Source organism: Macaca fascicularis, chromosome 8 (assembly GCF_037993035.2).
Source record: "Macaca fascicularis isolate 582-1 chromosome 8, T2T-MFA8v1.1".
In the NCBI taxonomy this organism is placed as follows: Eukaryota; Metazoa; Chordata; class Mammalia; order Primates; family Cercopithecidae; genus Macaca; species Macaca fascicularis.
The window spans coordinates 113,980,324-114,098,351 of record NC_088382.1 but is presented as its reverse complement, the minus strand read 5'-3'; the positions used below and the strand labels follow the sequence as shown (position 1 = coordinate 114,098,351).

The window sequence follows — 118,028 nt, the reverse complement described above, 5'->3', positions numbered from 1 at the left end:
GAATACCAACCCTCATGCTAGATGCCTTATGTGTTTTGTTTCTAATCCCCAGAACAAATATGGGATGGGTGTTCTTACCCACACAAATAGCAGCAGAAGAAGCATCAATAAGTACCTCCATCATTGGGATTGGAAGCAGTATAGCTCTTGGAAGTTGAACTAATTCTTTATTGTATTTCACTTATAGAATAATTGAGGGATTTAATTTTCTTTTTTTTTTTTTTTTTGAGACGGAGTCTGGCTCTGTCGCCCGGGCTAGAGTGCAGTGGCCGGATCTCAGCTCACTGCAAGCTCCGCCCCCCGGGTTTACGCCATTCTCCTGCCTCAGCCTCCCGAGTAGCTAGGACTACAGGCGCCCGCTGCCTCGCCCGGCTAGTTTTTTGTATTTTTTAGTAGAGACGGGGTTTCACCGTGTTCGCCAGGATGGTCTCGATCTCCTGACCTAGTGATCCGCCCGTCTCGGCCTCCCAAAGTGCTGGGATTACAGGCTTGAGAGGGATTTAATTTTCTATTTTAAATGTTATAGTCTCATTGTAAGGGTTTATGTTTTATTTTGGAATAATATTTGCTTTACAAAAAATATAAAAATATTAGAAAACAACCACTTTGCAATTACTAGGATGGCTGTAATAAAAAAGACAGGGAATAACAAGTGTTGGTGAGGATGTGGAGAAACTGGAACCCTCATCCACTGCTGGCAGGAATGTAAAACCGTGCAGCTGCTCTGAAAACAGTCTGGCAGTGTCTCAAAAGCTAAATGTAGACTTACCATATGACCCAGAAATCCCACTCCCAGGTATATACCCAAGAGAAATAAAAACGTATCCACACAAAAACTTGTGCACAAACGTTCATGACAGCCTTATTCATGAGCGCTGAAAAGTGGAAACAAGGCAAATGGCCATCACCTGATAAATGAACAAACAAAACGTGATACATTCATGCAATGGAATATTATTTGGCAACAAAAAGGAATCCTGTGCTGAAGTGCTGATACATGATGAACTTCAAAAACACTCTACATGAAAAAAGTCAGTTACAAAAAAACACAAATTATATAATCCCATTTATATGAAATGTTCAGAAGAGGCAAATCTATGGAGACAAAAAGTAGATCAATAGTTGCTCAGGGCTAGAGGAAGGCGAAAGGAATTTGGAAGGAGGTGGATGTCAGAGGAAAACTGCTACACAGTTAAAACAGGCAAGGAAGACTTTTTTCTAAGACTATTACCATAAGGGGAGAGATCAAACTCAAGTCTGCTGAAACAAAAGGTGAGCAGGTTTGGAAGTGCTAAGGTGAGCTAGTGGAGAAGTCCTGGAGGACGCAGAAGGGGAGGTTGGTCAGTGTAATTAGGCCAATTATGCTTGCTAATTTGTACTTAGGGAAGTTAGGCTCCTACCCTTCCACAGAGACTGGGAGACAGGGGCACAAGCTAACTTGATTACATTTGAAGGAATGACTCCAGGTCCTTGAGAAAGAGATACTTGGGTTATTAAACTGGCATGAAGCTGGAAGAGGATCTATCTTCATTTCAAAGGGGCAAAGAATTTTCAATGACAAGTTTTCTAAAGTAAATGCTCTAAGAAAAGGGAGGTCAGGGACCTGTAATCAGGAAGGAACTTGTCTATAGGCTAGTCAACCTGAGGGGAATACTAATGCTGTCTTGGCCAACGGATACAAGGTTTATTTTTGATATGATGAAAATGTTCTAAAATTAGATCAAATGAATGTTGTAAAACTCTGTAAATGTACTAAAAACCATTAAATTGTACACCCTAAATGGGTCAGCTTTATGGTATGTAAATTATAGCTCAATAAAGCTGTGTTTAAAAGATCAGAGAACAAAAATACAAATAATATCCCTTTTTTTCTGTTTGCCTTTAGAATTAGATCTAGCTATTCCACTATAAATAACCTTGCTTATTCTGCAGGAAACAAGTAGTTGCTTTATGAAACTAAAGTTACAAAAATACCGGCCAGGCATGGTGGCTCAGGCCTATAATCTCAGCATTTTGGGAGGCCAAGCTGAGTGGATCACCTGAGGTCAGGAGTTCGAGACCAGCCCGGCCAACATGGCAAAACCCTGTCTCTACTAAAAATACAAAAATTAGCTGGGTGTGGTGGCATGCGCCTGTAGTCCCACCTACCTGGGAGGCTGAGGCAAAAGAATTGCTTAAACCCGGGAGGCGGAGGTTGCAGTGAGCCAAGATCAGGCCACTGTAGGCCAGCTTGTGGACAGAGCAAGACTCTGTCTCAAATATAAATAAATAAATAGAGTTGCAGAAAATACCATTCATCTGCCATTCCTAGGGCTGGCCTGGCGCGGTGGCTCATGCCTGTAATCCCAGCACTTTGGGAGGCCGAGGCAGGAGGATCACAAGGTCAGGAGATCAAGACCATCCTGGCTAACATGGTGAAATCCCATCTCTACTAAAAATAAAAAAAAAATTAGCCAGACGTGGTGGCGGATGCCTTTAGTCCCAGCTACTCGGGAGGCTTTGGCAGGAGAATGGCGTGAACCCGGGAGGCAGAGCTTGCAGTGAGCCGAGATCGCACCACTGCACTCCAGCCTTGACAAGAGAGCAAGACTCTGCCTCCAAAAAAAAAAAAAAAAAAAAAAAATAGGGCTGAGCTCGCTGGCTCACGCCTGTAATCCCAGCACTTTGGGAGGCCGAGGCAGGTAGATCACCTGAGCTCGGGAGTTCCAGACCAGCCTGACCAACATAGAGAAACCCCGTCTCTACTAAAAATACAAAATAGCTGGGCATGGTGGCGCATGCCTGTAATCCCAGCTACTCGGGAGGCTGAGGCAGGAGAATCACTTGAACCCACAAGGCAGAGTTTGCGGCGAGCAGAGATTGTGCCATTGCACTCCAGCCTGGGCAACAAGAGCTAAACTGCATCTCAAAAAAAAAAAAAAAACCCATAACGTAGTGAGTGTAGTGGTTGTAGGTACCATTGACATTAAAATCTGATCAAAGTAATTTACTTTGGCACTTAACCTCTCTGAGCCATAGCTTGTACATCTGTAAGATTGAGGTAATATTTCCTACCTCATGGAGTTTCTGTAGTGATAAAATCATTTATGCAAAAGGCTTTATAGTCCAGTGCCAAGCATGTTCAAATTCAATAACTGACTATTCCATGAACATTGATGGGGGAATGCTACATGCCAGGCATTGTTCTGATGAGTACTACTCTTGATCTCAAGCACCGCAGGCCTGCTTGACAGCACCCCTCCCTGGCTCTCTGCACCACATGCCTCCCTAAGAGGCAAGGAATTCACAGAGTTATGGGGACATGAGTGCTGCTCTTCCTCCCTCCACTTCTAGACCACACTCTTGGTACCCAGAATCCCAGATTTTCCCATCCAAATGTCCTAAGTCCACATGTGGGACCTCCCTGGTGTCTTCCTGGGATCTATCTTCCTGGGGCTGGATGGAGCTGCTAGCATGAATATCTCAGGCACCAGGGGAGTAAGGAGCTGTGGACGGACTGTGGCCAGGTGGGCTGCGGTGTCCACATGCACGAGCACAAGGCCTCTTACAGTGCAGGACAGGGCCTGGGATAGGAAGAAAAGGGACAAGTGTTTGCCATGCATATTCTTGCCCTGAGCACTGCAAATATTAGGGGCAAGACAGGTTCTGGCACTGGTGATAAGACGATATTCAAAACAAATATGAATATTATTTAAAACACTGAATTATTTCTGCCAACTGGAAGAAAAAAGTTAAACTGCATTTAACTTTTTGCTTTTCTCTTAAAGCCCAAGCCCATTTAGCTCTAAGCACAAAGCTATGGCCCTGAAAGTTTCTTTCCCCTTGAAGACTGCTTGACTTGAACTAAAATAAATGAAGAATTATTGCCTTTAGTAATTATGCATTGTCACTTCATTTCTAATTTATATTTTTTCTTGTTCCCATGAAATACTTTTTTATAAGAATAAGACTTTTTTTTTTTTTTTTTTTTTTTTTTTTGAGGCGGAGTCTCGCTCTGTCGCCCGGGCTGGAGTGCAGTGGCCGGATCTCAGCTCACTGCAAGCTCCGCCTCCCGGGTTCACGCCATTCTCCTGCCTCAGCCTCCCAAGTAACTGGGATTACAGGCGCCCGCCATCTCGCCCGGCTAGTTTTTTGTATTTTTTAGTAGAGACGGGGTTTCACCGTGTTCGCCAGGATGGTCTCGATCTCCTGATCTCGTGATCCGCCCGTCTCGGCCTCCCAAAGTGCTGGGATTACAGGCTTGAGCCACCGCGCCCGGCAAGAATAAGACGTTATAAGAATAATCTTTTTATAAGAAAAAGATTTTATTCTTTTATAAGAATAAAAATGCCTTATTTTTAAAAAGTCATTTATGCAAATTCCCTATGTACCATAATCTTTTCCCAGAGGGAAATGTAGACAGGAATAAATTGATGTTAAGGAAAGGGGGGAAAATGTGGGATGGAGGAATGAAAGAAGAATTTTAAAGATATTTCATAGTTAGAGACTGATGGAATAACATTATTCTTTCTCTTTCTCTATCTCTAAATAAAGGCGGTTACTTATTTCCTTATTGTATGTGTCACTAACATTTTGATATTTCCCCAAATGTTCAAGTCTGCATACATCAGGTATAATCAATGTATTCAGGTATAATCGATGTGAGAGTTAAATGCCCGAATAGGAATATGTAAATCAAGTGTATGTGAACTACATAATATTGGAAATATAAGATGGAAGCTTATTACCTAAGGAACTCCCATTAGTAAACCTTTTTTGAAGTTAATTATATGCTCGATCTGTATTTTCTTTTACTCATGATGTGAAAATTTTGCTTGATGTGAAGAATACATTGTATAAATCTAAAAACTTACACTTTTATAAAACTGAACTCACAACTTAGTGTGCACAAAGGGATGCAGTAGTCATATTCAAAGGGATCAAAGAAGCTACTTTCCTTTCCAATTTTGAAGAAAGGGTAATAACTATATGTCCATATAGATGCAAAATCATCAGTAGTGACACTTTGTTGATGACAAGTTGCTGAACAAGCCAAAGAAATAGTCTTTTCATGAAGCCATCTAGTGGTTTATTCCAGCCTTACCCTTACGTATTTTGCAACACAATTTGTTGAATAACTTGTTTTTTCTATCACTCAGTTGAACTTTCTTGAAATGAAAAGTGAATGATACTAAAGCTGAGTTTGGAGTTCCAAAGGAGTTTAAAAAAAGACTCCTGGGCCAAGCGCAGTGGCTTACACCTGTAATCCCAGCACTTTGGGAGGCTGAGGTCAGAGAATCACTTGAGCCCAGGATTTCAAGACCAGCCTGGGCAACACAGGGAAACCTCGTCTATACAAATAATTTAAAAATTGAATGAACGTGGTGGCACACACCTGTAGTCCCTGCTACTCGGGAGGCTAAGGTGGGAGGATCTCTTGAACCTGAGAGGTTGAGGCTGCAGTGAGCCTGCACTCCAGCCTGAGAGACACAGTGAGACTCTGTCTCAAAAAAAAAAAAAAAAAAAAAAAGGAATAAGAGAAAAATCTGATCTGTGTCCTTATTAATACAGACCAAATGCTAAAATCCCATCACAGAGCCCCATATTGGAATGTTGATAAGGCAAAAATGAAAAGTTAGTGAATTACTCTTTTTGCACTGCTGTTTTACCATACAAAAATATATGATATAGTTTTGTTTCCCAGAAGTTCACTGATTAGTGCCCTAAAGTACATGGTTATGTAACAGGTGGGCAGTCAGGTGTTATTCTTGACCTGCAACAACATATTTACCGTGTTTCCCATGTATGGTTCTAAATGAATATCTCTTACAGCAAAAATAATTTCCTCTCAAGAAGTATTTGTATAATGTCAATCACATTTTTCATGAAAAAGGAAGGTAACTCCATTACCTTCCATTTATATTCGAGAAACACAAGTGTAGTGAAATGAAATCGCATAGACAGTGATGCAGCGGTAGAAACGTTCTAACTTCAAGGAGAGTGGGAAGAAGTGCAGGTAAAAAGGGGCACACCATGACTGCCTCTCTCTGTATCTCAAAGTCTTGCTTACACCAATTCCTCCAACATCTGGGTCATCAGAGCCTCACCAGCATCTTGTCTACATAACTTAAACGCAGTGTTGTGAGGGTTCTGGAACAGTGCCTGCTCTCCCTGCTCCAGCCCTAGCTGTGATTCTGGCCTAGGGCCTCCCAGGGCTCCTGAAAAAGTTGCAGTGAATCCCAGTGAGGTGCACCTTGCACTTTAGACCTTGACGTCATTGAGAATTTTTGTTTTGTATGTAGGAGACAGAAACAGTGCTGCCAACTCGCAGACAACATTTAAAACCAAAGTAGGTGATCTCTTCCTCTGCAGATATCCCGCAGCTTGCTTTATATCCAAGTCTAAGGTTAAATTTTCTTTTTAAACAAAATAAAATACAAATAATAGATGTGTAGTTGCCAGGGACCAGGATTTGTGGGGGAGAGGATTGACTAAGCAGGGCACAAGGAAACTATTTTGGGGTCATGGAAATGTTCTCTACCTTAATTATGGTGGTGGTTACATAACTTCTTTTTTTTGTCAAGATTCATAGAACTCTATGCTTCTTAAAGATGACTTTTACTCCATGTATTTTAGTCTATTTTTATTAAAAAGTAGAATATATAATATTCAAACTCTGTTTGATCTATGTAGCAAAATTCCAAGTATTTCGTTAATGTTAAATAATCTTGCTTCTTAATTCTCAAGACCAGAAGAAGCATTTCATAAGCTTGTGTATCTCATATTTAAAAGTTATAACTACTAATGAAAAGGAAGTTGCTGAAATATGGGAGTAACATAGTTGGTTTTGCTAATAATATATAGCAAGCACTGTGCTGTGGGCTTTAAATGAATATCTCTTTTAAAGTTTACAACCACCCTGTGGATGGGAAGCACCAATAGGGGGAAAACAAGAGCTTAAGAGTAGTTAAGAAACTTATCAAAGAATCACAGATGGCCGGGTGCGGTGGCTCAAGCCTGTAATCCCAGCACTTTGGGAGGCCGAGACGGGCGGATCACGAGGTCAGAAAATCGAGACCATCCTGGCTAACACGGTGAAATCCCGTCTCTACTAAAAAAATACAAAAAACTAGCCGGGCGACGTGGCGGGCGCCTGTAGTCCCAGCTACTTGGGAGGCTGAGGCAGGAGAATGGCGGGAACCCGGGAGGCGGAGCTTGCAGTGAGCTGAGATCCGCCCACTGCACTCCAGCCTGGGCGACAGAGCGAGACTCCGTCTCAAAAAAAAAAAAAAAAAAGAATCACAGATAACAGATAATGAAGTCAGAGTTCACTTCCAGATCAGTCTGGCTCCCAAGTACAAGCCTATTTACTAATTTTATTTTGCTTTATTATATTTTTTCTAATCAAGGGAACACTTTCATTATTCCCCTAAAGTTTATTATATTACTGGACTATATTTTGCTAAAAAACTCAAAACAACTTGGAAATTATGACACAATAGGAGTGAGTTAAAGGAGTAGGAGGGTTTCTGTGGTACAAGTGAGTGCTGTTGGCAGGATGGGTGGACAAACTTTTGAGCAGAGCCTGGTGTTTGTCATTTCTTAAGAAGGCAGAATCCTTTTGTTCAAGGGGAACAATGTTAGGCACCATGATAGGCTAAATTATAGCCCCCAAATGTATCCAGATCCTAATCTCTGGAACCTGTGAATGTTGCCTTATATGGCAAAAGGGACTCCCAAGATGTGATTAAGATAAGGATTTTTTAAATGGAGAGATTATCCTGGATTATCCAGGTGGGCCTTAAATGCAATTACATGCATCCTTAGAAGAAGGAGATTGAGGGAGATTTGACACAGAAGAGGAGAAGACAATATGATTACAGAAGCATCCGTTATGTGATTATGGAAGAATGAAGCGATGTGGCCACCGCCAATAAATGCCAGCAGCCACCAACAGCTGGAAGAGCCAAGGAAACAGATTCTTCCATTCAGAGCCTCCAGAAGGAATCGGCCCTGCTAACACCTTGACTTTAGCCCACTGAAGCTAATTTTGAACTTCTGGCATCCATCAATGTAAGCAAATAAGTCTGTGTTCTTTCCAGCCACCAAGTTTGTGATAAATTGTTACAGCAGCCATAAAACTAATATACTTAGTCCTCCCACTTATCCCTGATTTCACTTTCCAAGGTTTCGTTGCCCACAGTTAACCTGGGTCTGAAAACGGGAATCCTCCCTTTGTCTAGCATACCCACGGTGTAGAGGTTCCCCACCCACTAGTCACTCAGTAGCCATTTCAGTTATCAGACTGGCTGTTCCAATATCGTAGTGCTCGTGTTCAAGTCACCATTATTTTACTTCATACTGGCCCCAAAGCACAAGAATAGTGATGCCGGCAATTCTGATTCACTAAAGAGAAGCAGAAAAGTGTTTTCTTTAAGTGAAATGGTAAAAGTTCTCCACTTAATAAGGAAAGAGAAAAAATCATATACTGAGGTTGCTGAGATCTATGGTGAGAACAAAACTTCTATGCATGAAATTGTGAACAAGGAAGAAAGAAATTAGTGCTAGTTTTGCTGTTGCTCCTCAGACTACAAGAGTTACCGCCATGGTGTGTGGTGGACGAGTGCTTAGTTAAGATGGAAGAGGCGTTAAGTTCGTGGGAGATGTGAAAAGAAACGTGTTCCAGTTGATGGCAATCGAGTTTGGGACTATCTGCAGTTTCATACTGTCCACAGTGTGTTCCCTGAGGATTAGGGAGGACTCACTGCACACTGTAAGAGCCAGCTTCCCCAGGATATGCTTGAAACTGCCTGTTTAGCATCAGAATATCTTTAACAAAAAACAAGCAAACAACCAAAAAACACCACCACCATGTAATACCAGACAATATTGGAAATAGGAACTTTTGAATAAGTAATTCCTTGAATTTCTTGGAGTTACACAATAGCATATCCGAAAGTTCTTCCCCCAGGCAGTTCAGTGTTAGTGTGTTGAATCTGCTCCCACCAAATTTGTTAATTTATTACAAAAGGACTGCTTTATAACTACAGTTATAAAGTTACAAACTATAAAGTTATAAACTATAGGTTTTTTGAACACTGATGACACTGATCACCTGAGCAAACACATAGACTGGCTCTACAATATTGAGATGACTGAATGAACCAGCCTGGAAGCAGCGGACAGAAGTGAGCAAAGTCTGAAGGTAATGTCCATGATGTCAGATTTCATTCTGGGATCATCATTGATTCACATACGTAATCTGAGGCCCGGGTGTAGCCAGGATTTGGACGTGGCTTTGGAGCATGGAATTGCATAATGGGTAAATTACAGCTTCCAGAAGGAAAGCCTTGCCTCCAACATTGACTGCCATGTGATCTTGGGCAAATCGTTTGACCTGAAAAGGCTCATCTGTTAAAGGTAAAACAGTACTTAGCTCAAAGAATTCTGAGGATTAAGTAAAATAATGCATATGAATAAACTTGGCCCAGTACTAACTTGATGTTAATAATGGACAAATCTCAGCTACTGTCACTGGTACTGTTATGTGGATTACCTCTTTTCTCCTTCTGCCCAGGAGTGGTGCTTCAGGGACAGTATCCACTGGAGTTGTGTAGTGGGCCAGCTCTCTCCACGGCCCCCCAGAGTCAGGGGAGACCATCCCTGCCTATCGTGCGTGTTAATTCTGAGCAGTGATTAAAATGTCATACCTGCTCTTCAGTATGAGGACTTTAAAACCAGTCCCACCAAGCATCACCGCCCCATCCCCAGGACTGTAGGTTTTACACTCTGTATGTAGCTCCTTTCCAAGGGGATCCACTTGGCCCCAGTGGAAGGACCAGGAATAAAATAGTTCTGAATCTAGAAGGCAAGTTTTCCTTGGTTCCCAATTCACTCATCTGAATCTGGGAAGAGTGTAATTCTAGGACTATACCAGGCACTCTCCATTCAGAGAATTGTAAAATTATAAAAGTGGGAAGGGTGGGTCTTACAAGCTTTTGCCAACCTAGCTGTGGAGGAGGCAGAGACCCTGAGCTGTTAAGTGACTTGCCCAAGCTCTCTGCAGAAGCATCAGATTACTATTAGATTAGATTACTATTTCCTCATTAAATTTTCTTCCACCCTTTCTATGCCATCTACCTTTCCCAACTCCCACTTTCATCACTGATTCAAGTATAAATACATTACCCTGCCAGGGAATTCTATCCCTCAGTGTCCAGGGAACTGGAGTTTCCACAGATGCTGGTGCATGTGCACTGCTTTGAGACGCCCAACTCTCCTTGCTCAGTCTCACTCATCCACCCTCACCATTCCTTCCCTGTGCCCCAGAGGACTCTTCCATTTGGTGGAAACAACAGCCTAAAAACCTCTCCTAGCCCACAGGAGCCTGTAGTAGGAGTGGATAGGGTCAGGAGCAAAGAGAAAGCAAACTTGGCACCTCCAGGATAGCCGAAGACTGAAATACAACTGACCCTGGTGGACTCGTTTCTCAAAATCTCAACCATTCAGTGAAGGAAGTCACCTGCTTGCTCCTCCAGGCCTCTCTCCTGTAGACCATCAAGAACGAATGGGAGGCTCTTCTTGCCAAATCACCCTCACCTACACTTCCAGATAGATGTGTTTTCATGGGTTAAGCATTGACAGTCTTTGTAACCGTCATGTAAAATGCTTCTTTAAAACTTTGATTCCTCTGAGGAGTAATGTATTCTCAGACATCCTTGATATGTTCATCAATGCAACTGACTCTCTCCCCAGCAACAAAAATGAAGAACAGCAGGAGCTCTCCATCCCACCTTTATCCCAATGCCAACATTGTGTCCCCTGATTCTTGTTTACTGCCCATGGAGGGCCTGGAGTGTCTGCTGGGTAAGGAGGAGGTACGGTAGGACAAAGAAAATGAAGGTGAGTGTGTGCTGAGAACAAGTTTCCCCCACTGAGCAGGTTTGTCCAGGCTCAGCCACCTGCCCTGCAAGCTAGTGTGTGGGAATGATGGCCAGAAAGGGGAAAAGTCCCTTCTGTTCTGTGAGTTAACATTTCTCCCTAAAACTACCTCTCTTTTATTGCTGTCAGTGAATCTCAGTGAGCCATTTCCTCCCGCTTCGGTGACATTCTACAATCCCCCTTTTCTGATGAAAGTTTGAGTTAATTAAATGTGGGAAGTTTGTTTTGTGTTATGTTACAGGGCATTTCATGATGTAAACTGTCTAAGATAAAAGAAACCTTTGAAATCATTAATCTGGACAGTTTCAGAAAGGATGGCACAACTGCACTGACATCCAATCTTATTTTTCTAAGGTGGGGCTTACTTGTACAGCTTGTAGAAATTTCATTATGTTTATAATTACCCCTTTCACCCTTACACAAAGGTCCCTTGACAATAATTGCATAACCTCCTTGGGTTTCTTGTTCCTGGCTTGACAGCCAAATCTATGGAACTTTAAATTATTGATGCTTTCTAATTTTTAATTATTTTGAGGTTTGTGTAAGCTGAAGCTTTAAGAGATTTGGCAATAATAATACCTCACATTCCGCTATTGAAAATGCCATCTCTGAGGTCACATGTGACCACCTTGTCTCGAAACATGAAGAAGGTATCTTCCCAGTGTCTGTCAGTGGAACCTGCAAGTGACAAAAGACTCAAATCAGCTTAAGCAAAAAGTGGAAAGTCCAGGGGAGGGGGCTTTAGGCATGGTGGGATTCAGGAACTCAGTGTCATGAGAAGCTAGCCTGTCTCCATCTCTCCTTCCTGTTCTTGATGTTGGCTCTGTTCACAGAAGGGCTATTTCTCTGTGTTGTCTAGAAGGCTCCCAGAAGCCCCTTGTTTACACTCCCTAGGAGTCAAGTCCATGAGGAAAGAACAAGCCTCTTGTCTGCTCAACCTAAAAATAAGAAGTCTTGGGATCTGCACTCACTTCGTGGGCATGAGAAGTCAGCTTGGAGCGTGTGCCCATCCCTGTATCATCACTGTGGCTTGAGGATTCCCTGCCTTGATTGGAAGAGTCTAGGTGAGAGCTCAGTCGCAGAGCTACAGGTCCCATTGTTATGGGTGGGTCTTTGTTCTTAGAGCTCCCAAGATGGTGGTGGGCTGCTCCCAAGATGGCGGCAAGCCTTTTGTTCTCTGACCTGGGATTCTTGGCCTCATAGAGTCCAAAGAATGGAACCTTCAGCCATGCAGTGAGTGTTATAGCTCTATTAGAAAACATGGGACACGGAAGAGAACCATGGAACCTAACGACTAGTGTTCCGCTCGATTAGGACAAACCCGGGCACTTAGCCATGCAGGAACAATGGTGAGTCTCCAGCCTGAGCTACGCAGCAATGGGCACCTCGCTGGATCAGGAGCGCAGCGGACACCCTGCTGGATCCGGAGGGGTGGAAGTCAGCGGTGGGTCTGAGACGGCAGCAAACAGCAGTGGTGGACGGTGAGTAAAAGCTCAGGTGGAGCGGTAACAAACACAGACCAGAAGCCTGTGCAGTCAGTTGCAGATTTAATAGCGTGAAAACAGAGCTCCCATACAATAGGAGGGGACCCGAAGGAGGTTGCCGCTCCCTGCTGGAATGCCTGGGGTTATATCCTGATCATTGCCCCGCCCCCTGTGCTCTCAGGCGATATATGATTTGACTATTTCTTTACCTCCTGCTTTTAGCCTAATTTGTATTTTAGTGAGCCCTCTTTACTACCTGACTGGTCGGGTGTGAGCTAAGATACAAGCCCTGTGTTTAAAGGTAGGTGCGATCACCTTCCCCAACTAGGCTTAGGAATTTTTAGTCAGCCTAGGAAATCCAGCTAGTCCTGTGTCTCATCATCAGTTTCTCCAAAACAAGTGTTCTGAGACTTCAGGCAGAGGATTTCCCACCACAGAAATGCCAGTGACTATTAACAGAATAAGGATGAGAATACATGTCTGGTCAGCAGATGTCCACCCCACCTCCCCACAACCTTTCATAACCCTTCTGCAAGATTCCATCCTGTTGCCCTTCTTAAAATTCTGCATTCCTGTCTTCCATCACATAGACCTGTGGTCTCCCTTCTCTCTGACCACTCTGTCTCTTCTAACTCCTCCTCCCCTATAAGCAAAGGGATGGTCCAGGATTCAGTGTAAGCCTATCCCTCGTAGCTTAATCACAGGAAGTGCATTCCTTCATCCTCTCTGTGCCTTTACACACTGTGTTCACTCTACCTGGAGTACCATGTCCTCTTTCCACCACTCATCTCTGCGTGTTCACATTCTCTGTATCCTAGTTCAAATATCTCTTCACAAATCTTCCATATCTGATTTCTTTAAGCCAGAAATAAACTCACTCTTTCCTCTAAATTCTTATCTTTATCCCTTCTCAAATATATAATGTTCTGCTTTATATATTGAAATATGTATGTGTGTCACTGTTGGCTGTTGGCTACTTGAGGGTGGAAATGTGGTTTATCTTTCTCACTTAGCCCTCTAACCAATCCCCCTAGTCAGCTTTGTAGTCCTTACAAAACCAATATTTAAGTGAATTTGCATGGTGCTTCCCACTTTATTAAGGTGTATTCACAGCCATCATCATATTTGCTTCTCAAAGCAAATCTGGAAGGCAAGAACAAGTATTACTCAGTTTTATATATGAGAAAACTGAGGAACCAAGAGAATAAAAGATTTAACTGAAGATCTCTAAACTGGTTTTGTGGAAAAGCTGGGAGTAGAAATCGAAATCTTTAGAGTTACAGTACCAGTTATTTTCCAAGAAACACTTGCTGATATGTGTTGTATCATTAAAATGTGGAGAATAGTTGGCACCAAGTCGTTTTATTTCAAATAGATTAAATATTTTACTCTGATCTTTCCCTGTGTCTGCCAATTACTGGGATTATATGATAATTTGCTCCTGGCTTAAGAACGTTTAAAAGGAAACCCAGATCGAGTGGCTCTGTTCTGGCTTGGGTGTGTTTGGGTATTTTTGTTGCTACTTCTGGTGATGGTTCTTGCTTTCCTTCTCCCTCTGGATCTGTCTTTTGGTACAAACACACCCCCAACCAAGGGAAGAATGAGGTGGATTTCTTTCCCTCAGGCGCCTAATCTTACGATGAAAAACGCATGTCCCTTTCTCTTAAAACTCCAAGATCTTTCCCTTCCAATGACTCCGAAGCCTGGGTGGATACCTCGACTCAGGGCGCAGAACACTTGGGATCTGAGTGTGAAAGGACCATGCGGACCTTTTCAATCCCGGCCTTTGGGCTCCAGCCCAGCCTTCCCGGGGGAGGAGCCGCATGTGCGGCCAGGTCATAAATCCGCCAGGCCGCCGTCCTCCGGATTTGCGGCCCGAGCCAGAGCTCGGGGGCTGTCGGTGAGAACTTTGCAGGAGGGCACCCCCAGCCCGGCCAGCCCAGCCCAGCCCCTGCGCGCATCCCGGGCCGGGTAGGACCCGGCGCGTCCCTTGCCATGGCGGCGCCCTCGCGGCTCCTGATCCGCGGGGGTCGCGTGGTCAACGACGACTTCTCCGAGGTGGCCGACGTGCTGGTGGAGGACGGCGTGGTGCGGGCGCTTGGGCACGATCTGCTGCCTCCCGGGGGCGCTCCTGTGGGGCTGCGGGTCCTCGACGCCGCCGGCAAGCTCGTCTTGCCCGGAGGCATCGACACACACACGCACATGGAGTTCCCCTTCATGGACTCGCGGTCCATCGACGACTTCCACCAGGGCACCAAGGTACCCGCCCCGCCGCGACCCCGCCCCGCGGTACCCACGGAGCCTCAGGCAGCCTCTCCAGCCGTCCCGGGGTCCCCAGCAGGGCCACCTCGCGCAGCGCGGTGCCGAGGGGCTGCGTGGGCGGGAAGGAGCGCGGCCCCGGCGGGTGTCAGAGGGGACTCAGATTCTCTTCGCTGGGGTCCCTTGCAGGCGCCCCTTCTGGGCAGCAGCCCAGCAGCCTTGGCTCAACCAGACGCCCTCGACTCCTCCCTTTGGTTAATTTGATGAGTTTAAGGCCATCCCCTTAACCTCATTTCTCTATACCGCTTACTCCCCAAATCCCCCCGCCACCCCATTTTGATTGGTGTTCTGTGGCAGTCGGAAATCTTCCATACCTTCTTTAGAATCTTTTTTAAAAGTAGGCAGTCCCAGTCATTTCTTCCAACCATTTCGACCCATCCTTTATCCCCAGCCAAAACCAAATGAAAAATCCATTCACCTGGGAGTTACAGCCTTGACTCAAAGTGAGCAGTGTAGCGGGTGATGTATCTGAATGGGCTAGATGCCCACCGTGTTCACGTTCCCGTCCCCTACCCTCTGCCCCCACTCCCACCCCCAGTAGAAAAAAATATAGCCCCGACCAGGGTTTAGAAGAAAAAGTATTCCGGAAACGACCTCGCAGCACTCATACACACCAACGCAGCCTCACAGGCTCTTTTCTCCATCCCACTTGTTCTGGGGACACAGCATTCTTGCTGCTGAAGTACCCATAGTTTTACTGATGTTGCAGGAGGGCAGTCAGATCACCACTCCCCAGGTGGAGGTAGGCTTGGGTTTCTCTAGATACAAAGGCCTAGAAGTTTGGGTCAATGAAAGGAAACTTACCAACCTTGTCCAACCTGCAGGCGGCACGCAGCCCAGGATGGCTTTGAATGTGGCCCAACACAAATTCATAAACTTTCTTAAAACATTATGAGATTTTTTTTCTTTTGCAATTTTTTTTCTTAGTTCATCAGCTGTCGTTAGTGTTAATATATTTTGTGTGTGGCCCAAGACAAGGGAAGCCAAAGATTGGACACCCCTGCAACATTTCCGCAAACCTCCTCAATGCAAGATCGAGAGACTAACAGAGCAGCTTTGCAGGAACATAGAGTGAAAATTCTATTCTCAGCACTTGGGCTAAAGTAAAGCCCACACCCTCCTTGAGTCCTGTGTTTTGAGCTGCCTTGGGAGAAATGGCTCCTTCCAAAGTGAAGGTGTATTGATACACTAAAGGCCTTGGCTTTTCACTTGGACCACACATTGATGTGTGAAACAAGTTGGGCTATTAAGTCCAGTGTATAGTAGGCTTCCTTCCTTCCTCGCTCCCTCTCTCCATCGCTCCCTCCCTTCCTTCTCCCCCCCACCCCCTCAATCCCTCTCTGTCTTTCTCTTCCCATGTTACTATGGACAGGCTGACGGTCTTTCAAAGCAGTTTTGGTGATAGCTACTTCATTCATATACTGATTTCTGACAGTTTTGCTCTCCTTACACTTCCCCCTCTCCAAGTTCCCCAATCCTCTATGATTAACAGGAATGTTTAACAGAAAAAAAGGAAGGCAGGTAGATTTGACCCAGAGAGAAGGATCTGGGCAAGCTGCTCAAATCGCCATTTGGAAAGCTTCTCCCTGATTACTAATTATCAACCTTTATCATTATGTCAATAAAGTCTTTTGTAGAACAGATCATTGTCTGCTTTAAAAATTGGCAAACTTTGTTTTGTGTATTCATTTTCCCTTTTGCTAAAAAGTAATATGCACCAAATTTGAATGAACTTATTTTTACATTTTAATGAATTTTTTAGCTATCAAAACAATATGTGATTATAGGAAACAATTGGAAAAATAATAGGAAAGTAAAAAGAAGAAAAACATTAATAATACTCTCCCTCTCAGTGACAGCCAATGTTTTGGTGCATTGCCTTTACATGTTTTAATATGCTCTATTTTACATAATTGAGATCATATTGTTCATGTGTCTGTGTGTGTACACCTGTATTTAAAATGTCAGAACTTGCAGTCATAGAGCAATCCCTTTCTGTTGTCATAGACTTATCATTAACGAAGTCCTTTGCTGATGGCAGGGCATCCCATTGAACACTCCCATCTGCAAGGTGGGGAGCTGCTATTTCTGACCACTAGCATCATTCTCCCTCTTATAGCTGAGCAGTAACTTTCATTCTCTTTCTGCCGTCCAGATGAAGCAGCAAATAAGAGAACTGGAATGCTGTGGGCAGGGGGCATTCCCTCTCTTTCTCAAGATTATCTTTGCATGCTCCAAGATCCTGGAAAGTGGGGTCTTCCTGGTCTTCTATCTGTTCCTTAGCCATTCTGGGATTCTCTAGTTTAGAGAGATTTACAATTCTTAACTGAGAATGTAGGTCCTTATGGGGTATAGTATGTTGTTGTCAACATCTCAAAGGATTTATCCACCAGCCGATCCTCTAAGCATTTCTGTACTTAAAAGTTGTGAAAACATTAAACAAAAACATGTTCTTCGTGAGTTTAGGATCTTAAGCAGAAAACGATATGGTCAGAGATACTAAGGTCAAAGGTTTAGCAAATACCAAATTCCTGTTGAATATTAAACAGTACTCACAAAGGGGCTGTGTTGCAATAGTCTACTTCAGAGTCAGTTGGTAGGATCCCGAAAGGTAACCACTGCCACCCCCAGAAACAACTGAGGCTTCATAAAGTGAACCAGATGGGGAAGTATAGATAAACATGAACATTACAGTATTGGCCTGAATTCTGGAAGAAGGGCATTATAGAGTTATTCTGTCTTCTTTCCTGGCCTTCACAATAATCCCCAAAGCAACGTTGGTGGGTGTTTGTTTTGGGGAGCTAGAGACAAAGATAGGCCTTTTGTAAATACTGGTTGTATGATATGTTAAACTTGAAAAACATCTTCTTATTTATACCTTTAAGTACCATCTATTTTATCAAGCGCATACCAGGCAATGTCATAAATTATGCATTATCTTCCAAAAATCCCAGATGTCATTGTCTACTTTTTTACAATTGAGGAAACTGAAGCCTAAGTTACTTGCCTAAGGTCTAAGGTTGTACACCTAGGGCTGTAACTGATCGAGTGACTCTTCAAATTCAGTACTGCCTGACCCATCGCTAAAGCTGTTACCTATTAATGTCTGTTCTTTTGAAAAAACATCTAATGTTCAGATTTGTCAGGGTGGCAAGTGATAGATGACAAAGCCGCATAAGTTGCATGTTAATGCGAAGCATCTTTTCTCGAAAATAGAGCAGAGTCATCCATAGAAAAGACAGTAGCTCTTCACTTTCCTAAAGCTAGAGGCAGTTAAGGTTATCAAAATAAATATACACTGCAGGTATTCGGTTTATAAGGCATTTGTATAATACATGCATTTATAGCCACATCATCTGTAAGGCTGCAGAAATGGACCTTAAGTACAGAAAAAACATAAAGTAAAAATGATATATTATGCTTTCAGGAGATGGGCCCCTAAAGGTTAGACCAATAGCTGTTTGCATTCTACATCCAGCAGGCTGATCATTTATAATACCTGACAAATAGAAAAGGATATTATTTCTGGTACTCTATTTATCGATCACTAGATTGTGATGGGACTCAATTTTAAAAACCAATATACATTAACTAAAGGTTATTTATTTCGTAAATCTAATTCATGTCAGAGATTGGTTTAAAGCCTGTAATTGATTAGCTTAATTACAGGTAAAAGCTTTCTGAAGTAACTAATGGAAATAATGTTCTGCTTTAAAGAAATTGTATTTCATTTTGTTGGTCTATACCAGATGTACAGTGGTCTTCAGATCATTCAATATCTATGAGGAAGGACAATGGAATTTTTTATTCAATAGGTAGTATGAATTCAATAAATTTGAAAGAATTGTGACTTTGCTTTTATTACATTCTGTGATAAGAGAATGAAGTATAAGAGTTTGGCAAGTTTTCAAATATACATAAATTTATATTCAGAGGTGTATGCAGGTCGGAGTGGGTGGAGTTGCATTAAAAACCCAGTAGTGTCAGCAGCTGGCAGGAGGAACATCTTTTTAAATATTGGGAAACCGTGCAACACACTTCTCTTTTTCTCTTTTCTTTTTTCTTTATTGTAAAGGACAAAAAGTTCTCAAAATTATTGAGAAAGGAAATTACATTATTTTGCTTTGAAACTTTTTGGTAAAATGCCATTGTGGTGATTACTTACAAGGCAGTGTAAGGCATGTGATTAAGCACACCACGCATTTACAGTTGTATTTATAGAGCTTCTGCAACTTATGGAAGAGCTGTGCTTCAAAAACCTTGGTTGCAAATCAAATCCCCTTTTCTATAGCTTTCCAGAGCTCCAGGCTGGGCTTCAGGAGCTGTATGGGCTGATTTTGTGACCTTGGGCAAGTAACTTCCTCTCTCAGGATTGTCAGCATTTTCTTATCTGTGAAATGAGGCATTGGTTAGATGAGCAATTCAAAAAGAGTTTCTTAAGTTATAAAAACAATATATACTTATCATCCAGACCTTAAGAAAATGCTGGCACATTGTAGTCACTCAATATGCATTAGTTAAATGAATTAACTGCTTTTTTAAAAAAGAAAAATGCAGACGAATATAAAGAAAAATAATATTTAAATCACCTGTAATTTTAACATTTGGCTCCCTATCCTTCTAGATATTTCTTTTTTGGGGGGGACATATAAACAAACATTTGTTTCCTTCTACCAAATTGGGCATACTGATTGGAGTCAGCCTTGTTCATTAAACATTTCCCCCGTCCTTAAATACCACTGGATAATGTGATTTTGTGGCCGCATTATCCTCTCTGAGGCTGAGTCTCAGATCTCTCTCTCCAGCCTCCATATTCCTTAAGCATCAGGCCTCAATATCTGCCTGTCTCTAGATATCACAACCTGGATATCCCAGAAGCACCTCAAAACTCAGCATGTTCCAAACCAAACATGACCTCTCCTCCAAGTTTTAAACTCATTTTTCTTCCTGTTTCCCCAAACTTTGATGGTTCAGCTCTCATCTTCTCCATGATGAACATTTTGGTGATCTCCAGTTTTTTTCCACTATATCGCAATGCTGTGACAGACATCCTTATATGTAAATTATTGTTCACATTCTTGATGATTGCCTCAGAAATCATCCCTTAGAGTAAAATGCCTGGGCCAATGAGTATTAGACACATCTTAAAGGAGTTTAGTACATTCGTTCAAACTGCTCTTCAGTGTATATGCCCATTATCATCCCCATTTCACTGCATTCTGGTCGATATTGGATAATGACATTATTTTATTCTATTCTATTCTATTCTATTCTATTTTATTGAGACGGGGTCTCATTCTCTCACCCGGGCTGGAATGCAGTGGTGCAATCTCAGCTCACAGCAGCCTCAATCTCCCAGACTCAAGCAATCCTCCCACTTCAACCTCCCGAGTAGCTGGGACTGTAGGTGCATGCCACCATGCCCAGCTAATGTATTTTTTTTTTTTTTTTTTTTTTTTTTGTAGAGACAGGGTCTCACTATGTTGCCCAGGCTGATCTCAAACTCCTGAGCTCAAGTGATCTACTCACCTCAGCCTCCTGAAGTGCTGGAATTAACAGGTGTGAGCCACTGTGCCCAGCCTGGATAATGACTTTTAAAAAAATCTATGTTAATTTCAGAGGAAAAACATAGCACTCCTTACTGTCTTTAAAAGATCATCTCTTTAATAACTGGTAAGGCTGAGCTTTGAACCATTGTGTTGTATTAGTAGTTCAGATGCTCCAGCTTTGAGGGTTTGTAATTCCGTGGTTTCCTTGAATGGCTATTTAATGATTACAAACTTAACCTTCAGACTAATCAGAAGAAGCACAAAAAAATCTCAAAGATTAACTGAAACCACTTGACGCTAACTAAAGTTTTGGTTCTGTTAAGGGTGTTGTGTGTTAGGAATCCTTTCACTGAACTTAGATTCCACAACTTGCCTTCTTTCAGCTTTGATATTCCATTGGCATGCTATTCACCTCCACCCCTTGTTTTCTCTCTCACATGTCTGGTCTGGGTGTTTTCAATGTCTGTATTAGTCTGTTCTCACACTGCTATAAAGAACTATTTGAGACAGGGTAATATTTAAAGAAAAGAGGTTCAATTGACTCACAGTTTCACAGGATGTACAGGAGGCATGACCAGAGAGGCCTCTGGAAGCTCAAGAGAACTCACTCATGAGATCAACAAGAGGGAAATATGCCCCCATGATTCAATCACCTCCCACATGGTCCCTCCCCCAACATTGGGGATTATAATTCAACATGAGATTTGGTTGGGGACACAGAGCCAGACGATACCAATGTCTGAGAGAGGTAGTCTAGAAATCAAGGTTTCCATGACACTTCTGTCAGGGAGGAAAATCTTTTCCTTGACGCTCTTATGTTTAGTAATTGGGGGCCTGCAAATTAAACTGACAAAAGAGAGATTCACAAAAGAAAAGACTAATTAAAAAAATTCACATGCATATGTAGGAATTCACAGAAAAATGTGACTCAAGGAGGGGGCTAGATTTGGGGGATTATACACCATCTTTTTTTTTTTGAGACAGAGTCTCACTCTGTCACCCAGGCTGGAGTGCAGTGGTGCAGTCTCAGCTCACTGCAACCTCCGCCTCCCAGGTTCATGCCATTCTCCTGCCTCAGCCTCCCGAGTAGCTAGGACTACAGGCACCCGCCACCACGCCTGGGTAATTTTTTTGTATTTTTAGTAGAGATGGGGTTTCACCGTGTTAGCCAGGATGGTCTTGATCTCCTGACCTTGTGATCTGCCCACCTCGGCCTCCCAAAGTGTTGGGATAACAGGTGTGAGCCACTGCACCTGGACAAAATATGACTCAAAGAGGAGGCTAGATTTTGGGGGTTTTACACCATCTTAACAGAATAAGGGAAGGCGGAGCAGGCACTTGCAAAAAAACAAACAACTTCTTAATAGGGGACGGTCACGGGGAGAAAAGACACATAGGGAAACAAATGACTTTTAGAAAAGATAAATAGGCCCTTAGAAGGAGATATGGGACATATGATAGTTTTGTGACAATGTCTATTTAGGTATGGTGTCAGCTTCCAAGTCTCTAGTGATAAGTCAATCGTCTCTGGTATGAAACCCCTGGAGAGGGAATCTATGATAATTGAGGTCTTTGGGGAGGCTTTGCTTTATAGCAGATTTGGGACTTAAGGAAAACAAAAAAAAAACAACACCTATTCTCAAATATCTGGAGCTCAAAATAATCTTTATGCTACAGTGGCATATTCTAGAGCCTCAACTGCCATCTACTATGGAATAATCCCAAACTAAGGATTTTTCAAGTTGGCTGTTAGGTTCCATTAATTTAGTCAACAGGTATTTCTTGGAAACCCACTAAATGCCAGGCATTGTGGCTGGTGCAGAGGTTATAGAGATGAAAACCATGGTATTCGTTCTCAGTGGTAAACAGACTAGAGGCATATGGGTCTCTAATCTGTCTGGACTTTGATAATAAATTTTATATAGTAAGTTTGAGCTTTATAGACTGTGCTTTGATGATTGTGACAATTTTTTAGTAAACATGTGAGGTCAGTGACATCTGGCATTTTCCCCTTTGCTGAGTCATCAGTCACAGTGGCCTGCATCACCTGGTTGTGTTTCTGAGCTGCTTACTTGGCTGACAAGTGAGCCTGGGCAACTGCCCAGTATCTATGCCTCAACACTGCTTTGTGCTTTCTTCTCACATGTCAAGTAACAAGTTGAGAAAGGACACTTCAATTTTTCTGTTATGTTTCATTGCACCTAACAGGGAAACTGCATTATATAGTGATAGTCATGGATGAGTTCCTGAGCCTGAGGATCTGTTTTTCACACATGAAAGCAAAGACCTTAAAATTCACCTGAAAGTAAAACAAAATGTAATCTTTTTTAGAAGTCAAGAAGTTATTTGAGGCATAGATACAGAAATAAATTAAAATTGTGTTTGTTAAAAGTCCTAGTTAACACTGATTTGGTAACGAACTTTGGAAAACCTGAGCATTCAGCCTTCAGATGTGGTCTGCATTGACATTCCATATTAATATTTTCATAGAAGGATCTAGGAAACTCCAAGACCAGGACTAGCAATATTTTTGGGAAATGACATTTCACACTAACACGCAACTTACACAGGTTTCCCAGTTTGCTATTGGAAAAGTGAACCATCATAATTATTCCATCTCTTAACTTTTGGGGAAATTCACTGGTCCTTCTCTTCCTTTCCCCTTCAAACATTTAGAGAATATTCATGTGCCAGGTACTGCAATGGGCACAGAACATACAGAGATGAAACAACATTGATTAAATCAGAATCTCTGGGGAATGGAGTAAATGCTTTCTGTATTATTCCAGCATGATCCAGGGTTAAGAATTGCTTGGACTCAGCACAGGAATGGGTAGAGGAGGGAAGAACATGAATGATGTCTCTCTCTGAAATGGGAAAGAACTCAGGTCTCCTAAGAGAGGCAGGGACAGAGTCAGTGGAGCGGAGTGAATGAGTTGAGAGGGAACAACTCAATAGAGAGCTTTGGAGAAAGCTAAAGTTCAGGTCATGCAGGATCTTATGGGTTGAGCAACAATTGCTTTTTCTCCATCTTCAGAGCAAAGAGAACTCAGTAAAAGACGGGAAGTGGCAGATATGGCTGGGCAGACATATAGTAGGTATACCTCCTACCTTGGAGTTGTGTTCATGTTGTTGCTCTGAGGATTTTCTGGGGACTGAACTCTGGTTGCTCACAGTGGTAATCTACTCATTAACACACCCTCTTTATGGCCCTCTTCCTTTCTGTTTTCCCTCCCTTCTCCTTTCTTCACTGTGCTAGCCCTGTGGGAAGATGATGGTGGCACCAGGCAGTAGAGGTGAAGATGCAGGAGTGGAGAGGCTCCTGGAGTTCATAGGAGACAGCCTCCAGGGTCTTGTTGATAGATTGGATTTGGGGATACAGGGAAGAAAAGTGGGTGTCAAGCGTAACTCTTAAGTTTCTGGTGGGATGGATGATAGTGTGGTTAATATTCCAAACTTAGGGAGGCAAGAAGCCAAGCGTGGACAGGAATGTGCAAGACATCTTTACAAAGCTGAGTGTGCTTCTGGATTTCGGACAGACGTTGGGATCATGAAACTTGTTTTCATAGGTTTCAATGATTGTGAGAGAGTTAGAAATTCAGCCACGAACTTTTCTCCCTAAGGCTCAAACGTACTGTTGGGTTTCTTTTTGTTTTACTTGGGTAGTGCGGGTTCTGTGATGGATTTTAGTGAAACAAAGTCACTTGTTTTAGGATAAGCTTAGAAATAAAAATTTGGTGGCACCATAAAAGGGGAGAAAATGCATTTGAATACAGTAGTGTACCCTGAATCACAGTTTCAACTTCTGCAGTTACTTGAGGTCAACTATAGTCCAAAAATCTTAAGCAGAAAATTCCAGAAATAAACAATCATGAGTTTTAAATTGTACAACATCCTGAGTAGTGTGATGAAATCTCAAGACATCCTGCTCCATCCTACCTGGGACTGGGACGTGAGTCCTCCCTTTGTCCAGTGCATCATGCTGTAGATGCTCTCTGCCCATCACTCACTTAGTAGTTGGCTCAGTTATCAGGTCAACTGTCACAGTATTGCAGTGCTTGTGGCCACCCACAAGTCACCCTTATTTTACTTCATAATGGCCCCAAAGTGCAAGAGCAATGCTGGTTATTTGTTCTATTTTTTATAAGTTATTGCTGTTAATCTCTTACTGTGCCCAATGATAAATTAAACTTTATCATAGGTATGTACATATAGGAAAAAACATAGCATATGTAGGGTTCAATACTATCCTCAGTTTCAGGCATCCACTGGGGGTCTTGGAATGTATCCCTCTTGGATAAGAGATAACTACTGTACTTTCAGTAATAATTTACGATGGAATATTCTTAAACAAAATCTTGTGTAACATTATGACCCACTGTTAGAGTTTATCTCAATTTCTGTTCCACTGCATTTCTTCTGGAAGCAGCATCGGCTCCCCTGTCCCCTAAAAGAGTTTTTTAAATAAATTGGAAGGTTTACAAGGAAGAACAGCAAAAGTAATTAGGAGCTGAAATAATTGATTTGTGAGCCAAGATTAGAAAAGCTAAATCCATTTTGTTTGGCTAACTGACAAATAAAAATGGAAAGAAGTCAATTAGGAATAAAAGCAAAGGAAATAACTAGGCTTCATGTAGCTATTTGAGAGAAATTCAGCCCCAGCCATCCTTTCCGATTCAATACAGCTTCTCCAAACTCATTCCCAGTCTGGGGTTGAGAAGAAGGAGATAAAAATGGGGATAAGAAACAGAACAAGAAGAAGCAAAAGATAAGTGGCTGTTCCTCTCCTCTCTCTTTCCTGCTCCTAGTTAATTAGGAAGGTGGAACATTTGTGATCAACCCTCATTTAAGAGCTTTCAAATTGTAGCCCCAAGAATTTTCATTTGCTTTAGTGTTAGAAGAGTGGCCCTTTGACTATCATATCTTCAATCTGGTAAGAAGACCATCAACAGCTCTGTCTATTTAATTTATACACCATATATAGTCATGTGTCACTTAATAGCTGGAATACATTCTGAGAAATGTGCCATTAGGCAAATGTGTGGTTGTGAGACCATCATAGAGTGTACTTACACAAACCTAGATGGTAGAGCCTACTACACACCTAGGCTATATGCTATGACCTGTGGCTTATAGGCTACAAACCTGTTCAGTAGTTACTCTACTGAATACCATAGGCAATCACAATAATAAATGTGTATTTAAACATTGCTAAACATAAAAAAGGTACAGTAGAAATATGGTACTGTGATCTTATGAGGCCACCATCATATATGTGGTCCTGTCATTGATCAAAACACCATTATGGTACATGACTGTACATATATATGCCTTGTGTCATATATTTATATGTAAGATATTTGTTTTTCATATAAAAATTCTGATTTTAATAGAAAGTTTAGAAAATATTGAAAATAAATTTTAAGTAGGGGAAAATTTAAATGGCCTGGAATTATACCACCCAGAACCAGCCACTGTAAACATTTTATCTTGGCTCAGTGTGGTTTTGTGTTCGTGCTGAGTATTGGTATGTTCCGAAGCATGTTATTGTGGCTCATGTTGTCATGTCTGGCTTCTGTCTCCCTGACCATTCCGGCCAATCTCGGGACCCCTGTGGCATCTTCTACCAGGTCACTCCTACATTTTCTCCTAGTCTTGTATGCTCTTTGGAAACAGGTCTGTATGTCTTCCTGTCTGCAAATGCCACCAGGTGGACACGTCCCCAGGCACCTCACTCTCAGAATGTTCCACACTTCATTCACATCCCTCCTAAGTGCAGATCATGCTCCTCCTCCTCTGTCCACTTGCCTGCCATCTTCTCACTCATCCTAGTCAAATCGCCTCACCTGACTCCCTTCACAACTAAAAACAGTCATTGCCCTGTCTTTCTCCTCTGGGACCACCACTTTATATGGTCCCCAGTCACCTTAATTCTGCCCTTTAACACTTTCTGCTGAGCTGCTACCTCTTCCCCCCAGATCTTCTTCCTCAGAGCCCCTCCTCATGCAGTTCACATTTCCTGGAGGCTCAGGCTCTAGGGCCTGATGACTCAGGTTCCAACCCTGCCATTGTTCCTTGCTGGCTATGAGACTTTGGCCAGGTTATTGATGGTTCTGTATTCAGTTTATTTTTTCTTTATTTTACTTTAAGTTCTGGGATACATGTGTATAATGTGCAGGTTTGTTACATAAGTATACATGTGCCATGGTGGTTTGCTGCACCCATCAACCCGTCATCTAGGTTTTCTGCATTCAGTTTTCACCACTCTAAAATGGAGTTAACCATAGCACCTACTGTAGAGCTCTTGAGATGGTTAAAATATGCAAAACATTGGAGTAGTTCCTAGAGCATCATGGTGCACAAAAACAGCATCACAACACTTGCTGTGAGTCAGATATTATTACACTTAATTGGAAACTTCACGTGTATGTCCTAATCCTGATTGAAATCCAAGCCATCTCTGATCTGAGTTGATCTTTCTCTCCTCTGAATTCCCAGTCATCTTTTCTCTGTACCCCTTCTAGGGAGCTTAGCGAATTTTACCTCCCTTTAGCGATTTTTATACTACTGTTTATACTACTGTTTATTATAAAAGTAGACTTGCTACCTGTTATTACAATATTTCTGCTTCTCCTATAAACACCCTGAGGGCAGAATCATTGCCTAATTATTTGTGTAATCTACCACTTCCTTTGCTACATATAATGGCTTGGATGTGTAGACCACATCCAAGATATGGTCTTGGATGGTCTTGGAAGAGATAGAATCCACCTACAATACAATTCGGCCATTTAAAGTGTATAGGACAATGGCTTTTAGTGTATTCACAGAGTTGTGCAAGCATCACCATAATCAATTGTAGAATACCTTTTGGTTTGTTTGTTTGTTTTGAGATGGGAGTTTTGCTCTTGTCACCCAGGCTGGAGTGCAGTGGCACTTTCTCGGCTCACTGCAACCTCTGCCTCCCAGGTTCAAGCAATTTTCCTGCCTCAGCCTCCCTACTAGCTGGGATTATAGGCACCCACCACCATGCCCAGCTAATTTTTGTATTTTTAGTAGAGATGGGGTTTCACCATGTTGGCCAGGCTTGTCTCGAACTCCTGACCTCAGGTGATCCACCTACCTCAGCCTCCCAAAGTGCTGGGATTACAGGCGTGAGCCACCGTGCCTGGCCAGAACACTTTTGATACTCCCAAAAGAAACACCATACCCTTTAGCTATCACCTTGGACTCTCCTCATTCCACCCAGTCCCAGACAACCACTGTTCCACTTGCTCAAATGGATTTGCCTCTTCTGGACATTTCATATAAGTAGAATCACACAATATATAATCTTTGTGACTGGCTTCTTTCACTTAGCATCATATTTTCAAACTTCACCCATGTCATAGTGTATGTCAGTACTTCATTTTCTTTTATGGTAAAATACTATCCCATTGTATGACTATATTAGATTTTATTTATCCATTCATGAGTCGATGGATATTGTATTGTTTTGCTTGTATAGTTTCTACTTTTTGGCTATCATGGATCATGCTGCTGTGAATATTTGTGTGCAAGTTTTTACGAGAACATGTTTTCATTTCTCTTGGCTATAGGCCTAGGAGTGGAATTGCTTGGTCCTGTGGTAACTCTATCTTTAACTGTGAGAGGAGCTCCAAACTGTTTTCCAAAGTGGCTGTACCATTTTACGTTCCCACCAGCTGTTTATCTAGTTTCTCCACATCCTGTGTATGGTAGATTTTAATAGGGAAAGAATAGAAAGAATAGTTCTTTAAGCTTGATTTTCTAGTTCAGTAGATGCTAAAAGAGGACTTTCTGCTAACGCTTTAATTAACAGCAGACTCTATTAGAAAAATGTCCTTCATCCTCAAGGGATGTCTTGTCATACTGGGAAGACACTTTAAGAAGGAAGAAGGTAAGAAGATTAATCTGTATTCAAATAAAAATACAAAGCCTGAGGATTTTTTTTTCCTAGTATTTTCATTACATCAATAGGGTTTTCTTAAGAAATGCAAATATGTATGATTTTGCCACAGATAAGGCAGTGTTATTTAAAGGTGGAGACAATGTACCAGATCCTGTACGAAAAGTGAAATTTTGAGAGCAAAAAGAATTGGAGTGGGGTCAAGTAACTTAAGGAAAAATAAAAATCTATTGAAGTAAGCAAGAAAAGTGGGGGTAGAATAGAGTTGGCATATCAGGTAGGACATGGGGGCATCCGGTATGTCTGGAGGCCACTGGGGGAGGGTGGCGGGGGCTGGAAAGAGAGGCAGAGGCACTGCCCCTTCCTATGTTATAACATGACCACATTTCTGGTGATGAGATAACACGATATAGTCAAGATGGAAAAATTCCTAATCCTGAAATAGTAGTGCACAATTCATAAAGCACTTACCATGAATCAAACTCTGTACTAAGCACTTTATTTTTATTTATTTGTTTATTTTTGAGACAGGGTCTCTCTCTGCTGCCCAGGCTTGCATGCAGTGGTACAATCACAGCTCACTGCATCCTCGAACTCCCAGGCTCAAGTGATCCTTTCATCTCAGTCTACCAAGTAGCTAGGACTGCAGGCATGTGTCACTAAGCCTGGCTAATTTTTCAATTTTGTAGAGATGGGGTTTTCACCGTGTTGCCCAGGCTAGTCTTGAACTCCTGGGCTCAAGCTCTCCTCCCACCTCAGCCTCCTAGAGCGCTGAGATTACAGGCATGAGCCAAGGCGCCTGGACCTAAGCATTCTGTATACATTACCTCAGTTTAGTCCTCCTATCAAGCCTGTGGTTTAGGTACAATTGTCCTCACTTTGCAGATGGCAAATTAAAGGCACACGGAGGTTAAGAAATTGCTCAGATGACCACAGCGAATAAGTGTTGATGCTGAGCTTTGTGCCCTGGTGCCCGTGAGCCTCCCAGGTCCATGGTCTAAGCCACTGTGCCAGCATCCCTCCTGTCTATGTTTTCTTCACCTACAGTGTCTGAATACAACAATTAAAAACAATGAACCATCTTGTGATTTTAGCTTAATTGAAATCAATGTAAATAATTCATCAAAGGCATGTGATTTAGTAACAGTTTTAAAATTAGCAGTGATGTAATGTAATATAATGTGCTAAGGGGTATATTGCAAGTTGAGGCAGAATGCGGGGATTTATAGACCATGTTATGAAGATTCCAGTTTGTGCAGAGGCAGGGAGAAGCGCTCAGTTTTCATCTTTGGAATCCAGTGATCACATTTGTGCTTTGGAAATATCTCTCTCGTTGCAATGAGGGGTTTGTATTGGAGGGAATGGGAGATGAAGATCAATCAGGACTCTTACAATAGTTAAGGTGAGGAATGAGAAGGATCTGAACTAAGACCAGGGTGGTAGCAGTGGACAGAGGGACAGGTGCAAATCTAAGATAAAGGGGTCACCAGTTGGTTTCTGGGAATGGAGGCAAGACCGGAACCATGTAAGTCTCCCAGGATTCTGAGAGGACCACAGGACAGTTAGAGATACAGTTCATCAGGATGGATTCTAATAAAATGGAATTTTATAATAATGAATATCGCTTCTCAAGAACAAAAATGTGTGCATTTTTTCCACTTTTCCATTTTGATTTTTCTTTACAATCCTCACTCTGTTTTCTTTGAGTCAAAGCCATTTTCGTCTTATCAGATATGACATTCTTTTTGCAGAAGCAATTCCAGCAGGTTTAATAGTTTAAACTTAATTTATGAAAAGTCTATTCATGCCCTTCTGGGTCATTTAAACAGGCAGCATCTTTTTGCAATTTCCTGGACCCATGGAGTTTGCCCAAGTGCTTACAAATGCACATTGTTCAAGATGATAAATGACTTAACTAGGAAATTGATAGCTAATTTGTTGAAAACCTCTTATGATTCCAGGCTGCTCTCGCAGGAGGCACCACCATGATTATTGATTTCGCCATTCCTCAGAAAGGTGGCTCCCTCATTGAGGCCTTCGAGACCTGGCGAAGCTGGGCTGATCCCAAAGTTTGCTGTGACTACAGCCTTCACGTCGCAGTGACGTGGTGGAGTGACCAGGTAAATCACCTGAATTTCAATGTGTTCCCATTGTCCTCTTGTCCTCACTCTGCACAAGAGCAAGAAACTGGTGATGTTGATTGCTTCCGAGATAACTGGAGGACAGAATTGGCAGGAAGACTTTTCATTGCATATTCTTTTGTATCTTTTGAATTTTTAATTCTGCAAAGTATTATCAATTTTAAAAACTAAATTAAAAAATCATATAAAGACAATAGGATAAATCTTTTACACTCATTCATAACAGCTTCTCTTAATATTTAATTGATGAATCATCAATGCTTTAAGTGTAGTGTTTAATATACTGATTTCTCTTTTTCTTAAATTCAATATCCCCAGAATCTTTTAAACAGTATTTTCCCACAGGTTAGAACTTCAATAAAAAATGTTTAATTTCTCAAAAAAAAAATCAAGGAAATTCTAAATTTAGAATTCTCTAGAACTAGAAGCCTGCCTTCCCACTCATGAGCCTTCTTTAGAGAGGAAGGGACAGACCTGGACTGTTTCCAGAGTCTTCTCCTAGCAGTATCTTGACCGAGTGATCTTCCTGCTCTGCTAATGTTACTACCTGGCCAGACCATTTCATAATAGAGCTTAAAGCAACCTTCCATACCCACTAATTGCCCAGGGCATGGCAGAAATAACATGATTTAGATAGAAAAGAAAGTTTGAGAGATGTTAAAATATGTTGATTTCCTCCCACATAAATTTGTGTGTGAATTTTGGAAGAAATTTTTACTTGGAATTTAAATTGCAACATGTTTTTCCACATTTCCCTTAATTCAGCAATCTTTTTACCAGAAAGAGTTCACCATTAGGACATAGTCTCACGTCCCCCACAAACTCGGGCTTTAGACCGCAAGTTAATCAAAAACAAATATCAATCTTTAACAGGTAGTTCAGCAAACATAATAGCAAGGTTTATAGTCCACAGCTAAAGTTAGTTTTTCTTATGCCTTTTTAGTGATGCATCTGAACTCTTATGCTTTTAGGATCATCCCTCCTTCCCTTCCCTCCCCTCCCCTCCCCTCCCTTCTCTTCTTTTACCTCCCTCCCTCCCTGCCTCCCTTCCTCTCTTCCTTCTGTCTTCTTCTTTTTCCTCCCTCCCTTCCTTCCCTGTCTTCATTTTCCTATTCTCCTATTTTAAAGATGGAGCAAAGGTGATGGTGTTTGTCCTTATCAGTGCTTCTCACACTTTAGTATGCAAAGAGTCACCTGGTAAACCTTGCTAAAATGCAGATTGCAGATTCTGTTCAGGGGGTTATTCGTTTGCTAGGGCTGCTGTAACCCTAGCAAACAGAATGTACGACAAACAGAATGGCTTAAACAACAGACATTGACGGCCTCCCAGTTGTGGAGGCCAGAAGCCTGAGATTTAGGGGTCAGCAGGGTTGGTTCCGCCTGAGGGCTCTGAGGGAGAACCTGTTCCGTTCCTCTCTCCTAACTTCTGGTAGTTTGCTGACAACCTTTGGCGTTCCTTGTCTTGTTGAAGCATCACCCCAATCTCTGCCTTCATCTTCCTATGATGTTCTCCCCGTGGCAGGTCTGCATCCCAGTTTCCACCTGATATAAGGGCACCAGTTACACTGAATAAAGCCCATGTGCTCATGTCCTCATCTTAACTAGTTACATCTGCACAGACTCTATTTCCAAACAAGGGGTTAGGACTTCAACATATGAATTTTGAGGTCACACAAGTCAACCCATAGCAGTAGGTTAGGGGCAGATGGGACCCGAGATTCTGCATTTCTAGCAAGCAACCAGGTGACGCTGCTGCTGCTGGTTCAGGTGCCACACTTTTGGAGGAGCAAGGCTGAAGCTAATATCCTTGCAAGTTGTATAATGAGACTCTTGCATGGATGTGGATGGCAGGGATGATTAATGAGGGCTCTTCTACTCAGAGAGCAAAAGATATTTCATGTAAGCAGTGCAGATCATAATCCCCTTTGGAAGCCCATCATGTGAATATGCTAACAATGTTTTAAGCATTTTTTTTTCTGACTATAAAACTAATGTACTCATTGTAAAAAATTAGAAACTGTTGGGGGAAAAAAATGAGGTGCACTGTCCCATGTTCTGTCCCTCCCAATCTAACTTGGAGCACATTCCATCGCTTGTCCACTCTCAATATTTTGGTGCTTTTTTCTATATTAATTAAGTAGTAATTAATTTATTCAATAAATAGTTATTGAGTGGACACTATGCACTAGGCACTGTTCCAGGACACGTCAGTGGACAAGCCTCACAAGGCCCCTTCTCTCATGGGGCTGAAATCCTAGTGGGGTAGACAGGTGATCAGTCCTTACTGCTTTGCTGGGGGATAAGCACCATCAAGAAAAGGGAGGGACATTTCCAAGGAAATAAACAGTGATAGTAATGAGTAAAATCACGTGAAATATCATTCTTAAACTTTGCTGACTCAATAGAATTACACTGCTTTATTTTGCACTTTTTAGTTACTAGGAAGTTTATTTCTTGCATGTGTTATTAGTCATTTTATTACTCCATGAATGGTTGGCAACATTTTTCAACATGTTTTTCTTATCAAATTGAAAGAACTTTTATGAGCTAAGAGCAATAATTCTATGCTCGTTACGTTTTTCATTGTGTGTGTATGTGTGGGTGGGTGGGTGTGGGTGTGTTTTAACATATAGAAGTTCAAACAGTCTTATTTGGTCAAATCTATGAGTTTTTCCTTTCAAATTTTTGATCCTTATTGAGACTTGAATCTGACCTACAAAAGCAATTATTGAGGCCGGGTGCAGTGGCTCACGCCTGTAATTCCAGCAATTTGGGAGGCCAAGGTGGGCGGATCACTTGAGGTCAGGAATTCAAGACCAGCCTGGCCAACATGGCAAAACCCTATCCCTATTAAAAATACAAAAATTAGCTGGGCATGGTGGTGCATGCCTGTAATCTCAGCTACTCAGGAGGCTGAGGCAGGAGAATCACTTGAACCTGGGAGGGGAGGTTGCAGTGAACCAGGATTATGCCACTGCACTCCAGCCTAGGCAACAAAGCAAGACTCTGTCTCAAAAAAAAAAAAAAAAAAAAAAAAAGAAAAGAAAAGAAAAAAAGGAGCAATTATTGAGATAGCTTTGATATTAACTTGCCCCTGACCCCTGGCAACCCTGAAGGCCTCTGAGCTTCCAACAGGTCCAGAGTCGAGTCTCCAGCTCTCAACTCCTAGGAGCTGCCAATGGGTCCCATGCCCGCTACGGCTGGCTCTACAGCGACACCCTGAGCTCGTGCTTTCTCAGGCATGCTTGGGTCCATCTGCATCTTCTGCTTCCTCCTTCTAAGAACTCCACCTATGGCTTTCAGATTTGAACCTGAATCTTTACCTCACATTAATGTTCATTCCTGCTGGATCCATGATTGCTTCTGTTGCTGCCAACCTGGCTTCAAGGTCATTTTCTAGAATAATTTTCTCGAATTGGGAGATAGATGCAGAGAATTTTATATCCAAGTACAGAAATAAAGTATTTTGGAAAAAGCTGTTCACTTTTTCATGATTTAAAAGTATGAGAGCAGCGGCAGTTTATCAGATGAAATGGGGTATAACCTTGGAGAAAGATCAAGGCCTTGATTGCATTTTTGTGGAACTAAACTGTTGTCCTTATTTTACTTAGTTCTCTTCCAAATGCAACGTTTTAGAGAATGTTGAAATTATCATTTAAATTAGAGTAACATATTGTTGTTGTGGTTGCTGCTTCCTTTTAGGTTAGAGAAGAAATGAAAATCCTTGTGCAAGATAAAGGTGTTAACTCTTTCAAGATGTTTATGGCCTATAAAGACCTGTACATGGTGAGAGACCTGGAGCTGTACGCAGCCTTCTCTCAATGCAAGGAAATCGGAGCAATTGCCCAGGTCCATGCAGAAAATGGAGACTTAATTGCAGAGGTACGCATTTGCATTCCAAAGCTTCTACAGAAATGACAGCAGCCATAACTTAAGGTGAAGATGATTGGGACTACATAGGTAAACTCATTTAATGCATTGGAACATGAGAAATCCAGAAATGGATTTTCTGTGGCTCAGAAACGGATTTTCTGTGACTCAGAAACTCCCGACTCCATTTACTCGAGTCCCTGCTCTCAGCTTTATGCAGGTGGTATATGCACTAGAATGAGGACTTCCCCCTGCAAACTAGCTCTTAGATCTCAAACATGTGCTGTTATGAAAACACAAATACTTTTCTTTGTGTCCTCCAGCACAGTTTTGGCTTTGTTGTTTTTCAGAAGCTCAGGCTGCCGGTTCAGAATACCAAAGCGTGGACAACATCAGTGTCATGTGATGACTTAAGCAGTGTATTAAGTAGCTGTTTAAAGCCCTGCTCTTTTCAGAAACTGGATATTAAAATGTACTCTGGAAGAATCTAGATGATATTTATTTCTCATGTTAGTCCCATTATTAATGCCTGAAGGGTACACCGTCTGCAAGATTTAAAGAGCTGTCTCTTGCCCTTTATATTAGCTGACTTTTTTTTTAAACTCCCTAGGCTCAGCTCCCATTAAAGTGAGTGAGATAGAGGCTCAGTGGCCACAAGGCAGAGAGGAATAATGAGATGAGAGCGTGAGCTGTAAAAACAAAACAAAACAAAACAAAAAACAGACCAGGGTTTAAATTGGACTCTTCTGCTTTATAGTTTCATGACATCAGGAAGTCTTTACCACTCTGAGTCTGGACTTCATGCCCTTTTTGTAAGGAAGAAATAACATTTTGAAGAAGAAAGAGAACAGGTCCAATACCATTTAGTGGGTTGGGTTGGGGAGCAAGTGAAGAGGATTATTCCACAAGAAAAGTAAAACTGATTACATAGTATGACAGGGAGTCACTTCAACAAGGATCCATAGTATTTTTATTTTGTTTGTTAGAATCAATATTAAATCTTAAATATAGATATTGCTTTTCAAAGATTGTGATTAGAAATAACTTCATATCTTTTTCACCTTTTATTTTTTAATTTTTTTTTATTTTTGTGGGGTACCTAGTAGATGTATATATTTATGAGGTACATGAGATATTTTGATACAAGCTTGCAATGCATAAGAATCACATCATGGAAAATTGGGGATCCATCCCCTCAAGCATTTACCCTTTGTGTTACAAACAATCCAATTATACTCTTTTAGTTATTTTAAAAGGTGCAATTATTTTTTATTTTATTATTATTATTTTTTGAGACAGGGTCTAGCTCTGTTGCCTAGGCTGGAGTGCAGTGGTATGATCTCTGCTCACTGCCAGCTCCGCCTCCCAGGTTCATGCCATTCTCCTGCCTCATCCTCCTGAGTAGCTGGGACTACAGGTGCCCGCCACCATGTCCAGCTACTTTTTTGTATTTTTAGTAGAGATGGGTTTTCACCGTTTTAGCCAAGATAGTCTCAATCTCCCGACCTCGTGATCTGCCCACCTCCACCTCCAAAAGTGCTGGGATTACAGGTGTGAGCCTTGCGCCCGGCCAAAAGGTGCAATTATTGATTATAGTGCCCCTGTTGTGTTATCAAGTACTAGATCTTATTCATTCTTTCTAACTTTTTTTTTTAAACACACGAACCATCCCCACCTTCCCCCTCTCCCCACAGTCATCCCTCCCCACTAACCTTCCCAGCCTCTGGTAACCATACTTCTATTCTGTATCTCCATGAGTTTAATTGTTTTAATTTTTAGATCCCACAAATAAGTGAGAACATGTGATGTTTGTCTTTCTGTGTCTAGCTTATTTCACGTACATAATGACCTCCAGTTCCATCCATGTTGTTGCAAATGACTGGATCTCATTCTTTTTATGTGTATATGTACCACATATTCTTTATCTATTCATCTGTTGATTCCAAATCAGGTTCCAAATTCCAAATTAGGTTGCTTCCAAATCTTGGCTGTGGTGAACAGTGCAGCAACAAACATGGCAATGCAGGTACATCTCTTCGATATACTGATCTCCTTTCTTTTGCATATATGTCCAGCAGTGGGATTGCTGGATCATATGGTAGGCTCTATTTTTAGTTTTTTGAAGAACTTCCAAACTATTCTCCATAGCAGTTTTACTAATTTACATTCCCACCAACAGTGTACATAGGTTCCCTTTTCTCCAATCCTTACCAGCAGTTGTTATTGCCTGTCTTTTTAATATAAGCCATTTTAACTGGGGTGAGATGATATTTCATTGTAGTTTTGATTTGCATTTCTCTGATGATCAGTGATATTGAGCACCTTTCCTATGCCTGTTTGCCATTTGTATGTCTTCTTTGGAGAAATCTCTATTCAAATCTTTTGCCCATTTTTAAATCAGATTATTAATTTTTTTCCTGTAGAGTTGTTTTAGTTTTGTATATATTCTGGTTATTAATCCCTTGTCAGATGGGTAGTTTGCAAATATTTTTTCCCATTTCATGGGTTGTTTCTTCACTTTGTTGATTGTTTCCTCTGCTATGCGGAAGCTTTTTAACTTCATGTGATCCCATTTGTCCATTTTTGCTTTGGTTGCCTGTGCTTGGTTTTTCCCCTTTTCAATAAAAAAAAGTGATGGTAAAATATGCATATGGAAAATTAACTTATATGATTAGAATATCAAATTTATTCTTATCAAATATACATGTTGTATATATACACCCACACAAACATGTTCACACACACACACACATGCACACACACACCCCTATACCTAACAGATCAAAAGCCTGGCATTGCATTTAATTTATGATAAAATAATGATATCTGTCATTAGTAAACCTTCCTTGCACATATGCACATTCCTGCTGTCTTTTTAGGGAGCAAAGAAGATGTTGGCTCTGGGGATAACAGGCCCTGAGGGTCACGAGTTGTGCCGCCCAGAGGCAGTGGAGGCAGAGGCCACGCTGAGAGCCATCACCATAGCCAGCGCTGTGAACTGTCCTCTCTACATTGTGCATGTGATGAGCAAGTCTGCAGCTAAGGTGATAGCGGATGCAAGGAGAGACAGTAATTCCTGAATGTAACCTCACTTAGAACTCAGTGTTAGCTGAAGAGGAAAGTCCATGTCTGTGGCCTCTGCTTCAGTTTAGGAGAGAGTGCATGTGGATTTTCACAACTTTTCTTCCTCCCTTTTTATTAGCCTCCTGGTTTCGTTTATCCTTATGTGTGTCTGTTTTCCCCCACTTTTGTTCATCTTCATCCTTGCCTCTCTACCTTCAGGTTTCCTTTATTTCTTCTCCATCCTTGGGACCCCAGGACATTTCCTTTAGCCACATGCCCCCACACTCAATGCCACTAGCAGCCACTTTTAAATACGATAGTTAAATGCAAAGCTCTCAGGTTTTTGTTTGTTTTTGTGATGGAGTCTCGCTTTGTCGCCCAGGCTGGAGTTCAGTGGTGTGATCTCGGCTCACTGCAACCTCTGCCTTCTGGGTTCAAGCGATTCTCCTGCCTCAGCCTCCTGAGTAGCTAGAATTACAGGTGAGCACCACCACACCCAGCTAAATTTTATATTTTTAGTAGAGGCGGGGTTTCACCATGTTGGCCAGGCTCGTCTCAAACTCCTGACCTCTAATCATCTGCCCGCCTTGGCCTCCCAAAGTGCTGGGATTACAGGTGTGAGCCACCATGCCTAGCCCTCTTTCATTAATTTTGAAGAAGCTTCCCTATCTCTTAGGCAGCTCCACTACCCTTCCCTCTACCTAAATCAGGGCAGTGCAAGGTACCTAGTACATGCTCAATAAATTTCTTTTGAATTGAATTGATTCATCTGACAGCCACTTGGGTGTTGGAGCAATTGAAGCAATTATCCAAATGGTGTTTTTATGATAGTTATTTTAAGATTTTAAAACCTAAGTTATTTTTACCCCAAATTGCCTAATTGCCTCAGTTCTCTAGTTCAGTCTAGCATGTAAATATTCATCTTAAAGGAAAGAGAAAATCTCCTATTTTTGATAAGCATTGGGCAAATAAATGATTTCATTCTTTTGCCAATACTGGTAGAGAAAGGACGAAAAACAAATAAGGTGCATTTTACTCAATGACTTTAGGCCCATGGTAGCTTCTGTCCTCTCAATTTTAGGAATACAGATAATCAGAGACCGTCTTATAATTCAACCTTGCTGTTTTTTTTGTTTTTGTTTTTTTTAATTAAAACAGGCTGTATTTTTATAAGATTCATTATAAAAATAATGGGTCTCACTCTGTTGCCCAGGCTGGAGTGCAGTGGTAAAATCACGGCTCACTGCAGCCTCTAACTTCCAAGTGATCCTCCCATCTCAGTCTCCCAAGTAGCTGGGACCACAGGCATGCGCCACTATGCCCAGCTAATTTTTAAATTGTTTGTAGAGACAGGGTTTCGCCATGTTGCCCAGGTTAGTCTCGAACTCCTGGGCTCAAGCAGTCCTCTCACCTTGGCCTCCCAAAATGTTGGGATTACAAGCATGACCCACCGCATGGTTTTGGCATGTATATAATTGATACCAAAATAAATTTTGTCAAAATTTCTTCTTGTTGCATTAAGGTTCAGTAATGATTTGTGCAAGCTGTGTGCACTTTTAAAATGTAATCCATCAATATTTTGTGTTAAGAGTAGGCTTATTTCACATAGGAGTTAATAATGTCTTATTAACCAACCATTTCTGATTGCTACTCTCGTATGTAAAAGAATTTCACCCCTTAAAAAAGAAAATATAAGTACTGCAATTTTAAAGTTATAGGTTTTTCCCACCAGATGGTGCTGTTGCCAACTCTATGAGATGAGTTGGTCTGTAATTATTTGCTTTGTTAAGTCGTGTACCAGGTCCGTAATGTCAGAATATTATTTAAGGAACAGTGAAATCAGCAGAAATTTTCACTTCTAACCCATCTTCAAGCTCCAATTTTGACAGTTCTGTCAGGAAGCAGTTTCTTGATCTTGGGTATTTGTTTTTCATTGAGATAGAATTCCATTAGGAGCAAAGTAAAAGTCTAGAGAGGGTTTTAGAATACAGATCATAGGCAGAAAACTAGTAAATACAGATATTTTAATTTTATTGTAAATTATCTTAAAATTCAATATTATTTCTTGAATCTGTAAAACATTTGCATGGTCCAAGAGTCAAAGTTATATCTAAAAATGTTCAATGAAGTTTTACTTGCCTTCTCTAGCTCCTTCTTCCCATACAGTATAAGTAATGATTTTTATTAATTTATTTCTGGCCTATCTTTACCATGTTTCTCTTTACCAAATAAGAATATAGTTCTTCTTTCCTACATAAAAGGTAGCATACTGTACACCTTGTCTACACATTGCTTGTTTTCCACTTGAAAATATGTTCTGAAGGTCAGCCCACATTAGACACAGAAATTTTCCTCATTCTTTTTTGTAAGTACAGAGTATGCTACTGTATTTACTCAATGAGTCCCCTATGGATGGACATCTGGGTTGTTTCTGATCTTCAGCTGTTTCAAGAGAAACCACAGTGATGACCTTTTGCATATGTCATTTCAATTTGTGAAAGACACATTCGTTCTGGAGGTCAGAAGCCTGAAATGGGTCTCACCAGGCTACAGTCAAGGTGTCTGCAGGGCTGCATCCCTTTCTGACGTACTAGGAAGCCCTTGCCTTGCCAGCCCTTGTGAGGCCCATCGCATTACTTGGCTTGTGGCCCCTTCCTCCATCTTCAGCACCAGCCACAATGGTTGAGACCTTCTCACATCACATTATTTTGACCTTTTTGCCTCTCTCTTTCACTTTAAGGACGCCTTATATTAAGCCTACCTGATTAATTCAGGATAATTTCCCCCATTTCAAGGGCCTTAATTTAATCATATCTATTAATCCCTTTGCCGTGTAAAGTAACATATTCACAGGATATGGGGATTAAGATGTGGACATCTGTTGGGCTCCATCTTTCTGCCCACCACAAAATGGGTATCTTGAGGGTAGATTCCTAGAAGTGGGATTGCTGGTTCAAATTGCATATGTAATTTTTGGGACATTGCTCATATTTTCCCCAAGGAATTATAAACACGAAATATTTAAAATACCACCCTAAACGTTGTAGTTGAGTCAGACTTACTGTGACAGTATAATACTTGTGAAAATACCCTCATGTGCAATTGTCAAAGAGGCGACATTGCTTCAGAATAAAATAGTTTGAAAGATTCCCTACCCCATGCATGTGACCAAGGCATGGGATCAAGCAGGGGCCCAAAGAGGAAGGGGTGGACATAAACTGTGCCCAGCTGTTCACATGGTGACTGCATCAGCAAACCAAAGGACAGATCCCTGCGGGTACAGTGGGACAAGAGCTGTTGGACCACACTGACCTCTTACAGAAGATGCATCTACCCTGTCTGCACTCATTTATTATCTCACATCATTTCTAAATGTAAAAGAGCAAGATAGATGGAAATAAGAAATCGTTCGGTTTTACACATTTATACTATGAAAATCTCCCATCTGTAAATACCATTGCCAGCCCATTCTTTTTTATTTTTTATTTATTTTTATATTTTTTTTGAGACAGAGTCTCACTTTGTCACCCAGGCTGGAGTGCAGTGGCGTGATCTTGGCTCACTGCAACCTCCACCTCCCGGGTTCATGCACTTCTCCTGCCTCAGCCTCTCGAGTAGATGGGATTACAGGCTCCCACTACTATGCCCAGCTAATTTTTTTGTATTTTTAGTAGAGACAGGGTTTCACCATGTTGGCCAGACTGGTCGAGGTGGCTCATGCCTGTAACCTCAGCACTTTGGGAAGCCGAGGCGGGTGGATCACCTGACGTCAGGAGCCCATTCTATCTTCAAGGGCCTTGACTCTCACAGTGTGGTCCCTAGAGTGCAGCCTCCACATTGCCTGGGAGCTCCTTGGACACTCAGAGCCTTGGGGCCCATCCAGATTCCCTGAATCAGAAAGTGCACTTATAACTAGAGCCCCAGGTGATTCATATGGATATGAAAGCCTGAGAATCACGGCTCCAGGAGGCACAGAGGAGATCCAATTATTGATTGCTTCATTGTGGTAGCCTAGAAATATAATGCTATTAAATTTGATTTTATTGTTCAATCGCCAGCTCTATACCCAGAAGAGCGGGATAGTAATGATAACAACTAACAGCTTGCTGAGTGCTTAATATGTGCCTGGCACATAGTAGTATTTTAATCTCTTTTATCTCATTTCAGGTTTTACTATATTCTTATCTTATCAGTGCATTTTAATACACATTGTCTTTTAAAAAATTGTCATAATAATGCCTCATGCTCAATTTTACCACTCTTTTGTGATTGATGAAATTGAGGCTTGGGAGAGATTGGTGAATTGAGCCAAAGATCACTTTATTAGTAAGTGCTAAACTTGGAATTCAAGTCCAAGTCTATGTGTCCCCAAAGACCAAACTGTTTCTGTCACTCTCCACTCTGTTAAAGGAGAAATTGATCTGAAGTTGGGAAGACCTGGATATCAAATTTGTATTTAATGGGCTTGGGGTTTATTTATTTATTTTTAGAGGTAGGGTCTCTCTGTCACCCAGGCTGGAGTGCAGTAGCACAATCTTAGCTAACTGCGGCCTCAAGTTCCTGTGCTCAGATGATCCTCCCAACCTCAGCATCCCAAGTAGCTGCAACTACTCATGTATGCCACCACACCCAGCCAATTTTAAGAATTTTTTGTAGAAATGAAGTCTCCCTTTGTTGTTCAAGCTGGTCCTGGCCTCAGGTGATCTTCCTGCCTCAGCTTCCCACAGCACTGGGATTACAGGAGTGAGCCACCACACCTTGCTGGTTTTGGTGTTTTAAAATTTGTAATTGTAATTGGTTTTTGGTTTTTGGCATTACATTTAAATTTCTTATTTAAGACATTATCATCATTTTGCTATCTTTATCATTAAAAGATTAATTTTGGGGGCGGAAATGATGAAGTATTAAATGGAAAGTAAATATCTTCTATCTCTCTCAGCTCATTCTTTAGAGCCAGTGATTTTAAACTTATCTATCTTTAGTTTTTGGTGGTTACCTCTAAAATCCTAAACTATAAGTTTGTAGTGATTTGTAATTTTTGACAGTATCACTTGACTCTCAACTATGAAAAATGAGTAATTTAGTTCCTGTAAACTTCTCACCTCCTGAGTTTTGTCAGTAATAAATGTCAATTCAAATAATATATTTAATTTTACGTGTTTTATTTTACGTGTTTTAGCTATTCCTTTTTTTTTTTTTTTTTTAGAGGCAGGATCTCACAGGAGCTGGAGTACAGTGGCAAGAACGCAGGTCACTGTAGCCTCGATTTCCTGGGCTCAAGCAATCTTCCTGCCTCAGCCTTCAGGGTGACTGGGACTATAGGCATGCACCACTGTACATGGCTAATTTTTAAATTTCTCGTAGAGTTGGTGTTTTACCATGTTGCCCAGGCTGGTCTCAGGCTAACCTCCCACCATGGCCTCCCACAGAGCTGGGATTACAGGTGTGAGCCACCGCACCCAGCCTGACATCTCTTCTCTATAGGCTGAAAAAGAAACTTAGAGGCCCTAAATGCTCTCTCTCTCTGCCTCCTCCAGATGTCTACCAGCTGTATTATTATCTTTACACAGACTCTGTAACTCTGATTACGTCTTCCATGCTTTCTCTATAGGTTAAGTCTAAAATTTAGAACTGTCGCAGGGTAAAATTATGGAAATATTCTTCTCTGTAGAAACTATTAGTGAGAAAAGAACTTCAGAGAAATTTATAGCACTAACTTGGAGTACAAGTTAGTGTTATTCAAATTAATTCTCAGAGAAGCTATTTCCAAGTGTCAAGGTCAAGTGAGTTTTCTTCATTCCAATAGGACTCAAAAGCATGCCTTGTTTTAGTTTGCTACATATTTAGACCATTATTGTCTTGTAAAGTTTCTTGTTTCTCCTGACATTTTTCCAATTAGCTCTTTTTAAAATAGGTTGAGAAAAGAAATATGTGCCTTCTTTACCATATCATGAAGAGTTCTAGCTTCTTAATCACACTTTCTATTGAATAGAATCAGCGCTACTTGCAGAGATTCTTTGTGGGAGGAGAATCTGCTGACTTTCACTTTCATTTTTCGTAGCTGCTTGCTAAGCCTGCAGTAGAGATGTCATTCTGGGATAATGAGGTTGGATATACTGATTCCTGGTTTCCATATCTCCCCTTTTCTTGAATTACTTTGAAGATTTTCAGGTAATTTTTAAGGAAAAGTGTGTAAAAGGTGAATTTTCTGATTCCTTGTCTTCAGGCTTGTTGGGTGATTTGAATGGGCGTGGAATTCTTGATTCCGAAATAGTTCCTTCTGAATTACGAAGGCAGAATTTCCTTCTCTACTGGCATCCAGTGTTACTGAGGAACAGGCAAATCCCTATACAATTTCTTGTCTTCTTATCACAAACTTTTCATTATCTGTAAGATTTTTATCCTTTCTCTTCATTTTAGATGTCCAGAGATTTCATTAAGACTATTACTGGGAAGGGGTCCCAATCCAGACCCCTAGAGAGGGTTCTTGGATCTTGCTCAAGAAATAATTTCGTGTGAGTCCATAAAGTACAGTGAAAGCAAGTGTATTACGGAAGTAAAGAAACAAAAGCATGGCTACTCCATAGACAGAGCAGCCCCAGGGGCTGCTGATTGGGTATTTTTAATGTTAATTCTTGAATATCTGCTAAATAAGGGGTGGATTATTCATGAGTTTTTCAGGAAAGGGGCAGGGAATTCCTGCAACTGAGAGTTCCTCCTTTTTTAGACCATATTGTGTAACTTCCAGATGTTGGCATGGCATTTGTAAACTGGCATGGCATTGGTGGGAGTGTCTTTTAGCTAATACATTATAGCTAATACATTATAATTAGTGTGTAATGAGCAGCGAGCATGACCAGAGGTCACTCTCATTGTCATTTTGGTTTTGGTGGGTTTTGGCCAGCTTCTTTACCGCATCCTGTTCTGCAGCGCAGGAGGTTTCAGCCTCATGTTACCCAGCCCCTCTTCAAGATGGAGTCGCTGTGGTTGGAACACCTCTGACGAGGCTATATTTAGTAGTAGGCCTTTAAAAAATTTACCTTCATGTTCAGAGGCCTTTATCAATCTGACAACTGAGCTTTGATTCTGAAAATTTCTTCTGTGTTTTCCTCCATATTCATTTCCTCTGTTTTCTTTTCCTGGGACTCCATCATAGTCCTCCATGTCCTTTAACTAGTGTCACCTTTTAAAAAAATATTTGAATTTTTGCTCTACAATTTAGGAAATACTTTTGTTTTCCTGCCCTTCTAATAAACTTGTGTCTTGGCAATCACACCTTTATTTCCAAGAAAACGTTCTAGTTTTTTAAGTGCTCTTTTTTTCCATGGTTGCTTATTCTTTTTAATGTTTTTCTTTCGATAGATGCATGATCTTCCTTTTTGAAAAAAATTTTGTACTTTATTTGTTTATTTATTTATTTTTATATAAAGACATAGTCTTACTATGTTACCCAGGCTGGTCTTGAACTCCTGGGCTCAAGTGATTCTTCCGCCTCGGCTTCCCAAAGTGTTGGGATTACAGGCATGAACCATTGGGCCCAGCCTACCTTCTTAATCTAAGAATACTAATGAAGATTTTTTTTTTTTAATTCTCTTCTGTTTCCTGGGTTACTCTGTTTCTTTCTAGTTCAATTTTTCAGGGTTTTTGTTGTTGTTGTTGTTGTTTGTTTGTTTTTAGATGGAGTCTTGCTCTGTTGCCCAGGCTGGCATGATCTCGGCTCACTGCAACCTCCTCCTCCCAGGTTCAAGTGATTCTCCTGCCTCAGCCTCCCGAGTAGCAGGTGTCCACTACCATGCCCGGCTAATTTTTGTATTTTTAGTTGAGACAGGGTTTCGCTATGTTGGCCAGGCTGGTCTTTAACTCCTGACCTCAGGTGATCTGCCCACCTCTGCCTCCCAAAGTGCTGGGATTACAGGCGTGAGCCACTGTGCCCGGCCAATTTTTCAGTTTTTAAAACTCCTGGTCTTCCTTTTTGTGTGTGCATGTGCTGTTTGTGTTTTCTTCAAAAGTCTGGTTATCCTTGGCTGTCCATATGTGGACAGGACAGTTCAGTTGGTCAGTGTGGGAGTGGGCATGGAATTTCTCTTCCACCAAGCATGTCTGTTTCCTGAACTTGCTGTGTGAATGCAAATGGGACATAGTCACTGGACAGCTTCAGTTTAAGGTGTGGGGACCTCAGTCTAGCATCAACACCACCTAAGAAGCTTCATTTCCCAGCAGAGGTGAGGGTGAGTGTTGAGAGACCCAGACCTCCTCCTCCCCTCCCCTTCACTGCCCTTTCTGCTCCAGGAGGAAAGCTCTTCTTGACTCCTTCTACTCCTTCAGGTCAAGCTGTCACTCCGCCTAACTTTTCTTTATGAATTATTGCTATCCCATCTGCTTTCCACATTCCTAAAATCTACCAAAACCCTAGTCAGCCATGATCCTTTTTCAACCCCAGTGCAGCTCTGGATTCTTTCCCTTTTGTCTGTCTTCACCAGGATTTTTATGTGAACTGGGAAAGAAGAGGTGGGGAATGTTCAGTGCATCCAAAGCCTGAGCTTTCTTTTTGCTCATGCCTTGATATTTTCTTTTAGCATTCTGCAATAAAAAGTGAAAAGCAAGTTACAGAAAGAAGAAAACTTTCAAGTCCAAGCCATCGAAAGTGGTGTCACCTTTGACAGTTTGCAAAGAATGCCCATTTCATGGTTAAGTCTTTTTTTGTCCAACTTAAGTAACTATTAGGCTGGTGCAAAAGTAATTGCAGTTTTTGCCATTACTTTCAATGGGAAAAACCACAGTTACTTTTGCACCAGCCTAATAGAACTAGGTTAGTTCTCATCCACCCTTCTTGTGAGAAGATGCTTTTGCAAAGATGAGGCAAGGGAATCAGGTGTTTCTCCCTCAAGCATTATCCTTTTCTTCCAGAAGCAGAGTTTGTCTCCCTTGCTCCATAGCCCAAGTGTGAAGTTGGACAAACAAGCTGTCATTGTGTTTCATGTGGACAGTCCAGTCTGCCAGTCTCTGACTTCTATCACCCACTACAGTCTAGTTTTTGTCCGAAGAATGTATGTGTCAATGTGTGTCATTGGCTTCAGAGACCCTTTTTAAATTTTGGTCTGAGTAGCTATACATGTTCTTTTTCTGCCACAGTATTGGCATATGGGATCATTAATGGCTTTTTAGGAAATACTTTGTTCACTTCACCTTCGTACTTCCCAGTAGAACCTGTAGGCTCATGAATTCACTACCTTTCTGTGATTTGTTTAGAATGGTGGCAATTTCTCACAGCAATTTAACTTGATGCCCCACTTGCTATGTATCTGGCATTATTTGTTTCCCATTTATGACTGAAATTGTCAATGCACTGATTTGCTGTTGTTTTGGTTTACAGTTAAACTTGTTTTAGCTTGTCTTAATAAAGTTTACCTCTATTTTATATCCATGTTCCTGTATTTAGGGTAAAAATATGATGCTCATTTGAACTGAACAAATATTTTCTTTATGTTTTTCATAAACAACAAAGTTCTTGGATGCCAAGTGCATGCTAGGTACTGTGCTCTAGGCATTAGCTTTGCTAAGATGATTAAGACAATTTCAGATCTCAAGCAGCTCACAGTAAACTGGGCTAGATTGTGGTTGTTTAATGTGTTTGTATATTTGATTGTTGTTTATTTGATTTGATTTCGTTTGGCTTTAGTTTTGCTTATAATAGAAAGTTTTACTTAATAGTCATGTCTTTGTAAAATAAAAAGTTCTCTTGCAGAGAGGTGTAAACAAAAAATAAAATTCTAAGACCCCTTAACCATCTGAATGGACCTCTCCTCTCAGTCAGGGTGTTTCAAAGTTAACCTGAAAAACTGGTTCAGGCCATGCTGGGAAGGGAGGGTTGGACATGCCTCATTATGTCCTCCTCCCTTTTGGAATTCAGGAAAAGCTGACCAGCATTTAACATCAACACAGACCTTAAGTCTAATAAAAACCATTTACAATCTGTTCTCTCTGAAGCCTGCTACCTGGAGGCTTCATCTGCATGATAAAATTTTGGTCTCCACAGTCCCTTATCATAATCCAAACATTTCTTTCTATTGATAATAACTTTTTCAACCAATTGACAATCAGAAAATTTTTACATCTACCTATAACCAGGAAGCCCCCACTTTGAGCTGTCCTGCCTTTCTGGACCAGAACAATGTATGCTTACATGTATTTGATTGATGTCTCCTGTCTCCTTAAAATGTATAAAACTAGGCTGTGTCCCAGCCACCTTGGGCACATGTTCTCAGGATCTCCTGAGGGCTGTGTCATAGGCCATTGGTTACTCAAATTTGCCTTAGAATAAATCTCTTCAAGTATTTTACAGAGTTTGACTCTTTTTGTCAACAGAGGCTTTGGTATTCCTATTTTCCATTTTATGTAAACTCTTTTTTTTTTTTTTTTTTTTTTTGAGACGGAGTCTCACTTTGTCGCCCAGGCTGGAGTGCAGTGGCCGGATCTCAGCTCACTGCAAGCTCCGCCTCCCGGGTTTATGCCATTCTCCTGCCTCAGCCTCCCGAGTAGCTGGGACTACAGGCGCCCACCACTTCGCCCGGCTAGTTTTTTGTATTTTTAGTAGAGACGGGGTTTCACCATATTAGCCAGGATGGTCTCGATCTCCTGACCTCGTGATCCGCCCATCTCGGCCTCCCAAAGTGCTGGGATTACAGGCTTGAGCCACCGCGTCCGGCCATATGTAAACTCTTTATGTAAACTCCCATATATTCCTCTTGTGTTTTAAAAGATGGGGAGAAAAATCCACACAGTGGCCCCTCTCTTCCCAAGTTGTCACGCTGAGTGCTGCTTGGCAGTGTTGAACAAGAATACACCAAGTTTCATTTACTTGCGTGCAATGAACTGATGCTTAGGCACTAGTGCTGTAGGCAGAATCAGTGTGCCACTGGGTCAAGGTGATTTTCAGTCTCAAGTTTCCTTTCTTCTCTTTTTTTTTTTTTGGAAAAAGAGTCTCACTCTGTTGCCCAGGCTGGAGTTCAGTGGCATGACCTTGGCTTACTGCAACCTCTACCTTTTGGGTTCAAGTGATTCTCATGCCTCAGCCTCCCAAGTAGCTGGGGCTATAGGTGTGCACCACCATACCTGGATAATTTTTTGTATTTTTAGTAGAGATAGGGTTTCACCATGTTAGCCAGGCTGCCTTTCTTCTTTCTTGCATATGAACATCAGAACACTCCATTGTCCCTTAAATTTAGAACAAGATGATTTACATTACATCAAATTGCATAGCAGTTAAAAGCTGGCCATTAAAAAAATAGAATTGTGTGGCTATCAGGAAACTAACATTTGTGGAGTGTATGAGTTTTCTACGGCTGCTGTAACAAAGTGTTACAGACTGGGCCGCTTAAACAACAGGAATTTATTTTCTCACAGTTCTGGAGTTTTGAAGTCCAAAACCAAGGTGACAACAGGGTTGAGCAGGGTTGGCTCCTTCTGAGAGCTGTGGAGGAAGGATGTGTTCCAGGCTTTTCTCCTTGGCTTGTGGATGGCCACCTTCTTCCTGTGTCTTCACGTTACCTTCCCCTATATGTGTCCAAATTTCCTCTTCAGATAAGAACCACAGTCTTATTGAATTAGGGCCCACCCTAATGACCTCACTTTAAATTTACTACCTCCATAAAGATCCTTTTTCCAAATACAGTTACATTCTGAGGTACCAGGGGTTAGGACTTCAACATGTGGATTTGTACAGAGGACACAATTCAGCCCATAACATGGAATGTCTCCAGGGTCCCAGGAAGATTCTGGGTACTTTCATAAACATTAATTTATTTGACCTTCACAAAATTGCCACACTAGAGGGACATTGTGATCCCATTTCACAGATGAGAAAAACAGACTAAGGGCAATGACTTACCTCGTACAATGTCACTAGCTAAAAAGTAGCAAAAGCAGGATTTGAACCTAAATTTGTATGATCCATTCTACCAAGCTGCTTCTACATGTTTTCCTTCTCAATTATTTTCTTCCTTTGTAAATGTAATGTTTGGAATCAAAATAAAGTCCAGGAAAGTTTGGCTCTATGCTTTTGGCTAGGAAGACTGATTTCTATAAATATGTTTGGCCTCCTATTTAGTGGCCAGGGCTTTTGCTCCTGGATGCCTATGCTTTTTCTCTGCATTTTTCAACCTTCTCTAGCAGATCTCAGGACTCAATAGGAAGCGTTGCTGGCAGATCCAGACAAGGTGTTAACATCTGCTCTAACACCGTCATCTAATAAATGGGTCATCTGGTCAGTGGAGAGTTTGGATTGGTTTGACCTGCTCATTACTGGGAAATCTTGAATATCTCTCAAATGGTGAAACTCCTTTAAGTGGGAGGTTACATCATAAAGGGCAGAGGCTTTTCTTTGTTTGGGTTTGAGCCAAAAAATGGACAACTAAGGAGAGAACATCTATGGGTAGACAAGATACAACCTAATGTGAAGCTTGCTAAGACAGTGGGAGGAGATTAATGATGAAGATGTTCCTATCTCCTAAGAGCTGTTGAAACCCTCCAGTTGTGAATGTAATCAGGATAGTACCAGGCTCAAGACAGATAGAGCACTCTTCACTGCCAACCAACTAAGTGTAGTAAATGAAACCAGTAAGTGAGATTGGAAAAATGCTCAGCCACATCCATAAATAGCCTGTGGTTGACTTAAATATTTAGAAATACATGCTCTTTCCCAAGAAATAAAAAATGGCACTTTTCCTAGTAACATAGTGCATATGATATGATATTATAATACTATGACTCTAATTCTGGCTGTACCACTTAGTGCCAGTGTGTGCTGGGCACATTAATCTCATTGAGCATCAATTTCTTCATCTGTCAAACCAGCATGAAGGCAACTATGAAGGTCAAATGAGATTGTATTTGGGAGCCTTGCAAACTATAGAATGGTATGCATGTGTTAGCTATTTTTATTGTTATTTTATTTTTAGCCCAAGTCTAACAGAACCCATAATTATGCTGAATTATCCAGTTTGAGTATCCAATTTATGGATTATCCAGGCCTCCTGTTTTCCTTCCCCTTTTTAGTTCTTGTATGCTTTTTAGTCCTTTGAAAATGCCTTAGGAATAATGAAATAGAAAATAGAATATGCAGTTAGGAATTTTCACTTTTTAAATTTTATTTTGGATATTAACAGATACTAAATGGGGAGAAAGTAGAAAATAGCCCAGTTAACGAAGAGCTTGGTGTATATACTAAAGTGGCCTGTCACATTTTAAAGGAGCTAAGCCCTTCCAAGGAAATTACCTGTCATCTGGTTTCAAAACAGTCCTGGCAGACTCCCGGTAGATGCTGACACTTTTAATTTTTCCTGAGTGCTGTTAAAATTGTAGGACTTTTGGAACCATATTCCCATATCACCTTGATGAGCCAAGTGATTGAATAGAACATGTGATAAGGATCTTTCCTCGATGATAAAGCACCATGGAAAATCCTCAGTCAGCAACTTGTAAAGTGATTGCAGATCAAGTCTCTGAGTTTTCCTTGTCCAAGCATCTGTAAGACGTTCCCTTGGAATAGGAAGGTCTCTTCATATTTGCAAATAAAATATCGTGTCCATCTTCCCAGTTCTCCCGTAGATAGTACATTACCTCTTCATTCACTGAAAACGATTGCTGCTTATTCTATATTTAGAAAGAATTGCTAATGGTGTTTCTCCTTTTCTGGGGATAGGGCAGTAAGAATCCAAATGGGGACGGGATTCATCTAGTAGGGTACGTCATGGAAGCAAAGTAACTTAGCCATGGCTGAGTCCCTGGGGGATAACTTTTATTGATAATTGGTTACTTAAGAATTGAAGTTCTTAGGCTTCAGTAAGCCTTGCTTTCATGGTTTTCCAAATTCCTAACCTAGCTAGTGGAAGATGGCTAGTTTGGAGAAGGATCTATGAAATAATAGGGTGCTGTGTTCCAATTTGATATGACTCAGTCAACTGGTGGCCATCTACTGTCAGTACTCTCTGAGGAAATCTGTTAATTTCAGTCATATATCAGGATTTTAACTAAAACTCAGCATCTAATGAACCAGAGTGAACTAATTTGGTATGCCAGCATCTCTCTACTGTGCACTCTCCTTAATGATTGCCTGAATATGATCAGGTTGATGCCAGCAGAACTATTATTCTGACAAATGCTAATCAGAGATAGGATTCTGATTGATTTTAAATTCAAATTCACTGTGCACTATTAACTTTTCTAACATTGTATGCTTTTTTGATGGCCTCATTTGCATGATTTTTAAAATATGCATTTCTGGCTAAGAATTTATTATCTGAGTGTTCTTTCATTTAATACAAGTTTTTTGAGGAGTTCTTTTTTTCAAGGGCATGAAAAGATTATCAGTTGATTTGCAGCAGAAATATGCTGTGGTTGAATTCCATATGACCTAACTAATAATTATCTGTCATCAGGGTAATAAAGCATAAAAGTTAGGACCACTGGAGTCAATATGCCTGGGTTCAAATTCTACCATCTCCACACCACATGGAGTGTATGTAAGTGGAGTGTACATATGGAGTGGAGAAGTTATTACTCCATAGCTTTATTCTCATCCTTTGATGGAGATAACAATAGCGTTTATCTGGTAGGGTTTTGGAGAAGGTTTCATTAGAACGGCTCTTGTACCGGCCAGCTTTTGCTAAGTTATATGGCCGTAAAAATGGATCTAAAATATGAATAGCTTACACTTACAGAGGTTTGTTTCTCATTCATATTTATGTTCATCATGGATTTTTAAATCCTGTCCACAAAAGTAAATTATAGTTTGGGATTCTGCTAAACTGTAGCTATTACCCTCTGCTAGGGCAGAAAAGATTAATATTTATGTGTTTGTCACATGGTCCTCTTAAGAATAAATTAAAGTGATGAATGCTTCTTTTAATCTTTCCAGGGAAGGTGGTCTATGGCGAACCCATAGCGGCCAGTCTTGGCACAGATGGCACACACTACTGGAATAAAGAATGGCACCATGCCGCCCACCATGTCATGGGTCCACCTTTGCGACCAGACCCCTCAACACCCGACTTCCTCATGAATCTACTGGCTAAGTAATCATTTTGCAGATGACTGGGAAGTGTATTGCCAAAAGAAGGTTTGGGTGGAGGGGAGCTCGTCCTCCCATCTGGACCTTCCATTAACCTCCCAGTATTCTCTTCTACTTGACCTGACAGGCCCTGGGTACCCTCACCTGCAGAACAAAAAACATCGACTTAGTTAAGCTATGATATGTTGCTAAAGCCTTTCCTAGACTCACAGAAATCAGATCACTTTCACTGAAACTTTACTCTTTTCTGACTTTTTTCATCTCTTGTTGCCTAAACCCAGGGCTCTTCATTACGCTTTACTTTTTATCAGAATATTGTTGAATTTTTTTCTATGCTGATATAATCTGGGAACTAGGTTGTTGTGTAGGTGACCCTGTTACTTTCTGGGAAGGTATGATCATTTTTCTTGAAAATTCTACTATTCTTGGGCCAGATGCAGTGGCTCATGCCTGTAATCCCAGCACTTTGGGAGGCTGAAGTGGGCGGATCACATGAGGCCAGGAGTTTGAGATCAGCCTGGTGAACATGGCAAATCCCCATCTCTACTAAAAATACAAAAATTGGCCAGGCATGGTGGCTCATGACTGTAATCCCAGTTACTTGGGAGGCTGAGGCATGAGAATCACTTGAACCCAGGAGGCAGAGGTTGCAGTGAGCAGAGATAGCGCCATTGCACTCCAACCTGGGTGACACAGCAAGACTCTGTCTCAAAAAAAAGAAAAAAAGAAAAAGAAAAGAAAAAAGAAAATTCTACCATTCATGGACATCCCGACACTCCCCATTCACAGATACTCAGTCTCAAGCTAAGAGTTTTTCATGACAGACCTTACAAGAGTTTACTTACCTGTTCTTTACAGCTTCCTTCCTCCTTCATGATTCAACATCCGCAAGATTACTCAAGAGTCAAAGCAGGATTCCTGTCCCTGGTAATATCAGCATCCTCAGCCAATCTCACCCTCTGTTCATTCCAGTGGGCCGTGTGGCTCAGGACTGCCCCGGAGGACTTGCCCTCCATTCATGAGGATCACCATGGTGATGTCTTTGTGGAGTATTCTGCTCACAAGAGGTTTTCTCTTACATATTTGCTGGTGATTCTGAAGTTATCTTCATCAAGTACATATAACTATTCATTTCTAGATGAGAAACAGAGTCTCGGACAAGCTCATATCACAGAGCTAGTAAGTGACGGAGCTGAGCTTAGAAGCCAGGTTTCCTAACCTGTCTTGCACCACGCTTCCTATCAGTGTGTCGTCTGAAGGTGCTTCCTAGAATAGAGACAGGAGACGGATGAAATATGTTCTTGAAAAAACTGTTCATTCTCCATTGCATTTTTCTGACTTCAATTGAGAAGGGAGCCAGGAGATTAGTAAAGGTTATGGCAGTTTCCTCCTAACGTGTTCTGTATACTCACCCCATCACTCTTGTGTTTTTTTCTTTTACAGTGATGATCTAACCACAACAGGGACTGATAACTGCACTTTTAACACCTGCCAGAAAGCTCTTGGGAAGGATGATTTTACCAAGATCCCCAATGGGGTGAATGGTGTTGAAGATCGGATGTCAGTAATATGGGAAAAAGGCGTGGTGGGTTCAAACGTTCCAGCCTTGCTTTGCCTAGTTCTTCAGCCAGGATCCTGCCCATTTGAGGACCAGAGTGGCACAAATTTTCATAAACAAACTTTTTGATTGTTTTTACTAGGGAGGATACGAGGAATGCAGTACTATCACCTCTGCCACCATTCCATCCCTCAGTATAGCATCAGCAAAGAAATAATCTCTGCATAGTTTATTTTAGTTTAGAGGATGCATCGCACCATTTTGCAGAGACATTAGGAGATGAATTAAGATTGCATACAAAGAGGGTTATTCTTGAATTCTCTGAAAAGGCATAGCCCTTCTGCTTGATTTCTCATGCTCTTGAATTCCAATGCCTCATGTGTCATTGGCACAAATACTTGAAATGATAAAAAATACACAAAGGGGTTGGGTGCGGTGGCTCACACTTTTAATCCCAGCACTTTGGTAGGCCAAGGCGGGTGGATCACTTGAGGTCAGGAGTTCAAGACCAACCTGCTAACACGGTGAAACCCTGTCTCTACTAAAAATACGAAAGTTAGCCGGGCATAGTGGCACGAGCCTGTAATCGCAGCTACTCAGGAGGCTGAGACAGGAGAATCGCTTGAATTTGTGAGGCAGAGGTTGCGGTGAGTCAAGATGGCACCATTGCACTTCAACCTGGGGCAACAGAGGGAGACTCCATCACACACACACACACGAAAATACACGAAAGGTATTCATTATGCTTATACCTCCTTGTCATGAAATCTTTGTCGATGTCAGTTGTTTTGTTTTGTTTTGTTTTTTTGACGGAGTCTCACTCTGTTGCCAGGCTGGAGTGCAGTGGTGTATTCTCAGCTCACTGTAACCTCTGACTCCCAGGTTCAAGTGATTCTCCTGCCTCAGCCTCCCAAGTAGCTGGGATTACAGATGTGCGCCACCATGACCAGCAAATTTTTGTATTTTTAATAGAGAGGGGGTTTCACCATGTTGGCCAGGCTGGTTTCAAATTCCTGACCTCAAGTGATCCACCCGCCTCGGCCTCCCAAAGTGTTGGGATTGACAGGCGTGAGCCACCATGCCCAGCCTGATGTCACTTCTTAAAGGACCCTTGGATATCATATTTTTAAATTGCTGTATGAAGTCACAAAAGTAATAATTTAAAGTCTGGAAACAAAATGTAAATGCTCATGACTAGAAAATTTCTCCCTAAGGATGGAGAAGAATCACATAACTAAAAGTCTGTGTGTTAACTTGTCCAGCCAGTTGACATGTGGAGCTGTGAAGACCAGCAGAGGGGACTTGCCTGGTTAGATTTCTGGTCCCTAGTGTCATGCCCTTCTCACCCATCTCCTAGGATGCCTCCCTTGAATGACACATTAATTACATCTCACACTTCAGAATCCTCTTCAATTGCCTTTACCCTACACATACCACCTACTTCTAACTCTAATGAATTATTCACCAAGTCTTGTCAATTTTATTTCCAAAGTGTCTCCTTATTTCTTTCTTCATTGCTGCCATTCTAGTTGGAGGCTCATATTTTGTTTGGACCTTTGCAGTAATCTCACAGCTGGTCCCCATCTCTAGGGTCTCACTTGCTACAATGCATTCTTTACTCCAGTACAAGAACTCTTGTTCTGTACTGAGAAGAGCTGACAATGCTTTTATTATTATTTTTACAGTATTATAGAGGGAGGATAGGTTTCGAATGGGAGTTCTCATTCAAAAATAAAGTTCTATTTGTGCTATTGTTCTCTTAAAAACCCTTTACTTGTCTCCATTACTTAGTGGATGATAGTTGAATCATTAACTTACAATTAGATCTTCAAAGCATCTCTATAGCCCCATCTTCTGCTGATTATTTTCCTTACCCCCTCTTCCTCCACCCCAACTCTAACCATCCCCGACGACTTCTCTTCACTCAGATTTTCTTTTTTTTTTTTCTTTTTTTTTTTTTTTTTTTTGAGATGGAGTCTCGCTCTGTCGCCCAGGCTGGAGTGCAGTGGCGCAATCTCGGCTCACTGCAAGCTCCGCCTCCCGGGTTCACGCCATTCTCCTGCCTCAGCCTTCCGAGTAGCTGGGACTACAGGTACCCGCCACCGTGCCCGGCTAATTTTTTCTATTTTTAGTAGAGACGGGGTTCAGATTTTCTTGATAACAGTTCAACCTTCCACTTGAACTTCTGTTATTACAATGAATATCTTTATTATAGCAGGTTTTCATCATCCATATAGTTCCCTGGTATATAAATGGCTTTACAGTGACTGAATAGTTCTTCATAATATATAGGAAACCATGTCATTTTATGAAACATTAGTATGGTTTACTTATGGAAATATTACTTTCAGGGCATGGTTCTTAGTGATTTTTAAGGCAAGCACTCTTTGGTAATTAAATAAACCTTAAGTACCCTCTTACCATGTAAATAGGGATAAACTCCTAACACTTTTAAATTTTATTTTAGAGGAGCCACATCCCTCTGAATTCTGTCCATATTAAAATCTCTTGCAATAGACTATCCATAATTGTTGGTTCGTGCAAAACTTCAATTGCATAAAATTGAACCTCTTGAGTTGATTTTTTTATCTTTTCAAAAGGATTGCATCTGGGTGTGGTGGCTTATGCCTGTAATCCTAACACTTTGGGGAGGCTAAGGCAGGTGGGTTGCCTCGGCCTCCTGAAGTGTTAGGATTACAGTTCCAGATCAGCCTGGGCAACATGGTGAAACCCCATCTCTACAAAAAATTAGCCAGGCATGGTGAGGCATACCATACCATGTAGTCCCAGCTATTAGGTTGGTGCAAAAGTAATTGCAGTTTTTGCCATTAAAAGTGATGGCAAAACTGTGATTACTTTTGCACCAACCTAATGCTTGGGAGGCAGAAGGGGGAGGATCACCTAAGCCAAGGGAGGTTAAAGCTGCAGTGAGCCATGATCACGCCACTGCATTCCAGCCTGGGCAACAGAGTGAGACCATGTCTCAAAACAAAAAATGAAAAAAAAAGGATTGTCACCTGATTCAGAAGTGTTGGCCCCTATCCTCACTCTATAATATTCTTTAAAAAATAATAAAAGCATTGCCAACTGATTTAAAAATGTTGTCAGCCAGGTGCAGTGGCTCACGCCTGTAATCCCAACACTTTGGGAGGCCAAGGAGGGTGGATCACCTGTGGTCAGGAGTTGGAGACCAGCCTGGCCAACATGGTGAAACCCATCTCTACTAAATACAAAAAATTAGCCATGTGTGGTGGCGCATGCCTGTAATCCCAGCTACTTGGGAGGCTGAGGCAGGAGAATCACTTGAACCTGGGAGATGGAGGTTGCAGTGAGCCAAGATCGCACCATTGCACTCCAGCCTGGGCAATGACAGTGAAATTCCGTCTCCAAAAAAAAAAAAAATTATCACCTATTCTCACTCTATATTATTCTATCTAATGTCTACATGATTATCTCATAAATCTTAGGTCTGTAATAAATAAGCCAGATCATAAATGTGGTATTGTCAAACTTTAAATGAGAATTGAAAATACCATTACCAAAATCTAGCTGTCACTTATACCAATTTTTGTGATTCTAGGATGAATGGGAAGAATTAGTGTGGATGCTAATTAATGGGGTTTTTGAAAAGTCATCTTCAGGCTTCCATATGTTACCCCATCGTCTCCATCATTAGCATTATGACTGTTTAATACTTATCAGCATCCTCAGATGCTCCACGATATAAGAAATTAGGTGTAGTTCTGTTTGTTTAAGAGATGCATGTCTTGTCATTTTATTGATAGGATACTTTTTAGTATTTGATCATTAGAATGATTCTTTGAATTGCTTTACAGCACAGTGGTAAAATGGATGAAAACAGATTTGTGGCAGTTACCAGCACAAATGCAGCCAAAATCTTTAACCTCTATCCAAGAAAAGGAAGAATAGCTGTAGGATCAGATGCTGACATTGTTATTTGGGACCCAAAAGCCACAAGGTAAGTCTAAGTTCTTGTATTCCTTGGCTTCATCATGGAGAAAATGCACTAACTTGCAAAGAAATAATGCTTTGGCATTAATCAGCCATTTCTCCTTAGATGACTTCTTTAGCTGTGCTCAGGTACTTTGAGCCTGTACACAAGATAAAGGTTTTGATGTGCAAATATTCCTTTGTTTTTCTTGGCATAGAGGATGCAGAAATTGTGTTGCATTCTCTGACAATGGATCTGTATATAAAACCAATATGAATTTACCATTTCAGTGCCTGGCAAATGCCCGAGTTCACATGGAAGAAAGGTACAGAGTGACGAAGGAAATAAAAGGCTTAGTTTGAAAAGGGTTGAATTGAAAACTCAAAATAATTACAGCCTTTTTAAAGCTTTCAGATAGAAAAATTCCAGCACAAAGGATGTCACTTTCAGTTAGCCAAATTTTCCAGTTGAGTTCATCTTCAGCCTGTCATTCCTAGTAGATTCCAGCTTTTTGTTTCCAATTTCCATAATTCTATGTTAATATTGCAGGTCTGGCAAATTCCACCAACTCAGGAAAGCAGTCAATAGAGGCTGGAGCTCTGTTATTGTCTCCTTATAGGACGTTAGCACAGGCAACACCTGCAGCCTAATTTGTGTTTTTCATGTACTTTGCAGTTGTAGTGGAGAAAATCCCATTAAATGCTTTAATAATCTGTATGTACGTGCGCTCGCATGGACTTCTGCCTCCTTGTACAGGCATTTATTCAAAGTCTATTAGGGTTTTTATTGTAGTAAGAAAAAAAAGTGTACAGTTTCTTGGGCTAATATTGTCACAAAGGCCCAGCTTCAATTGAAGTGCTCCTGGGTTACCTTTGGGAAAACAATGATCATTTGAAGCACTAAGGTACCATCACTGTAAGCCTGAAAACAAGCCGCAGATATTCCTACAGAAAATCCTCGTTTTTTTCCACTTGACACTCTCTGGGCACCCACTTTTCGCACTCAGGGACCAGTTCACATGGCTGGCAGGCCGTAGTCATAGCAAGCAAGCAGCCTTCAGTTAAACACTTCAGCATATCACCTCATCGCTGGTTAAGATCCATGCAATGCCCTAAAGGGTGGTATACACATCTTATTTACATAAATATCTTAAGATAACAACAAGACACGGTTCAAGGTCTTTCTTAGGTTAATAAGGAACTATTGCCCATTTAAGGACTAAATATCTGGTTGCATACAAAATAGTTACATGCAAAATGAAGACAAGCAAAACCAAATGTAGGCAGCTTCTCTACAAGGCTAGAAAAATTGTGCTTGGAAAGGCAATGGAAAAAAAAATTGCTTGGATTTTGATTGCTCTGTGGCTGAAATGAGCATGCTGTGTTTAGAGAACTCTTGATATTTAAAGTATCACTCTACAGAGGGCTGCTGTCCACCCAGCAGGGGCCTGCCCAGGGCCATCTTGGCTGTAATTCAAACCATTTAGGCTGCTTCAAGGGCTGGGCTCAGGCAGACCTTTTGAAATAACTTGTGGGTTAAGGAGATCGTGAGCTTTAATCTGAAAACCTAGAAATTTTCAAAAGGGAGAAAACTATTCTGTGAAAGAAATATTTGTGGAAAATGATGCTTTTGAAGCATAACATCAGGGAACATCATACTAATGTTAATCATCAGTAATAATCTGTATGTCACAGCTCTCAGTGGGTTTTTTAAATGTTTTGGTGTCTTAAATGTGATTTTACCAGGAGAGACAGCTACTGATGACCTTATGACAATGAGAAAACTGGAGCTGTGCAACAGCGTAAGTGACAGGTTTGCTATGAGAACCCTGACCTAGTGACTTCGACTTCATAAACTTGGGTGATTTTTCATGAGATTCAGTACCATGTTGTCTGCTGATAGCAAAGCAGAGCACTTTATAATGTTCTTGATTTTTCATATTCCATTTTGTCTTCCAATCAAGTGGGCCAATAACTAAAAGCATTTTTGGATTTGATTTCATTCTCTGTCATTCTTTATCAAAGGTGAGGGAAAAAATGAAAACACTTTATTGTGTGGTGAGACTCTCCAGTCTAATTCTTAATAATATGGAGAATCTCAGGAGGCCATTCGATGCGCTTCTTCTTTTGAATCCTCCACCTGAGTATCTCCAACAGGGCCCAGCCTGGCGAGCCCTCATCTGCCGTTTTAATTTCTAGGGATGACACCAGCTCAGGGGTAGAGCACTGTCTTCCCTAGACAACTGGACAAAGAGAGATGACCTGAACCCAAGGTTGTGAATAATTCACTTTATTTACCACATATTGCTGCCTGGAGGATATTTATAGGCTGCGATTATGTCTCTTTGAGTCATGTTTTTAGACTATATAAATTTAGACCGCTTTCTCACAAGTTTTGCTACTGATTTCTATAACATTGTCTTACCCTTCTTTTCCTATTCAGTTGTTTCAGAATAGCACATAATGATCCAGATGTGTAGATTTTTTTTTAAAGGTCTATATATATTACCTGCTTAATTTCCCTCATTTCTAGTCTAAGAATAACTAACTTAAGGTCAAACTAAAAAGCTCCTATGTTTTTACATTTCTTTCCATCGCTTTCTCTTGTAAGTTCTTTCACGTTTTTTGTATGATTTCCATCCTTCACTTTATGAAGGACATTATTTATCGCATTAATGATCAAATTTATTTATCACAATAATGATAACAAAATTAAATATTAACGTTTTTGTAGATGTGTCTTTTGGGAGAAAGATACATATTCTGCATTATCTTACTAGCATGAAGCTTCTTTATCTGTGTGTGCTGATTGTGTACACCTCGGTGCCAGACATAAGGAAAACCAGCATAGCCCCAGAGCCTAATGTGTAGGCTGTGATCCCAGACCCATCAAAGGCCATTTAAAGTCTCTGAAAATCCACTCTCTCATGTGTAAAATGGGATCATTGAGAATTGTTATGCCTACCTCATAAAGTTTTGGTTAGAATCACATGAGATACATGTGAAAATGCTTTGTCAACTAAGAACGTGTTACACAAAGACAAGATATGTATTATTATGGTTATTTTCTATTTCTCTAGTTTGACTAGTTTCATTCTTTGCAGGACATTTTCATTTTTAGGTGTTCTCAGCTATTTTGCCTGTGGTGATCGGAAGGCAGATGAACCATGGGGTTCTATTTCTCTGACTCCAGATCCTTTTAAAAAGCTGGTGACCTTTTTGTTTTTCTTTTCTTGTTTTATTGTTTTTTTGAAAAGCGGAAAAATCTCAGGGTATATTGAATTGATTGAGCCTCCTTTGGATTTCTTTGACATATTTGACTTATTCTATATCTTGCTTCTTTAATCCTTTAATTTAACATTTTCCTCTAAACCATCATCAGAATAGTTTTGCACTATCATCATTCATTTTTTTCAATTGCAGAATGTGGGAAAAAGGAGAGAAGGGGGCTGTTGAAGAGGAGGCTTCATAGAATAATGAATCTGGAAGAATTCAAGGAGAAAACACGTTTGTTGTCGTTCACATTAAGGGAGAGAGATTGTTTCAGAAACTGTATGCTGAGCCCTTATCTGGGTCGATCATAGCACCAGCTTTCTCTATTCTTGGCCTGGTTGTTATGAGAAAGTTGCTCATCTGGGCTGGCTGTTCCCGACCAAAATTTATGCTGATGACCTCAACTAGGACCTTTCTGAAGTGCAATAATATTTTTAGACTTTTCTAACTGTCCATGAATCATCCATAGCTTTCCACTGTCCTTAGACACTACCCCTACCATCGTCACCGTCTGCCTCTTCTCACCTTGCAGCCTGAGTTCTACTGAATCCCGCAAACCCACTTACAAGCCTGTACCACAATCTGTCTTCCTTTTCTTTCTCATTAATATTCTTGAGGTCTAGTTCCATTTTTTAAAATAAATGTTTTATTTTAGAATATTTTAGATTTACAGAAAAGTTGCAAAGATAGTACAAGACAGTTCCTATGTACCCCATACTGGTTGCCACTATTATTATCTTACATTAGTATGGTACACTTGTCACAATTAATGAACCAAAACTGATATGTTATTATTAACTAGAATCCATACTTTATCATATTTCCTTAGTTTTTGCCTTTTTCCCCTTCCAGGATCCAATATTGCATTTAGTGGTCATGTGTCCTTAGGCTCCCCTGACTTGTGACAATTTCTCTGACTTTGTTTTTGATGACCTTGACAGTTTTGAGGAATATCGATCAGGTATTTTGTAGAATGGCCTCTGTTGTAATTTTCCTGATGTTTTTCTCATTATAAGCCTCTGGTTGTGGGTTTGGGGGAGGAAGATCACAGAAGTAAAGAACCATTGTCATCACATCGTATCAAAAGACATACTGTGAACACGACTTACCACTACTGGTGTTTACCTGGATGAACTGGCTGAGGTGGTATTTTCCAGGTTTCTCCACCATACAGCTGTTTCCCCCACCCCTTTCCATGTTGTATTTTCTGGAAGGAAGTTACCATGTACAGTCCATACTTAAGGAGTGAGGAGTTATGCTCTCGATTTTTGTTTTAATTGATCCTATATGACGTAGGCCTAGCTTGGTTCAGCATAGAGAAGAAGCACAATAAATGTTGAACAGGTGAATGAGAAGGATGCAGTCTTCCACACTGCATGGAAGATTGGCAGGACTAAGAAACAGCATAAATGAAAACTAGAAAGATTTTATTCAGCACCGGCTATGGTGAGAGGAAAAGTAAGAATAGCATCTTCCCATTTCATGCTTTTTACTTACTGCATGTGATCAATACATGATTGTGTTGAAAGAATGAATAGATAAAGATGAATTTAAGTAGAAAAGATTTATTACCAAGGAGAGGAGGAAGAACTGTCTCACTGGTCTTATTTTCTTTAAGTGCCCCTTCATATTTTAGGTTGGTAGCAATTAGTTTGTTAAGAAGAGCTCTTAGAAGAAATGAAGTCAAAAGAGTTACCTTTGTGTGCTCCTTCATTCACAAATTCCCTCTGCACAGGAGCACCTCGGCAAGCTGCAGGCTGAGGGTCAAGCTTATACAACAGCCACGCCCTGCTTTTAAGAAGCTGACAGTCTAGGAGAGGAGAGGAGATGTAAAGTCAAATATTCTCAGCCTAAGAAGGGATGGGTTAAGAATATCACACGAGAGGCAGAAACAAGATGCCTTAGAAGTTCAAAGAAGAAAGATCCTTGTGGAGTTAGAGCAGTCATCGACATGAAATCGTACGAGAAAGGTGAGTAGATAACGTGGCTCTGTGACTCAAGACTAAACATGGAGGTGAGATAAACCAAGGCATTGATAGGGGGTTCCAGGAGGAAGCAGTTAAGGCTGGGGATTGCACCACAGAGAGAACAGGTTCAGGCTGTAGAAGGAAATGAGAAGGTGAAGAGGTTGTGGCTGTCTCCACTTTCAGTTGTGTTTATCACAGACAAAGGCAATTTTAAATAGAGTTCACCTTGTAGATAAGTGTTATTTAATCAAATGAATAAATGAATATATCTATAGGGTTTTTTTTTCTTCTTGTAATAAAGGCCTCCCTTTTAAATTTTACCTGCCTGATTTTAACATTAAATGCAGGCTGGTAATGAGCAGGCTTTTTGTCTCACCACAGCATTAGATATTGGCCCAAATTTTCCTACAAAATTTCCTCAAACGGTTTTAGCAAAAATAACTGCCCAGCCGACTCGTTAGTATCTAACAGGAAAGCAACATGCATTGTACCCTAGATGCTGAAGGGGGCGCCCACAGCCCACACTGAGCTCGGCTGGCTCCAACCAGGCCATTCGAGCTGCTGGTTATGCAAGAACAAGCCAGCCCCTGGAGAACGAATGCATTTGCTAATGATTTTTGGCTTCATGGTACACAGATGTTTTCGTTTTTAAAATTCTTGTTACTTATTAATGGCATGTAGACGTAAGTGTGCTTGCCACACAATCTGTAGCCTTAAAAATGGACCACGTTAGAGTTACCAGGGGAGACCAGTGGAAAGAAAAGCAGGGCAGCCATGCTTATTTTTTCCTTTTAAATCTGTAAAAAGCGAGATGATTCCAAGGTGAGGAATTTGACATATGGTGATGGATGGCAGGAGAGAATTGGGAGTGGGCGTAGTAGGGAAGGTTTGGACATCCTGATGAAAGATTACCTAAGACGTCACTAGCCTGTAAAAAGTTCCTGCAAAAATCAACTGCAATAGCTCTTCTGTGTCATTGCACAATAAAGAACAAACTGCATTTAGTGTAAAGGGAGCATTCACCTTTTTCGGAAATAAAAGAGCCTGCTGTATTCAGCTTGACGGCTCATTGAGCTGGTGTCTATTGCTTATGATGGAAGTATGTGTCCTACTGCTTCACTACTTGGGTCAAAGCTTCAAATTTAAGGACGTTTTCAGTTTCTGAATGTTTGACACATTTCTGTAGAAGATCTTGATACCTGGAGTCAGGGGAAGAAATCAGGAACATGCTTTTCATGTGATGTTAAAACAGAATCTTGTGGTGTCATGTGGTCAAGACGGAGATCAGGCAAATTGGCCAACTTGTTAAAAATCTTATTAGAGAGAGTGGCATGTCAGTTACTTGCAAGCCCATAGCTGCAGCAGTAACTCATGTTCTGGCAATTTAAAACTATCCTCAGAGCTTCAGTTCTTTGGTATTCATTAAATAGCACTTAGTTACTATGGTAACTGTCCCTTTTCAGTATTTATGAGCTACAGGGTATCTCACAGAATCTCAAGCACACAAACACACAGCTAACACATTGTGTGTACTGGAACATTTAATGAAGACTTCTAGCTGGACCGTATTCTGCAGAGCAGACATGTTTTCATTTATTATTTTTTAACTCAATTATGGCAGGCTTTGACCTTGAATACACCATTCTTGAAGGCATTGTGCCATCTTTCCTGCTTAATTTCCTTCCCTTTCTCATTGAAGATGGAGATAAATGAATTTAACTTTATATTCAGTGAAGAGTAATGGCTTGCAGCTTATGATGGTGCCCTTCTGGATTCTAGAGGGGGCCTTTTGTGTGAAATAAAGCGGGGGAAGAATAACTGTCATCCTTGGGTGGTAGGGATTGTAGGGCGTGGGGAGGGAGAAGAAAGGAGGAATCAGGTACCCTTTGGCAAAGAGTGATGGTTATGGCTTATTAGGATAGCTACATCACCAGTAACTGTCTCACAGAAGCTATGAGGCATTTTCCCTTGAAGTTGCACATTGTGTATCCTCTGATTCATTTGTGCATTATAATCCTCCTCCTCTTCCTCAAAGAAAGCGTGCGCACACACACACTCACATGCACGTCAGCACAGCAGCCTGGGTTCCTGCTTATAACAGTTGATCAGCCTGAAGATGCTACTTTTCACGCCTGTTTCTGAGAGTGTCTGTCACTAATGCGCCTGCCACTCCCCACACCCACAAGCATCCCAGTGTGCATTGTGTGGGTCTTGTCCTGGGTGCATAAGTGGAAATGAATATGATTTATGCCATGATTTGTCACTGTGATGTCTTATAACACAACGTCAGGGCTGCAACATGGTGTCAGGGCTGCTGCCTAATGTGGTTCAGGTTGTGCTTTTGCACAGTTACAGGGGCACTCTTCACATCATCGTTACCACGGATATATGTGTATAGTTAGATAGCTAGATATAGATACAGGTAGTAACTATGCCAGTTTTCTAGCATATGATAGCAAAGCACCTTGAGGAACAAATGTCTTTTGCTAATCCACACAAAATCAAACCTGCCATCTGGGCTATTGGGGGAGCGGTACCATAGAGTGAAGAGAAAGGCTTTGGTGTTAAAGTCCTAGTCTGCCACTTATGAGCTGGGTATGACTTTGGGTATGTCATTTAATTTTTCTGAATTTCAATTTTTTTGTTTGTAAAATGGACATGATAATGCTATTTATTTCCTAGCTTTGTTGTGAGCTTTAAGGTCGTGTCATAAGATGCTTGGTGCATAGTCAGTGTTCAGTAGCACTTGGCATGTAGTAGGTGGTCAGTGGTAATAGATAATAGTAGTAGGTGGTCAGTTTGTGGAATGAGTGGGAGCTCTTATTAGCTATAGCTGTGAGTCAGAAATCTTTGTATAATGACTTAATTCAGACAGGACCAAAAGATATTAGAATTATATTTCATATAAAAACTCCGTCTCCCAGGTTTCTTGCACACCTTTAATTTTCACCACTAAGTTTCAGAATGACTAAAATTAAGAAGCTTAGATGGATTGTTTTGGTTAAGAGAGCCTGAGCCTCCAGAACTGACACCTTTTAAAAATTATTAGCAGTGAAACTGTTCAAACAAACCTCCTAAGATTCATTTTGTGGCCTTCAGAAGACATTTGCTTTAAAAAAAAAAAAAAGTTTGGGCTATGCATGAAAAAAGCTAGCTTTGCTGGTTATGTATGCGTACAGTTTTAACCACTCTTTGTTCCAAGTTGTTTATTTAAACATATTTTCATGCAACTGAACCTTTCAAGTGAACTAGAAATGATTTCTGGGGACTTTACTACTAATAGCTGCATTTTCCCCCAAATTATAAAAGAAAAGCAGCTTAGAATGAATCGCAGTAACCCATTCTATCACTGATCATTTGGCTTGGCCAGAGTAAGCAGTTTATTTTCAGCATTAGCATTGGGCAAAAAATAAGCACCAAGCGAGTCTGTGTGAAAGACATAGGTTTTCCTAACTAAGCACCTGCTGTATTTTTCTTCCTACCTGACATAGATTCTATATTTTTATATCTTTGACATTTGCTTGTATTATTTACAACTGTATTCCTAGGTTTCAGCACAGTTCCAGGTATATATAGAAGCTCAATAGTCATTTGTTGAGTGAAGAAACCAGATACTAATGGACAAATGTGTGATTTAACATTTTTGTCTGAACTTTATCTGCCCATGGAACTGGTTCAAGAGCCATGTTTTACATTTTTTCCCCCTTTGAATTAAAAAGAAGAGAATTCTCAGCACTTCTGTCTTCTTTCCCAAAGCAGTGCTTGACAAAGATGCATTCCAGAGATAGTGGCTAGTTGTGTCACCAGACCTGTCCATGCATATGGTTTACACCAGGTCATATCCTTCTGTGGGTCAAACAACTCTGTTTTTTGGACTCAGACTCATCTCTAATTCCGGCCAGTTATTTTAAAATTATGGCCATTAGTTATGGAGGAAACAGAGGACAGAGTGAAAATGGTTCAAAAGAAATTTAATATCAGTATCTGAAAAGAATCCCAGGGTCCTTATACTCTCATTGTACAGCAAAGAGCCTTGTCTTCCTACAAAGGCCTTAGAAGAAGTCATTTATAAAAATGGTCCCCTCCCTCGAGAAGACTACAGTGGAAGTCTATTTGGAGGCAGTGAGTAATTCAAGGAAGGGCCTGCATTTTAGTGGCCTGACCGAAACACCAAAAAACTTAAGCTGATTTACTTTTTTTTTTTTTTTTTTTAAAAGAGCAGACCTTCTCGAAGCATGGTTTCTGGACTAGCAACATCAACATCATCTGGGAAGTTTTTAGAAATGCCAACTCTCAGCCCCTACCTCAGAGCTGCTGCCTCAAAAACTCCAGGAGCTGGGTCCAGCAATCTAGGTTTTCAAAGCCCTCCAGGGACTTCTGATACACATTCAAGTTTGAGAAACACTGGTTTAGAGTCATAGAATTAGATAAGACGTTGGAACTCAAAAAGTCCAATTAGCGACCCCAGATGGAGTTCTCTATAGTATCTCTATAATGCAGATGTTGTAGGTTTGCTTGATTACTGCTGGTTTCAGGGAACTTACTACCTAACCAAACGGTCCATTTCTTTCTGGGATGCCTGTAATTATGAGGACATTCTTCTTTTGGTTGCATTAAAAATTATCTCCTCTTAGCCCTTCACATGTTTATCCTTTGGAATTATGCAGAATGTATCTACATTCTCATATGATAGTCCTTTCATTTATTCATTCAAATGTTTGAAGAAGTTATTGGCTCCCAGTAAGCCTTCCCATCATGAGATATGCATTCCCACGTTCTTCACCAGATCCTTAGGCCCATGAGTAGCAAAATCCCAATGACCTGACCACTCCTGTACCCTCCCTTCTCTTGACACACACTTGTCCATGTCCTGCAAACATGTGAGTCCCAGAACTAGACATGTTCCTACCTGTAATACCATCAGAGCAGGAATATCTGAGGCTGATTAGTTTGATAACTAAATGCAGAACTTTGCATTTTTTAAAATAACATTTTTCTTGAATGCACCTTGTACATCCAAAACAGTAATTGTGAGCAACTGCATGAGGTTTTAATATCTTACCACATTTATTCAGTGAGTAACTTAAAAACATATTGGGTCTTCTCTGATGTTTATGTTAAAATGACTAGGATTATAGTAAATGGTTGCTTTCTGTGTTACACTTTTAAGTCTCTTTGAGTAGACAGTAATTTACAATGTTCATAATTTTTTTAAAAAGTACAATTTTAATATAAACAAAAGGTACAAAGAGTACTTTAGCTAACACTTGTGTATTAACCTTCCCAGGCCTGCCTCCTTCCTCATCTCAACAACTACCTAATTTGGTGTTTATCATTTCCATGCATTTCTTTCTATTTACTATATATAGATGCATTTCTAAGGCATGACTATATATTTACATAATATACAATATAAATATTATATATAATTTTTGTGTATTCTTAGCTTCATATGAATTGTACTGTATGTATTGTTCAACTTTCTTAATATTATAATTGTTAGACTTTCCATGTTGAGATGTTGTAGGTTTGTTTTATTCATTTTCACTGCTTTATACTATTCTGCTTTATGAATATACCATAATTGATGATATAGTCTTTTGCTGGTGGACACTCAGGTTGTTTGCAATTTTTCACTATTTCAGACACTCTATGTCTTGTATATATGTGTGAGAGTTTCTCTGGGGTGTTCATCTGTCCCCTGATTTGCTTTACATGAAATACCGTCACATTTTCTCCAATAGAAACATATAAATGTATGGGTCTTTGCAACTAAATGCAGAAATTCCCATTTCTCTCTATTATGCTTTTATCTTGTTCCACATTCATTTATTCAGTCATTACAAACTGTATCTTGGGCCTTGCCATGTGCCAGAGACATGGTAGGTGGTGGAGACAAAGTGATTAGGCATAATCCCATTCTTTACCAGGGTGGAAAGGGCATGGCCAGCAGAGAAGTGGTGGCTTTTGCTTTTTGCCCCAGTTGTCTTTTGAATTGTGATTCTGGTGGTCCAGGTACTAGCTCTCACTGCCAGAGTAAGCCCACCAATCAGAGGGCTCTCTGGCCAGATCTACCACACCAGAGTCACAGAAACAAAGCTGGTAGGCCCTGCAACCCTGGCAGGGGTGGGCCTGGAGCTGGAATGTCAGTGGGGGAGGAAGTGGAGACAACAAGACTCCGGACTCCTTCCAGTCCCCTGAGACAACACAGCCGAATATTCACCTATTTGGTGACTTGAGTCTGCACCTATTTCATCATTCTAACTGCACACACAGTGCTTGAAATATATAATATTGGCACCCACCCAAGACACATGCACATCAAGTTTTCACAAACATTCGCATTGGCCCTTGATTTCCTGAGCTCATCCCATAGAAGCTAAGATCTGTGAATCTGAGGTCAGTGCTTTCTTTCTGTGCTCCAGGGCAACAGATTGCGCGTTCTGTCCTTGGTTACAAGTGTGCACTTGGCAGGAGCACGGCCTGCATCCCTGCAAATCTGCCAACACTCCTGGACATCGGTTCCAAGCCTGTCCTTCTGGCGGCGGGGCTTCTTTGAACACCAGCAGGCGGTTGACTTCTAAGTTTAAAAGATTTCATGTACCTGCAGAACACTTCCTTGGTGCCCTCCCAAAAAAAGTGACCTGTGCCAACCAGAGAGCATTTGGGAAGGAGAGTCAGAGTACATCAGGTTTATTTCGCAGCTGCAGCTGGAATCACATTAAACTTATTGCCTAATTTCCTTTGTCTAACTTGATTTCTCTTTGGCTGGGAGGCAAATAGATCGATATTGTTTTTTTTATGCTGAGGTTATGTTGTCTGAAGGAAATTTTCCATTGGTTCACTATGCCTGCCTTTAGTCAGGTAACTGGGCAAGGAAGGGCTCCCCAGATGTGCTCTCAAGGCCTGCTGTCTGCATGGAGGAGGTGCCTCCTGGAGGGGGTCACAGGGGCTGCCCCTCGCAGGGTAGAGCTGAGCGTTTGTGCTGGGCTCTCAGCACGTTTCTCTGGCTGTCTTCTAATAAACAGCTTTGTTTTATCTTTTCCTTTCCTGTGAAGTCCTTTTCTCCCTACGTTTTCTCTATCATTTTGTATATTTGCAATGCTCTTTCCCTCTCCACAATTTCTTAAAGGTGGTTTCTTCATGTTTTTGTTATGTTTTCTTCCTGTGAGCCCCCCACTATCATCCTGTGCTATGATTGTTCCCTCCTCTTCTCACTCGGGAAGGGAAATGTTCATACTTTGCTCAGTTCTGTCCTCCTGCCAGGCGTTTATTTAAGAGAGCTAAGTTTCTGGAGGCAAAATAATGAGAAGGCAATTTACCCACAAGAAAAACAAACGGAGCCTTTATCTGTGTAGAAGGATTGCTGAATTCCTCACATGGTGGAGGTGAGGGGGTGAGGACAATGTTAATCAGTTATCTGAAAACACATATTGATTGCATGTTCATTGTGTGTAAGAAATGTGTGACAAATTATGAGTACTGTGGGAGACATAAATATAAGGTGTAATACCTCTCATCAGAGGGGCTGCATTTTGGTGAGACAAAGTTATAAACATAGTGAAGGATAACTAAGTTTTGGAAGAGAAAAATATCAGCTCAACACATCAGTACCAGAGATGGAGGAGGTCTCATGTGCTGGTCTCCTTGACAAAGGAGAAGACTTCACAGATGACTGGTTTGGGCTTGGGAAGGGGCTTTGCACTAACCGTATCCTTGAAGATGGCTCTGGATAGGTGGATGGGGACAGTAAAGTCATCCAGATGGTGGAGTCAGGGGCAAATGAGGAAAATGGGAAAGATACAGTCATGGGGTAATAAAAACTGGAGAATGAGCAGAGGGTCAGGATGGGAAGGAGTTGAAGATGAGATTTGTCCTGGTCAGACTACCAAAGGCTTTGAATGTTAGGTGAAGTATAGCAGATTTTATGTGAGGGAGCATGAGCTATTGAATGTCTTTGAGTGAGGGTTTGAGTCGATCCAAATCTGTGCTTCCCAATTTGCCTGGCACCAGTAGAAAATGGTGTTGTTGTAGAGTACATGGCTGTAAAGAGAAGGGACTTTGGAGATGGGGAGGAGGATGTAGCATAACCAACTCACCCTGGTTTGCCTGGGACTTTCCTGGTTTGAACACTGAAACTCCCATGTCCTTGGCAACGCTCTCGGTCTAAGCCTAAGCTGTGATTGTCACTCTAGGAAGTTGCTTTTGGTCAAAGGTGTTGGTCTAGAAGCTCTACCCATACCTGATCACCCTAGGGTCTGAGGGTCTAGACCGGTCGGCTGGGGAAATCTGACTAAATCGTATTTTAGGGTGATGAGTGTGTAGGATGGATTGGAGTCAGGGAGAATGGTTAGGAGGCTATTGTAGGAGTCTGGCCTGAGGGAATAAGTCAAGATGACAGCAAACAAAATCAAGGCCTGGAAAATGGGGATAAAAATGAATTAATTTAGGTTGGTGAAAAATTGGAAATGGAAAGAGAGGAGTCAGAAGTGACTTCAAAGTAACTGCAGCCTTGCTCATGTATGAACCAAGCATTTATCGAGTGCCAGCTGGATGCAATACATTGTACTCAAAGTTGAGTGAAAAAATTATTACCCTAAGGGAACTTAGGATCTAATTAGACAGATAAGAAACACCCCAAATAACTCAAATCACTATAATACAAGGTAAAAGATTAGGCCCAATAGTTAAGGGACATGCCATTTAGAGCCAAATTAGGCAACTGTAATTAAGTCTGAACTGTACCAGTACAGGCTGCAGGACCTTGGGCAAGTGACTGCCCTCTTCAAGGCTCTTTCCTCCCCAGCAAAATGTAGATATGATAATAATTGTAGCAACTTTTGGGGCTTTTTGAAAAGAGTTAATACCTTTAATATGGTGCCTGGCATATAGTAGAACTTTAAAAAGCATTAATATCATGATCACGTATAAAGTGATAAAGCACTAGAGAGTTATCAAGAGAGTTATCACTAGGGAGATACCAAAGTAAATGACTTTTATAATGTGGGATTCTAGGAAAAAGCTTAGAAAAATTCAACAATTATCCCAAATTTCAGTTTGTTTGGTCAATCACAGTTTTGCCCGTTTATACATTTCCTCTCCTGCATATTTAGTTTGTATTTTTAAAAGATTTTTTTATTTTTTATTTTAATTAATTAATAATTAATTTCTCTGTTACCCAGGCTGGAGTACAGTGGCGTGATTTTGGCTCACTGCAACCTCTGCCTTCCTATTTCAAGCAATTCTCCTGCCTCAGCCTCCTGAGTAGCTGGAATTACAGGTGTGCACCACCATGCCCAGCTAATTTTCACATTTTTAGTAGAGACAGGGTTTCACTGTGTTGGCCAGGCTGGTCTTGAACTCCTGACCTCAAGTGATCCACCCACCTCAGCCTCCCGAAGTGCTGGGATTACAGGCATGCGCCACTATGCCTGGCCCTGCACATTTAGTTTGTGATTGGCATGTTGGTGAGGCACAGTGGTAACCACAATTTTAGTAGAATGCCCCTTAGACATTTAATTACACAGTGCCATTAAACATGTTTGACTGGGCGCAGTGGCTCATGCCTGTAATCCCAGCACTTCAGGATCATGAGGTCAGGAGTTTGAAATTAGCCTGGCCAACATGGAGAAACCCCGTCTCTACTAAAAATACAAAAATTAGCTGAGAGTGGTCGTGGGCGCCTGTAATCCCAGCTACTTGGGAGGCTGACGCAAGAGAATCATTTAAACGTGGGAGGCAGAGGTTGCAGTGAGCCAAGATCATGCTATTGCACTCCAGCCTGGGAAACAAGAGTGAAACTCCATCTCATAAAAACAAAAACACATGTTTGGAGGATCCAAATATATTTTAGAATCCTTTGATTTTTAAAGGCACTCTGTCTGACAGCATGGACTAGTGGCCTCTATATAATTTTTTTTTTTTTTTTTTTTTGAGACGGAGTCTCGCTCTGTCGCCCAGGCTGGAGTGCAGTGGCCGGATCTCAGCTCACTGCAAGCTCTGCCTCCTGGGTTTACGCCATTCTCCTGCCTCAGCCTCCCAAGTAGCTGGGACTACAGGCGCCTGGCTAGTTTTTTGTACTTTTTAGTAGAGAGGGGGTTTCACCGTGTTAGCCAGGATGGTCTCGATCTCCTGACCTCGTGATCCACCCGTCTCGGCCTCCCAGAGTGCTGGTATTACAGGCTTGAGCCACCGTGCCCGGCCTAATTTTTTTAGTGTTAGGTCCTTAATTTAGATTTCATAGTAATGGGTAACTTAAAGCTTTAACATTTTTTGCTATTTGAAAACTTAAAACCAAATTTCTTATTTTTCTGTTGAATGGATTACTAAAAGAAAATTACTGTTTCAAAGGGTACAATCTTTTGAAGCACAATCTCTTGCTTTTCCTTTTATTTTTGCTACTTTTGCAAGTAAAAATTGTTACCTTTCAGCTATGAATGACATACATTTGAGCACTAAGGAAATTGAACACTTTTTCATGTTTATTAGTCATTGAGGTTTTTTTCTTATGAAGAAATATCTATTCATGTCCTTTGTTCATGTTTCTTTTGGTAACATAATATTATTTGTGTCTTTATTTAAATGGTCTGTCACATTTCTTGCAAAATCCCTAAGGCTCTTTTGAGAAATAAATGCTATAGTTACATGAAAGTGTTTTGTATAAACTGTAAAGTACTACAAGCATGTTACTATTATGGAAACATTGACTTTGTTCACTAAGGTATGTCAGAATCATATTTATAACAAAGAGATTCTTCCAAATGCAGAAGTAGCATGACTAGGCGTGAGCTCCATGGGAGCAGAGATCTTTATCTTTGTTCACTGCTGTATCCCGAGCACCTAGAACCATGGCTGGCATGGAGTAGGTGATTAATAAATGCATGTAAAATGAATGAGTATGTGATAAACCCATTGAATGGTAGGGAGTTTCTACATTCTTCCATCAAGATGACTTTTTTTTTTTTTTTTTTCTGTCTTAAGCCAGAAGTGAATAGGGTTGTATATAGTTCATGGGCTAGAGCTATGGAATAGTGGTCTTAAGATTCTGGACATAGGAAACTCATTTCTTAGAACCTAACTTTCTTTATGGTAACATTTTAAGCCTAATTAATATACTATTCTCCCTCATTTAAGAGAGAAACCAGAGACAAGAAGAGTTTAATGATCCAAGAATGATTTTCAACAATAATAAAAGACCAAGTGGTACTTTTGTTTTCAATACAGCAGTGTTTCCAATTCCTAAAATATGGCAAACCTTTTCTTCTCTTCTCATGCCTCATTTATTGTTTTTCTGTTACCTATGAGAACAAATTGAATGCATGGCCAAAAAGAAAACATGACAACATGCCTTCAATGGATTCATTTTTTGGTTGCCTATTTTTGGGGAAAGGTTTTGTATAGAAGTTTATGCTAATGAGTATAATCTCTTATGTAGATCTAAATTCCACTACCACAGGTATGTGGCACCATCTTTTTTTTCTAATGTTTTCCTGCTCTGTTTTTATCCCTAATTATCCTACCACCTGTTAACTTTTTCCTTTTAAAGTGCTTTAGTATTTCTGGAAGAAGAGGGGTTAAAATTTTATATAAATGTGCATTTGACTCTAGACTTGTGTTCTGGATGGATCGCTTATAGTGAGAGACACTATACAGTGGGTAAGCACATAGTATTTGAGTCATATACACTCATGCTCTGAGGTGAGTTACTTGGCTTCTCTGAGCCTCTATTGCTTCATTTATAAGTATGAGAAAACTCTGCTTCCATAGGGTTAAATAAAATAATGAGGATTGAATAAAATAATGTATGAAAAACTTCTCACATAGTGTTTAATAGCATGCAGTAAATGGAAGCTCCAATTGAATACTTTTCCTTATTAGCATCATTTTCATAATAGATGGCCTTGGCCATGGCTTCCAACCACTGAAGTGAAATTAGTAAATGTAAGAAAAGAAAGTGAAAATGTCAAGGGTGAATGCTGTTGGGAGCAAAACGATCAGGAAACTATTCCGGGAATAACCTAGCCAGGATATATTAGTCAGGGTTCAATCAGAAAAGTAGATCCACTTGGATGTCTGTGTGTGTGTGTGATTATACATATGCATATGTGTGCATATATACATGCATAAATATACACATACACATGCATATGTATGACTTGACCTTCCACACTCATAGGGGCTGGACTCTCTGCAAGGTTGCTGCCTTCATGTCTGATGCTGGAGCCTGCAGACCAGTGGTCAGGAAGGGAAGATGGAGGTGAAGTGGGAAGAGCAAGGACCAGGTCGAACCCCGACCAGGAGCTGGAGCCCCACAGGGAAAGATGGAGACCTAAGCCTGTTCTTGTTGCCTTTGCCCTGGGTATGTGGTGTGAGTGGCTGCATTTGGTCATGGGACCAAAGTCACATACCTGGCCCAGGAGTCGGAGCAGGTGAAGGAGGATCCAGGGGGAAGGTGGAGCATTGCAAACCTGACCACATTCTCACACCACAAGATGAGTCAGCAGGTATCATGTGTGCAAAATGGCTGCTGTGTCACTTCTGCCCTCCACCAGAGCTCTAGGTGTAGATGCCATTATCAATGCAGGTAACCATTTTAAGAAGAAAACAATGGAGGTTCAGAGAGGTTAAATAATTTGCCCCAGTTCACACATCTGGAAAGGACAGAGCTGGGATTCAGAGCAGGCCTGCTTGACTGCAGTATCTAGACTCTTAACCACTGCAGAGCTTACAGCCTCTTAAAAGGGCAGGCAAAGAAGGAGCACTTACAGCACAGGGGTTCGTATTTGGTCTCTGGAGCCCGACTGCCTGGGTTGGTAATCTGTCCCTCCACTTATTGACAGGGTAGCCCAGGGGGAGTTACTTCACCTTGGTTTGCTTCAATTTCCTTGTCTGTCAAAGGGGAATGATCATAATGCCCATATCAAAGGCCGAGAGTTGATACATGTGAATTCTTTGCAACAGTGCCCAGAGTTTTAAGCACCCCACGAACTTGGCCGAGCAAGTCAGCGGATCCTGGAGCATCTGGCTGTGGCGGGCAGCTCATCGTGCCCTCCTGGGCGCTGCTCCCCTCCACCCCCTCCAGCATGGATGCCCTCAGGCGTGCTCCCTGGTGAAGCTGAGTCAGTTTCAACGTCTGCAGTTCTGCAGCTTTTCAGCATCACCACCTTGGATTAGCCTTGTGCCTGTTCCAGGCCGACAGAGGTGATGTTACAGTGACTACATAAGCGCCAGCTGACTGTGCTTCCTGGAAGCAGACACCTTTTAGATTGGCCAAAGCTCAAACCATACAACTTAGTTGCTAATTGGGACCCTGAGGCTGAGCTTCTAGCTCTGACAGCCTCCAAGATGCTCTATTTCAGGAGTGTCAATGAAACGCTAGCATGCACCACCGCTGGAAGAGATGATTAGCTGTCACCAAGTTCTCAGATGGAAAGTAGATAATTACTGTTAAAATTCCAGTATCAGGTAATTGAATGAGTGAAGAGTATAGTGCTTTCGTCCTTTGAGCAGGGGATGAACACTGATGGCTGGAGTATTGGGGCAGGAGAATGGAGTGGGGTCAGTGTCAGCCTGCTAAGTTTGATTTCTGGCTCTGCTGACTCAGGACAAGTTACTCAAGCTCTCTGAGTCTCTGTTTTCTCATCTGTTAAACGGAAATACAAATGTGGATTGTTGAGAGACTCAGTGAGGCAATGTACCTGAAAGTACTTGGAATACAGAGATGCTTCATGGATAGTGGCCACACCTGACGCTGTGGGGACGGTCATTGGTGTCCCTCTGCCACTGTAACTTTTAGTGGTTACTTTTTTTCCCCCCATCCCTTTTGTTCTCGCTCCCTTTAGGTCCTTGACTGTCATTTTTTTTTCTTATTTGTGGCTCTGTCACACCAAATTTTAGGTCTTCCAATTACTCTTCAGGAGCCTTGTGTTGTTATTGTTGCTTTTTGTTTGTTTGTTTGTTTTTGCCACTGGAGACATTCAGAGCAGGGGAAAAGCAAACTTTTTGTAAAGAGTCACATAGTACTTTTTTTTTTTGGCTTTGTGGGCCATATGGACTGTGTTGCTAGTACTCAACTCTGCTGTTGTAGTGCAAAAGCAGCAACAAATAATATGTAATGAATATGTAAATGAATGTGACTGTGTTTCAATAAAACTTTTTTTGCAATGCAGGCTGTGGGCCAGATTTGGCCTGTGGGCCATGGTTTGCCAAGCTCTGGTTTAGAGATTTGAAGATTTCAGACTCCTCTCATTGAATATCCAAGGTCATCTCTTCAGATGGACATCCTGATCTCCAGTTCACACTAAGGAGCCTTTGATGCCTTATTTTGCCACAGCACAGTCTTCAGACAGTGAAGCAGGAAGTTACTTTGTTATTCACAACTCTTATTTTGTTTACTCATTTAAGTTTAGAAGATTCTAAACAAATTCCACTTAAACACTTAGATCTTAAGTGACTTCATCAATTCAAAACTGACGGGTGGTTTTGAGCAGTGAGCATTAGGTAAAACTTCCTAGCCTTGGCAGAAATATATAAGCTTGGTACTAGTACAGTGAGCGTTGCATGGTTACTGACTGTCTCAGGTCACTTCCAAAAGAGCTTACAGACCCTGCATTGAGGTTCAAATAAGCTGGGAACCCTTTTTACTACACAAATCTGAGTTCAAGATCTAGTTTTTCCATGTGCCAACTGTGTCTTAGGCAATCTTATTCAGCCTTAGTGTTCTCATCCACAAAATAGGGATAATAATAATAATATTGATATATGTTTATCGTGAGGATTAAAGATAATGCTTTTAATGCCTAACTCAGAGCAAAGAGGCCATAAATATTTGTTATGCCTATTATAAGAACATGTTTGTGATGGCTTTGGAGTTTCTGAGTGCCCCTTCAGCTGTGACGTGGGAATAGAATCAAGGGCATTTATGTTTCTGTTTGCCTTGTTACCTTCTCAGGAAAGTTGGAGGCCAGGTCTTGATTCTTAGGATTGCAGAACTTGAAGTTCTCCTGACCTTTAAAGGAGTGCTGCAGCCCATTTTTGTGGATTTCACACAAGCATTCTGGGTTTCATGGTTGTCTGGCTTGACCATAGACTTTCCTTCTCTCTTTTACTAACATACCTCACTCCCTGGTTGTCAGCAAGTTATTTTCCAGTGTCAAACTACATTTCATCTGTCAGCATTTATGCTTACTAACTCTTTTCATTTCCCTCAGTAGGGATGGAGGGAAAATAGGTCATCTTCTTCCTTTCAAAAAAAGAGTAAAGTTTGTAAGTCCCCCAGATATTTCTGTTATCCAGCTTCTCTTTTCCATCCCTTAAATTGACAGCCCTCCTTCCTGTCTTCCCTTCACAGTCTAGTCATTCCGTTGGGGGAGGTTAGGACGGGGACTTGCTCCCAGAGCTCCCAAGAAGGTGGTGGGCCGCTTGCAAAATGGCGGCAGGCCACTTCCAAGATGGTGGTAAGCCTCGTGTTCTCTGACCTGGGGTTCTTGGCCTCACGGATTCCAAGGAATGGAAGCTTGGGCCATGCAGTGAGTGTTGTAGCTCTATTAGAAGCCTGGGTCATGGAAGAGAACTGTGGAACCCAGTGACTAGTGTCCAGCTCTATTAGGAGGAACCCAGGCGCTTAGCCATGCAGGAACAATGGCAAGCCTTTAGCCCCCTCGGAGCGGCAATGGGCACCTCACTGGATCAGGAGCACAGCGGACACCCTGTCAGATCTGGAGGGATGGAAGTCAGCCGCATGTCTGTGACTGCGGCAAACAGCAGTGGTGGACGGGGAGCGAAAGCTCAGCTCAAGCGGTAACAAACACGGACCAGAAGACAGTGCAGTTGCAAGGTGAATACAGTGAAAACAGAGCTCCCATACAAAGGGAAGGGACCCAAAGAAGGTAGCCATTGCCGGCTTGAATGCCTGGGTTTATATCCCGATCATTGTCCCTCCCATTGTGCTCACAGGTGATGGATGATTGGCTATTTCTTTTTACCTCCTGTTTTTGCCTAATTTGCATTTTAGTGAGCTCTTTTTACTACCTGATTGGTCGGGTGTGAGCTAAGTTGCAAGCCCCGTGTTTAAAGGTGGATGCGGCCACCTTCCCAGCTAGGCACAGGGATTCTTAGTTGACCTAGGAAATCCGGCTAGTCCTGTCTCTCAATTCCTTTTTCTTCCTAAAATATGGAGCTAAAGCTAAACATACCAATAAGTCCCTGGCCTATTGTATACTTTCAGGAAGGATGTTATGTGAGTTTTACCCAGTGTATTTCCATATAGGAAACTGACATCTTTTCCTGCTCAAGTTGTCCCCATAGTCTGTCAAGCAGTGTCAGCTTGCCAAAGGCAAGACAGCTTCCTGGGAAGGATGACAATAAAATTATAAGACCAAGTTCACACGTGACCCTAGAAAGTTATTTCTAACTCTCACCAGTATGTCAGGCCAATAGCCTGGCTTTCCAAAAGCTAATAATCATACCTTACCTATAAGTACTTATCTGTTTAATATTCATAAGACATACATCCTAGTATCATGCTAGGTTGACTGATTCACATTCAGTTCCTGTTCCTTAAAGACACTAAATTATTTTTAGTTTCCCACTTCCTGAAAACTACCATATAGAACATGGAATATTTATGCTAAGTAGAAATCCAGAAATTTGCTAATAGCTTATTTGCAGATAAACAAATACATATATAAAATGCCTCTGTTTGCTCAGTACTATGTGAGGCATAGGAGGTGAAGGACACGGTACCTACATACAAGGTCAGCTTGCTCATGTCTAAATCCAATTTATCTCACCATGATCTACATCACCATCCATGACCTATATTACATACCTCCAAGGACAAAATACCAGAGTGAAATTTATTCCTTTAAGTCAATGTTTGGGGAGCATTTTTATAAACCTGCATTAAGTATTTTGTCATCTACTGAGCACCCGTAGGGTTCCAAGTTATTGTCCAATTTAGATTTAATAATGTGGCTGAGGCAATTCCCATTTTCTCTTCTGCAGGAGGCGGGTGTAGAAGTCTAAATAGAGGGTGGAAGATTGATGGGTGCAGTGAGTGGCAACTTTGCTTAATAATGACAATGTACTTGAAGCAGCACCATTTAGCATTTCCAGAGATGTGGCTGCTTTGCTCCCCATTTATATAACTTGTCACATCTAAGAAATTGACAGAAGAGGTAGTTTGAAATAGACAGAACACACGTTTAAAAAAAAATCTTCTATGGTGATTACATCAAGAATGACTGGTCAATTTTGGCTTAAGGAGTTCTTAATAGCATCCTAAATCCTTTACTGCTAAACAGAAAACAGACCAAGAAACATTATGGAGTATGAAACAAGCTGCTTCCTATTTATTTTCTGGTGGATTAAGAATGTTTTCATCAACTGCATGCTTTCCAGGTAGCTTCCAATAAAGCTTTCAAGGGGCAGTATTGTCTAGTGGTTAAGAGCACAACCTCTGAAGCCAAAGGCCCAGGCTTGTATCACACATCATATTCATAGCTCAGCTACGTGAATTTACTAGCTATGTAACATGGGGTGAATGTTATTAATCTTTCTGTGCCTCATCATCCTCATCTAGCCCATGGGAATAATAATAATAATAATAATACCTACCCCATAGGAAGATGTCATGATTATTATTGTTCCACATTGAATATATAAGGCATCACACAACACAATGTAGAGAGACGAGGTATATTTTTAAAGATGCCACTAATAATCCTGACATGATTCTATTAACTTTTTTTGTTTCTCATGGCAACCTGGTAAGAATCTATCTGTTGCAAGGCCAAAGTGCCTGAGTGGGACAGAATAGAACAGAATACCTAAAACAAGTCATTTCTCTGGGGTTGGGGAGACCCACATTACTCTAATCAATTCTCTTCCTCTCCACAATGTTCCCCCGAATGCACACGGGTGGTGTTGCTGTCTTCTGCAGGCTCCGCGTCAGTGATTTTCTCATCTGTAAGAGCACGCGGCTCTTTGACAGAAAGCTATTCGCAAAGGGACAGAATGTTTTTCTGCAGCTGTGATGTGAGTGGTATCAAAGTTATTGGCTAAGTTGGAAAACAGCTTAATGTTTTCAGGGCTTCTGCTTCCGTATCTGCTTCTGCCTTGGAGACGTATATAATTGGGACTCAGTAAGACAGCCTTGACACCCCTCTGCAACGAGACGTGCCTCTTTCAAATAGGCTTAAAGTGAGCTTAACAAAGAGTAGCTTTTGCCTAGGGGCAGAGTGACCATGGACAACACCCTTTCTGTGAATCTGCTAATGAAGAGTCATCGGCCAGGAACTCAGCCTCACTCCCTAGATGGTCAGCCTTTCATCATTCTGTATCCTTCCTGTTGCTGCCAGAGCAGGCCAAAATCCTAGCTGTCCAATCAATCATTAGAGAGAATGTATTTCTCACAATTGCCACTCTCTTGAGCTGCTTTGCATTTGGTAATTTTGAAAACTGTTTAGTAATGAATCTTGCAGCTCTTTGCTTTTGCCTACAAATGGAGTGAGAACATCGCCCCACATCTGCATCTGTTCTGCAGAAAGATTTAGTTGAAAATATCTTCTTGGTTCTTTTTGAGTCACAGGCCTTTTGAACTCTGCCTCAGAAACATCCATGGGTTCTTCATTAAGGGAATTATTCTCCAGAGAACAAGGTGTCTATCAGTCAGGGACTTTGGTTGCAAACCCTGGTAACTAACCTGTGCTCACTTCAGTGAAAACACACTCTGTGGGAAGGCCATGGGGAGCTCACAGATGGAAGGCACAGTCCCTGCTCTGGCTTGGAATGGTTGGATCCCAGGGCGGCCCCAGGCAGCTTGCAGAAGGAATTGGTCTGAGCTCAGGGGTGTACCCTCCAACCGCTTTTAATTATTTTTGTCACCCTGCAAAATATTCTAAATTACTGGGAAAGAGAATGCAATTACCCATCTCTTGGTTAGGGAAAAGCAGAAAACCATGCCTAAGGATCTTGTCAGATTATCTCCAAAGCAGGAAAGTAGTTTCTTAAAGAAAAATTGGGGTGCTGATGCCAGAAGATGGGAGAATGGACGTCAAGGGGCCGAACCACAGTTCTTGTTCTTCTGCATGTCTCAGGATGGGATAGTGTGTGGGGCCCACTTAAAAACTTAGATACACTGCAAAAGATACATGATGCCTGCTCCAAATATCTCACAGTGTCACTGCACCCCAATGACAATAGTGTATTAGTCCATTGGCTGAATCTCTTAGTCAGAGCCTGGATGTGGGTTTTCTTGCTTTTTTTTTTTTTTTTTTTTTCAGATGGAATCTCACTCTGTTGCCCAGGCTGGAGTTCAGTGGTGCCATCTTGGCTCACTGCAACCTCCATCTCTCGGGTTCAACTGATTCTCCTGCTTCAGCCTCCTGAGTAGCTGGGATTACAGCCATGTACCACCATGCCCCGCTAACTTTTATATTTTTAGTAGAGACGGGGTTTCGCCATGTTGGCCAGGCTGGTCTCAAACTTCTGACCTCAAGTGATCTGCCCGCCTCGGCCTCCCAAAGTGCTGGGATTACAGGCGTGAGCCACCATGCCCAGCCTGTTTTCTTGCTTTCTTCCAAGATTGTCTCCCAGCCTTCAAAGCATTGTCTGCTCATCGGATGACATGAGGCCCACCAGCTCTGCAGGGGAGGTCATTGAGTCTGACTTTGACCTTCACACCTGGACCTCAGCTGCTTCAGGAGAAGCCACTTTGGGCAAATTAGAAGAACCTGGGGGATGTTTCATTACAGTGAAAGGGAAGCACAGGGTGAGTTTTGAAAGGATGGGTCTGTTCCCATGTGCTATATGACAATGGCCCTAGAAGGGTGTTAAGATACTGCGCTAAACACCTCTGTCCAGGGCCTCTCTTACGGACAATGCCTGGAGGGCAGTTGGGCTCAGCCTTCACATTCAAGAAAGACCTCAGATTTGTGCTTTTCAAATTATCATGAAAGCAGATTCTTCTAAAAGTCCCATAGGTACATTGCAAGAATTGAAAGAAAAAACTGTGTCAGGCAGGGTTCTTAGCTGCAATCAAGAGAAATCCACTCTAAATAGTTAAACAAAAAGGGAATGTATCAAAGGATACTGGGTGGCTCATAGACTCTCCAGGAGGGCTGGAGGAGCAAGCTGAGAGGTGGAACAGCCAGGACTGATGCCCCAGGCATCCCACAGGGCATCAGAGAACTCTGATCCTGCTCCTAGGCACAGATACTGTAGATCACCTCACTGTGGTGGAGCTCAGATCCTACTGCTAGAATCTCTGTCACAGCTGGCCCTAAACCCAGGATTGACCCATCTCTGTCCTCCACATGGATTCCTGTGGTAGCTGCTTCCTGTGTCACCAACTTGCCAGGCAAAGTCTGGTGCTAGGGCATCATTTTGAAGGAGCCCAGGTCACATGCCTGGGCCCCAGCTGCAAAGAAGGCTGGGAAGACATGTTTTTGGCTTCTGCCATGGGGAGAATTCCCAGAGGAAGTGTGCTCAAAGGAATGACAGATGTCCTTACAAAGATGTGTGACTCTGAACTTGCATTTCTTCCAATAATGGACCACATCTCCCAAACTGCACAACAAATGCATAGATTTTAAATACCGTTTGGTAGTAATCTGATATATCATGTGATGATATTGTTTTGTATTATTATGTTTAAAACTATCTAGAATTAAATATTGAAATTGTACCACAATTTTAAAACTTTCTTATGGCAGGGTTACAAATATAACAGTATTCTCAAAAGTTGAAAGTGGTTTCTGCCTCTCACAAGTTCATTCAATATTAAATTACGTGAACCTTGGGCAAGTTCTGAAACAGCTCTATTTCAGCATTATCATCTTGGAAAGGTAGTAATAATACTGAGCTGTGTGCTTATTACAGTTGGTAATATTAGAATCGCCAAGTATTTATAGGTATTAGTGAACAAGTATTTCATATAAGCTAAGATGCCACTAAGAATGATAGTTATAACAATTTTACTTATTTATTCATTACTAATTAACCTGGACAGCATGCTAGAAAACCCAGCAGAAATGGACTGGATGTTTACCTCTCATTTACTTCAGTGTTGTGTTCCCAAAACACAGTCATGTCCCAGAGGACAGTGGAGGCAGGAATTTAAATTGACCTGACTAAACAGGAAGACAATCATGCAATCTTTTTATTTGATCATCACATAAACATTTATAAAGCACGTAGTATGTGCTGAAGCTAAACCAACCTAGTCTCTTTCTTAAAACGTGCACCAAGTAGGAAAAGAGAGCCTTGTCAAGACACCATTGTGATACTTTCAGATAATGCTAAACGACCGAGGAAAATGTTCAGTTTCACCCTGTGTCATCAGGGTCAGCTTCTAGGGACCAGGATTCTTGGGTGGAGTTTTAGGGAAGGGAGAAGGGCAGAAGTGAGGAGGGCATTTAGGGAAAAGATAACCTCATGTGCAAGGATTCAGAAGTGGGAAAGCTCCTAAGATTGGAGAATTACAGCTTAAGCTGGAAAGAAAAAGTTGGGTGCCAAATGACACCCTGTCAGACACCTTCCAATGTGAAAGTGGAAGCACATTCCTTTTGCTGCTGGTGATAATGCCTCAAATTTACATTTTGTGTTAATTTGACTTCATTTACATAATGACTTATTATAAAGTATCTCTTAGATGTTGTCTAATTGTCCTCTTTCTCTTGCTAACCCCAAGGCTGAGAAAGTCAAGGTAATGACCTTCAAGGCAAAGAAATCCGATTTGATATTTTGCTGTGTCAACCTCATTTTAAGATCACAACTTATGTCAAGGAAATAGTATAACAAGAACGCTGAAGATACTTGGAATCCGCCATCTTCCTTTTCTTAACCCACAGAAAAAGCTACTTTGTATCTTCCCTCCTGTATTTGCCCACATGCATATATATTTTTCTGGTAGACATAATGTATATACTCTCTGTTTTTCCATTAATATTACATAGTTATCAGGGTTTTTGCTTCTGACAGTATTTTTAATTCTAGTCTTTCATAAATGCCTAATATTCTATAGAACTGACTTTGGAAAATAGTTATGTTTCAGTTTTTAAATAGTTTAGGCAACATTGTAATGACAATCTTTGTGTATAAAGATTATTTCTTCTGTTAGATGTTTTCCCTAAGAACTTCAGTAACTCTTAAGAATTTCTTTATTCCTCCCATTCATGTACTTTAAATAACCATTTCAGCACAAATTTTTAATTCATTTTACTTTCTTCATATAGCAGCCTTACTAATGCATCAGTCCAAAAATCTTCTTTATATAGTATGCTGTAATACAATACCAAGAGTCCCTCCCATCAATGTAACTGTGATGCTTAGGATTTCAGCTGCCCAGGCTATGGAAATATTTGACAGATTGTAATGGCCATATAAAGTCTTTTCACCCTGAAAGTCTGAAACCCCTCTATATTGTTTCCTAGCTTTATTTTCTTGGAGTTTGTAGCTTGCATCACCATAATTCATCATAACTCATTCTATACTTAGTATTCCTTTAAATATTTTCTTCATTTTCCTGTTTTAGTGATGTTATTTACCACTGGATTAATACTCCTCCATCCTTCTTAATGTTTGAAATTATTGTTGTATTTGTACCTGCCTCCTGCTTCTTCGTGGTTCTTTGACATTTCTTTATATCAGTAAGTTGGTTCCTAAGGTCACTGAAAGCTCTTTTTTTTGCTGCAGCATACACTTAAAATATGACCCAGCAATTTCACTCCTGGGTATTTACATTAGAGAAATATTCATGCAAAACAGGTACCTGAATGTTTATAACAGCTCTATTCATATTCATCAAAAAAACTATTTAGAAATAACTCAGATGACCTTCAGTGGGTGAATGTATAGCACACTGTGGTACATCCATACAGTGGAATACTATGCAGCAACAAAAAAGGAGCTATTCATACACACAACAAATTGGATTAATCTCCAAGGATTGATGTGGAATTAAAGAAGTCAATCTTGAAAGATTACATACTCTGTGATTCTACTTATATGACAGTCTTGAAAAGAGAAAACTATGGTAATGAAGACTAGATCAGTGGTTGCCAGGTGTTAGGGATTGGGGGAGGGCGTGACTACAAAGGGATAGTGTGAGTCTGGGATAGTGGTAGCACTGTTCTGTGTCTTAATTGTTGTGATGGCAACACAAATCTATGTATGTGTAAACATTCATAGAAATGTACACCAAAAGGTCATTTTTATTGTAAATTTTAAAAATATAAAAAGATCCAAGTTTCCAGGCCAGGTGCAGTGACTCATGCTTGTAATCCCAGCACTTTGGAAAGCCAAGTTGGGTGGATTGCTTGAGCCTTGGAGTTCGAGACCATCCTGGGTAACATGGCTAAACCCTGTTTCTACCAAAAACAATATAAAAATTAGCCAGGTGTGGTGGCACATGCTTGTAGTGCCAGCTACTTGGGAGGCTGAGGTGGGAGAATCGCTTGAACTGAGGAGGTAGAGATTGCAGTGAGCTATGGTCACACCACTATACTTCCAGCCTGGGCAACAAGAGCAAGACCCTATCTCAAAAAATTAAAATTAAAATTAAAAAAAATCCCAATTTCATCAAACTAGTCATATGTCCTTTGGCAAATGATATAACCTTTCTAAATCTCAATTTATTTTTCCTATAAAATGTGGAAAATACTCTCTACCTTGGAGAGGTGTTCTAAAGATGAAATAAGATGTTATAAACCATCTCCATGACATACTAGATGCTCCTCTTTCTCTTTTCCATGGCAGCTGTTTCTCACTGGGAGCAGATTCTTTTTTATTATTATCATCACTGTGCTTTTTTACAGCTATTTGGCTCTTAGGTAGCAGCCTGGAGCCACTGAGGGTTTCAAGCAGGAAAGTGACATGATCTGATCTTCATTTTTAAAAGATAATTTGAGCAGCTTTGTGGAGAGTGGTAAGGAATGCAGGGGGGGTAAGAGTTGAAACAAAGAAGCCAGTAAGAGTTGTTGGGGTTGTCCAGGTGAGAGATGATGGTGTAGACTCCAGTGGGAGCCATGGAGAGGGGGAGAGGAGGAGAGGGGTCTTATTTTGGGAGGAGGTAGAACGAAGTAGCTTGATGCTGGCTTGAGGGGTGAGGAAAGATAAATGGTGATGTCATTTACTGAGATGAGAACTCAAGGGAGGAGCAAACTTGAGCGGGTGGGTTGTGGTCAGCATTAAAAGTCAAGAATTCTGTCTGGGCATGTTGGGATTGGAAACCAAGTAACCAGTTGGACCAAGGACCAGGCAGTGTTATCTTGTTCATTTCTAGGACTGCAGCACACACACGGCAGCTGGGGCTTCCTCCTCAGCCCTTCCAGATAAGGCTGGGGGAACTTTGAGCTGCTCCTCCTTAGGCTCACTCAGCCTTGAGGATTTTAGCAAAATTTATCTCTTTAATCCATTCCTGAGAGGGATTGTAGAACCTTCTACCAGAATTCAGATTATGCTATTATTCTAAGTGAAGTAACTCAGGAATGGAAAACCAAACATCATATGTTCTCATTCGTAAGTGGGAGCAAAGCTATGAGGATGCGAAGGCATAAGAATGGCAGCATGGACTCTGGGGACTCAGGGGGAAAGGGTGGGAAGGGGTGAGGGATAAAAGACTACGCACTGGGTTCAGTATACACTGCTCGGGTGATGGGTGCACCAAAATCTCACAAATCATCACTAAAGAACTTACTCATGTAACCAAACACCACCTGTTCCCCAAAAACTATGGAAATAAAAAATTTTAAAGAAAAAAAGGACTCAGATTATGCTCATATTATTCACTGCTGCCAGATTTTTTTCTTTTCCATTTAATGAGATTTAAGGAAAGGAGGCATGTAGCATTTTCAAATACCTAGCCTGGAAGTCATCAATCATTTTGTGTAAGATTGAAAAATATTATTAAACTACTGAGAATGATGACACATGTATGACATAGAATATGCTAAGAGATTATATTCCAACATATTTGGTTATTTCTGTTATCTTCAAATTTCTAGTTTTGCTACAGACAATGAAAGAAATTACATATATACTTTTCCTTGATAACTACCAAATCCAGTTGATAACTCTCAAATAGCTATTTCCTTTGGGAAGGCAGGAGCAGGCATGGGATTTGGGAAGGGGTTTTGAAGAAGCCTCCATTGTATCTACAAAAAGTTAAAATTCCATAGAGCTGGATATAGGGTCAGTGTGTTCATCAGTCATCTGTGTTTAAAAATATTTTATAATTTAAAAATGAAAAAATGTTAACATATAAATACAAATAATTTTAAAATCTGAACATAAAAGACAATGCCCTCCTTTCACCCACTCTACCCTCATTAATCACCTTAAAGAGTGATCTCTTGGGTTTTTCTCTCAGAAAAATGTAATTACTTTGTAATGAAATGTTAATGTTATGTTCTATTCTTAAAGTCACTTGTTACAGTGATGAAGCTATGACCTAATAGAGTTGCTAAATTTTCTTCTAAGTCATTCTTCTTTTAGTATTTTATATTTATCAAGTGAGCTGGTGATGATCTGGAACTTATTTGTTGTTTTCACAAATATAGGACTATCTCAGCAAAAACTCATCATCAGGCTGTTAACTTCAACATTTTCGAGGGCATGGTTTGCCACGGGGTGCCCCTTGTGACTATTTCAAGAGGCAAAGTGGTGTATGAAGCTGGAGTGTTCAGTGTCACAGCAGGAGATGGGAAGTTTATTCCTCGAAAACCATTTGCTGAATATATTTACAAACGAATAAAGCAGCGAGACCAGGTGAGTGTGCCACAGTGGGATACTGCTACAGGTCAGACTGTCTCCTGCTCCTGGATATCTGGTTGGTAGTGGTAGTGTTGACACTACACTTGGTTTAAGGTGTTCCTGGGGTGTCAGGATTGATATGAGAGATTAGAGATGCCATGTTTTAGAGAAAGGATCATTATTGGATGGATGCATTTCCCCTTGCAGACTGATAGGTCAGTTCGGGATTTCCAGATTGTGGGAGAATCTGGTGGGGGCTTTTGGCAATTGTGTTAGTCAGGGTCCTCCAAGAGGCAGACACCCAGATGGATAAAGGTGTATGAGTTTTATTAGGGGAAACACCCGTGAAAGAAACTAGGAGGTGGCTGGAAAAGATTGGGAGAGCCCTCAGATTTTAAGTTAAGTCTGAAACCAGTGAAGAAAAGAAAGAGAGAAAATGGGTAAAGGATCATCCTGGAATACCCTACAGTCTAGGGGAGGCTGAGAAAGGCCTTCAGGGAGTCCTAGAGCCATGTCTCAGATCTCCCAGCTACAGGCCAGGCCCAGTCATTGGCTGAGAGCCACTGTGGGAGGTGTGACCTCTGTGCATTAGTGTAATGGAGTTCAGAGCTCAGCCCCAGCCCCTTGAAAAAATGTGCTCCCAGTTGAAGATCTGCAAGGTTCGTTTTTATGACCACCAGTGCAATGGTGGAGTTTTGGGCTGGAAAAGACCTAAATACAAATTCTGTCTTACCCTCGCCACCATTTCCTAGCTGTGTGGCCTTGAGCAAGTTTCTCCATCCTCCTTGGGCTCAATTCCCTCATCTGGAAAATGACAACAATGTTTCCTTTCTAACAAATTGTGACACTCAAATGGGTTTTTTAAATGAAAGAATGAAAGGCATGGCCCAAAGCAGTAGCTCACCACACCTGTAATCCCAGCCCTTTGGGAGGCAGAGTTGGGAGAATCACTTGAGGCCAGGAGTTTGAGAACAGCCTGGGCAACAGAGTGAGACACCATCTCTACAAATTTTAAAAATAAAAGATAATTAGCCAGCCATACCAGTGCACTCCAGCCTGGGCAACAGGTTGGTAGGAGGTCAATAAATGTCATTTTTGTCTCTTTGCTTTCCCCTTTTGATGAACAAATCTATATCAAAGACCCCTGTTATTATAAAAGAGATATTTGGGCTTTCACACAAGTTTTGTTTAGTTCACACAGAGTTTGAAATAATTTTAAAATTTTGCTATGCCAAATACACTAAAATATTTGAGAATTTTAGATTTTAAAAATCTAGATTTCTGGATTTGGGGGCCAGGGGAAGCAAACCTGTGTCCTCAATGCCACATGGGTCCAATGGGCCAGAGCTAGATGGCAGGCCCCTAGCTAGGAGGTATTTCTGGGTTTCACCCAGAAGGCTTCACACATTACTTGCCTGGCCATGTAGATGGTAGTGTTTGCCACCCTTGGACTAGTTCTAAGGCTTCTCCCTCTTCTTTCTATTTTTCAAATGTACCTCTCCTTTCCCAGAGCTCTCTGGCTGTTTTTTTGATTCAGTTCATTTGGATCTTATAGACCCTTTGGTTTCTCCTCTAATGTCTTGTGAAAAATTTTTACTTGTGGATTCTCAGAGTCCATTACGCAAGATTTATCCATTTTTAAACACTTCCTAAGGCTTTGATTAGGTAAACAAATGTTCTCACGTGCTTTAAATTATCAGAAATGCTATAGCTCTTTTTATTCTGTATTTATATGCTCAGTCAAAATAGATGGTTTAAGGTTACAGTTAATGTTTCTGGGGAGTTAGTTTATAAATGTTAACACTAATGGGTGACAAGTAGGTGGTAACTATAAGAATCCTAGGATCCTAGGTGTTTCTGAAGATGTATGTGATAAATAACAGCAGCACTAACATTTAGTGAGCGCTTACTGAATGCAAGACACACTGCTAAGGTCTCTGTCACCACAATAACCCTGGGAGGGAGGGAGGTATTTTTTTCACTTAAAATTAAAGAACTGGACAGGCATGGTGGTTCACACCTGTAATCCTAGCAGTTTTGGAGGCTGAGGCAAATGGATTGCCTGAGCTCAGTAGTTCAAAACCAGTCTGGGAAACATAGCAAAACCCCATTTCTACTAAAAATACAAAAAATTAGCCGGGCGCGGTGGCGGGCGCCTGTAGTCCTAGCTACTCAGGAGGCTGAGGCAGGAGAATGGCGTGAACCCAGGAGGCGGAGCTTGCAGTGAGCCGAGATCGCGCCACTGCACTCCAGCCTGGGCAACAGCGTGAGACTCCGTCTCAAAAAAAAAAAAAAAAAAAAAAAAAAAATTAGCCAGGGGTGGTGGCGCACTTCTGTAGTCCCAGCTACTTCAAAGGCTGAGGCACGAGAATAGCTTGAACCTGGGAGGTGGAGGTTGCAGTGAGCCAAGATCACACCACTGCACTCCAGCCTGGGTGACAGAGTGAGACTCCATCTTAAAAAAAAAAAAAAAAAAAAAAAAAGTTAAAAAACTGAAGCTTCAAGAAATTAAGAAATTTGTCCAAGTCACACAAGCAAGTATATGGCAGGGCCAGGACATAAACCCTGCCTATCTGATTCCAAAAACTTTATCCTTAAGTAATAATAGATACTGTAAATTATAAACATTGAGTTGAATGAAGTAATGAAGGATAAGTTACTCAGCATTTGTTTTGGAAAAAAATCTCTCAAGGAAAACATTAATCTAAGTTGGAGGCACTGATGGCAGCTGGTGCATTCATGAGACTATAGCAGTAATCTAGGAGATGAACAGAGAGGGTGGATTTAGGATATCATAAAGTAGTAAAGTCAATAGAACTGGGTGATAGATTATGTGACACCTGAAGTGGATCCAAGGCAGAGCCAATCTTGGCATCAGTTCCGGCTGCTTCCAGCAGGGGCGCTAGACTAACAGGGAACCCTGATGGACCATATTTAAATGCTTGACTTTGCCTTAGTCTTCTTGCAGAGAAAATGTTTTGAGGCAGCAGAGGTCCTCAAATCACTGGTTTCATCAGTTCTCCTTTGCAAATTGTTTTGTGATTTTTTGGCAGAATTAATGCCAACTGCAATTTTTATGAGTTCACTATCAATTCTGTGAATTATTTTAGTTTCTTAATACTTTTTTCTAATATCAAATTTTTAGGCATTTTAGTGCATCATTGTTTTAAAAATACCAATACATGATAGTTATCATGTGTTGTTTTGAGCACTATCTGCCAAGCTCTGTACTAAGTGGTTTATATTCATTATTTTACTTAATCCATGCAACAAGCCAAGTGGTAGGTATTATTGTTCCCATTTTACAGAATAGAAAGCTGAGTCTCAGTAAGATTAAGTAACTCCCTAGGTTAAGCATTAAGTAAACCTAAGAGTCAGGATTTGTGATAAGGTCTTTTTGATTCCTACTGTACCACTGGACCTCTGTAGAGACAAAAAAAACAAAAGGAAGAAAATAGTCATGAAACCCAAATCACAGAGAAATGCCTTATTAAAAAAATGTTGGCCGGGCGCGGTGGCTCACGCCTGTAATCCCAGCACTTTGGGAGGCCGAGGCGGGCGGATCACAAGGTCAGGAGATCGAGACCACGGTGAAACCCCGTCTCTACTAAAAATACAAAAAATTAGCCGGGCGCGGTTGTGGGCGCCTGTAGTCCCAGCTACTCGGGAGGCTGAGGCAGGAGAATGGCGTGAACCCGGGAGGCGGAGCTTGCAGTGAGCCGAGATCGCGCCACTGCACTCCAGCCTGGGCGACAGAGCGAGACTCCGTCTCAAAAAAAAAAAAAAAATGTTGGTGTGGAAAAGATATTAAATAAAATGGATAAAATTAAATGAGGTTTGGGAACTGTCTGGAGATGGTTCCTTATGGCATTAGGCAAAGACAACTCACAGGATAAAAATATCACATAAAGGTTAAGAAAAAGAATTATAAAAACTCTAGATTTTTAAACTCACATGAGGTTATCAAAGTCTGTGCTTTGGTTTTCATTTCAAATACTCAGATTTCTTTGTGAGTGAGGATAAGAGTTTGAGGGCAAGCAGGAATAGCCAATGCTATTTCTTTGCTTATCTGTTATCCCTACCAAGAAAATTAATCACTTCCTATTCTGGACTCCCAAAGCACACAGTACAGAGTCACATCAGCATTTGCCAGTCCCTGAACTCAGCTGGTCTCCTGGCTAGAGTGTTAATTCCTTCAGAGCAGCATCTTACTCTTTTTTGCCAGTACTTGGTACATAGCAGGCATCTGGTAAATGAATAAACTGCAAACAGAAGGAGCAAAGGCTATAATTTCAGAGGTGCATAGAAGGAAATTTAACTAAATTTACCCAGCAGATTGTCCCTGCCTTATTTCAAATAGTGGGATTATCTGTGACAGCTTGATTCTTATCTATGATTTTATTACATAATAATAAAATTTGTCAGCATCATACCATTCAGCTATTACTGTTACTGGATCTTTTGGGAAATTTCAAAGGAAAGAAAAGACATTTTTATCTGATTTGACAGCTTTGGGGAATTGTTAATTTATTTATTTTAAAATGTAGACAGCTGATCCTAAGGGAAAATATTGAATCAGAAGATGAGGCATCAAATTTTATTTGATAAATATAACATAATAGAATATATTTCAACTTCATATAAAAGTTGTTTAAGGAAAGGAAAGTAAAGGAAAAGAGGGAGGGGAAAATGTAACAGCAACTTGGATGTTCAAGATAATTCTGACTGAGCAAAATTACGTATTATTAATTGTTTACCAAAATATATAGCTCTTTAAGTTAAAATGGGTTATGTTTCTTGAATTTTTGTGTGTTTAGAGTATTATAAGTTCCAACAAAATGTGAAAGTATAGACATTTATTAAGTCATCTCTTTTTTTTTCAGTGGTAGGGAACCCCAACCTTTTCTGGAAAATCAGGGTCACATTACATTTTACAGAGAAACAGGAATAGCTTGGAGTAATGTATGGTTTCAGAATACTGCTGCCAAAGCTTTTAAACTGGGTTGTATCTTTGCAATGATAAGCATAATTTGCCTTGTAGATAAGATAAAATTGAGTGGATGGCTGCTTTGGTCCTTGAGATGGGTATTCTCCATTTCTGAAATAACCATTTGTCAATGTCTTTCTCAAGGTGGTAGCTCAGAGGAAATAATTTAAGACATATCACTTTCCATAGAATCCTAATTTCTTCAGATTAATTACTACCAATACAAGGTAACACAAGAGACATATGTATGCATCTCTGCCCATCTCTTCATTCAGTGGTGTCAGTTTGGTAGCTTGAAATCAGCCAGGGAAGGAGTATTTACACCACAGAAATAGGCAGGTGCTTTAAGTTAGGACTTGAAGGGTGGTGAGGAAAAGGGAAGGTAGAGATAGTTGTTAATATTTACCAGCACATCACTATACACAAGACCCTTTCTAAGTACTCTTTTTCATGCTTTATCTAATCAGTCAACATTCGTTTAGTAAATATTTATTGACCACCAATTCTGTTCCAAGCACACTTTAATTCTTACAACAACCCTTGGAGGTAAGTAGTGATATTCCTATTTTATAGATTAAGAAATATAGGCTCAGTGAGCTCACCTAGTTACTAAGTGACAGTGTTGGGACTCAAATCCAGGTTTGTCTACCTCCAAAGCCAATCCCTTTAACCTGTATCACTGCAGTATCCTAACCATAAAGTTTAATCTCTACTCAAACAAATAGCCACCCATTCCCCCATCCTCAGGATATCACTCCCTCAGACTCCCCTCTGCACAGAGGGTTCACTTCCTCTTGGACTGGCAAATTTACCAGAGGAACCAGCCCTGAAATGAGACAGCCCAGCTTTGTAGCTCACAGCATATTTATTTATTTATGTATTTATTTATTTATTTATTGCTTCAAATCTTTCCCTCTCCCACTCCAGCCAGGATATTTTAAGGATTAAATTGAGATATTTGGTAAGTTGTAAACATCATCAAAATGTCACTTTTCATTGTTATAGATCACTGGTCGCACCTATGGCTTCCTCATGTACTAGTGATTCACAGAGCCCTGGGTAGCTCAGTTCAATGTGTACCGAGCGCCCTGTAAATTCACCAGGCCAGGCATGGATTTCATTCTCAGGGAGTCACTGTTTATTTGGTCTGTTTGCTGTTGACCCAGCATCTGCTGTTTGGTATTTGGAAGTTCTGTTGTCTTTATTGATATTTTAGTATCTTAGCCTCTACGAACAGCATTCAATAATTAATACCTTTGGGATTCTTCTCTGTTGATCTTGCTATTTTCAGAAAATCTAGCATCCAGCTGGGCCTGGTGGCTCATGCCTGTAATCCCAGCACTTTGGGATGCTGAGGTGGGTGGATCACCTGAGGTCGGGAGTTTAAGACTAACCTGGCCAACATGGTGAATCCCCCTCTCTAACTAAAAATGCAGAAATTAGCCGGGAGTGGTGGTGCATGTCTGTAATCCCAGCTTCTTGGGAGGCTGAGGCAGGAGAATCATTTGAACCCAGAAGGTGGAGGTTGTAGTGAGCTGAGATTGCACCACTGTACTCTAGCCTGAGTAACAGAGTGAGGCTCTTTCTCAAAAAAAAAAAAAAAGAAAAAGAAAAGAAAATCTAGCATCCCAGCACATTCCATCCTCAGCAGTCAATATGATTAACTTTCTCTTTTCTTTTTTTTTTTTTTTAGACAGAGTCTCACTCAGTTGCCCAGATTAGAGTGCAGTGGCATGATCTCAGCTTACTGCAGTCTTCACCTCCTGAGTTCAAGAAATTCTCCTGCCTTAGCCTCCCGAGTAGCTGGGACTACAGGCGTAGGCCACCACACCTGGATAATTTTTGTATTTTTAGTAGAGACGGGGTTTCACCATGTTGGCCAGGCTGGTCTTGAACTCCTGACCTCAAGTGATCAGCCCGTCTCAGCCTTCCCAAGTGCTGGGATTAGAGGTGTGAGACATCATGCCGAGCCCAATATGACTAAATTTACTATCAACTTATGTCTTCGTTTTTCCTTGTTTACCTAACCAAAAAGCATTTCTGCAATTATGAAAGTGTAATGATAATTGGAATTAATGTTTATTTATAGAACCACAAATTATATAATTATCATTTCCATCTCTCTATTAATTTGTCACAATGACAAGTATCATCAGATACCGAGAACTCAAGTTCAATTCTCATTTACCCACCAATGTCCTGCTAGGCGAGATGCCACTTATGTCTTCTGTATTACTTATATTTTGTGCGTGCTGCTATAACAGAATATCTGTGGCTGGTTAATTTATAATGAACAGACATTTAGTAGCTCACATTTCAGGAGGCTGTGAAGTCCAAGAGTGAGGAGCTGGCATCTAGAGAGGGCCTTCTTGCTGTGTCATCCCACCGAGGAAGGCATCACATGGCAGAAGGGCAAAGAGAGGAGAAGGGGGAGAGCCAAAGGGACCAAACTTGTCATTTGATAAGGAATCCACTCCCAAGATAACAGCATTAATCCATTCATAAAGGCAGAGTCCTCATGGCCTAACCATCTATTAAAAGTCTCACCTCTTAATACTGTTACAATGGCAATTCAATTTTAACATGAGTTTGAGAGGGGACAAACATTCAAACCACAGCAACAGCCACTCGTGGCTTTACCCTCAAGTCATTTTATTTGATTGTGATACCATCAAGATGGAAAGAATTGCTGTCAAGGTGTGATCATCTAATCTTGACCAGCATGTACTAGGGGGAAAAAAAAACCCCATAATCAGATTAGCCTTCCAATGGTGTGTTCTCAGGACTTGAGTCTCTTGAAGTATTCCTTGAGAAAGCTGTCAAATAATTTTAGATTATGTTACCCTCAGGTGATACAATTGCCCAATATCATCAAAAATTTCAAGAGGTCCTACAGTCAAGAAATCTCCCTTCATTTAACAAATGTTTGTGGAGCACCAGCCACTATTCCAGATCCTGAGGATATAGGCATTAATAAGACAGCCAGTCTGATCACAAAGAGCTTACATTCTACTTGTTTCAACTGTGGTTCATGGTGCTTCTGTTCTAGTTGTGTTTGAGACAATTTTACACCTCTTTGTGCTGTAGCCAATGAGCACAAAGGAGATAAAGGAGTCTGGAGATCAAGAGACATCAAAGCTGGAGATAAAATTTGGGAATCATAACATATAGATTTAAAACCGCGAGTCTAAGGTCACCAAGGAGATTATATTAGAGAAGAAAGTGGGCTTACAACAGAGCTCTGGGCCCACCAACCTTCAGAGGTGGAGGAGAAGAGCAAGCATCAGTGGAGCCTGAGAAGGCTGACCAGTGAGGCAGGAAGACCATCAGGAGAACATGGAGTCCCAGAAGGCGAGAAGAGAAACCTGCTGTCTTTGTTCAATCCAGAATACTCTGTTTCTTCATCCTGGTTTTTTTCTGTGTTTTATGCTGCATAAATGTCCTCTAAGAATTAGGTATGCTTTTGGCCAGGAGAATAGGGATGGAGTCTTTATTATCGCCATACTCATCTAGGATGCCAGAGAAAGAGGCTCACTTTATTTTGACCCTGACTGCTAGTGTCAAGTACATGCATTAAGCAATGGCTCTGCCATATGCTGGGGTCTGTGTCAGGCTGGGCAGTTCATACTTCAGACAGAGGTTTGCCATTGTCGTTAGAGAGAAGGAATAAGACAAGCATTGCTAAGTGTTGGAGGTTAAGTCTACTTAGAAAACAAATGTGCAGCTGAACTTTTGAATAACAGCAGTGATGGTTTCAGATTCTGCAGGAGTGCCATCACTTTTCCATTTTGTCACAGTGAACATCTAGTGATGTCCTAAAACATGCCCAGAGAACAATGCCAGGAGCGACAGACAGCACAAAGATGAAGAAGGCATGAATCTAGCCATCATAGAGCTTATGTGACCCACTTCTAAGGATGAGCAAATATTAAAGGGTTAAAAGGGCTGAGAGGCTTGAGACTAGAACTTAAGTTGTCTTTGATTTATGTCAACTTATCTATCAAAGGAAAAGACTGTGGAGTGTGAGGCAGCACAAGACTCCTGACAGGCGGCTGCTTATTTCGGAGGTGGCCGTGCACGCAGGCGTGGCTCCCATCCACGGCTATTCTGAGAGGAAAGCAGACCTGGCCCGCCCAGAGCCTCAGAGGCAGGCAAGAGAGAGACGGTATGCAGGTTAGACCCGGCCAGTCGGGTCAGAGACATATGATGGTCAGCGTGACCAGGGTGACAAGCCAGACATGACTGGCTCCATGACTGAACAGCCAGAAAGCAGTTTGTAGCAGCCGGCCACAGAAAAATTACAGCCCAGGCCAGGCTCAGTGGCTCACGCCTGTAATCCCAGCACTTTGGGAGACTGAGGCAAGTGGATGACTTGAGGTCAAGTCATCAAGACCAGCCTGGCCAAAGTGGCGAAACCCTGTCTCTACTAAAAATACAAAAATTAGCTGGCCATGGTGGTGTGCACCTGTAATTCCAGCTACCTGGGAGACTGAGATATAAGAATCGTGTGCACGTAGGAGGTGGAGTTTGCAGTGAGCCGAGATTATGCCACTGTGCTCCAGCTTGGGTGATGGAGTGAAACTCTATCTCAAAAACAGAAAAAAAAAAAAGAAAGAAAAGAAAAGTACAGCCTGGAGGACAGATAAATGATGCAGCACAACAAAAGAGCATGACAGAAACTGAGTCAGCCCAGGCCAGGCCAAACCACAAAAAGAAGAAAGCAGGCTTAGATGGGAAGCCCCCTTCATACCTCCCTCCCCCAAAATCCCTTCTACCCATATCTATTGAGTGCTTGTTATGGAGAAGGAGAGTAGCACACCAGCCCTCTGTCTGCTGGGGGAGACTGACAAGTGTACAGATTATTCCAGAAACCTGGGGTAAGCAAGATAGTACATAGGGCACAGAGGGCCAAAGTTTCCTAGACTGATGATTAGCTGAGCTGAGTAATAAAAGAGAAGTCAGATAATTACACAACAGTGAGAGCGGCAGCCTAGCCCATGCAAAAGCATGGCCCTGACCAGGAGCTACCAGGAAGGATTCTGATGTGCCTGGAGTGGGTGGTGCATGTTCCCAGAGCCTGCAAGCTGGGTTCTGGGGAAGCATCCTCTAGGTGATGGAGCAGCCCGTAGAGCAAACCCAGCCCTGAGTGAAGAGGACAGGCCCTGTGTGTGATGGCCCCACCTGAGTCACCGGCATGGGCAGTCAGTTCCCAAGAAGGAGTCCAGGACAGACAAAAAATGAACAGCTGAAAATCCCAAGTAGTGTAGGTTCAAGGAAGTAGTGTAGGAAGAGGGAGACGGAGTGGGATCTGAGGAGGGCTATACAGCACACAGTAGGCAGCACAAAAGTCTGCTCACTTAGGTCACATGCTCCAGAGGCGCTCACTGCAGGAGAGCCTGAAGATTGAACTGAAATCAATAGGCTTTGAATGCCATAGGCTTTGCTGAGTATGAATGCCAAGAGGAGCATAGAGGAGGCAAGCCCTCTAGGTGATAGGCAGGAACGAGCTGAAAGAAGGACATAAATCTTGGTTTGCTCGGATGGGCCTGGATTATACTTATGTTAATTATGTTTAGTGCCCTTTTCATGTTCAGAAGTGTCCTACTTTGGATGATAAATTGTACAGTCACCCCAGGTTTAAGTGATATTCATGCAGTCTGGCTTGGAAAGTAAAGCCAGGAGAGGAAAAAAGACACACAAAAAAAACAGGGACCAAAGACCTGAAAGGGAGGATGCCCTTTCCTTCCTTTCAGGAGGAAAGGAGGAGGCCAGAGAGTGGGGTATTAGGTGAGTTTAAGGTTTCAGATGTGGTGCTCCAAGGTGGTAGAAACGGGAGGGTGGCGCTTCATTTCCTGGTGTCTGTGTTCCTCAAGATGACGACAGGGATCAAGGACTGAGTAGATAGTGAGCCAAAATGGAAGTCCAGCAAAGCATTTAGACAGATACAGAAAGTGGGCAGCCTGTTGAGGGAAGGGCAGGGGTTCCCCCATTTCCTGAGCACTCAGTTGCCCACCTGGTGCTGGGCTTCAAGTTCTGTGGCTGCAGGGGCTGCGGGCCTTGTTCTGTGTTGGATCCTTGGTGTTTGGCATACTCTCTGGGGCTGTGTGAGCTCAGTGAATATCTGTGGAATGAATGAAGAAAATGCTTGGCTCTGGAAATTCTCAGCTATCTGAGAGATAGGTTTATTTCCCCCATTTCATGGATGAGGAAGTAGGCCTGGAGGCATTAATTAACTTGTCAGTTTCCTACACGTAGTAAATGGCAAATGGAGAATTCTAACTGAGATCTGTCTCACTTCAAAGGTCACACTGTTGATCACTACAATGTATCAGTTTTGGTGGTCAAGATGAGACCCACAGTAATTTGTTATCTGTGTGTGTGTGTGTGTGTGTGTGTGTGTGTGTGTGTGTGTGTGATTTCAAAACTCTGCTCAAGCACTGACAGCTCTAGCTGAATCCAGCAGAGGGTTCTGCTGCATAGTCGGTCACCAACGAAGTGAGATTCTGTGGACAATTCATAATGCACAGAGACAGTCAGGAAAGGGGAAAGCACACACAATTGCTAGAACCTGAAGCAACTGCTCTGAGTGTTAGGAGAGGTACAAAGAAGCACTGCAAACTCAGGCAAGTAGGATTGGAGCTAGAAGAAAAGGTCAGATGTTGGAAAGGACAGTAGGAGACAGTTGTGGGACTCAGAAGGGCATGAGGATATGGCAGAGGCCCCAGTGAGTGTCCCTGGGCCTCTGTCTGTTGCAGATTAGTACCCACAAAAAGTGGGACAATCCAGATTCTCAAGGTTGCCAGGAATTTCTTTGAAAGGCCAAGGGGATGGGGAGGCATGTGATAAATTTACAAGATGGTTTTTATGCTCTCAAATTATTAAAGGGAGCTACACTTAACTTTGAACTCAAGAAAATAAACCACAAAAGAGAAATGAAATGTTCTCTTTCAGACTTGCACACCTACCCCTGTGGAGCGTGCACCCTATAAGGGAGAAGTCGCCACACTGAAATCCAGAGTGACAAAAGAAGATGCCACAGTGGGGACCAGGAAACAGGCCCACCCCTAAAGTGCGTGCTGTCGGTAAGGGACTGTGGACAAGAAAAGTCTTCCTGCGTGAGAGCATAAGAAATTAGCATCTCTCCTCATAAGAGTTGAAGAGACCAAGGTCAGATGCTTCACAGTGATCTAAGACTCAAGGACAATTGAGCCCAGGGATGACTGATCAAAGCAGAGCATTTAGATAAGGCTTCCAGATTGTAGTAGGCCTTGGGCTTGCTAGAGAGTCATTCTTTGAGATGTTAGGAAACATTCAATACAGCCTTGGGGAATCAACTATGAGCAAGATGCAGTAAGGAGGCTGATAACATACAGAGGGAACTACTTAAGACAGGGAGTACAATTTCATGGTCAAAATTTACAAATGGATTAGGACCTTATCTGGTGAAACAAATCTTCATATTGTAAATACAACGGTATTCTACAATTTAGAATAAATGAAAAATGAATAAAATGTTGCTTTAGGGGGTATAATCCTCCAGGAAAATTCTTCGATAGTATCTGATTATTTCACAATTAGTTCTGGAAATAATATTACAGATGCAGTCATTTTTGCAAAAGTATTTGAGCACTTCATCAGTTTTCTCTGTCTTTTGACAGGCTGATCTTTCTTTTCTGAAGTGTCTAGTATCATCATCCTTGTCAATTTTCTTTCTTCAATTGTCTTCTGGTCCTGCTCTCTCAGATCCCCATTTAACAGTGGCTTTGTTGCAATTTTAGCATCTCCCTAATATCACTTCCACTGACTTCATGAAATCTACATATTTTGCCAGTTTTGCAATTTTGCTAGACTCTTAATTTTTTTTTTTTTAATGTGTGATATGTTTTCAGACATTTCAACATGTGGCCATCTGCACAAGACTTAACCCCAGAGGTTGACCTAATGGACCTGGTTAGACATTTGTGTTAATGAGAGGCACAGTTTGACAATGGTCTGGCTTTCTACATACTGAAGCACTGCACCTTTTCACATTTTGACAACCTCTTGTTCCCTGCATAAATCCTGTTCCTGCAGGGATTTGGATAATGAGGGCTTGAATGGCAAAGCCCTCTGTGCTACATGCCATGACTTTCATTATTGAACGGTGTGTGTTTAACAAGACTATCTAGCCCAAGGTCTCAACCTTTTTGTCATTTTCAGACTACCAGAATTATTCTTCTAATCCAAGATGATTTTGTTAAAAATTCAGGGAAAGATTAGTAAGAGAAAGAAATGCGATTGAATGCTATAACATGCTATTAATGACATTTATAGGAGCAGGATTAGTGTTTACTTTGATTATAGCATTTCTTGGGGGCTCGGTTTGAATTCTGCATCTCTTTGTGAGGGAGAATGTTACAGTGAGTTCCTTTCATTCTCTTCAAAGGTAAAATCAGAGGAAAGGAGGCTGCCATTCCTTTCACAGCCAAACGTTGTCAACCGATGGAGAAGCAGGCCTTATTCGACTCCCTGGGATCCTTTAGAAAAAAATCACCGCTCTAGACTTCTTTGATTTTCTTTCAGAAGCAATTGCTGTCTTTCTCACTGTGTCTTTGTTGCTGCATAAGATTGAAGGTATAAATGTATATTGTTGTGATGGAAAGGCTGTGTGGAAATTCATTGATGATACTTTAAAATGTCATCTTTGCTTGTACTAGATTTCTTACTTAGAATTTTTAAAAATCATTTTCTTGTTTAAATAGTTTCTTTTTTTAAGAAAATGGTTACATTAGTTTTAAAAAAGCTCTGTGATTTTACTTTTTATTGTAATTAATAAACATTGAGATCTTCATTTTATATCTTATCTGATTTATTTGTGTCTCCTTCTATCTAGTGGGATTGAGATTCTAGGAGGTTGGTTTTCATTTGAGAGCATGAGTTCCTGGCCATGTCTCTTCAGCAACTTTTGGAAATCTAGTCTCAGAAAATCCCACCTAATCAAATTAGATGCTCAAGTTTAAAATAAGTCCAAGGCAAATTATCCAATCACAATGATGAATGTGGGATTTGAGGGAATTAAATGGAATCAGCATGGCTGAAAGATGCTACGTTAATACCTTCCTTCCCCTACGCTTCCTAGTCTATGGTATGATCCTTCTGTGTGTGCAGAGAAGCTAAGATTAGATTTCTTCTCCTGGGTAACTAGGTCAAGCAGGATTTTTAAAACAGGGAATAAAATTGGGGTGATTATGCTCTCCTTGCAGGTGCATCTGCCCCCAACATACTCACTTAGGAGTATATTTGTACATTTAACAAAGGGTAGTAGAAATTCAGTTTACCCAATTTTGATTTGTTTTGAGCACACAGAGAAAGGACAGTGAGCTGCACCTGAAGAAAATCCTTCTGTTTCAATCAAACTACAGCTCTTTTTTCTCAGGTTAAGAGATACTTTAAAATATTTATTTCTCTCCTCTACTTTGGTTGACAATGGGAAGTCTACAATAAGACTATTGAATCCTCTCAAAAGGAATATATAAATTGCTTTCTTACCCCGAAGTCAATTCCCACTCATCCTTTGGTATTCAGCTGAAATAGCACCTCACTAAGAGTCTTACCCAGATCTGACATGCTCCTCCATAGGAGGCCAAGCATACACCCATCACCATGCCTTATCTTGTTGCCTTATAACACCTGTTCTACTTGTCTGTCTCCTCTAGGAAACTGAAAGCTTCTCCAGGACAGGGCCTGTCTGGCTCACTATTATTTCAGCAGCATCTAGCAGACTACCATGCAATTGATGGGTATTCAATGGATATTTATTAATATTCAGATAAGGGAGGAAGTGAAGGAGTTCCTGTTCAGTTCTCAAATTCATAAATTTAGTGAGAACTCTCAACAAAATAGGGACAAACTTTATAGAACATTTTAGTGTAAGGCTGCTTTAAATGGAGAGCGCAGGTCATTATCTATTTGATAGATCTGTGTGGGAGAATGAAATAGCTATAGGATTCTGCATCAATAAAGACATTTGAAATGAATGTGGAAATCCCTTTGTTGCTTTTATTAGATTTTGTTGCAATATTTTTATGGAAAGATAGGTCTAAATAATAATACAAAGCAACAGAAAAACATAATTCAAGCTATTAATATTTAATACCATAGTTTTCAAGGCTGCCTCACTATGCAGTGAAAGATTTGTCATTAACCAATTGCATTTTTAAGGTCTGCAGAAAGAATAGGTGGAATGAGTAAAGTTCCTTTTCCAAATTCCCCTTCCATTGCCTCCCTCCTCCGCTAGGTATTGTGATGGATTGGGAGGGAACCATGTGTTCATGGTGGGCCCTAAACTTGGCTCCTCTATTGACTAACGATGAGGCCTTGAGAAATTTTTAAAACTGAAATACGAGATTATTGAAACATACAAAAGGCATCAAAATTAACACAACCACATCTCTGAACCTATCACCCAGTGTGGAAAATAAAACTTCAGCAATACGGTTGAAGTCCCCTGTGTTTGTCTCCCTATGGTTTGCCCCTTCCTTCCCCAAGGTAACCAGTGTCCTGATCTGCTGTTTTATTCCAGTGTCCATCATTTATACCTTTTTCTTTTTTTTGAGACAGAGTCGCCCTGTCACCCAGGCTTGAGTGCACTGACTTGATCTCAGCTCACTGCAACTTCCACCTCCTAGGTTCAAGTGATTCTCATGCCTCAGCCTCCTGAGTAACTGGGACTACAGGCTCCCTGCAACACACCCAGCTAATTTTTGTATTTTTAGTAGAGATGGGATTTCACCATGTTGGCCAGGCTGGTCTCAAACTCTCAAGTGCCTTGGCCTCCCAAAGTGCTGGGATTACAGGCATAAGCCACTGTACCCAGCCTATACCTTTGCTATGTATGTACATATTTGTAAGCATTGTTTTGTATGTCAGGGGTCTCCAACCCTTGGGCCATGAACTGGTGCACAGCAGGAGGTAAGCAGCGGACAAGCATTGCTGCCTGAGCTCCACCTCTGTCAGATCAGCGGCAGCATTAGATTCTTACAGGGCAAACCCTATTGTGACTGTGCTTGCAAGAATCTAGGTTATGTGCTCCTTATGAGAATCTAATGCCCGATGATCTGAAGTGGGACAGTTTTATCCAGAAACCATCCCTCCCAACCCCCAGTCTGTGGAAAAATTGTCTTCCATGAAACCAGTCCCTGTTGCCGCAAAGGTTGGGGATTGCTGTTGCATGTGGTGAAATCTTATAAAAGCACAACACGGTATGTATTGTCTTGATTCCTGCTTTTTTGTGGTCAACATGTTTGGGAGTTGTTTTCATAGGCCTAGTTCTGGTTATTTACTGTATTGCTGTGTAGGATTGCATGGTAATAACCACACCGCAATCTATTTAGGCATTCTCTTGTTTAATAGACATTTAGATTGTTTCCATTCTTTGCTATCACAAACAACACTGTCATAGGCAATTCTGTGCAGGTCTCCTCATGGACATGTGTGACAGCTCCTCCAGGGCACATGCCTTTAGGACAGGGGAGTGGGACTGGTGAATCCTAAGGTGGGCCCTTTCTCACCTCACTTAAATATGGCAAATTGTCCTCCAAAGTGGTGAGTTATGCCCTCATTAAGAGAGTGTACGAGTTTCTGTTGCTCCACATTCTCATCAATATCAGATATTGTCCAATTTACTAATTTTGCCATTCAGATCCATGTAAAGGGATCTTATTGAAGTTTGAATTTGCATTTCCTGAGCGCTAATGAGGCTGAGCTCCTTTTCATTGTGTAAATTAATTGATCTTTCTAAGCCTCCATTTTTTCATTTGTAAGAGAAGAATGATAAGGGTATCTGCCCAATACACATGGACGCCGTGAAGATTACGAAGCCCAGACTGTATGGTCAACAAGTGCTAGCTATGATGACTGTGTTAATAGCCATGCAGTGAGTTAATAAATGATGTGCTACCCAGAGACTGCCAAAGTAGACTGTTCTTCTCTTTCTGTGGGGAAGTTCACCATGCTTTATAGTTCCAACTCCTTTGGCAGCTGCAGAAGCATGGAAGCCAAGAATGGGAAGGATGAGTGAGCCCAGGCACAGGGTGAGGGCGTCAGGCGGGCCTGGAGAGGGTCAGTGGGCCTGGGTCCCAGGCGCTGGCATTGTGAGCTGTCTGAGTAGGAGTGCAGACTGAAATAGGGGAATGGGTAGAGCCTCACTCTCAAGTGACCTGTGCAGGTGCAGCAGGTCCCAATGTCAGCATCCAGGCCAACTACAGCAGGCTGTTTTCTCTCCTTTCTCTCTGTACATGATGCAGTATCCTATAGGGGAATGATTAAGAACTTGTCAGAGGCTTTAAAGTCACAAGAGCCAGTTAAGCAAGATAGGTAAACTTCCTGAGCCTCAGTTTCTCTATTGAAAAAGTAAGAGTAATTAATCATACCTCTTTTTCACGGGATGGTTGAAAGGACACATTGGGATGGCACATGCAAAGCCTCAGCTCTCCCTCAGTGGTGGACAGATTCAGCCTTGTCTCCTTCTCTTGCCCTACTACGACTGCCACTCTTTTCATTCCCATGTATCCAATACAGAGCCCCCTGAAGGCAAATATTTAATTAGGTTTATTTTTGTCAAATGCACTTTCTCCCTTTACTTCGTTTTGGAGAATATCTGTGGACAAGTTAAAATTAAAAAAAAAAAAAAGAAACACAGAGCGTCCATCATTTATTAAACACCAACTGTTTATAAAACACAGAAGCAAACTCCTTAGTTTGGCTCCACTGGTCCTCAAATGCCTTGCACAGGGAGTGGCACAGAGAAGTGCTCAGTAAATCCTTAATGAGGGAATGAATTAACCTTGGGAACAGAAGATGACAGAGGAGGAGGAGAGGAATAATTCATGAAAGAAAAGTAACACTACTACAAATCATTATTTGTGTCCAGGGGTCAGGACTCCATTTGTCTTAAGAGCCATCCTAGTGTTAATGGTGATTGTAAACATATAAATGGCACTGGGGAGTGGCCTTCTGAGACTGTGGGCTTAGGCGAGCTTGCACAACCAGCTGCGGGAGTGAAAAAGCATTCAGGGTGTTTTCAAGCAGTGGTTTATATTTTTGTTTTGTTTGTCAGTTTTTTTTTTTTTTTTTGCCTTTTGACAGGATGCAGTCTTCACAAGCACATAGGACCTTAGCTTTTTCTTTAATAAAACTTATAAATGTGCTCAATAGAGTCTTAATGATAATATTTATTAGGCCCTTATTAGGTGCCCAGACTTGTGCTAAGGTCTGTATAGATGCCATCATTTAATTGTCTCTGCAGCCCTATGAGGGCAATATTATTACTATTATTTTATTATATATTTATATATATAATATGTTGTATTATCTATTATATATTTTATATATTATGTAATATAATTATTAATTATATATTGTATAATAATTAATATAACTAATTATTAATATATTTATAATATATTATATAATATTATATATAAATAATATTTATATATAATATAATATTTAATATATTATTATATAATATTTATAATATATATTATAATATAATATATATTATTATAATATACTACTATATATAATATAAATAATATAGTATATATTATTTATTATATTATTATTATATATTATATATTATATATTATGTTTATATTGTTTATTATATATTATATTACTATTTCATTAATATTATAAATAATCATTATTATTTTATTACTATTAACAAATTATTATTATTTTATATTATTATTATTTAACAGATGAGAAAATGAAGGCTGAGAGAGGTTGAGTAACTGCCCAGAGGCACTCAGCAGGTCAGTGGGTGGCCCAGGAGATGAATTCTGGTCCATTTGACTTCACATCACCCCTCTAATGTATCTGTTAGTCAAGACTTTGGAAATAACCCACTCCTGAATGATGTACATCATTAGAACTCAGAAGAAAAAAGAACCTGAACATCATTAGAGCCCAGGAGAAAATATCAGGAACTCACAGTTATTAAGGGCTCACCTAACGAGCCCCAAACCCTCTACAAACATTAGTTCACATGATCCTTCCACCAACAACATGAGGCAAGCACTGAGATTATTCTCACTTTATACATGGTGAAACTGAGGCACGGAGAGGTCCCTTAACTGTAACTTTTCAAGCTACACAGGATGACATGGAAAGGAGTTTCCAAGGTGTATTAAGTCTTTTCAGTAAACAGTTTCCAAGCCAATATCACTAAAGTGTATCATCTCATCTCTACAGTCTTGCTAAAAACTTTCTCCAATTACTAATACATAAAAAGCCAAAGCATAAGAAATGATTTTCTGAAATCAGTGGCAGTTATCATGGACTCAGATTTGATTCTTTATGAGAAATCTAGCATTCAGTATGGACGTCTCTCTTGGAGCAGCCTGAAGGTTGGTTGTTTTGTTTTCTTTTAAACATCTTATTTAAGAGAATTGAATCCAAATTTGATGTTTTTCCCTTTTGAAACCAAAGTCAAGAGCACAGGTGGGAAACGGAGGCTGGCGAGCGGTGGGTGGGAGAGACCCATGGTGCCAACGGCCTCTGAGTGGGCTGCTTCTCCTGGTGGGGGTCGCTCGGCTGCCGAGAAAGTGCTACAGACCAGTGGAGGCCTGGTCACACCGGCCCTACAGTCATCCGGAAACTGAACTTGAAGCAGAGTCAATGAGGACACGCTGTTCCTGGGCTGTCCCATGCCCATCAGCGCCTCTGCCAGGGGCACTTCCCATGATGCAGAGTGGGCTTGACTACAGAAACCCGGCATTAGCCCCGGCTCCGCACCATTTGCCTGTGGGGCTCGTGCAAGTTACAGCTCCCCTCTCAGCTTCCCGGTCTTCACCTCCGTGGGAGGAGGTGCCACTGGCGGTGTAGGGAAGGGTGCAGAGCACAAAATCTAGAATCAAACTGACTGGATTCAAAACTTCCCTCTGTCACTTACCACTTGTGTAACTTAGGCAAATTACTTAAATTTGCTCAGCCTCACGAGTCTCATCTGTAAAATACCTACTCCTGGTTTTGAGGGAGAATTAACTAAGACTTAAGCAATTAACATTGCCCTGAGCACGAAGTGAGCCCTCAATCAAGACAGCTACTATTATTTCTTTGAGCTTGACTGCCTTATTGCTCTACATCAAAGCAGGACGAAACCATCTGATGTCATCTTAGAAACTTCCAGTCTCCTCTGAGTTACACCTGATGGCCACTGCTGCTCAATACTACAATTACAACACTAAAACTGAAAGACAAAACAAACTCTTCAGCCAATAGCGATAGACTATTGCCCTCCTATTTACTTTTGTGGGTTCCCTGATTGATATGGTTTGACTGTGTCCCCACCAAATCTCATCTTGGATTGTGGTTCCTATAATCCCCATGTGTGGTGGGAGGTAATTGAATCATGGGGGTGGTTACCCTCGTGCTGTTCTCATGACAATGAGTGAGTTCTCACGAAATCCGATGGTCTTATAAGGGGCTTTCCCCCGTTTTGCTTGGCACTTCTCCTTGCTGTCACCATGTGAAAAATTATGTGTTTGTTTCTCCCTCCACTACGATTGCTAAGTTTTCTGAGGCCTGTCCATCCCTGCAGAACTGTGAATCAATTAAACCTCTTTCCTTTATAAATTACCCAGTCTCGGGTATGTCTTTATTAGCAGCATGAGAAAGGACTAATACACTGGCTTAAAGAGTGATTTCTGCCTGGGCACAGTGGCTCATGCCTGTAATCCCAGCACTTTGAGAGGCTGAGGCAGGTGAATTACTTGAGGCCAGGAGTTTGAGACCTGCCTGGCCAACATGGCAAAACCCCATCTCTACTAAAAATACAAAAATTAGCTAGATGTGGTGTTGAGAGCTGCAGAGAGCTACAATCACACCACTGCACTCCAGCCTGGGCAACAAAGCGAGACTCCATCTCAAGAAAAAAAAAAAAAAAGAGTGATTTCTTATTTTAACCACTGAGGTACACCGAAGCACAATCTTGTTCCTCAGGTAATTTACGAAACCGCTTAAGAAATAGACCTTGCTGTTTTCTTTTCCAGTTTTCTCATGAGCCAATTAAACTATAAGACTTCCAGTCTCCCCAAATATATTATTTGAGTTAATTACTGCTGAATGAGATGTCAACAATCATTGGAATAAAACACTTCTGCAACACTCTTCTAAAGATATAAATGTTTTGGAACTTTGTTTTCACAAAAACCAAACTTAAACTGAAAGTGTTTATTCCTCAAAACTAGTATTATAATAGAGAGAGAGAGAGTTGTTTGCTGGATGAAGTCTTCATTATATCCAAACATAGTTCAGACTTAAACTTTATTCAGATGAGAAATAAGAGCAAGACAGAAATTTAGGGACAGAAAGAGCTTTTAGTTTCATGTCACAGATGAGGAAAGGGAGGCTCAGAGGATATATGACACTGAGCTGCCTTCCTCACTCCCCTATTTACTGCGAGCTCTTGCCCTTAGACAACTAGTATTTATTGAGTATACATTATGTGCCGGGTATTGACACCAGTGATAAAATTGTGAATTAAAAAAAAATTGTTTCTGCTCTCCTGGGAAAAACAGACATTGATCACAAGCCAGCATAAATATATAACTGTAGTGCTACAAAGAAGGGGAATGCAGTGAAACAAGAACCCGAAAGAAAAGATTTGGTGATTTGGGGAGTGGTCAGGGAGGGCTTCCCTGAGGAAGTGATGTAAGAGCTGAGACCTGATGAATGGGTAGGAGATAACCAGGCAAAGGAGGGAAGGAAAGGCTTCCTGCAGAGAGCCATGTGTGCAGCTGGAGCTGGGGAGGGTGAGGACCTGGAAGGGTGAGTAAAAAATGAAGGCTAAAGTATGGGGTGGGCGCGGTGGGAGAAAATGAAAGAGAAAGATGAGACAGAGAGAGATTAAGATTGAGAAAGAGAGAGACTGAGAAAGCCTGAGAAAGACAAAGATGATCCTAGAGGAACCAGGACAGTTTTTCTTCATCCTAAGAGCAATAGGAAGCCTTTGAAGGGTCTTAGGCAGAGTTCTGATCTGATCAGAACAGCATTCTGTAAGGATCACTGGAGCTATAGCACAAAGGATGAATTGGAGAGGACCAGAATGGAAACCTACCGGCCAGAAAGGAGGCCGTTGCAGGTGTCTAAGCCAGAGATGGTGATAATTTGCACAAGGGTGGTGGTAAAGATGAAAAGTGGGACATTTGAGGAACATTTCATTGGTTACATTGACCAAAACAACAACAACAACAACAACAACAACAAACCGTAAAGGACTAGGTCAGCAAGAAAAGGGAACCAAAGATGACTCCTCTTTTCTTGGCTTTTGAAACTGGATGGATGTTACTGCCATTCTCAAAGAAAACAAGACCAGCTTCAGGAGACAGATCAGAGGCCGGGTTTTAGACACATTATATTTGAGATGCCTGTGAGATATCCAAGCAGAGAGAACAAAGAAGGTGTTGAACACACAGAGGAGAAAGCTGAGTCCAAGATTAAATTTGTGAGTCTTCTCCAAATAGAGAGAATACGCTTCCATTTCCTTACCTGTAAGCTGGAATCATCGTAGCATCCACCTCAAGATTAAATAAGATAGTGTAAAGAATTCACCCAGCACAGCAGCAGCACACAGTAGGTGCTCATAGAAATCAGCTCTCATTGTTTCTACCAGGGAGCTTATTTCTTGAAGTCACAGCTAGTAAGTCACTTGAAAATAGCAGCCCTATGGATAATCATAAGATTCAACACCGCAAGTGGGGAAGACTTTTAATTTATTAAGTAACGAGATATGAAAGTGAATTCTTCTTGACTGGAAACTGCAGTTTCTGAGCAGGAGCACCTAATTCTGCAGATGTGATTAATGTAAAAGTTCCCAGTTTACCAGGCCCTTAATAGAATCCCATGAATTTTGCCACTGAATGTGCTCTTGTTTTCTAATCTAGAAATACAACACCAAGCAATGAAGTGAAGATGATGTGAGATGGCACTTTCCAATCTTTTCTGAAATGAGGCAGGTACAGATAACTAAATACAATTTAAAATGTGAAATAGTGTCAAGTTCTGGCACCGTGTCTCTTCCCTGAGATGTACCTGCACCTTTGAGTACTGTGCACATCATTCATTCAATTCCCCAGCAAATATATGCTGACTCTTTCATTCTTCCTGGTTATATGTAAGGCTCCCAGAATGTAAATCACCCCTTTGTGCATGAGCAGGGTTTGACAATCATAAAGTAACTTTTTTCTACTTAACTTTCTCCTATGGTCCCTTCAAATCTATTCTGTGCATTCATTCTTTCCCCTCTCGCCCGCCCTCTCTCTTTCTCTCAGGTTAAATCTTGGCCAGATCCCATGGCTCTGATGATCATGTTTAAGTGGCAAGAGAATGTTCTGGCATTTAAAAATCAATTTCAGTCTAATGACCTCAAAACGACAGTCCAATCTAGGATAATTGAAACTCTTGAACCCGTGTGTACCCCAGTTATGTCAGTTCAATCCTCTCACCAACCACACCCATTTGCTTCTCTCAACTCCTCTACCTTCTCCCCATTCACCTGGTTGACCAGAAGCAAATGGTCAGAGATTGCTAACTCTCCAGTCAATCACACAGCCCCATCCTATGTGATCTGGAACAAGCCACTGAAACCCTGTGGCTCCATGTCATTACCTCTAAAATGCTGGTATTTCATCTACTTCACTGAATTCTCATGAGGCTTAAATGAAAGTATTTTGAACAGCATCTGACACTTGATAAGCACTTAGTTAACAATGACTATTCCTAGTGCCTTCCTCTCTTCTGCCTACAAGTATGCTTTGTAATAAATCAATGGTGCTACCTTTTGTTCCCTGTTTCTATGCCAATTCCAAGCCCCAAAGCAATTCTTGACTGTGTCACAGTCTTTCCTCAGCTTCTATGGGACATGGTATATATTCTGAGTTCCATTGGCCACAGATATTCTGCAAGAGACTGGAGTTCTAATATCCCATAGCACTGTTCCCATCAGAGTCTTTGCCTTGACAGAGCCTCTTAAAGGGTTGGGTTTGAGCAAACAAAGTCAACAGTTACACACTCGTGTAATTGCCCCTACCACGTGCCAGTCTCCCCAGCTGGGTTATGAATTCAACCAGGCAGAGATCATGTCTTACTCATTGTTGCATCCCAGTGCCTGAGGTGATGCCAGACAAAGAATAGGCACAGCAGTGGAAGTTAGTTGGGTGGTTCCTCCATCAGTGTAACAGAACTACCACGTGACCCAGCAATTCCAGTCCTAGGGACATTCCCAAAAGAACTGAAAACAGGCATTCTAACAAACATCCATACACGAATGTTGATAACATTATCCATAATAGCCAAAATGCGGAGACAACAAAAACTGTCCATCAATTGTCAGCTAGATAAACAAAATGTGGTATATCCATGCAGTGAAATATTATTCAGCTATTAAATAAGGAATGAAGTACTGATGCCTGCTACAACATGGAAGAGCCTTGAAAACATTATGCTAAGTAAATGAAGCCAGACACTAAAGGCCACATACATGAGTTCATTTATATGAAACATCCAAAACAGGCAAATACATGGAGAAAGAAAGCAGATTAGTGGTTTCCAGGGGCCAAAGGAAGGGAGACATGGGGAGTGACTGCTCAATGGGCCAGGATTTCTTCTGGGGTTGACAGAGATATTCTGAAATTATAGAGTAGCAACGGTTGTATAATACAGCAAATGTACTAAAAGCCACTGAAATGTACATTCTAAAACTACCGCGGTTACAATAGTAAAATAGGTATGTATTTTACCACAATTTTTAAAAAACTGGAAAAAGGAAGTAGGCTTCACATAACCATTTTAAAATAAATTGGTGAATATAAATGAGGGATTTGGGAGTTTAGGTGGTTAAAAAGTTTAAAGGAAAGTTGGAGAGAAGGGAGTTGAAAGGCAAATGTCTCCGAATGGCAGTAAAAGGTTTCAGGAGCCCACCTGCGATACCCCGCAGTCTTCTTCCCAGAGGTAAAGAACCGAGTCCTTCCAGATGATCAGGGAGGGTCTGTGAAAAAGTCACATTGGAAATCAGCAGTTGTCTACTGCGAGAACCAGAACTGTATTAGGAAACAGCTTTGTCTTCCTAAGTTCTATAACTGAGCATTTCAGGGATCAAAGCAATTCCTTAATTCAAGGAGTCTCCTCTCTATGCCTGGCAAGGCACCCTGTGTGCTCCATCCTTACTGCCTCTGAGGTCATCTACTTCCATCCTTTGCCTGTAGCAGGACGACTGGCAGACAAAACTCCTCAGACACCGAGTTACACAAGGAAGGGGTTTATTCGGCCGGAGGGCATCGGCAAGACTTCAGTCTCAAGAGCCGAGCTCCCCGAGTGAGCAATTCCTGTCCCTTTTAAGGGCTCACAACTCTAAGGGGGTGCATGTGAGAGGGTCGTGACTGATTGAGCAAGCAGCAGGTACGTGACTGGGGGCTGCATGCACCGGTAATTAGATTGGAACAAAACAAGATAGGGATTTTCACAGTGCATTTCTATACAATGTCTGTAATCTATAGATAACAGAACCAATTAGGTCAGGGGTCGATCTTTAACTACCAGGCCCAGGGTGCACGCCGGGCTGTCTGCCTGTGGATTTCATTTCTGCCTTTTAGTTTTCACTTCTTTCTTTGGAGTCAGAAATTGGGCATAAGACAATATGAGGGGTGGTCTCCTCTCTTATGCCCACTCTCCAAGAATCAAACTCTGTGCGAAGCGAGCTCCAAAAGGCGACGTTGCTCACGGTCATGAGATGTGACCACAGTGTTAGATCTGCCTTGAACGGGGTCCTGAGAACAGCGTCCAAGGGACTCTCTCTACCCCCATCTCTGCTCCCTTTCTAAGCTAGGTGGCCTTGGAAGTCAATGAAACTCTCTGAGCTTCTATTTCTTTAACTGGAGGTGGTAGCATTCACGGAGTCTTCCTCACGAAGTTGTTGTGAGGCACAGATCGCTTTGAAAACTATCAAATGCCAGAGAGAGGTAAGAGAGCCCCATTTTTACAGCGTTTGGGAGTCCAACAAGCAGCGTTTAGCGGCTGGGAGGCCAGGGTCAAGGGACCTCTGCACTCCGGACCGCAGGTTCCTCGCTGGAAACCAGGAGCGTCGTCAGAAGTGTGTGGGCGAGGAGAGGATGAGACTGCAAGCAACGCGACCCGCGCAGAGCTGGACGGGGCGTCAGCTGGTAAAGACAGCAACTGCGGAGGCTCCGGTGAGCGCCGTTTCCATGAATCAGCGCAGGCCCTGGAAAGGGGCTGAAGGAGCGCAAGCTTCCCTTACACCGAGCGCGCTCCGGTCCTGTTCCTTACCCAGAGAGGCTCCGGCAGGGCCTGTCTCTGGCTCAGCTGTCCCAGGGGCGGCCCCGCGAGACCCCCGGAGGCGGCTCCCGGCCTCTCCCCTCCCCTGAGCGCTGCAGACAGGGGCCCTGGGAGTTGTTTACTCTCTCCCCGCCACCGCCTCCCCAACCTCTGTTTCCTTTTCTTAAGTGGTTTACAATCCTCTGAGTCGCTTTACACTTTGGGGCCACTCTCACTGTAAATAATTATCTTGTCTTGGGATTTCTTGTTGCAAGAAGCTTGCTTTCTCCTTCCCAAAAGAACAAGCACGCCCGCACCAATCAATATGTACCGCCCTGCACAGGTCTGCGGAGAGGGGAAGAGGTTTCCAGAACATTAAGGAAATGTGGACACAGCCCTCGGGGCGCTTCTAATAAAAACGTGCCAGGGAGAGGCTTCTCGGAGTGCAGGCAGGAATGCTAGGCAGGCAGGGCTGGGATTTCAAGGGAGCTCCTGAGACAGGGAGAGCCTCCCAGGATTTTCTCGTTGTTTCGCTTGTAGGCAAAAAGGAAAAAATGGAGCATCCTGCAGCTTAGCTGGAGGGCCTTAGACAATGCGGTTATGCTACTGGGTCTAATGGGAAATAGGAAAATGCAGGCATGAGTTGGTGTTTCTGTTTATTGAAATTCTTTGGAGGATGCTGGCTTCATACCAAGAAGGAAGAAGTCTTAGAACAGGAGTGGGGCATGGTGTGGGCACAGACTCAGTGCCACAACAGGCAGAGCCTCAAGTGCCACATGACACGTGACAGGGACAAGGAGCCCGCTTAGAACGAGAAGACGGGGTTCATCACTTCTCAGCGTGTGACCTGGACAAAGTCACTTAACCTTTCTGAACCTCACTTCCTGATTTGTGAATTGGAGGTGAAAATACCTGCCTTGGTTACTTTACCGCATTGTTAAAGGACCATAAGAGAGGAAGTTTGTGAACAATAAAGCAATCCGAGTGCAGTGTGATCACAATACGAACGTCTTGCTCAGTGTCGGTTGCTCTGGAAGGAAAGTTGGTTTGTAGTGAAAGAAGATGCAGCATGAACGAGATTGTAAAGGCAACGGGAAGTTTAAAAATAGATTGGTGAGATCACAGTAATAACAGAAGGCCACTGTTGAGGAGAGGGTGCTAAGGAATGAAGAAAATAACGAGGACCTGAACAGGAAGCTTATCGTTGGCGACTGAGCAGGAGGAGGTGTTGCCCGGTCCCACGGGAGGAAGCTGGAGGTTACGTTCACTGATGTGCAGAGGAACGGGTTAGGGTAACAACTTTGATTTGAGCATTTTCCATGAGTCACTATCCCATCCCTATTGAAGGTCACATGCAAAAGCCAGAGCCAGGAGCAGAATGCCAAAGTCAAGGCTGGGACTGAGCATGAGAACGGATGGGGAAGGCACACAGAGTTGGGAAGACCAGGATGGTGAAATGAAGTGGACATTCCAGGCAAGTTCTGAGAAAGCCCTGCAGGAAGCGTGGGAGGAGTTCTGTGGAGCACAGGGGAGGCTGATCACAGGTGCTGGACCTGCCATGGGGATGACGTGGACGCCAAGAAGATCAGTTCTGAAGGAGCTGGAATCCTGGGCACAGTGGTCAGGGTGTCCCTCAGCCAGGAAGGCGACCTGGCTGGCCCACTGCAAGAGGACCAGAGCTGCAGGGCAAAAGGAGGCCCAATTCCCAGGAGTGAGCCAGTGGCTGTGTTTAGGTCTTGCTCTTCCAGAGAGCAACCAGAGACAGAGAGCTACTGTGCCTCCTTAGTCTCTAGCCCTACACCTGTGCCTGGCACACAGAAGGCACTCGGTCAGTGTTCTTTGGAGTAACCCAACACTTGAATGACAAAATGAATACGGTCAGATTGAAAATACTCAAGAAGCCCTGAATTGTATTCCCCTTTTTGGTGGCTTTGGAAGCTGTTGGCTTTCTTTCTGGTGGCAGATAGCTAATGAGAAGGCTGTCTCATTGTCCCTCCTGAAGACTCTTGGCCGCCTAGCACGTTCTTGGTCCCCCTCCCATCTCTCTATATGGTGTCCGCCCGCAGGATGGTCGTGTCTCACTTGGAGGCTTGTTCCCTTGGCAACTCACTTCTACATTATGCTGTTCTCAATTGGCCTCTAGTTCCCAGGCACTGCTGTACTTTATTCAGATTTCTAACCATGGCAATTCCCAGCCGTATTTACATCTACTCTTGATACAGAATCTCTTAAATTAAGGGAACATTGTCGTCTCAGAAATTAACTTTGAAAATGCATTTAAACGCATTTTAAACTAGAAATATAAAATTTCTTCACGACTTCCTCGCCAAGAAATAATTCTTGTCAGCCATTTTCATTGACTCGTTTCAAAACTGTTTTCTTCTCACATATTGAAAGCCAGCCCTGAAAAGAGTCTCTGGGAGAAGCGTTTGGTTCCAAAAATAATGTCTGGCTCTCAAACTTTCACCCATCTCAGTAGACTCTGTCACCTCCTGGTCACTGCCATCATCTGGCTGCTGGTAGGCTCACCGCCAAGACTGAAGAAGACCTGAACATCATCGCAAGCAAATGTGGGAACAAGAGTCACAGTGAACACTTAATTTTGTTTTAACATGCCATTTTTATTAGACTGGTCTATTTGTGTTTTCCAAGGCCCTAACATGGTTTGCATACCTTTAATGAGGATGGATCGTGCTGAGCCATTCTCTATTCATATAGTGTGTGTGTGTATATATATATAGATAGATAAATAGATATATAGATTTTTTTTTTTTTTTTACCATAGTCTCTTCTTCAACTATAAACTTGTAAACTTGTAATACTTCGTTTTGTTTTTGTTTTTTGAGACAGGGTCTTGCTCTGTCTCCCAGCCTGTGGTGCAGTGGCAC

The 118,028-nt window shown here is 41.4% G+C and overlaps 1 protein-coding gene and 2 long non-coding RNA genes across 14 annotated transcripts; 2 read left to right on the top strand and 1 right to left on the bottom strand.

Annotated features, from left to right (window-relative positions):
• Window positions 1–14,268: 14,268 nt before the first annotated feature.
• Window positions 14,269–109,449, top strand: DPYS (dihydropyrimidinase). Of its 12 annotated transcripts, XR_012416586.1 has the most exons (12): window positions 14,269–14,663; window positions 30,161–30,319; window positions 34,043–34,222; window positions 37,090–37,279; window positions 52,188–52,344; window positions 53,784–53,925; window positions 57,735–57,877; window positions 61,273–62,265; window positions 62,858–63,092; window positions 88,649–88,856; window positions 100,780–100,910; window positions 102,254–102,663. XR_012416586.1 is itself a non-coding variant. In XM_045398581.3 (10 exons), the coding sequence occupies exons 1-9, from the start codon at window positions 14,400–14,402 to the stop codon at window positions 100,894–100,896; spliced, it is 1,560 nt and encodes a 519-aa protein (XP_045254516.2). In that variant the 5' UTR covers window positions 14,269–14,399; the 3' UTR covers window positions 100,897–100,910; window positions 107,571–109,449. The 12 variants fall into 12 exon arrangements, 9 of the variants coding, with proteins under 9 accessions (XP_045254516.2, XP_005563957.2, XP_073855377.1 ...); XR_012416585.1 differs by having other exon boundaries at window positions 61,273–63,092; XR_012416587.1 differs by having other exon boundaries at window positions 59,596–63,092.
• Window positions 18,767–20,424, bottom strand: LOC141407449 (uncharacterized). Its single transcript, XR_012416588.1, has 2 exons — window positions 20,253–20,424; window positions 18,767–19,113 (listed from the first exon to the last, which is right to left on the bottom strand). It is a non-coding gene; the product is annotated as an uncharacterized lncRNA (long non-coding RNA).
• Window positions 82,257–85,698, top strand: LOC141407450 (uncharacterized). The gene is made up of 2 exons (XR_012416589.1): window positions 82,257–82,860; window positions 84,781–85,698. It is a non-coding gene; the product is annotated as an uncharacterized lncRNA (long non-coding RNA).
• Window positions 109,450–118,028: the final 8,579 nt, after the last annotated feature.

Excerpts from the sequence above, each read along its gene's own strand:
- DPYS (XM_045398581.3), top strand. The coding sequence starts at position 14,400 with ATGGCGGCGCCCTCGCGGCTCCTGATCCGCGGGGGTCGCGTGGTCAAC. Across the intron at positions 14,664-30,160 it reads ACTTCCACCAGGGCACCAAG|GCTGCTCTCGCAGGAGGCAC; the intron begins GTACCCGCCCCG and ends TTATGATTCCAG. Across the intron at positions 57,878-88,648 it reads TGGGACCCAAAAGCCACAAG|GACTATCTCAGCAAAAACTC; the intron begins GTAAGTCTAAGT and ends TCACAAATATAG.